A 144,074-nucleotide genomic window follows, 5' to 3' on the forward strand; every position below is an offset into this window, starting at 1 on the left:
CTGTGGCTCCAACAGCCCACCAGCTCCCTGTGACCTCACCCAGATGGTGGCTTCCCAGTGACGTCCCTCTCTCCAACACAGCCCTGAGCCTTGGGGCCATGGGCTCAGTCTCTCTGGTGGCGCATCCCTTAGAGATGTAGGGAGCACCTGAAACCCCACAAGCTTATCATTCCTTGCCCTGGGCATCCTCGCCTAGCAAGCGGCACTGCCCCCCATGCACCTGTTCAGCCCAGTACTGGGGGTCAGCTTCATTCCATCTCTCCTTCACTCAACTCATCAGCACATCACACTTAAGTCTTCTTTCCAAATCTGTCCCAGGGACACCACCCTGGCAGAGGCGAGGCCCATCTCCAGCCTGGACACCATGGTCACCTCCCAACAGGGCCCCTGTTTCCACCTTGGACTTTCTGATCCACTCCCCGTGCAGCAGTCGGCCGTCTGTGAAAACCTTCTAGTCCACTGCACGGTTCTGTTAAATCTTCCAACAGCTGCCACTGGATACAGAATGACAGCCCCAAGCCCCCATGTGGCCCTCGGGACTGTCTCCCTTGTGTCTCCCTTCCCTCTCCTGCCTGCTCCCCACACTGCAGCCACACATGCCCTCAGTCTGCCCCCACCTTGCCTGTGGCTTCCCACCCTGCGGCTGGGGCACCCAGTGTCCCCACCCTTGGGAGTGCTTCGCCCAGGTCCATACACGGCTGCCTGTTGCCTGTCATCAGGTCTCAGGACAGGTGTCACCTCCTCAGAGAGGTCCCTTGACCACCCCTCCCTCCATCCACCTCCCCGTCGGCTCTTCCTCACTGCACATCCTCGTCTCATGAATGAAACCACAGTCCTTTCTCATGGCAAGACTTTGTGGTGGTTGAGTTCTCCAAGGTCACCACAAATACTATTAGTGGGTATTGAACCACTGGGGAAGTCCAGAGCTAGGCTTCTTGGAGCCCCTAGCCACATCGTTTCCCCCACACATTCATGCAGGCCATGTTTGGCGTGTACTTCTGTTTAAAGGTGGTGTTTAGTGTTTATCACTGACTCACCCACGTTGAACTCACAGCCACCCACCAGCACTGCAACCATGCTGGATGGAGCTCAGCTAGCACAGCTGTTTTCTCTGCCAGGCACACGCAGGACTCCTCGCCCCTAGGCACCCTGGGCAGCCTTCGGCACCACCATCGGGAGCCGTTTTCAACAGGGACATCATCTGCACACGTGCCAAAGTGCAAGGCAGCATGGCGCTAAAGAGACCACGAAAAGGATGCTGGGCGGCGGTGTGAGAGTCGCATCAAGAAGGTGGGAGCCGATGTGGGCACGACGTGGGCATGACATGACTCAGAACCAGACGTCTCGGCAAGTGCCCCAGGCATTGCTTTTGGGTGACAAGTGTTAGCAGGTGGGTTCACCAGTGTAGCTTCTGCAGATGAAGAGGAGAACCGTGTAGGCCCTTGTTTTCTGTTTCTCCCAAGAATACCTGCTCACCCTGGGGGACCTTGTCTGTGTTGGTCCCTGCAGGGTACCCAACACCCAGCACCATGCCTAGTACCCAGTGATGGGGCCGAGAGAGGAAAATGAAAGGAGAGGTGATAGCGCAAGAAAAAAGTCTGGGATCCTCTTCACCGCCAATGGCTGGGGATGCCCGTGGGCCACCTCCTGTGTCCACAGACAGCCCAGGACCTCTGTCTCTTCACACAGGGAACTCTGTCCCTGCCTAGCCCGCCCCATGGTTCTTTGGCTTCCCCTTGGGAATGCATGCCTTGCTTCGTCCTCTGTCTCCGTGGTTGGAGCCACATGGGCTGCACACTCCAGCTGGGCCTGGGCTTTGAATACCAGCGTTTGCTTGACACTTTCTCCCCTCTTTTTTTTTTTTTTTAAGATTTATTTATTATATTTGAAAGGCAGAGTTACAGAGAGGCAGAGAGGGAGATTTTTTCATTCGCTGGTTCACTCCCCAATTGGCTGCAACAGCTGGAGCTGCACCGATCTGAAGTCAGGAGTCTGTAGCTGCTTCCGGGTCTCCCATGCGGTCTAGGGGCCCAAGACGGTGGGCCATCTTCTGCTTTCCCAGGCCACAGCAGAGAGCTGGGTCAGAAGTGGAGCAGCTGGGGGCCGGCGCCGTGGCTCACTAGGCTAATCCTCCGCCTTGCGGCGCTGGCACACCGGGTTCTAGTCCCGGTTGGGGTGCCGGATTCTGTCCCGGTTGCCCCTCTTCCAGGCCAGCTCTCTGCTATGGCCAGGGAGTGCAGTGGAGGATGGCCCAAGTCCTTGGGCCCTGCACCCCATGGGAGACCAGGATAAGTACCTGGTTCCTGCCATCGGATCAACGCGGCGTGCTGGCTGCAGCGCGCCGGCTGTGGTGGCCATTGGAGGGTGAACCAATGGCAAAGGAAGACCTTTCTCTCTGTCTCTCTCTCTCACTGTCCACTCTGCCTGTCAAAAAAAAAAAAAAAAAAAAAAAAAGTGGAGCAGCCAGGACTCGAACTGGCACCCATATGTGATGCCAGCACTGCAGGTGGCGGCTTTACCCACTACGCCACAGTGCTGGCTTTCCTGTGTTTTAAGGAAAAGGTAAGATCACTCTCTTGCTTATTGTGCTGATCCTAAGACTTGTCTATAAAGCGCTTTGCAAACTGTAGCGTCCTCTTCCACAGCCGGTGTTCGCATTACTCTACTCCTGATTATCTCGTCAAGGGGGTGCTGGGCGACAGTGGCTTGAATCAGGGGGCATTCCTGCAGGGGGCTCCTAGATTGTGACTGAGCAGCTGGACAGCGCCTGGGGCCTGGGGAGCCTCTGGGCACCGCCCTTGCCCTCCAAGCCTGGGCCTCACCCCCAGCAGTCCTAACAGCATGGTGTGGGCAGGAGCTGGTTGGCAATGTGAGCCGGGCGTCATCTGACTCAGGTGCTTAATAGCAGGCGGGACGAGGAGCTGGAGGGGCCACTGGTGGGAAGGAGAAGCCAGGCTTCCCACACCTTTGGCGTTGTTTTAAAGGGGAGGAAAATCTTTCCCAGAAGCCCCCGGAGGTGAATTCCCGGGCTCTGTGGGCCAGGCCTGGGTCCCACTGAGGGACCGATCACAGGCTGCTGCAGTTTGAATACGATTTGGCTTCCGACCCCATGAAGGGAGCTTAGTCCTCAGTGTGTCGTTAGCGGAACGCAGAGGGTGGGAACGGGGGCTAGCTGCGGTGTTTAGAGGCAGCTCTGGGAAGTGACCCGGTCAGATGAGGTCATTAGGGTGGAGCCCCGCGGCTCGACCCTGGTGGCTGTGGAAGGCCAGAACGGGCAGGCGCAGACAGACAAGTGCGCTCCCTGTCTGGGAAGCAAGAGCACCAGCAGCAGAGGCTGAACCAGTGGGATCCGCCCCCTCTTGAACTGTCACTTTCCAGATACTGGAGCCAAAGTAAACTGCCTTTCTTGATACAGCAGCTAGCCTCGGGTGTTCTGCTCTAGTAACCCAGTGCTGCCTAACGCACTACACAGGATAGTCGGATTCCAAGCTGATCTTGGATCATTCTCACGGGCAAAACGAGGGTTCAGGAGCAGACGCCGTGCTGCAGCAGCTGAAGCCAGCCCTCGGGACACCCACATCCCGGACTGGAGCACTGATCGGAGAACGGACTACTCTGCCGCTGAGTCAGCTCCCTGCTAATGTGCCTGGGAGGCAGCGGAGGACGGCTCAAGAATTTGGGGGGCCGGCGTTGTGGCAGAGTGGGTTAACGCCCTGGCCTGAAGTGCTGGCATCCCATAGGGGCGCCGGTTCAAGTCCCGGCTGCTCCGCTTCCGATCCAGCTCTCTGCTGTGGCCTGGGATAGCAGTAAAAGATGGCCAAGTTCTTGGGCCCCTGCACCCGCATGGGAGACCTGGAGAAGCTCCTGGCTCCTGGCTTCAGATCAGCGCAGCTCCGGCCCTTGTGGCCAATTGGGGAGTGAACCATCGGATGGAAGACCTCTCTCTCTCCCTCTCTCTCTCTCTCCTCTCTCTGTGTAACTCTGACTTTCAAATAAAATAAATAAATAAATCTTTAAAAAAAAAAAAAAAGAACTTGGGTCCCCGCCCTCCACGTGACGCACTATGTCGGGACTCCTGGCTCCTGGCTGTTGAGGTCATTTGGGGAGTGAAGCAGCAGATGAAATCTCTCTCCTCCTCAGGGTCATTCTGCCTTTCAAATGAATCCTTAAAAGAAAAAAACCAGCAGGGTTCTGCCCCCATCACCTGCCACACACCTGCCCCTCTGCGGCTCCCGCCCCACCTCCCCACCCCACCTCACACAGTTTAGGGGCTGCCTCGCTCCCTCCTCCCGGTTCCTGCCATTTCTCCCATGACCTCCTGCCATTTTCTTCTTCCTTTTCTGGGGCTCCAGTTCCACTCCCATCCTGCCTCTTGTCTTCTTTGTACCCACAAGACCTTCCTATAGCCACCACCACCCCGCCGTGGGAGTTGGGGGCCCCTGGCTGGTGAGAGGGCAGTCTCCGTCCTGGTGCACGGGCTCCTCCTCTGGTGCTAAGAAAGCGTCCCAGGGGCTCGTCTGTGCCTCCTCGCGCACGTGGTCAGAAAGCCTGCAACCCACAGCACTGACCGCGTGGCTCACCCTCATACAGACAAATTCACTTATGAGGTTTATTTATTTGAAAGGCAGAGTGACAGAGAGGGCGGAAGAGTGAGGAGAGGTCTTCCACGTGCTGGTTCACTCCCCAAATGACTTGGGCAGGCAGAAGCCAGGAGTCTAGAACTCCGTCCGGGTCTCCCACATGGGTGCCAGGGGCCCAAGGACTTGGCCCATTGTCCAGTGCTTTCCCAGGTACGTGAGCACCAGGAACAGAGCAGCCAGGCCTTAATCAGTGGGTGCTCCGGTATGGGATGCCCGTGTCGCAGGCTGGACCATAACACTGACTCGGACTCGTTCACTCTGGCCTGACCATTGTGAGGTCTGGGAAGGCAGACAGGGCCGGCCTAACAGCCCCTTCTGTCAGTCGTAGGAGGCTCTGGAAAGCCAAGGCGTTTGCCTGAGGCTATGGACCACCTCAGGGCTGGATCCAGGAGGACTTCAGGGTCCTGATCAAGCACCCCCCGCAGCCCAGAGACAACGTGCCGGTGGCCTGTCGGAGCGTCCAGTTCGAAGTCCAGACGCATGAGCCTCTGCCAAGCTCCTGAGTTCCAAACAACCAAGTCCATGGCGTGTGCCAGTGGGCAGGTGCAGCAACAAGGCGGCCCCCACGCTCCGTTCACGCAGAAACTCCATTCCTCGCCATTGTTTCATGTGACCTCACAGCCACCCCGGGAGTGGCCACACCAATGGCCACTTGGACGTGGGCAAGAAAGACCCTGAGCCAGGCTCCTGCCCTGAGGCTCTTAGTCCCCTGCCAGGATTCTCCCCCTCCCCCTCGCAGGCAAACAACAATGACCTTGCTCCTCTGCTGGCCGGGCTGCTGGACAACTTGCCAGCCAGTTTCTCAGAACAATGGAGGAGCCACTGGGGCCTAGAAAGTGGTTTCGAGGAAATGTGGCCAAGGAAGAGAGCCTGGAGGAGGGCAGGGAGGACTTGGCAGGAGGCTCCGAGCCTGTCTGTGCCAGCAGCCCTGGCTGGGCCTGGGGTAGGCTCGGCCTTGAATCCCGAGGGGACCCTGGGGTGAGCAGCAGGCAAAGGGGGTGGAGGAGCGAGGCGGCGCGGTCCCCTCTGAGTCTGTCCCTGGGCTTGGTGTCTCCTTCTGCAGGAAGCCCCCAGGGATTCCCCGTCTTCCTCCTCTCAGAAGCCTCTGTGAGGCCACCTGTGCTGTGTCAGTCAGCTGTAGCTGTGACAGTAGCAGAGCTGGGGGCCCCTCCCCCTCCCCCTCCAGTCTGTTCAGCAAACCGTGGATCAACCCCACCCCACTGGCACTCTCCCGCTGGGCCTGGGGTGGGGGAGCGGTGAGAGGGGGCTCAGAGATGGGGCGCTGTAGGCAACGCGGAAGGGAAGGCAGGCAGGAATAAATGAAGTCACAGGACAGTGCAAATTGTTTTTGTTTGTTTGTTTGTTTGTTTGGCAAATGTATTTGAAAGGCAGAGGGGGAGAGAGAGAGAGAGAGAAAGAGCACACGTGTGAGAGATCTCCTATCCCCGAGTTTACTCCCCAAACGCCCACACTAGCTAGAGCTGCGCCAGGCCAAACCTGGGAGCCAGGAACTGAATCCAGATCTCCCACACGGGTGGCGGGGACCCAAGTGCTTGAGCCATCACCTGTACCTCCCAGGTGTGCACTGGCAGGAAGGTAGACTCGGGAGAGGAGCCAGGACTCGCACCCATGCACTCTGATAGAGGGTGTGGGCATCCCAAGGGCATCTTAACCACTGTGCCGAATGCCGGCCCCTGCAAGCGGTGTTTTGTGTTTTGCCCACAGATGTCGCATCCACCACCCCGTGTGCTACCAGCAGCTGGGTCCCTGGGGATACCTTGCGGTCCCTGCACAGAGGTCTCAGCTGCTGCTCCCCGTATTCCCTGGGTGCCCTGTTTTCAGCTGCCATCGAGGTGGGCAGCTCCAGGGCAGACCCCCGGTCAAGTACACACTTTGAGTCTCTGCTTTTGGCCTGGGGGCGTCTCTGGTTCCAGGGTGGCCTCTCCCACCTGTGGCAGGGGCAGCCCAGCCATTTGGGGGAGTTACTTGTGGTGGGGATGGGAGGGGCTGGTGGCTGTCCCGCCTCCCAGACTTCTGAGGGCCAGTTGCACTCCCACTCCCTACAGTTTGCTCTGCTTATGTCTTCCTCTCTGCCGGTCAGCGCCTAGCGCAGTGCCCCGGAGGAGGGTCAGGGAGGGGACACGGAGGCCCCCCAGGGGCCTGGCATTTCCTCCTTGGGGATCCTGACACCAGGAGCCTCTGAGCAGCTCTGCTGTCCCCGGGGCTCCTGCTTTCCAGCAGGTCCTGCCTGTGGCTGGATGCCGGGCAGGTGAGGCCTCTGCGAAGGCCGGGAGGAACCGAACGCGACAGAACCCTGTCCTCTGGCCAGGCTGAGCTCATGACTTCTTCCCCACTCTGAGCCAGCACTGTGAGAGCTTTTACCAGGGGCCCCGTGACGAGAGCTCGGAGGGGCTGTGGGAGCCTAGACGTCAGGGGCCAGCTGTCCACACCTGTCCCCCCGACCGCCGCTGAATTGGGTTCTCCCACCCCGCAGCCCCGGCACAGGCTCGCCCAGCCTCCTTGTGAATCCTTCCAGCCACAGAAAGGGCCCGTTTCTCTGCGGACCGCATCGTAAGCACCCTTACTCCCGGCAGCATCAGGAGCCTCCCAGACCCCATCACGGGGAGGGCGCCCTGGGCAGCAGGGGGGAAACTGAGGAAATTGGGTTAAGTCCAGACTCACAGCACCTGCTCCTCCCACTGAGCCTCTTCCCGGTGCTCTATCAGCCGTGGAAATCTCACCTCCCCCCGGAAGTCCTTCAGCCCGTCCAAAGGAGAGAAAGAACTCCCAATTCTTTGTAAATGGGACGTCTTTTTCAGATGTGCTCTACTGCGCATAAGTCACCATGCGCTCCGCAGCCTCGCTATATTTAGTTGGAGTGTTCTAAGTGTATTACGTGTTAGATCTCAGTTAAAAGAAGGGAGCGCCTTCCCAGGACCACCCTCCTCTACTGTGCAAAGAAATAAACACGGGCCGGCGCTGTGGCTCACTTGGCTAATCCTCCACCTGCGGCGCCGGCACCCCTGGGTTCTAGTCCCGGTTGGGGCGCCAGTTCTAGTCCTGGTTGCTCCTCTTCCAGTCCAGCTCTCTGCTATGGCCCGGGAGGGCAGTGGAGGATGGCCCAAGTGCTTGGGTCCCTGCACCCGCATGGGAGACCAGGAGGAAGCACCTGGCTCCTGCCTTCGGATCAGCACAGCGCCGGCCGTGGTGGCCATTAGGGGAGTGAACCAATGGAAGGAAGACCTTTCTCTCCATCTCTCTCTCACTGTCTAACTCTGCCTGGCAAAAAATAAAAAGAAAGAAAGAAACGCAGCAATTTAAAAATGAAACAAAATCATAGCAACCACCTCAAGCAGCTGGAGTCTCCAACGTGAACCACTCAAAAGGGTAGAGCACACACTTTGAAAAGTGCCGGACAAGGAAAGATGCAGAAGCTTCTAAACCAGGTGGCTTTTACTGTGCCCTCACATAGAAGGTACTATGTTCATCAAGAACATCCCAGGGCAGTGGCTAAGACGCTGCTCGGGAAGTCAGCAGCCCGTATCCGAGTGCCTGGGTTCAAGTTCTACCTCTGCTTCGGATTCCAGCTTCCTGCTAATGTGCACCCTGGAGGCTGTAGGTGGTGGCTCCCAGATATGGGTCCCTGCCACACACACGGGAGATCAGGATGGCGTCCACGCTCCTGGTCCAGCCGCAGCTGTTGTGGGCATTTGGGGAATGAACCAGCAGATGGAAGATATGTTGTCTCTCTGCCTCTCAAAGACAGAAAAGAGAGACAGAGACAAAGAGGAAGGAGGGAAGGCGGACAGAGGAATGGATGCAGGCAGGGAAGGAGGCAGGGAGGGGGGAACCTCTTCGCCAACGCTGCAGTTTGGAGAGCAGCTGCCTGCAGCTAGCAGCGGGGGCAGGAAGGGCTGCCCTTGGCTTGCTGTCTTTTTTTTTTTTTTTTTTTTTTTGACAGGCAGAGTGGACAGTGAGAGAGAGAGACAGAGAGAAAGGTCTTCCTTTGCCGTTGGTTCACCCTCCAATGGCCGCCGCGCTGTGGCCAGCACACCGTGCCAATCCGAAGGCAGGAGCCAGGTGTTTCTCCTGGTCTCCCATGCGGGTGCAGGGCCCAAGTACTTGGGCCATCCTCCACTGCACTCCCTGGCCACAGCAGAGAGCTGGCCTGGAAGAGGAGCAACGGGGACAGAATCCGGCGCCCCGACTGGGACTAGAACCCGGTGTGCTGGCGCCGCAAGGCTGAGGATTAGCCTAGTGAGCTGCCGGCCCATTGCTGTCTTCAGGGTGGGGTGCAGGGTCGAAGGCAGAGGCTGCAGCCCATGTGGCAGGCCGCCCAGGAGGAATAAGCCTGTCCATGTGGGCTCTACCGGTGTGCTCAGGCAGAGGTGCACACCGCTCGTGAGGGACCTGGGGGTGAGCGCACAGCAGCAGCCCCCGGAGGAGATGGGCGTGTGCTTCTCCGCTTCCCCACTCAGAGGGACCCTCAGGGGCTCAAGGCCTTCACGTCCACTTCCTTCTGGCCAGATTCTTTGCACCTGCGTCCCGTGCCCACCACGGCCACTTCTCCCCCACCCTTTGGCAGCAAGAAGCACCTGTCAAATGAGAACCCTGTCGGTGAGACTCTCCTCCTACAGTTAGACAGGGCCCCTCTGCCGTCCAAGGCCCAATCAGCCAAGGCGCAGCCCGACCAATGCCTCTACTGTGCTGGCAGCCTCCTCCCCGCGCCCAGAGCTCTCATCCTCACTGCGGTTGTCAGTCCTCCTCTCACGGGACAGATGATGCTGCGCTTCCAGTAGTCAGCTATTCACTGCCCCACCTCCAAGGAGAAACCTCCTTGTTAGTGCCACAGGCATTCACGTGTTCACGCATTCACTGCCGGGCCATTCCTGGCAATCCTTCACACAAAGGCCGGCTTTCAAACGCCAGCCCAGGACTTCTCCAAATCCTGTGATACCTAAGCAGGCATCTGTGTATCTGGGAGGGCTCATTCATCCCAAGCTTCGTCCAGATCTGTTCCAGGTGGCAGCAATATGGTGCAGCTGGTTAAGCCGCAGCCTGCGATGCCAGGATCCCTTATGAGTCCCGGCTGTTCCACTTCCCATCCAGCTCCCTGCTAATGCACCTGGGAAAGCAGCAGCAGATGGCCCAGGTGCTCGGGCCCCTGCACCCATGCAGGAGACCCAGATGGAGTTCCTGGCTCTTGGCTTAAGCCTGGCCCAGCCCCAGGATGGAAGATCTGTGTCTTCCTCTGCCTTTCAAATAGACAAATCTTAAAAAAGTCTGTTTTGAGAAACCTGTTCCATAATTTCGTCTTGGCCCTGCATGCTCTTCTGGAATGCCCACCGTCGGTTGCTACAGTGCAGCTCTGTGCCCAGTGGGCCGGGCCGCTTGTTAGCTATGAGATTAGGGAACCAAAGGCTCTTCGGGCAGGTGAGGCTTTGACACATCAGCTGCTTATCACCTCTTCAGCCCCACCTCAGCAGAGCTGGGCTTGCAATGCACGCCTGCTGCCCTAGCTGGGCAAGTTTCACTGTAGCCTATGACGTCACTGCCGGCACCTCAATGACCATGGGCAGCGTTGGATTCTAACCTGCCCAAAGCATTTTTGTATCTGGATTCCTAAGACTTGAGCATGTGGTGCTTAGCCATTGGAAGAGAACATGTCACATCTCCAGATACAAACTTCCGAGTCATTTGCAACTGGAGAGGAAAAAGTTTAAAATTACTTTGACCTTCTTGAAGCTGCAGGATGCGTCCAAGGCTGTTTTATATTTAGGATGGCGTGAATTATACACGGAGAACCATGGTTGGTGAGGAGCTTCCAAATACTGGAAATTCTATTTCCCTACCTTTTGATCATCAGTTCAAGGGCTTCACCACAAGTGACATCATGTCTCAGAAGCAAAAATAGGCCACTGTGAAGACGATGTAATGTTTTTGTCCAGCAGATCCTGTTTCCTCCGAATGCCCTCGTCTCACCTTCCTAACCGGCTCTCCCACCCCTGGAGGGCCTGAGCTACATGACACAGGGTGATGATGCGGGGCTAGGAGCTGGCCACGCTGATGGTGGCTGCCTGCCTTAGGGACCCAAAGGACCCAGGGCTGTGGAAAATGGGCTGGTGAGCACTCAGGACCTCAGGGAGCACGGCACAATGTCTCCGCACAGAACTGGCCATTTGGAGTTTAGGCACAGCTGAGCAGGGGAATAATTCATATCCTCTGTGAACTCAACAGGGGTGGGATAGAAGTCCTTACCTAATGGATAATACTGTTCCAGTGTCCTGTTTTGTGTACATGATCTCATTTAACATTGAAAAGAACTCTCTGGAAGTTTCCCATTCAACATACGAGGGGAGTGAGTTGAGAGGGTAAGGACAGAGATGGGGTTGCACTTGATCTTAGCCAAAAAGCCGAGAAGCGATAGAGATGGGATTGAAGTTCATGGGCCAAGTCCTGGTTCCTGCTGCCCTTCTGTGGGTTCCCACTTGGACAAGACTTTGCCCTTGGTGCCATGATGGAGGAGGACTATGGTGCCAGAGACAGTCAACCTAGAATTATCACTGCCAGTTTCAAATGAGAATGACTATGAGACTGAAATTGTTACCCCCTTCAATGTTAAGAGAGGCATTCTCTTCAGCTTCTGCTACATAGGGTAAAAACAATAACATGTATTTTACTTGTATGTCTAAAGACATAAATCATGGATTTCAGACATTTTTTTGTGAGTAAAAAGTATTTCCCTACAACAGCTGAAGGGGAACATTAGTTAAAAAAATAACATTTAGGCTGGCGCCGCGGCTCACTAGGCTAATCCTCTGCCTTGCGGCGCCGGCACACCGGGTTCTAGTCCCAGTTGGGGCGCCGGATTCTGTCCCGGTTGCCCCTCTTCCAGGCCAGCTCTCTGCTGTGGCCAGGGAGTTCAGTGGAGGATGGCCCAAGTCCTTGGGCCCTGCACCCCATGGGAGACCAGGAGAAGTACCTGGCTCCTGCCATTGGATCAGCGCGGTGCGCCGGCCGCGGCGGCCATTGGAGGGTGAACCAACAGCAAAAGGAAGACCTTTCTCTCTGTCTCTCTCTCTCACTGTCCACTCTGCCTGTCAAAAAAAAAATTACCATTTAGGTTTGGAAATTACTGTATTCACTTTAAAATTGGGGAAAACGAAAATATAGAAAGAAGCTTTTAGATACACTGTCCCTTTAACAGTTGGACTTAATCCTTTGCATTTAACTCTTGTTTACCAAACACCTGTTCAGAAACCTGAACAGAGCCAATCTCTTGTTTTTGGAGAAAATGTCTGAATGGAAGTCAACAGAGCTGGTTCCAGTCCTTTAGTTCTCATAAGCAGCCATTTCAATGCCGCCAGCAATGGACCAGGACTATACCAGAATGGAAGCTGCCATCCCAAAACAAGGTAATTTCCAAAATTCTGCTATTTCTGAAATCCTAAAAGGCAATGACTTAGGCGGCAATGTCAAAAATAATACAATGATTACTCCCAACAAAGCTTCTTTCAGCCAGGGGTCCACTGGATCAACATGGCGTACAGGAACTGAGGGATGGTACAATAGATCTAGGCCTCTTCCATGGTCTGGAAACTCAGAGCATCCCCAGTGAATGGAAATCACGGGCAGCCTTGTCACAGTGCGAGAAGTCTCCAGACTTACCTAGTGTTTTCTATACCTGAGGACTTTCCTACTGGGGTAGCTCATCTTCAAAGATGGCTCCCCAGGGGCTGGCATTCACAGCCTGCTGTAGGCCATCCGACACGCAATCTGGACTGGACCTGGGAGCTGCTTTCCCAAATGAAGGCAGCAGCAGGAGACACTCCCCCAGGCCGGGGGCTGTGCTCTAAGCCTCTGCTCATGCCTTTGGGAACCACACACAGCCACGGCTCATTGTCCCACATTAAATAAATCAGAATAACGGGCCCAGGCGGCCGCTCCAATGCCATCCTTTGTCCTTACTAGAATGTAAGTCAGGGAAAGACACAGAGACCTATTGTGGGCTACAGATGCCTTGACTAAAAGAAGCGTTTGTATCCTCAATATCTGGAAGCGTCCCTTTGTTGGGTGTCCTGGAGGGAGATGCCTGACGGCTGAGAGGTAGGCCTTTCTTCTGTAAAGCGGGGCGTTCCTGGAAATGGGAGGTGGGGGCCTCTCCAGAGTCTTCAGGGAGGTCACTCTTAGACCAAAGCTCACGCGGCAGTGGACTCCCCCCGGAGAGTGTGTGAGCATCAGGGCTGTGTGCACCTGTTTGTGGACAGCAGCCTCCGGCCTTCCCTGTCTCCTGACACTCCTGCTTCCTCTTCCTAGCACTCCGAACCAGGAAGTGCTGCTTTCTCTGCTTCCAGGTAACTGTTTCCCCCCCTCCCCCATCAGCTGGTCCTGGCACAGTGCCGACTGGTGACACAACTGAACACAGCCCCTTTCAAGGGAGTTCTTGCATCAGAAATGAAACAAAGGGATGAAGACTCAACAACTGGCATTTAGGGGAGGGCTCGCAGCTCTGTTTGCTCAGTGGCACCAGGATACTGCTACAGGCACAGAGTGGCTGAGAGCTCTCTCTTGCTTCAGGTAAGGAGTGAGAACTTAACCACTGAGGCAGAATGCGTGCCAAGGGGGAGGCGACACCTTTCCAAGGGAAAGCTCAGGCTGAGCTCTGCAGGAGGCGGCAGACTCGCTGGCAGGAGACACGCTCCAGTTTCTTCTTTCGTGAACTGAGCATCGAGCCAGGACTGCCCTGAGCAGGAAAGGACCAGGTCTCGCTTCTGGGGTCAGCCGATCCTCTTCCCACATTCTGTGTCCGGTTCTCTGCACTCTGTACTGCTGGGACTTCACATCTCGCAACCCTCCAAGAGTTAAGAACACGGCTACCCAAATCCTGAGAGATACACATTTATTGATTGCTATCATATTGGCATGTTTTGATGCAGTTATACCTGCTCATACAGCTGACTTTTTCTTAAGAGCCAAAAGAGGATTTTTTTTCCTTTAAAAATACATATTTTCAGCAGGAAGACACATTTTGTAAACAAACACTTTCATATTAAGTTGGAATTAAAACCAATGGCTTTCCTCCACCAACTCAAGGGGATGAGGGCCGGTCAGCAGGTCTCTAAGTGCTCACAACTGGCTTGAATTTAGGGCCTCTGCCCCAGCAGTCTGCCCTTTGTCTTCTCAGAAAGTAGGGCCAAAAAAAAAAAAAAAAAAAAAAAAAAGCAGTCTAAGTCTAGAGAGAAAAGCAGAGGTAGAAGGGGAACTTAACTACTAACTTTTTGTAAGACCATTCAAGAAGTTTTAATACATTTCAATTTTTTCACTGGGACAAAACATATTCTACAAATACCTAAACCACTGATGCTTTTGATGCATACAATCTTAGAAATGTCTACACTGAGTTTACTTAGCTTTGAGAAACATAAAGCAGAAAACCAACTTTAAGAACATACGAACTTTCCATATATTTTAGAAGTTTATCTTTGTTAAGTTCTTCAAAGTCAAAAGCTCTCACTCTGTCATGCTGATGTTCCCACAGCTGGTGCCCACACCAGGGTCAGAGAGAAGAATGACCTGAGGCCAGTGAGTAACCAACAATGAGGAGTTCACTCAACACTCACAGTTTAAACAAAACAAAGCAGGCTGAGGTGGACGTGTGCTGGAGACACTGGTTTCCAAGAGCCAACTGTTAACTTTTAGAATTTTGCCAGCAGTTGTTAAACACCCATCATTAAAACTGGGTTACATACACTTACAATTAGTGCTGAAGCTAAAGGCAGTTTTAATGAATATAATTCATGCAAGGGTAAGAAGCAGTTTAACAACAGACCATACATCAGTCTGAATGACAATAAACTGATGGAGAAATGAGTAAGTGGATTAGGAGAGAACACCATTTTTCAAATCATGGTTGAAATGTAATCACAGGCTGGCTATAAGGGGTCAGCAAAAAGCTGACAATCAATTGGCTTCATGGAACTTATACTACAGTATTTATAGTGTCATTATTTAATTGTGTCATACATCCTTGCTATGTAACTCACAGGTACCTGTGTACATAGTTTTTTCCGCAGGAGAATGGGCTGTGAGCCGCTCCCCGCACGCCCTGGGCGGGAGAACTGGAGCTTTCCCACTGGATTCTTCAGTTTGCCCGCAGCATTCACTGCCCCAGCTCTGAGGCACTCCTGCAGGCGCCAACACCCAAACAGCTCAGGTAGCAGGCAAACCCCCACTGCCACTACTCAGAATTAAAAGCACTTCATTTGAAAAAAATCAACTTTATTTCTCTAGGTTTAAAAAAAAAATAGAACCAGCTATTAATTTTTATTGAGAAAATGTTTCTTTTGGTGTTCACAACTAAATATCTGAAAAGGTGATCCGGTTACTAAGATCACCCCGATGCATTCATAAACCAGATCCACATGTGACCAGCCCTTTACAAAAATCAGTTACAGTTGCCACAGCCTTTACATTCATCCTTACCACACATTACAACATGCAGATCCTCAGAGAAAGAAAAGTCAACAAGCTGAAGAAGTAAACATTACAGCATCAGGAAACGAAAATCCATCTGTATCAAATAAATACAACTTTGTAATAACTGTAAAGAAAATGAAAGCACTTAATAAAAATAATGGCAGCTGAATGGATAACTGTCTCATTACCCGGTCATAACCTAAGCTGCTGTAAAATGCATAGACTCCTCACATGGAAAGGATTTGTGCATCACAGTCATGTGTTCAACAGTTTTACACAAGAAAAATAAAGCCATTCAAAATGTGGGCGTACTTTGCAACTAGGATACACTTAAAAAATGTTTGCTCTTTAAACTGTTTTAAAAAAATATTAAATGTAAAAATCCTCAGATGGAAATTGTGCAGAAAAGCCCCCATTTTGTCTTCCATATGGCTACAGTCACCCTCCCCCAACAGGTCAGCACCCTCAGCTTGGGCCCAGGGTCCAGTTCCTAACTGCTGGGGATTGGTGCGAAAGGATTACAAGAAAGCACCAGCCAATGACTGCTCCAGAGTACACCGGCCCCTCTGTGATCCAGAACCTTCCAACTTAGGTGATTTTGGTCCCAAACATATTTGTCTCCACCCCTGCTGAACTGAGCCAGTACTCCTGCTGCCTGTGCTGCTCCTGGCTTTGCCTTCTCTGTTAACAGATGTAAGGCTCACAGCACTGCAGGGCAAAAACAAAACAAAACAAAACAACACAAAACAAGAGAGTGAGAACAAACCATTTTTATCCATCCTTGTGGACCAGAGCTGAGCACACTGGCAATGGTAACCCTGGAGAGAAGTCTTGTGTAATGACTTCAGAAAAAGAACGGAAGAAAACAATGAACGCTTCCTATTCAGTAGTGCAAACAAAACATTTTCTTTTTAAATATAAAAAGAATCCAAGAAGACTACCCATGATTAAAGACTACTTTCTATGTTTATAAGCAGGTCCAACCAGTTCAGGAGAGTCTTTTGGGAGGTGATTGTCAGAAAACATTACTCAGACGAATCCACAAGAAGTGAGCGACGGGGAGCAGAGGAGGAAGCTTTCTCCACAACACTGGCCGCGGGACAAGCGCAACACCCCAGGGTGCTCGGCGATCAAGGGCTCCACTCAACAGAGGCTGGAAAGCAGCTTTTACTCCACCAGCTCTGGGCCAGTGCAGGGATGGCTTTGCTAGCCTACAGGGTTCTCGGGTGCTTGCCTCCTCTTCTGACAGTGGCCTATCCGACATGCGCGTCATTTCCCTGCTTGTTAACAGCCACAGATCCATAGGCAGAAGGAATTAATAAACAACTCAGTGTATTTTTAATTAGTAAAGAAAGTTTGATGAAAATAAAAATTCAAACTCCTAATAAAATGAAGAGTTTTGGTTCAGCTTGGCTTATTACTGGATTCATTATCTATTCATTAATTATCCAGTAATCCCTCATTCCTTTACCATGGAAAATTAAAGATTTAATAATATTACAGATCCAAACTTACAACTATATTTTTAAAAATCTACTATTTAGATTCGCTACTAATTTGCCCACCCAAAACATCATTTCCACTCTTATTTTAATTTACCTTTCATTGCTTGTAGGTTGTTCTACAATATATGTATATTTCAACAGCAATAATTATTCCTGAAGTTCAGAGTGAACTGCTAGCCTGGTGACTTCTGAAGTCGCTGGACCTGCCCATGGCCAACCACAGGCTCCATCTCTGCGACTGACTGACGCCAGGGTTCCAGCAATGGATTCTTCAACCCTGTGTTCTGTGGGAATCCAGGCAGCACAACCAAGACCAGGAGGTGCTACAAGTCTCCAAGATACCGGTAGAAAACGGGCCCAGTTTTACCTTCTTTCTCCTTGACAACACATGCATCACTTACACCTCCTGTCGTCTCACTTCACAGAGAAAGCACAGATAGGAGTAACTGCCCAGTTCTGCACAGTGGCAGTGTGGTGGCTCCCCAGGCTATTTCAGAACACCGATTCTCTCTTCACACTCCCTAGTGGAAGCAGGTGAACTCCAGGTACCGATACAGAAAGCGCCAGCAATGTGCTCAAACATACTTTGCAAACAGAAGAGAGAGAACATGTTGATAAAGGATCAAAGAGGGGTAGGGCAGATGAAATACACAGCTATTTACACTCACAATCTCTCTCAAAGATTAACTCACACACCCACCGGTACTCGTCACTCTAGAGACTGCGGGAGGGCGCCCTGCTGGAGAAGGAAAGCGTCCTGCTGGAAGGTTCCTTCCACGTGTGCAGTGCACCTAACGGTATCCCGCTGCTCTGGAGCAGAGCGACGGCAAAGGTGGCCCCGGGCCGCGACTGCACGTGCATGAATGCAGTGGTTTTGGCCAGGAGAACTGGCACTCGACCCTGCGGCTCGCTTTAGCAGCAAGGACTCAGCCTATCTTCCCGCATCTTGGCATGTGCATGTTATACTTCACGGTGGGCAATTTCTTCCCCAGGCGGCTGACTGATCTCTCAAACGATTCCAATTCATCTTGTAATTCAGCGGTGTTTGCTAGGCCTTAGACAGAAGCATCGTTAAGCTCCTGTCTGGCTTCTTATCATCATCTACACCTCTAAACGGAGATGAGTTTCACTTATTCACCGTCACCAGAGAACACATAACAAAATGCTTACATGTTGAACAGCGTGCATTTTATAACCACCGTTATACCCAGCCAGACACACGACACTGTCCCCTGCACTGTGCCAGCGCTGGCACAGTATTCAGTGAGGTATTTCAGTTAGCACATCAGCTCTCTATAGAAGCACTGAGTTCCCCAAAAGAGGAAGCTGCTGTGGGCTTTTATTTGGTGTTGCTTTACCTTTCCCACAAAACTGGGGAAAAATTCACATCTTTTCCATTTTTTTTGGTGTATTCAAAAATAGGAAACATTAGCTTTTAGTTTTGATTTATAGCCTACTTCTCAGAATTGTTATCCGTGTAGTTAGTGACAACCGGGGAACCTAGGATACTCCCATCACAGAAAGCTACGGCTGGCTCACTGGGGTCTCAGCAGGCTCTGAGCCCGAGCCCGGAAATGTCACCTCCACCCTGCTGCAGCGCCAGCACTGGTAGAGAAGTGTGGTTCTCCTGGGAGGTACATCACAGGAACACAGAAACAAACAACAAAAACGGTTTTTCTAGAACAAGAATTGTGACTTTGCCCTCTTCCAAAGCAAAGGGAAGCCTTCCCTGCTGGTCTCTCTCCTGGCTGCACCCACCCTGAGAGGCAGCTCCTTGATGTGGCAACAGGACACACACTGCTCCAGTTCTGGGGGAGCTGTGTGCACACTTGTCACCATGAATAAGCCAGTGTCTGGCTTTGGCTCTTATTTTTCTAAGAAACAAGTCTATTTCCTCCTAAACCGATCATTGAAATTGGACATTAATTTGTTTCCATTGTCCCCAAATGTATTTGGTGCTAACATGTCAAGATGGAAAGAAAAAAAAGCCCTCCGTCAGGTCAGGTGGCATCAGGCCGTGTGGCATCAGGTTGGGTAGCATCAGGCCAGGTGGCATCAGGCCGGGTAGCTGAGGCAGGCAGGAGGTCCTGCAGAGCAGCTCCAGCCAACACCAAGTGGGACGGGAGACTCGCACTCCCCTGTCCAGGCCACACTCCGCATCTTCTGCTATATCTGCATCCGATAACAGTGCATTTTATAAAATACAATGATCAATCTGTGATACGCCTTCTATACAAAAAGAGAAGTCGGGTGAGCCCCTCCCCGCAGGGGGAAGGACCAGTGCCTGTAAACAAGGTCTGGTTTAAGAGCACAGTCTAGTACCAGCAGGTGTTCAGCCCACAGAGAATCCCGCAACACTGCGCCTCGTTAGCGGCCGTGGATGGACTCAGTCCTGTGGAGGGTGCCACCGGCGGCAACACAGCACAAGTGGCAGCGACGGGGATGCCCGGGACACTGCCCTACCACGGACTCCTGGCTACCGGGGATGAATACAACTTTGCGAGCTTGAACTAAGTTATCACGTCTGTCTGGAGCAACAGTATTTCTCTCAGATAGTCTTCTAGGATGATTTTATGATTTCCTTTTCTTCAAATGTGATGTTTGCTTAAATACGTGGTAGAGCGTATCTTTTTAAAACATGAAAAGTTCTTAAAATATATTAGCAGGTCATTATATTACCGATCCTCATTTTAGTAGAGTTTTAAAATATCCCAAAGGGGGATAAATATTAATCCATCCATTGAATTTCCTCTGCTTTATATATATATATGTGTATATATATATATATGTATTCTGATTTGCATGTGTAAAATAATGCACACTTATGAAAGTCTGAATTCCTATGTGACCTTGACAAGTCCAAGTCAATTCTTAAAATAGGCAGTGGTAAAAATACTGAATGATGTTGTACCACATATAGCCTGACAAAAACGCAAAAGACTGTATGAGAAAGATCCACGTGTTGCTGAGGGTCATCTCCCTGGAAACAGCTTCCTTCTGGCCCTTGGGAGGTGGAAAAGCTCCTGAAAGACAAGAGAGAGACACCGATTTGCTTTACCGCAGCGGCAGGGGTATAACTAGGTTGCAGTTTTTAAAAAGCACCATGTGACCTTCCATTGCTCTTGAAGACGGATCTTACTCGAACTGCAAATTCCAAACTGCCTGCCCCTGCACCACTGCTTTACGCTCTCGACTGGAAGGCGGCCCCTCCATCTCAGCAAACATCAGCATCCTCCCATACCAGGGAAATGCCCACTCCCCTGGCCCTAGTCACTCTCCCCCACAGCCAGGTTTGTGTCCTTCCTGGCTCTTCCCCACTATGGAATGGTCTAGATCCACCACCTATCTTCCTTTCCTCCCCCTCCATCTCCCCATCCCTCCCCCCCTTCCTTCCTTCTTCTCTCTCTTTTTTAAAGATTTATTTATTTATTTGAAAGGCAGAGTTACAAAGAGGCAGAGAGGGCAGAGAAAAAGAGGTCTTCCATCCACTGGTCCACTCCCCACATGGCTGCAACAGCTGGGGCTGGGCTGATCTGAAGCCAGAAGCCTGGCTTCCGGGTCTCCCACATGGGTGCACAGGCCCAAGGACTTGGGCCATCTTCTGCTGCTTTCTCAGGCACATTAGCAGGGAGCTGGATTGGAAGAGGAGCAGCCAGGACTCAAACCAGTGCCCATATGGGGTGCCGGCACTGCAGGCGACAGCACCCCCCCCCCCCCATCTTTCTACAGACTTGTTTACTACCTGTCTCCCACAGGAGTGGAACCTGCATGAGGGCAGGTGCTTTGCCTTATTTCCCCAACAGATCCTTAGAGGTTTCCACCATCCTGGCCAGGTGAAACCGACATTGCATAATTTTTGAAACAGAGTGCAATTTATATCCTCTATTTGTAAATGAAATCAGGTTTTTTCTTTTGCCACAAAAAGTGGTCTTTTAACACTGACATTTTCGAAATGCCATATAATTTATGAAATATCTCTTAAAAAGGAGAAAAACAAAATAAACAGATGTCTTTAAGTTCTTTTCTGGGAAGGAAAGCGACATCATCACTCCAGAGCGACAGTACCTAAGGTCATGGCCATTACACTCTGCAGCACTTCAAACAGTCTTTGTCCTTGCGATAATCCCCCAGGGTAAGCTGATTCATGAGGGGATTTGCTTCTCACAAGCAATTTACTGAGTGCACTTCCAAGTTTCAAAGTCTAACATGCAAAGAGCTTTCTTAAAAAGAGGTCTCCATTATTATTGGTATAATTTAGGCCAAGTGTGGTAAGGCAAGGGACCAAGGTTGTGAAAGGAGGGACACACAGTGGGCACCTTGTCACCTCCTGCCTTTCAAGCTCTGTTAATCTAAAACCTCCCGCCCGCTGCTCACTCAGGAGGTGGCAGGCACTAGAAAACAGGTGCAGCGCACAGCACTCTGGGAAGCAGTCTGCTAGTGACTGACCTTCTACCACGGCCCTTTCGCTGCGTTTTAGTCTTCCCACAACATGGAGAGTAATAATAGAAGGGAAATAGTCTTTATTCCTCCCAAGGAGAAAAGTCCAAGACTATATTCATGAAAACTTAAAAAGTGAGCCTATTCCTACTTGTAAAGAAAAGATAAACATATAACAATGTACTTAAAACGATCTCAAATGACCACCCTATGATGGTATTCAAATAATCAAGTGCAATGCCAATGTAGCTTCACCCCACATAATCTCACACACAACACATGTCGCCTGTGCAGTCCCCTGAATTAGATACTTGCTGCAACAGGTTCATGAACACTTAACTTGTCATCACAAAAATTTAAAGCTGAAATTCTTAAATATAGAAATATTTTTATTCCTTTATCAGAAACATCAAAAGACAGTTATCTCCCCCAAAGTCTACCTTTGGAGTCAGCAGTACCTTCAGAAAAGTTCAGAGAATGCTGGGTACCTGTTTCATAAAAATGTGACAAGAGGTCCTCTTTCTCAATGAACCGCTGGTAGAGCCAATTGGAAAGGTCATCGTCAGTCTCCAAGGGCACATCTTTGATGGGGAAGATCCTAAGAAGAAAAGGGCAAATTCAAAAGTCAAAACCACGAGAAGGATCGCTTAGCTCGGGTAATGGCCAGCTGAATAAAAATGAGAAGCCACCTTTTGCTTTTGTAAAGGTTTTTCTCTTCAGCTTCTCAGGGCATCTTGGTTTTTGTAAACCGTTGTTGTGAACTGCACAATGGAGACCAGGTATGCCTCCTTCAAACATTTACTGGCCCATCATGTGTTGGGTCCAGTGACAGATGCTGAAGACATACTTTTAAATTATACCGCATCTATAAATAATTACTGAGAAAACTATGACTTTCTGTACTTGTGGATTAAGTAGGAATAGTATATAGAATATATGAAGTTTTAAAATGCAGCTAAATCCAAAGATGCAGTCATATGTTTAAATGTTAGGCCAAATAATGTATCTCAGCAATCAATGCTTTTTTTCGTAGGTCTAAGAACCAAACAGAATCTGCCCAAATTGGTGGATTTTCACTAATTACGTCAGAGGTACTGGTTACATGGGTAGAGACAACGTTTACTGACAGAGTGCCACTGGAACCCTACTGTGAAGAGGCTGAGACCATGTCTGACTCAACAGGACACGGGTGGTGATGTTCAGTGACACCCACGGATGTCAGAGGAGAAAGGGGTAGCATGAGGACCCCCCGTATTTGCTGACTTTGAAAAGAGTTTCTTTCCTTTTCTGTTTTCCAACTTTGTGTATGTGGGAGGGATTTCTCTTATTTCCTTTTCTCTATATTAAGGTACACAGTTTTTCTAAGATTTCTTTATGTATTTCAAAGTCAGGGAGGGGGTGAGGGGGAGGGAGGTGGAGAGTTTAAGGGACAGGGAAAGGTTTTCCCCAGGCCATTAGCAGGGAGCTGGACCAAGACCCATATGGAATGCCTGTGTGGCAGGTGGTGGCTTTAACCACTATGCCACATCATCCCCCAAGGCACACAGTTTTACAACTGCAAAAGGTTTGTTTGTATTAAGAATCACAGCCCTGTCTGTCCCTCCAGAGCACTGATTTTCGCCTCTCTAGCCAGTTACCTTGGTATTTCTCAGCAGAATTCTCACTCAAGTTTAGGCCTTATCTACCAACTCCCCACTGTGGAAGATGGGGATTAAGCTCTCTCATCTTCCTTTTCCCTCTAACATTCACATCCTCCCACTTTTCCAAAGGTGATGTACAATAATGTGAACTAGCTCAGTACTAGACGTCCCATTATTATGTAAATAGATTCACCTTTTCTTTCTTGCCCTATTTTTATTTGCCCTGGCTTGGGCAATTATATTATTTTTCATTTGCTTAATTTTCTATTTACATATAACTAATTCAACCACCAGCTTTCAGTCAAGGTCTGAAGTCTATTCTCTGAAGAGGGTCAGCAAAAAAAATTTTTAAGGACCAGAGAGAAAATAGTCTAGGCACAGGCAGATATTTGGCACTGCTTAGGACGCCTGTATCCCACACTGAAATGCCTAAGTTTGAGTCCTGGCTCTCTTCTCATTTTCGCTAGTGTGCACCCAGGGAGGCAGCAGATGATGGCCTAAGTAGCTGAGTCCCTGCCATCCATCTGAGAGACTCAGATTAAGTTCTAAGGTTCTGGCTTTAGCCTGGCCCAGCCCTGACTGTTGTGGGCATTTGGGAGTGATGGATGGAGATCTCTATCTCACTGCCTTTCAAATAAATAAAAATTTTTAAAAACCCAGACAAAATTTTAGGTCTTACAGGCTATATAGTCTCAGCCACAGACAGTGTATAAGTGAATGTACACAGCTGTGATTGAATAAAATTTTATTTAAAAAACAGGCAGCAGCAGAGTGACCTGTGGTCTGGATCTCCCAGCGTACTCTCCTCCATCACACATCCTTTCAATTTCACCTTCCTGAAGAAATCTCACCTAGACTACGGACTTGCTGCCTGTAGTTTCCATTCTTTTTTTAAGAAAAGATTTATTTGAAAGGCAGAGTTAGAGAGAGAGAGAGAGAGAGATCGATTTCCATCTGCTGAGTCACTCCCCAATGGCTGGGAGAAGCCAGGAGCCGGGAGATTCTTCTGGGTCTCCCACGTGGGTGCAGGGACCCAAGGACTTGGGCCATCCTCTGCTGCTTTCCCAGGTGCATCAGCAGCGAGCTGGATCAGAAGTGGAGCAGCTGGGACTCAACCTGGTGCTCATACGGGATGCTGGTCCCCTGAAGCTTCCATTTTGCAGAGTCCCTTCGCTGTTGTCTTGGTGACGTCCCACACTCCTGAAATGGATGAAGAGCTTCCTGCACCTCACGCCTTCCTCCTTCTCTAAGACAGATTGTGATAGGGGACATCCTCCAGCTGTTTCTTAAGAGAGGGCTACTTGAAGCCTTGCAGTCAGCCAAGGTCTTGTTTAAGGATCCCTTTATTGTTTTAAGCATTCTTTTTTTTATAGTTCATTATTTTATTGTTATCGTATATTTATGAGAAAGTTTTAAATTGTAATGGAAATTTCTAGCCACAAAAGTAAAGGGTTAATGCACTCCTGTGCACTCTTAGGAGTCTTGGAGGACATCCTTTCCTGGAGAATCTCTTGCTCAGAGCCACCTCCTATGTCTGTTTTAGTTTCTCTCTTTCAACTGGTTGGATTACTGGATACCTGGTAATTCACTGTTTGCTGACAGCTCAGTGAAAGCTCTCAGCAACTGAGTGCAGTCCATGGACCTCAGGTCTCATGGAAGATTATCTGGGTGGGCCATTTAAATTGACCTTTCTTCTTCAACTTGCCCATCCCCCCAGCGCAAGATCCTCAAATTTCCTGCCTAGATAAAGAAGGCCTAGAGAGAGGTTGCTGGCTTTGAGGTCCCAGTGAGACAAGCGGGCTGGGACTCTCAGTGCTCAGCACCCTGACTTCACTTTCTCAGGCGTCTTCATTATGGTGCCCCTATGTTTGCCAAGGTAGGGAAAGAATCGCCACACTGGGGAAGGCGCTGTGGCATAGCTGGTAGAGCCCACTGTCTGCAATGTTGGCATCCCATATAGTCGCTGGTTTGAGTCCTGGCTGCTCCCCTTCCAATCCAGCTCTCTGCTATGGCCTGGGAAAGCAGTAGAAGATGGTCCAAATCCTTGGGCCCCTGCCCCCACGTGGGAGACCTGGAAGAAGCTTCTGGCTCCTGGCTTTGGCTCAGCTCAGCTCTGGCCATTGTGGCCATTTGGAGGGTGAACCAGCAGATGCAACACCTCTCTCCCTCTCTCTGCCTCTCTGTAACTCTGCCTTTCAAATAAATAAATAAATCTTAAAAAAAAAAAGAATCATCATGCAACTGTGGGGTGCAGGTTTAGTGTTTTAAGGGTCTGAATTCTTAAAATAGATTTGAGAGGCAGGCATTTGGCACAGTCATTAAGATGCCAGTTGGGACATCAGCATTCCATATTAGAGTGTCAGGGTTTGAGGCCCAACTCTGCTTTCAATTCCAGCTTCCTGCTAATGTGTATCCTGGGAGACAGCAGGTGATGGGTCAACTGGATGGGTCCCTGACACCCACGTGGGAGACCCAGGTGGAGTTCCTGGTGCCTGGCACTGCCCTGGCTGTTGTGGGTATTTGAGAAGTAAACTAGCAGGATGGAAGATCTGCCTGTCTGTTTTTCTCAAATGAATATTTTTAAAAAGAAAAAAAAAATATTTCAACCAGGGTTCCCAAACTCAGCAATGCTTGTAACCTCACTTCCACGGGTACAGGTGCTGCCTGCGTTCTGGAAGTTCTATGGTAGGATAGGTGAGTCCCTGGCTTTCCCATAGGTGGCTGGTTCTGTTACCACATGTAACACTCTGTTTTTCCAGCTTCCCAAAAGTTTTGTTGCCATCGTCTTCCCTACTGTTCTTCTTATGCTTGTGAGCTTATACTTACAAACAAACAAACCAAGCCTCATTTCAGGGCAGGCATTTGGCTTAGCAGTGAAGCAGCCCATCGCCCACATCAGAGCATCTGGTTTAGACTCGGCTCTGGCCCCCGTTTCCAGCTTCCTGTTACTGCAGACCCTGAGGGGCAGAGGTGATTGCTTAAGTGACTGGGTCCCTGCCACCCACAAGTGAGAGACTTGGATTGAGTCCCCTCTTCCCAGTTTCAGCACTGGGCCTGGCGCAGGGCCAGCGTAGCCATTTGGAGAGTGAACCAGAATGTGAAAGACTCTATCTGTCTCTCAAATAAAAGTAATTAATTTTTTTACAAAGTGACCTTTGTTAAATCTGCTTTCTCATTTAGTGTTATTTTATTGGGGTTTTCAGAGGTCATCAAAGTAGACAGGAGGGTAACCCACAAGCTCCTCTGCGAAGGCGCCCTGTTATTTCTGGAAGGTCTATGATGATTTTTCTACCTCTGGTTAGGATTTACAACTTGCCATTCCTCAAAGGGCCTTCTGCTGTTTCAGGTTTAGGTAAAATGCATGTCAGTTACTTAGTAAGAATTTGAAAATTATAGTGATGTTGACAATCACAGAAACTCAAGCAAATTTCTATGGTATGATCAGTAGAATATCCAGTATACACACAAAGGATTCCAAAAGGACAAGAATGACTATACTCAGATGCCTTCAAAGACTCGAATTCACCACCAGACTGCTTTCTCTCATTATTTAAACATCTAAACATCAGGTCAGGGGTATCTTAACATTCAAAATTATTAGGGGCCGGCGCTGTGGCATAGCGGGTAAAGCCGCTGCCTGCTGTGCCAGCATCCCATATGGACGCCGGTTCAAGTCCTGGCTGCTCCGCTTCTGATCCAGCTCTCTGCTATGGCCTGGGAAAGCAGTAGAGGATGGCCCAAGTCCTTGGACCCCTGCAGCTATGTGGGAGACTTGGCTCCTGGCTCCTGGCTCCTGGTTTTGGATTAGCACAGCTCTGGTCGTTGTAGCAAATTGGGGAATGAACCAGCGGATGGAAGACACACTCGCTCTCTCTCTCTCTGCCTCTCATTCTCTCTCTGTGTAACTCTGACTTTCAAATCAATCTTTTTTTTTTTTTTTTTTTTTTTTGACAGGCAGAGTGGACAGTGAGAGAGAGAGACAGAAAGAAAGGTCTTCCTTTGCTGTTGGTTCACCCTCCAATGGCCGCCATGGCCGGCACACTGCAGCCGGCACACTGTGCTGATCCGATGGCAGGAGCCAGGTGCTTCTCCTGGTCTCCCATCGGGTGCAGGGCCCAAGCACTTGGGCCATCCTCCACTGCCTTCCCGGGCCACAGCAGAGAGCTGGCCTGGAAGAGGGGCAACTGGGACAGAATCCGGCGCCCGACCGGGACTAGAACCCGGTGTGCCGGCGCCGCAAGGCGGAGGATTAGCCTATTGAGTCGCGGCGCCGGCCAATAAATCTTAAAAAATTATTAGTACACAGAAAAAAAGAAGTGAGGAAAGAAAGGAGCATGGTTTGAAAAAAATCTACTATAAATCAATTTCAAGAACTCACACAGTTTTAATTAGAATTTTACTTTCAAAAACTTAAAAAGAGGGGCCAGCATTGTGGCACAGCAGGTTAACCCAGTGCCTATGATGCTGGCATCCCTTATGAGTGCTGGTTCGAGTCCTAGCTGCTTCCACTTCTAATCCAGCTCCCTGGTTACGAGCCTGGAAAGGCAGCAGAAGATGGCTCAAGGGTTTGGGCCCCTGCACCCACATGGGAGACCAGGATGGAGTTCCTGGCTCCTGGCTTTGGCCTGGATCAGCCCTGGCCATTGTAGCCATTTCAGGAGTGAACCAGTGGATGGAAAATCCTGATCTCTCTGTCTTTCCCTCTCTCTCTCTGTAACTCTGCTTTTTAAACAAAATAAAACAAATAAACCAAAAAAACTTGAAAAGATAAAAGGTGATCAAAATCCAGGTATGCCAAAACATTTGTAGATAATGGAATTACAAGATACATTTAAAAGAGTCTTCAAAAAGTTCATGAAAGGTATGCTATGAAAAACCTTTTCATGAGTTTCAAAATCTCTTTGCACCAAAACAAACCTATCTCTAAATTCCCTTTCCCATAATCTTTTTGAATCTCACATCTCCTCATCTGCTAAGTCTTGTTTCCTTGGCTACAAATAGCCAAACTCCAGCCACCATCACCATGTAAAGTGGATTTGAAAGCAAAATGATTACCAAAATAGCAAGTCAGTTGGTGAAATGCCTTTCCTAACTCTTTCCTTTTTCTAAGAAGTCTCGTAAGCAGCCAGCTGAGTGAAGCTGCATTCACATACACAGTTAGGCTCTAAACCAGTGAATGAGTGAGTGTCTGTGCACACCAAGTTCAGTAGCTTTCCCATTCTTAATAATCTTTCTATATCCCAACATATAATACCACGGTGATCTAAGGCAGCGATACAGAAATGCTTTGATTGCCCAGGTATTTTAATGAAGCAGAAGATGAGCAGGTGCAGAAACCACGAGTTCTGGCTTTTTTCCCAAAATCCCCCTCAGAATGTATGAGAGGTTTCCTCTGCTCTGAATGAGTTAACAGCATGATACATCAGAGAACTGGAACATTTATCATACTGCATAGAATCGTCTGATAGGCCACTCTTTTGTAGCCCTCTGAAGACCTGCACTCCCAACTGAAAGATCTCCTTTTGAAGGGACAATTCCCCTCTGCACTCTCAACATCAGGTCTGATGTGCCTCTGAGCTGGGCGAGACTCCCCAGCTGAGATGCCCCCTTACACACTGTGTGTGTGTGTTTCTTTCTCTCCAGTGTCTTTGCTTTTTAGGCACCACTAAGTAATCCCAGAAGACAGTGTGGCACAGTAAGTGAGAGCATACATCTGGGGCACACTGCCTAGGAATGAATCCTGACTCTACCATTTACCAGCTGTGTGACCTTGGGAACATTATTTAACCTCTGTAGGACTCAGTTCTGTTATTCGAACAATGGGCTAGTAAAACTGTTTACCTTACAAAGCTGTAAAGTGCTGCCGATGGTATATGGGCTAGGGTAAGAAAGGTGAGTGGTGGTGTGGCAGACACATGCCGTGCCTCCAGGATTTCAGGTTCACCCAGCAAAGTGGCTGGACCCACAGCCGAATTTTCATCCAGTGTACTTTACACGTGCAGTGAATATGTTCAGTTTCTTCCATACTAGCAAAGCAATAAAGAAGCCAGCCTCAAACCAGTAACACAAAAGGACAAACAGCTGCTATCAAATACAAATGATGCATTCTTGACAGAGCTTCTACAGGCTCTCTTAACATCAATGCTGACAGAGCCAGAGAAACACAGACAAGCAGATGACATTTCAAATGAGGAGCCCCTGGGCTGTTTAAAAAGCTTTCTCTTTCTGATTTTTTAAAGGGTAACTAACCGCAGGCTTTGAATTAGAAGAAATGCTTACATTAGAAATGATGTTCCTAGAATTTTACTGCTGTTTCCCCCATTTTTACTAAGAACGCACATTCTTATGGGGAATGCTTGGACAGGCCACTTTACCACAGGACTCAAGCACAGGTTTCCATGGAAAAACATCTAGTGTTCACCTGACAGTGCTAAGCTCACATCTCCTCACCTGCTGTATCTTGTTTCCTCGGAGGATTTGAAAGAGAAATGATTACAAAAATAGCAAGTCAGTTGGTGAAACGTCTTTCCTAACTCCTACCTTTTTCTAAGAAGTCTCTTTATTAGCTGGCTGTGTGAAGCAGCTGTTCACATACAAGGCTAGGCTCTGAGTCAGTGAAAGAATGAGCGAGCATAGGTACCCACCAAGGAACTTTATCATCTTCATTTGCAGGTAGGAAGGAAAATTAATGCAAATAGTGAGTTTTATTTTTATCTTTCCTAGTTTACTCTTAAAGATTTATTTATTATTTATTTGGAAGGCAGAGCAAAAGAGAGAGAGGGAGAGACAGACAGATTTCCTATCTGATGGTTCACTCTCCAAATGGCTGCAACATTCAAGTGTGAGGCCAGGCAGAAGCCAGGAACTCCATCCAGTCTCCCAAGTGAGTGGCAGGGCCTAAGTCACCTACTGTCTTCCCAGCACATTAGCAGGGAAGTGGAGCAGCCAGGACAGGAACTAGCACTGGTATTATGGGATGCTTGCATGAAAAACAGCAGCTTAACTCACTGCACCACAGCACTGCCCCTGCTCAGTTTAAACTTTTGATTTCTTTTTGTTGCCTTGTTGTCTTCCTTAGGATCTTTGGTATGCTGCTGATCAGAAGCAGGGATCATGAGCATTTTTTAAAAATATATTTATTTGAAAGACAGAAAGAAAAGGGAAGAGAGAGAGAGAGAGAGAGAGAGAGAGAGAGAGAGAGAGATCTTCCATCCACTGGTTCACTCTCCAAATGGCTACAATGGCTGGGGTTGGGCCAGGCCAAAGCCAAGAGCCAGGAGCTTCTTCCAGGTCTCCCACATGAGTGCAGGGACCCAACTACTTGGGCCTTTTTCTGCTGTTTTCCCTTGCGCATTAGCAGGGAGCTGGATTGGAAGTGGAGCAGCCAGGACTCAAACTGGTGCCCATAAGGGATGCCAGCACCACAGGCAGCGGCTTTACCTGCTACATCATAGTGCCAGCCCCTAATACACACATTTTAAGGCTATAAATCCATGCAGAGATTAAATTGTATCCCACCAGCTTTTAAAAATTAATTTCAGAGGCAGAGAAGAATTAGTGGGAGAGTATGCTCCTCTCCTCAAGTTCCCAAGAACTCAATCCCAGTCTACAATGTGGTGAAAGGAAAAAACTACTTGAGCCACACCACGGCCTCTGCGGGTTTCATCAGCAGGAAATGCAATCAGGAGTGGACAGGTACTGAACACTGTGGCAATAAATGACATATAAATGACCTTAATATATATGCACGTTTACCTATCGTTGCTAGGACCAAAGTGAAATTCATTAGTAGTTTTCAAAGACATTCTTATTGTCTTTATAAAGACTATACCAATTTATATTTCTACTAGCAATTTTTTAGACTGGAGAATAACAATTCAGAAGGATCTTATTAGATATAGATGACAACTACCAGTATTTGTCAACTGATCTATGTCCGTTTGAGGACATACTACTCTTGGGACTCCTTCCATGATACATTCTTGGGGCCCTTCCATTCTAAGAACACAGACATCTTGAGTTTTCATTTCAACATTCTTTTTTTTTTTTTTTTGGACAGGCAGAGTTAGACAGTGAGAGAGAGAGACAGAGAGAAAGGTGTTCCTTCCATTGGTTCACCCCACAAATGGATGCTACCACTGGCACGCTGTGCTGATCTGAGGCCAGGAGCCAGGTGCTTCCTCTTGGCCTCCCATGCGGGTGCAGGGCCCAAGGACCTGGGCCATCCTCCACTGTACTCCCAGGCCACAGTAGAGAGCTGGACTGTAAGAGGAGCAACTGGGACAGAATCTGACACCCCAACCAGGACTAGAACCTGGGGTGCCAGCGCCGCAAGCAGGGGATTAACCTAGTGAGCCACGGGGCTGGCCAACATTCTTTTTTTTTAATATTTATTTATTTAATTGAAAGAGTTTCAGAGAGGCAGAGGCAGAGAGAAAGAGAAAGAGAGAAAGAGAGAGAGAGAGAGGTCTTCCATCCTCTGGTTCACTCCCCAGATGGCTGCAACGGCAAGAGCTGCACTGATCCGAAGCCAGGAGCCAGGAGCCTCTTCCTGGTCTCCCAAGTGGGTGCAGAGGCCCAAGGACTTGGGCCATCTTCTACTGCTTTCCCAGGCCATAGCAGAGAGCCGGATCGGAAGTGAAGCAGCTGGGACTCGAACCAGTGCCAATGTGGGATGCCAGCATCGCAGGCAATGGCTTTACCCGCTATGCCACAGTGCTGGCCCCTCATCATTATTAATAATAAATACATTCTGAGACATAAGCATCTTATTATTTAGTGCTGCCGTGTGATATTGGTGCACATTTAAAATCATTTTGAAAAAAAATGAAAAAAATTTAGATACACTGTGAAATTACTTTAAAAGTAAAAGGCTGGGCCAGCGCCGTGGCTCACTAGACTAATCCTCCGCCTAGCGGCGCCGGCACACCAGGTTCTAGTCCCGGTCTGGGAGCCAGATTCTGTCCCAGTTGCCCCTCTTCCAGGCCAGCTCTCTGCTGTGGCCCGGGAAGGCAGTGCAGGATGGCCCAAGTGCTTGGGCCCTGCACCCCATGGGAGACCAGGAAAAGCACCTGGCTCCTGGCTCCTGCCATCGGATCAGCGCGGTGCGCCGGCCGCAGCGCGCCAGCCGTGGCGGCCATTGGAGGGTGAACCAACAGCAAAGGAAGACCTTTCTGTGTCTCTTTCACTGTCCACTCTGCCTGTCAAAAAAAAAAAAAAAAGAGTAAAAGGCCAGAAAAGCAGACAGAGGCACACTGAAGAGCAAAACATATTCTCTCACATCTTAAGCTTTGAAATTTAGCTGTAACTTTCCCTGTGACTTTTAACATCTATTAAAATAAAGTAGGAGAGGGGTTCTGCTCCTTGTAATGGCAGAGTAGTTCATGGGTAACAATTGGAAATTCTGGACAAAACATAAAAAGTAATTAGTGGACAGCTCTGGAAAGTGACTAGAAGCAGGCAGATATTGGAGAAGTGCCAGTACTTGGAAGGTGGGAATGGCACTGGGTGAATTTCTCATTTTTCTACAACTTTTCACTTGAGAATAGTTCCCTGCTAGTATCAAATGGGGAGACGAAAACTTAAACAGAAACACATTTCAGGTCCTTACAGAAACGTAATCTGTAAGTCGTAATGGTTGAAAGATTCAGAAGAGAGATTAGGGTGACTGTAGTAGGTGGGAAGCGAGGAATCCAGAAAGGAGTGAAGTAGAGGCCGGGGCCGCAGGTCACTAGGCTAATCCTCCGCCTTGCGGCGCCGGCACACCGGGTTCTAGTCCCGGTCGGGGCGCTGGATTCTGTCCCAGTTGCCCCTCTTCCAGGCCAGCTCTCTGCTGTCGCCCGGGAAGGCAGTGCAGGATGGCCCAAGTGCTTGGGCCCTGCACCCCATGGGAGACCAGGAGAAGTACCTGGCTCCTGCCATTGGATCAGCGCGGTGAACCAATGGCAAAGGAAGACCTTTCTCTCTGTCTCTCTGTCTCTTCTCTCTCACTGTCCACTCTGCCTGTCAAAAAAAAAAAAAAAAAAAAAAGGAGTGAAGTAGAGGAGGGTGGCCATGGCCTCTCAGTAGACACCCTGCTGAGTTTCTGCATGACCCCTGAACTGTGCACAGGGGAGGGGGGGAGGCAGACTCCAAGCACGAGACAGCCCTTGCTTCTTAGGCAACACAGTTCCTGGTGCAGGAAATGTAATCATTTCTCTTTCCTCCAGTTTAAATGTCCTTAAATATTTGAATGTTTAGGAAGGCCAGAGATGTCTTATGTTAAAATTTAAGTTACATTACAGATTACATTACAGATTATAGAATTTTTATTTTTAGATGATTATTTTAACCCAGTTTCGCAGTATAAAAGAATCATATATTTTTTTAAAAAATTATTTCTATTTATTTAAATGGTGGAAAGAGACAGAGAGAGATATCTCCTATTGTCTGGTTCACTTCTCAGATGCTCACAACAGCTGGGGCTAGGCCAAGCCAAAGCCAGAAGCCTGGCCACACCCAGGTCTACCATATGGGTATGTCAGCAGTAAGCTGGAATTGGGAGTGGAGCTAAGACTCAGACCACAGCATGCCAATGCTGTCCAGCTAGGCCAAATGCCTGTAACCTCAAAGTACCATTTAAAAAAAAAAAAAAACAACAACTATTCACCTTTACCACCTGAGTATCAGCCAAATACCTGCATTACTTTTTCACTCATCTTTGCCATGTGACAGTATTTAACATAAAAGGTTTATCCACACAGGCACTCTTAGGGATCCTCTCATCAAGAATCTATTTATATTTATTGATTCTTTTAAAAATAAAATAAGCCATCCAAAGCAGAGGTCTGCAAATCTGTTATCACTCAGCTAACTGTGGTAGTCCTGGCATCATGACCATCAAGAACCATGTCGGAGTCTGTTGTCACATACCATGCCCTCGTTGAAGAAAAATCAAAGTTAATCAAGTTTTTCCTTAAGTTCATCTTTAATGGAAGTGTGAGGTCTTGACTTTTTTTTGGCTTTGTAGCTCCTGGGTGAGGATGAAACCAACACACGAAGGAGAGAAGAACTGGGGAAACAGCTTGAGTCAGGAGATTAAGCCCATCAGAACCTGTCTTACTTTGGATGTCCGGTTATGTGAGCCAATACATTCTCTTATGGGTGAAGTCTAATTCCATTTGAAGTGAGTTTTCAGTTACTGAGAGCTACAAATATTTAGCTTGACTTTCATGAAGCACCAAAATCTGAACTTGACTTTCTACAACTTCTCTTTATGCATGCTATGTTATAGACCACTTACTGTTTCCTACACATGTGCTATGCTTCCACTGTTTTGTGTTTATTCATACAGTCACCGCACAAAACATCTATCCAATATACCTTTCCCCTTCCTACCTATCTAAATTCTATCATTCCTAAGATCTAGTACAGATAATTCACTGAAAAGCTTTCTCTGGTTGAAGCAAGTTCTAAGCCCAGCGGTTAGTGCAGAATAGTAGTCTTTGTAAGGGAATCATATCAGATAATACTTGCAGTATATATTTTATTGTATAAGGGTAATGTAGTTTCTGTTAATATAAAAACAGGTCTAATTAATTTAATAACTTAGCAAGAGCCACAGGGCTAAAGAAGATCTTCAAAAAGCATTTAAGGCCGGCGCTGCGGCTCACTTGGCTAATCCTCCGCCTGTGGCACCGGCACCCCAGGTTCTAGTCCCGGTTGAGGCACCAGATTCTGTCCCCGTTGCTCCTCTTCCAGTCCAGCTCTCTGCTGTGGCTTGGGAAGGCAGTGGAGGATGGCCCAGGTCCTTGGGCCCTGCACCTGCATGGGAGACCAGGAGGAAGCACCTGGCTCCCGGCTTCGGATTGGTGCAGCGCCAGCCGTAGCATCCATTTGTGGGGTGAACCAATGGAAAAAGGAAAACCTTTCTCTCTCTCTCTCTCTCTCTCTCTCTCTCATTGTCTAACTCTGCCTGTCAAAAAAAAAAAAGCATTTAAAATATCTTTAAAAGGAGAAAACTGACATTAAAAATAATGCTACCCTAAACAGAAGCAGTTTAGGCTCACCAATTGAATGTAAGAATGTGGAAAGGTTGGCGAAGCATCTGTCACTTTAAATGGGGTGAGCATCGGGGAAGACTGTGTTTTGACAGGGAGCCTAACCTACCATCTGCCCAGAATAGTTTGCATATTCTCTTGACTGAAGAGACAGCCAGGCGGGCAGACCAAATGCTCCCTCAAGAGCAATCTACTCCTATTACTCTGATTGTTTGGTCACCATGGGATTAAAATATTAAAATGACTAATCCCTAATATGGCAAAGGATCAAATGCATTGAATACCACGTCCTCTTAGAATCAAATAAGAGGAGTTCTTGTGAGATTGAAATCCATACATACAGATAGACCAGAAATAAACTTTTACAATACCAATAGCTATCCAAATGAGAAACTAGCTCCTAATTTTTGACAAACAAAAATTCTTATTATCAGTCATCCATAATGTGCTCTTAAATACAAAGTATTCTATCAAACTCCCCAGCATCAGACTTAAGAGGACTAGGCAGAACCGTACCTTCAAAAACAGATGTAAAGCAGGTGTTTCGATGCCTGTCCCCCGCACTGGGGTGCCTGGGTTCTAGTCCTGACTCCACTTCCAATTCCAGCTTCCTGCTAATAATAACATATGCCTGCTAGGACGCAGCAGGTGATGGTGCAAGTCTTTGGGTCCCTGCCACTCACTTGGGAGACTTGGATGGAGTTCTGGGCTCCTGACTGCAGCCTGGCCCAGCTCTGGCTGTTGCAGGCACTAGGGAGTACACCATTGTGGAGTTAAAACATTTGAATTTCTATGCTGCCAAGACTCCAAAATATGAACCAAGAAACAAAAATATGGCTAAACCCTCAATTAAATTATGTAACATATGTAAGGAATTTAGCACTGAAGGAGATGCTAAGATTAACAGTTCTTACTTTCAAAAAGCTAATAACCTGGCAGGAAGATAAGAAAAGTAAACAACTAGAATATGCTAAGTATCAGCTGATGAGTTTAAATGATGGAATGTGCATGTTTGCTTATGGTACAGGATATATGGAAAACATATCACTTGCATTTGGCCTAAAAGAGAAAGTAGGACTAAAACATTTAAAACAAAAAGTTTTAACTGACACATGCATAGATTTTTTCAGAAGTTACACCGAATGTAAGGTAGACGATGAAGAGTGACAGCCCTTGTGCGAGGCAGTGGTGCAGCAGCCTAAGTCCCTGGTTGACCACTGGCTCGGGATGCCCGCATCCCTTATCCTCTTCGCTTTCAATCCAGCTTCTTGCTAATACACGGATTAGGAGGCTGTAGGTGATAGCCTGAGTACCTGGGTGCCCATGCAGGAGACCTAGATGTAGTTCTGGGCTCCTGACTTTGGCCTGTCCCCATCCTAGATGTTGTGGGACTTGGGGGAGTGAAACAGAAGATGGAAGAGCTCTCTCTGTCATTCTGTCTCTTTGCCTTTCAAATAAAATGAAAATAAATAAATAAATAAAAAAGTATAATATTCCTAAACTTTCCCTCCTCAGATGTTTCCTAGACAGAATCCCTTCCAATTGTTGCTTCTGCTATTTACTTCCATTTAACTTATGAACATATGAATGCACTAATTCCAAATTATCTCATTTAAAATGTAATGGTTGACTTCCTACCCTGGATGGTAAATTACTATTTTACACCACTGTTGTCTTCCCCATCATGTTCCTCCTCATCATCTCTTACCTAAAAACTTCCTTCACAGTGCCAACTCTGTCATTTGTAATCTATCTACAATCATAGTTATTAATTTGTATTCTATTTTATATAACTGTTTTACCCTATGAGACTGTGCTATACTCATCTGTGCAATATACAAATCGGTACCTGCTCCTTGGTGGGAACTCAGGTTTACCAAACTGAATGAAACTGAGCATAATCTGCCAGTGTGGACAGCCACCCAGGTACCATGGGCTCAGTCATGTTCAGTATGACAAAAATAACTCAGAAATTCAGAAATCACTTGGTACCAAAAATAGATTAGGGACAAGCCATCAAATTTGACATTATCAGGATATCTCTTATCGCTGAATTCCCAAAAGTTTCACTTTGAGCCATTAGCCTGAGGTAAGCTCCTCTGGCCTAATCCTCAGTATACTAAAATGTAGTATTTAACAGCTTCCCCTTGGAACCATCAGAAAGGTAGAAAAACAAGCAAACAAGCCAAACCCCCTCAGTTATCTGACAACAGAATTCAGAAGCTCAGATATAAACTTTTACCTATTGGAGATAATTCAAGGCAGCTTTTTTCCAAGACTCTACTGGCAGCAAATCTATAGTCATGCCAGGAAGTAATTCCAACCTTAAGGTCTGTGTAGATAGGAACATGGGAAACAGCACCAAGCCACTGTTCCCTTCACAGTCAGGGATAGTTGCACCCCTTGCCCTTGAACCCTGCTGCCCACCACAGCCAAATCTCCAGCCAACCATGATGCCCCTTGAGGAAATAAGGAAGATGGCACTGCTCACAACTGGAATTCAGTTATTACATCTGTATTCAATGTATATCCTTTGAAACCCAGTAAGAGGCTTACCAAATGCTTACTGAATGAATGGAAGCGAACTATCCGGTAGGCAAAATATGACATGGATCAATTTGCTTGGTACAGTCACGTTTGTGCTTCCATGTGTACAGTGACCTTTAAAAACTCTTTATTTTGAATTTCACACTCAAAGGAAAGCTGCAAAATCAGTTAAAAATTCACATATATGCTTAACTGAGACTCTCCAAATATTACTACTTCCCACATTTGCTGTACCTCATCACCTCATCATTCTTTCTCTCCATATACAAGGGTACTCCATATACAAAAGCCCAAGAAAAATGGAATCAAGAAATACATTCATTTTGGTGAAAAGGAAGGAAGGAAGGGAGGGAGGGAGGGAGGGAGGGAGGGAGGGAGGGAGGGAGGGAAGGAAGGAAGGAAGGAAGGAAGGAAGGAAGGAAGGAAGGAAGGAAGGAAGGAATCCATGCATATGACATTACTTTGGAAAAAAAAAATCAAAGAAATTTTTTGTACCAAAATAAACATCTTTCAAATATGTTTCTATGTGTGTTTTTTTTTTTTTGACAGGCAGAGTGGACAGTGAGAGAGAGAGACAGAGAAAGGTCTTCCTTTGCCATTGGTTCACCCCCCAATGGCGTTGGTTCACCCCCACAATGGCCGCTGCGGCCAGCACACCATGCTGATCCGAAGCCAGGAGCCAGGTGCTTTTCCTGGTCTCCCATGGGGTGCAGGGCCCAAGCACTTGGGCCATCCTCCACTGCACTCCCTGGCCACAGCACAGAGCTGGCCTGGAAGAGGGGCAACCGGGACAGAATCTGGCGCCCCGACCAGGACTAGAACCCAGTGTGCCGGCGCCGCAGGCGGAGGATTAGCCTATTGAGCCGTGGTGCAGGCCATCTATGAACTTTTGAAGTTCCCTTGTATACATATATTTTTTCTCGATTTTTGAGAGTAAATGAGAGGTTAGACAAGAAGACCTAGGTAGCCCTTGCATTTCTCAGCTTCAAGGACTGTAACTGAAGGATAAGCAATGATTATAAGAGAATTATGCTTAACCATAATTCAATTAAAGTTTAAACCCTAAAAAGTTTTAGGCCTGGAGACTTAGTATTTCCAACAAAGCTATAAAAAATTAGAAAATAGTAAATAGCTTTGAATACCAATGGCTCGTTTCTAACGTTGAAGAGACTGGAGGTGGGAGAGGGCTCTTCATTTCTAGTCACTCACCAGCTTATATAGTTCTACAAATCATATCGTGTCTAGATTCATAAATGAATACCATCTCAGTAAATCAGCTTCATCTATGACCATCTTGGCTCTTTATAGGTGTGGAGGCTAATTTTACACTTCCAGGCTAGGTCTCAACAGGCTAAGGGATGCTCAGGACGCTGTAAGAACTATGTGAGAACCTAGAGGCAACAAGAAAGTGGAGGATGGGCAAATTCACTCTGAGCCAGATGGCCATTCCCGCCCCCTAACATCAGACCTCCTGGTTCTTGGGACCTACACAATCAGGTCCCTGTTGCCAGGCCTCAAATCTTGAACTGGGCCTTACGCCACAGGTCCCCAGTTCTTGGGCCAGGCCTTAGAACACAGGTACCCGTAGTCGTGGGGCTACACTGCAGGCTTGGACTGGAACTGCACTATTGGCTTTCCTGGGCTTTCAGCTTGCAGACCACATATCAAGGGACTTCTTAGTATCCATAATCTCATGAGCCAGTCTCTCATAATGAACCCCTTTCCCTAAGTTTACATAAATATCCTATTAGTTCTATTTTCTGGAGATCCCTAATATGCTACAGTAACATAAGGAAATATTTTCATGTATAACTTTTCATCTTCTAACCACAGGATGAAGACTTTACCATATTTAAAATTATGAGAAAAAGTAAAAAAATTAAATGGTGATTCACTGAAAAGATCAAGGAAATACAAAACAGGGCTAAATACCATTTTTTACTCATTAATAGCAATATTGGTGAGGATGCAGAAAAATTGGTACAGCCTATTCAGATCATCAACTTCATTTCAGAAATACAAACTTCAGAGGCTGGCACTGTGGTGTAATGGGTAAAGCTGCCACCTGCAGTGCTGGCATCCCACATGGGCACAGGTTTGAGTCCCAGCTGCTCCTCTTCTGATCCAGCTCCCTGCTAATGCGCCTGGGAAAGCAGCAGAAGACGGCTCAAGTACTTGGGTCCCTGTACCCACACTGGAGACCCAGAAGAAGCTCCTGGCCTCAGATAGGCCCAGCTCTGGCCGTTGCAGCCATTTTGGGAGTGAACCAGTGGATGGAAGATCTCTCTTTTCCTCTCTCTCTCTGCAACTCTGCCTTTTTTTTTTTTTTTTTTTTTTTTTTTTTTTTTTTTTTTTGGACAGGCAGAGTGGACAGAGAGAGAGAGACAGAGACAGAGAAAGGTCTTCCTTTGCCGCTGGTTTACCCTCCAAGCCGGCGCACTGCAGCTGGCACACCACGCTGATCTGAAGGCAGGAGCCAGGTGCTTATCCTGGTCTCCCATGGGGTGCAGGGCCCAAGCACTTGGGCCATCCTCCACTGCACTCCCTGGCCACAGCAGAGAGCTGGCCTGGAAGAGGGGCAACTGGGACAGAATCTGGCGCCCCCACCGGGACTAGAACGCAGTGTGCTGGCGCCGCAAGGCGGAGGATTAGCCTATTGAGCTGCGGCACCGGCATAACTCTGCCTTTCAAATAAGTAAATAAATCTTTAAAAAATAATACAAACTTCAACCCAAACTCAACTAAGACCACTTACTTAATGCCTCTATCTTGAGTGGTGTCAAACGAAAATGTTTTATTCTTTTTTTAAAAGAAAGGGAGAAAAATCTAACCTGGTGTGGGAGAAAAAAAGAACTTGTGGGTGGTGAACAATAATAACAACAGACAAGCAGAACTGAAGATTAAACTTCACATGGAAGTTTCCATTTTCCAAGTAGAAACGGAAGAGTGATTGATGGTAAAAAGGTCTGGCCTTTGCATGGAAAAGCAGGGCACAAAGGCAAAGCAACAGACCACAAGAGAGGTAAGAAGAGCAGACAGGAACGAGAAGACAAGCAGTAGCCAGCAGAGGTAGGAGTGACATGAGCAATAAGCACAAGCACTGATGGAAAAAAGCCCCACTGCAAGGAGAAGCGGATGTGAGGCGCCGCTCCCTTCCGCCGGAGGACATGCCGCTGGGAGCTCCCGAGCCTTCAGAGGTGATCTGAGCACGCCCAGATGGGCTGTCTGCCGGAGCGGAGGCCGGTGGTCTCTGAGCATGTATCGTCAGTACCCGAGTGTCCCACGTATGTCTGTACCACTGGAGTTACTCAGTTACTGGGGGAAAAGCTGGCTTAAAACTTAGCTCCGCCAGCGCCGTGGCTCACTAGGCTAATCCTCCGCCTTGTGGCGCCGGCACACCGGGTTCTAGTCCCGGTCGGGCGCCGGATTCTGTCCCGGTTGCCCCTCTTCCAGGCCAGCTCTCTGCTGTGGCCCGGGAAGGCAGTGGAGGATGGCCCAAGTGCTTGGGCCCTGCACCCGATGGGAGACCAGGAGAAGTACCTGGCTCCTGGCTTCGGATCAGCGCCGTGCACCGGCCACAGCACGCTGGCCGCGGCGGCCATTGGAGGGTGAACCAATGGCAAAGGAAGACCTTTCTCTCTGTCTCTCTCACTGTCCACTCTGCCTGTCAAAAACAACAACAACAAACAAACAAACTTAGCCCCTAATATGCTGAATAACTGACTGTTACCATAGTCATTCTATTCTACTTTGTTCTAACTTTTACATCAAAGAAGTATTGTTATATGAAGTCAAATCTCTTAAAACTTTTCTTTTAGGAGATATATTTTATTTTTTAAAAGGATTTATTTATTTATTTGGAAGTCAGGGTTACACAGAGAGAGAGGAGAGGAAGAGAGAGAGAGATAGGTCTTCCATCTGATGGTTCACTCCCCAATTGGCCGCAATGTCCGGAGCTGCGCTGATGTGAAGCCAGGACTTGGAGCTTCTTCCAGGTCTCCCATGCGGGTGTAGGTACCCAAGGACTTGGGCCATCTTCTACTGATTTCCCAGGCCATATCAGAGAGCTGGATCGGAAGTGGAGCAACTGGGTCTCGAACCGACGCCCAAATGGGATGCCAGTGCTTCAGGCCAGGGCGTAAACCCGCTGTGCCATAGTGCCTGCCCTTCTTAAAACTTTTTTAAAACAATGGGTAAAATGCTACAATATGAAAATCTAGACTACTGATATAATTTGAGTATTTCAATATACTAGATTCAAAAGGGAAATATCTATTAAATGGGGTGCATTTTAAATATGAAAATGCATTTTATTGCAGTTATTCAAATTGCAAATTCTAATTTCTGTGGGTAAATCATTTTTTCACTTGATTTTCTTAAGTGAAGAATTAATACACTCAAACCAGACACACACACACAAAAAAACAACTAGTACATTGAGATGCAAGAGTCCCTCCCCAGGGCAGCCCCCACTGCAGACAATACTGCAGCCACCACTGCGCTGCCCGCCTGTTTCTGTGCAGTGGGCGCATCCATTACCTTTTAGACTTCTGCAGGCTTGAACTGCTGCCTGCCAAATAGCCAATTAAACTATAACCACTGCTTTATTATATTGATTTGAGGATGCCTCCAAATTTCAGGGATGTTAATATGTAAAAAAAAATGCATCTGAATTTATGAAGTATAGTATATGACTTCTTGCTTATTGTACAGTTTTCATAACTTAATTCTGATCTCTAAAAAGTGACATTAATTTAAGGAATAGCCCTGAATTTCACTTTCATAACTCTCAAACACAGGAAATACAACTGGAAAATCATCATCACCCCCAAATCTACCATGAGGCACACTGGGCTAGGGGAACAACTGCAATTTTAAATAGGTTGAGGGGGTGGTGCCTGGTGCAGTAGGTTAATTCTCCGCATGCGGCGCCTGCATCCCATATGGGTGCTGGTTCTAGTCCCAGCTGCTCCACTTCCAATCCAGCTCTCTGCTGTGGCCTAGGAAGGCAGTGGAGCATGGCCCAAGTCCTTGGGCCCTTGTACCCATGTGGTAGCCCCGGAAGAAGCACCTGGCTCCTGGCTTTGGATCAGCACAGCTCTGGCCGTTTGCGACCATTTTGGGAGTGAACCAGCAGAAAGACCTTTCTGTCTCTCCCTCTCACTGCCCGTAACTCTACCTCTAAATAAATAAATAAATAATTTAAAAATAAATAAAAACAGGTTGAAGAAACTACATTTGAACAAAGATTTGAAGGTACTGAGGGAATAAAGCATGCAGATTTTTATAAGGGGAGATTTTTTGTAGAGGAGGAAACAGCCAGTAAAAGCCCCCATGGTGAGAACGTGTGAGGTATGTTCCCTAACTGCAAGAAAGCCAGTACAGTCAGTGGGGAGCCAGCAGAAGATGGGCAGGTGAGGTCAGCGGGAAGAAACAGGTGAAATGGGGCTGCCACACCTTGGTAAGACTTCTGGGTTTTTAGATGGGAAGCCGTGATGGGATTCTGAGCCTAGGCTGAAGGAACTAACTGAGATATTCAAAAGGATCACTGGATACTATGTTGGAATAGATGCTAGAGGGACAAAGCAAAAGACCAAAACCACTTGGAGGTTAGGTAGTAATCTAGGGGCAGTAATTCAAGTGGTGGTGGTGGCTGGGGCCAGGGCGAAAAGAAGCGGTCAGAACCAGGATATATTTCTGAACTTAGAACCAAAAGGACGTGAGAAGAGAGGAGCCAAAAATGACTCTGGGCTTTGATCAGAGAAAGTGCTGCTGTCAATACTGAGACAAGCAAGGCTATGGAGGAATATGCATTTTAGGAAATCCAGAGCTCGTTTTAAAGATGGTTATTCAATTTCCTTGTGAAGAAGTCAAGTGGTCAGACCTAGACATCTGTTAAGCACATTCCTTTGAACAATACACACACAGCATTTTTTTCAGCCACTCCTCTCTGGATGGACATCTTGGTTGTTTCTAATTTGTCCTTCTTACAAAAAATCCTGCATTAATATCCTTGTCTTTAAGCTATGTGGCTCTAAACACAACTGTTGCATCAGAGAGGATTTAAGACACCAACAAATGCTCTTCAAATAAGTCACATCGGGGCTGGCACTGTGGTGCAGCGGGTTAACGCCCTGGCCTGAGGCACTGGCATCCCATATGGGCACCGGTTTGAGACCCGGCTGCTCCACTTCCCATCCAGCTCTCTGCTATGGCCTGGGAAAGCAGTAGAAGATGGCCAAAGTGTTGGGTCCCTGCACCCAAGTCGGAGACTCGGAGAAGGCTCCTGGCTTCGGATCAGCACAGCTCTGGCCATTGCGGCCATTTGGGTAGTGAACCAGTGGATAAAAGACCTCTCACTCTCTCTCTCTGCCTCTCCTCTCTCTGCGTAACTCTTTCAAATGAATAAATAAATCTATAAAAACAACACAAATAAGTCACATCAGTTTATATATTAATTCTCATATAACCTCAATAATATTTGTTATTGATTCTAAGAGTGAAGGATCTTAGATTTCTAAAAGCATCACTGGATATTATGTTAGAAATGATGAGTAAAAAATAATACTTTGCCCTATTTTGCACTTCCCTGATCTTTTCATATGTTTATTTCTACACATAATTAAAAGCTTATGTTCTTTGTGTATCTTAAAATTGTACTTAAAACTTTTTTTACTTATCTATAGAAACTGGTTACATATATACTCAATATTAATCCTTAATATATTCATTACAAACATTTTCACTTCGTTTATAGTCTCTTTTGTATACTATAGCTTTTGGTTTGAAACAGATCTTTGCATCTTATAAGGAAGGCTACTCTACTGTGAGGCCATTAAGGGTCTCCAACATTTTCCTCAAACACTTTAGAAATCATTAAATTTATTTTGGCATATGATTTGAAGTGAAATTCTAATTTTATTTTCTTATGTATTGTGAATCAGTGGCCTCAAAGCCATTCATTGAATAGGTCATCCTTCTTCCATTGATATATAATATCTACTCAATAACATAAGAGTTCTCACATATACCTAGATCTAGATTTTTCTAATCTTTCCATTCATGTGGCCCTGCTCCTAAGTTAGATATCAGGTAGGAAGTATCTTGTGGTGGAATGAGAAGGCAGTGCCACAGCAACAGTATCTCACTGCTATATTCCCAAAACTATTTTAGCTACTCACTTATTATTAGTCTCTCAAATGAAAATTAGAACTGTTTTGTCAAGTTTACTATAAAAGCAGCATCTTGGATTCTGGCTGCAATCACATTAAATTTAGAGATTAATTTGGAAGAAATGTCATTTTTATAATTTTGAGTATTTCCCACTACAAATATTCTCTCTTTCCATATGTTCAAGTCTTTTATATTTTTACATTTTTAAAAGATTTTATTTATTTATTTGAGAGGTAGAGTTACAGACAGTGAGAGGGAGAGACAGAGAGAAAGGTCCTCCTTCTGTTGGTTCACTCCCCAGATGGCTGCAACAGCCGGAGCTGTGCCGATGGAAAGCCAGGAGCCAGGTGCTTCCTCCATGTGGGTGCAGGGGCCCAAGCACCCGGGCCATCCTCCACTGCCTTCCCGGGCCACAGCAGAGAGCTGGATTGGAAGTGGAGCAGCTGTAACTAGAACCAGTGCCTACATGGGATGCCAGTGTTGCAGGTGGAGGATTAACCTACTGTGCCATGACGCCGGCCCTATATTTTTACATTTTAAAGAATATGTAATGAAATAATTACAAATGAAATGATGAGATATCTAAGACCTGCTCCCAAATAACCTAACAGGGTCTGGGAAACAACACTGACCATAAATTGATAACTGTGGAGGGTGCTATGGGGACGTGAGGCTTTGTCTACAGGCTTCCGTAATAAAGAGTTCTGGAGAGGTGTGTGTCACATATATGAGTGCCTGGCTTTGATACCTGCCTCCATCTCCTGACTCCAGTTTCTGCTAGTGCAGAGCCTGGGAGCAGCAGGTGGTGGCTCAAGCAGCTGGGCTCCTACCATCTACATGGAAGACCTGGGTTGCTGATCCCAGCTCTCAGCTTTGACCTTGGACCAGTCCTGGCCATTGTGCACATCTGGGGAGTGAACTGGTGGATGGGCGCTCTCTCTTATATATACAATTAAAAAAGTTTTAAAGAGAATATAACAATTTTTTTATTTGACAGGTAGAGTTACAGACAGTGAGAGAGAGGCAGAGAGAAAGGTCTTCCTTCCCTTGGTTCCCCAAATGGTCACTACGGCCGGCGCCAGGTGCTTCCTCCTCGTCTCCCATGCAGGTGCAGGGCCCAAGCACCTAGGCCATTCTCCACTGCCCTCCTGGGCCACAGCAGAGAGCTGGACTGGAAGAAGAGCAACCGGGACTGGAAGAAGAGCAACCGGGACTAGAACCTGGTGCCCATATGGGATGCCGGCACTGCAGGTGGAGGATTAACCAAGTGAGCCACGGAGCTGGTGCCGGGAATAACAATTTCTGAAATTATAGAACCTAAAACTTATCTTGTGGTTTTAAATTTTGTTGCTTTGAGGAATAAGGATAAAAGTGGAAGAGAAAACCAAAATGATGTATTGATCATAAATATACTCATATCACTTCTCAGCCTTTTGACTGAGATCAAGCATAAATACACTCATAAAGATTTATGTTTAAAACTACTAAATGCTATCCCTATCCTCTATTTTTAAGTGTTGGTAAGTTTTCTTCTCTCTTTGATAATCACTCAATGGATATGTTATTTTAATACTCTCAAAACTAATGTATGATACACATGTGCCACTAATGGAACTGCTAGATCATAGGATCTGTCCATTTTCACCCTAATGGGTATAGGTCAGATAGTTCTCCAAGTGGTCACAGCAGATCACAATCTGATTAGCAGTATACAAGAGATCACTTTTTCCTATATGTACATCAAAGTTATCAACTGATTTTTACAAATCTGATAGGACTGAAATGGCTTATCATTTCTGTTAATTAAAAAAAACCTCCTAAAGTAAATATTCCAAAATGTTAATATTTTTAGACTCTCATTAGTGAGTATGGCTTTAAGAATTTTAAACGTTCCTTTTCTAAATTAACATCCCCCTCCCTCACTACCACTACGCAATAAGATCATGCCTGAAGTCCTTGACTGAGTGTCTTCTCCAAGGTAACCAAAGTCCTAATCAAATTAGGCATGAAATAAAACCTCTGCTTTTAGTAATCTATCCATGCTTCTACACTTAACCCTAAGTATATTTTTTTCACAAGATTCAAAAAATGAAAACCTAAGCTACTACTACAGAAGAATATTGTATCGCTAAGTCACTGTCCTAATTTGGAGTGAAGCAAGCATTCCCTATAAACACTCTATTCCTATAGTTAAAATATAATTACACTTAAAATTTCTCTTAACCATTCAGCAGCAGCATATTGTGCCCACTACTTATTTAACAGGAATAAACTATCTTCCAGTTTAACAGAAATAAAAAACCATCAAATATTCCAAATAGCTGAGTCTTAGTTCCTCTTTTATTTTTATTTATTTATGTTTAAAGATATATTATTTATTTGAAAGGCAGAGTTACAGAGAGAGAGGAGAGACAGAGAGAGACCTTCCATCTGCTGCTTCACTCCCCAAGTGGCCACAATGGACGGGGCTGGGCCAGGCTGAAGCTAGGAGCCAGGAGCTTCATCCAGGTCTCCCATGTGGGTAGTAGGGGCCTAAGTACATGGACCATCTTCTATTGCTTTTCCCAGGCCATTAGCAGGGAGCTGGATCAGCAGTGCAGCAACAACATGAACACCAGACATATGGGATGCCGGCACTGCGGGTGGAGGCTTTACCCACTATGCTACAGCGCTGGCACCCTAGTTCCTCTTTTCAAACAAGCCTTACATTTGAAAAAGATCAGTAACAGTTGTTGTCCTACTAATAAAAAAAGTTTCCCTACTTAAATAATATATACTGGGGAAGGAACTAATAAGAAATCTTTTCTCTTAAAGTAGTAAATGGCTGAGACTCGATATATGGGGAATGCTGTTTTACAAATACTGTACTTATCAAAAAGCCATGCATATTTTATATGTCTTAACATAGTATTTAATGGAGCTGGCATGTGGAGCAGTAGTCAAGACACTGCTCGGCATGCCCGCATTTTATATTAGAGTGTCTGGTGGAGTCCCAGTTACTCCTCTTCCAATCCAGTTTCCTGCTAATGTGTACCTGGGAGGCAGCAGATGATGGCTCCAGTACTTGGGTCCCTGCAACCCACATGTGAGACCTGCATTGAGTTCCAGACTCCTGGCTTTGGCTTGGCCCAGCTCTGCTATTAAGGGCATATGGGAAGTAAATCAGCAGATGGAAGCTCTCTACGCCTTTCAAATAAAATGAAAATTAATTAATTAAAATATTAATAATTCATATTTGTAAAGGGCTTTGTAATGTAACATTTTCTTTGGTCAGTTTGGTGTTCACAACAATGAATTCACTGAAGTTGGGCAACTCTGGCCACAGAAGTCCCAGCAGGCCGGCTGCCTGAGAAGCTGTGTACCCACTGGGTTTAACCTACACAGTGGTCTGGGCACCTAATCTCCACTTACCCCAAGTTTTCTAAAGACTCAGCTTTAATACCTGTCCTAAAAGCTCAACTTTTGAAAGAAAACAATAGTACCTATTTGTAAGAAATGATCTATTATATAACTGTGCCACAGTGTTTATTTTCTCATCAAGGTGGCATGTTAGATATTTACGTAGTCTTTTATAATAGCATTCATATTTAGAGTTCATCTCTTCCTGAAACTCAAAAAATCAAGATATGCCCAAGAAGTAAGGAGTAAATTGATGTAGAAAACTGCCGCTTTCCGAAAGAGTTTATTTCAGAGCACTTGAAACAATCACAGTCATGCTTTTGTCTTAAGTGTTAGGATAGAAATATAGAATCTAGAAAACACTCTGCTGCCCGTGCTGACAATCTAGATATTCCTTTCCCACTTGAATAAAAGTAAATGTTCTTTTTTTCAGGAAATTGTTAACCCAGTTGGAAGGGAGGCACTTGGTAGGGAAAATGTTACTTTTGCTCAGAGACTTCATTTACTTGTCACATTATGTTCCAGTGAGGTACAGAAAAGGCAGTAGAACTTGCTTGGTAGCTTTAACTTCAATTTATAAGAGAGAAGAAACATATTACAGAAATTCATATATAAAGTAAAAGACCATTTTTAACGGTCTAAACACCGACTAATGCCAACTGCCTTGTTTCTCCAGTGGATTCTGAGGGTAAGGACCAGCACGAGACATAGTGAGCCAGACACCCAGGGCACATTTAGAGGTTATCAGTAGTGCCAAGATGTACTCTACAGATGTGGACAGCTGCTTTGGATTAAGCTAAAAGTACCACCTTTGAAGGAGCACTAGTTTTCTAGCATTTACTTATCATACTTCATTTGATAGCCTTTCACTACTATTTTATTTATTTTAAAATGGAGAAATTAAAGCACATGAAATACTTTATGTGGCTTCAGGGAAAGTCTGAATAAAATGGAAGAGCTACTTTCTGAATCTCATACACCATACTCCTGAAAAAACAAGCAGTGGTATTAACTTGCCCCTCTGCTGGATTGGAAGTGGATCATCCAGGACTCAAAGGGGCACCCATATGGAATGCTGGAGTTGCAAGGGTTGGCTTAATCTGCAGTACCACAGCCCCGGCCCCTAAACTTCTCTCTTAATTCCACTTTTCAATGACCTTTTTGAAGTACCCTCATCTCTTTCTTTATCAAATGAACCATTCCACATCTTCTCTTATTATTTGGTTTTGATCTTTAAGTCAGAGTCTTTAATCTCTTTTTAGGTCATGGGTAATCTGGAGAAAGAATTGAAAGCTATGTTTCTCTGTAGAAACACACAAAATTCTGCAGAGAGATTTGGTTAAAAAAATTCTCTGAGGTCCATCTATAAACCCTCAGGTTAAGAATGGCTGCTTCAAGTGAATTTAAGAGCCTTATACTTGCTCTTGTTAATATTGTTTTGCTAAAAATGGACCAATCTTTCAATTGTCTTATGATCCTAATCATCTTTTTAAATTAGCTTTAAACTAAAACTTCTTCTATTTATTGTTTAAAAAAAGAAAAGCAGGGTCAACTATAATTGAATGTCTATATAGTAGAATGTTTTCATCCTTGTCTCTTTTGGTAGGATCTTTTGGTAGGATCTTCTAGGAAGATCTATATAAATCCAGTGCAGATACAATCTACCTGAATCCAACACATACAGCCATACTGTCATGTATCCTAAGCTTGGGCATTAACACTGACCCTCATTTATAAATTACAATTACGAAACTTACTGAAAGCTAGGTATATTTCACATATACAGAAATAAAACTTTTCCTAAAGAAATTCTTCATGGACCTATCACATCACCTTATGCATAGTAAGTGCTCAATAACTTAAGTAAAATAGGTAACACATGTGGATGGAGTCACAACAGTCATCAAGAACCATATTCTTACCTTAACATGAGCTTTAGAATTTGGCAGTCACACATTAGAATCAATTAATTTTATAATCATCCCTTACACAGCAAAAGCCCAAACTATAATATTTAACTTTCAGCTTCAAATTTTGTTTTATATTTTTCCAACTCTACATTCATATTTGTAAAAATCTTATGATTTTCACATAAGAAAATACACTACCTATCTACCATCAGTAGGTATATAATTTGAGTATTTCTCCTCTTGATTTGCGAAATTCTGGTCTTCTTGGGTCTATAAGTTTAGCCGCCATGGGGTGTGGTCATGGATGAGCAAACAGAGTAAAGCTAAATGGCCTAGAAAGTGATCAAGTCTATACAGGATTTATCAGCACCATGATTTAATATAAATACTTCAACACATTTACATGAAACTCCTGCCCCAAAAATCTATACTAAAAAAACCTCAAGATGTTAGCATAGAATATTCAATAAATGTAATTGTTGTTATTTACACAAATAACATAAGCATATTAAAATACTAAAAATTTTAAAATTGAAGTCATGTCTAAATTATCAATTTAATCACTGAGAAAATCATACTTCAACACAAATTCTATTTCTATTAATACATACCTTCTTAGCCCAAGTGAATATGTGTTTATCCTTTAAGCTGGCAATGGGATAATAATAGGGCCTCTAGAAAGTCATTTTTAAGATATTTATCATTCAGTGAAAATAACTTCAAAAATACAGCATAAGAATGACTTTTGAGCCAAACATGTTCACTGTCTGATTAAAAATGAAATATTAAAATATTCACACATCTGGAGGAAAGACTGTTGGATGTAACTAAGTACTAAAATAGAATTCTTACCTGTAATGTACATGTGTGACTGTTGGCTTCCTGTATCCAAGGATCCAGGTTTGAATGTCTATAGGCTCAGCTTTGGGATAAGCTATAGTTGTATCTATTATCCATTGGAGGCCTTTTGATTTGCTCTCTGAGAACAAAGAAAAAAGTGACCTAAAATTGGGTCAATTTTTAAGTAACCTGCAGTAAAAAACATAGTATAGATTACTCAAGCATATTGATATACGTTCGCATTAAAAAAGAGGATGAACTTTGTTGCTAATGCTCTATAACACATTTAAGATGAAATTAAGTGTTATTATGATATAATATAAACTTCTTCAGAACAAATTAACAAATAAAATAGCACTATAATTTAGTGAAACATTAACCATTCAAGTACTCAATACAATTAGCACTATAAAAGTATAATTTATATTTCATCACGCCAATAAAAATTGACCTATGAAAAGGCTAGAAGCTAAAGTATTACATCACAAAAATGAAAATCAGACTTCAAAATAAAACCATTCACTAAATGTATTGTAAGACAAACACAAAGATTTGTGATTCTTGGGAGATATTAATAAATATTGGAACACGGAAATAACATTAAGCATGTTTCACATACATTACTGTCCTCTTGTTTAAAAGGAGGCCAAAAAAACCTCCTCCAATTTTAGCAAGAGTTACATACAAATAAAGCAATAACCCTGCCTGCCACTTGGGAGTTACAACAGGCAGCTTAACTGCTGTGGACAGGGGATGGGGAAGTTCTGTTTAGATGGTCCTTTGTACAGTGTTGTTTTTTTTTTTTTTTTTTTTTTTGACAGGCAGAGTGGACAGTGAGAGAGAGAGAGAGAGAGAGAGAAAGGTCTTCCTTTTGCTGTTGGTTCACCCTCCAATGGCCGCCACGGCCGGCGCACTGTGGCCTGCACATCACGCTGATCAGAAGCCAGGAGCCAGGTGCTTTTCCTGGTCTCCCATACGGGTGCAAGGCCCAAGGACTTGGGCCATCCTCCACTGCACTCCCTGGCCACAGCAGAGAGCTGGCCTGCAAGAGGGGCAACTGGGACAGAATCCGGCACCCTGACCGGGACTAGAACCCGGTGTGCTGGTGCCGCAAGGCGGAGGATTAGCCTATTGAGCCACGACACCGGCCTTCAACAGTGTTTTTAAACTTTAAAAATATATTTTTTTTTTATTTAGCTGAAAGGCAGAGAGAGAAAAACAGAGAAAGATCTCCCCACAGCTGATTCACTCCTCAAATGCTTTTAACAGCCAGGGCTGGACCAGGCTGAAGCCAGGAGCCAGTAACTCAATCCAGATCTCCTGTGTGGCCAGTAGGGATGGGGATTCAAGTACTTAAATTAACACCTGCTGTGGCTCAGTGTACGCATTAGCAAGAAGCTGGAATCAGAAGACAGCCTAAGGCCGGCACCGCGGCTCACTAGGCTAATCCTACTCCTTGTGGTGCCGGCACACTGGGTTCTAGTCCTGGTCGGGGTGCCGGATTCTGTCCCGGTTGCCCCTCTTCCAGGCCAGCTCTCTGCTGTGGCCTGGGAGGGCAGTGGAGGATGGCCCAAGTGCTTGGGCCCTGCACCCCATGCGAGACCAGGAGAAGCACCTGGCTCCTGACTTCGGATCAGCACGGTGCGCCAGCCGTGGCGGCCATTGGAGGGTGAACCAACGGCAAAGGAAGACCTTTCTCTCTGTCTCTCTCACTGTGCCTGTCAAAAAAAAAAAAAAAAAAAAAAAAAGACAGCCAGACTTGAACCCAGGCTCTGATATGGGAAAGAGATGTCTCAAGGAGTATCTTAACCACTCCCCCAAACTGCTGCCCTGAACCGTTTTCATTCCCAGAATCGAACACAAAGTTGACCAAGAACTGAGAGAGAAATCCTCCAAAGAATGCTAATAGTCAGATTTTAAAGTATAACCACTCTGCTTCATAAATCATAAATCAAAATGCACATTAGGAATCAGTGATATATTATGTTTGTATACAAATAATTGAAAATTGCCCTTAAATTCGTTAAACATCTTAGAACAACATTCTGAAAGGAAAAAAATTGTAGAACAAAAGTAAATAAAGGGATCAGGCTTGAGATGTTCTCACTCTACACGAGGGTTAAGTCCTGGCTCTGATCCTGATTCTAGCTTCCCACTTGTGTGCACCTGGGATGCAGCTGGTGATGGCTCAAGTACTTGGGTCCTGGCCACCCACATGGGAGACCTGGACAGAGTTCTGGGCCCCTGGTTTCAGTTTGGCCCAGCCTTCGCTGTTGGATTTGGGGAGTGAACCAGCAGATCTGTCTCTGTCTCTGTCTCTGCCTTTCAAATAAAATGAAGAAAAAAAAAAGAGAGAGAGAGAGAAGGAGAGAGAGAAAGAAATTAATATTTAAATAATATATTGCTGGGGCCGGCACTGTGGCGTAGCGGGTAATGCTGCCGCCTGCAGTGCCTGCATCCCATATGGGCCCCAGTTCAAGTCCTGCCTGCTCCACTCCTGATTCAGCTCTCTGCTATGGCCTGGGAAAGCTGCAGAAGATGGCCCAAGTCCTTGGGCCCCTGCACCCGTGTGGGAGACCTGGAGGAAGCTCCTGGCTCCTGACTTCAGATCGGCGCAGCTCCAGCTGTTGCGGCCAACTGGGGATTGAACCAGCGGATGGAAGACCTCTCTCTTTCTCTGCCTCTCCTTTCTCTGGGTAACTCTTTCAAGTAAAATAAATAAATCTTTAAAAAAAAATATTGCCAAAGTAACAGAGTTTATGTAAAGAAACACATTTTAAAAGCTGCCAGTGATACACATGCTGAAATGTTTAGGGGTATAGTATGTGTGTATATATATATATATATATATTTTGACAGGCAGAGTGGACAGTGAGAGAGAGAGACAGAAAGGTCTTCCTTTGCCGTTGGTTCACACTCCGCACTCCCAGGCCATAGCAGAGAGTTGGCCTCGAAGAGGGGCAACCGGGACAGAATCCGGCGCCCCGACTGGGACTAGAACCCGGTGTGCCGGTGCCGCAAGGCGGAGGATTAGCCTAGTGAGCCGCGGCGCCGGCCTAGTATATTATTTTGATATGCATTAAAAAAATCCCAAGAAGGACTAATGGATGGACAGAAAGATGGAGACAGATGTGATAATGAAAATATAGTAAAATGTTAATTATAGAAACTAGTTAGTCAGTTCACTGATATCCACTGTAAAATAACTTCAACATGTATCTATGTTTGAAACTTTTTATAATGCAATGATGAGGGGAGTCATTAGAATTCCATTTAATATCTGCTAAATCATACAATAAATACTTTAACACTCTTAACCTTTTCAAAGTTCATTAGACAGAACTTACACTGATACATGTGTATGGCTCAGACATTTAAACAAAGTCAGGGTTTGTGTTTACAGGAACTAAAATGTCAGAGAATATGGAAACTATAGAAAATAAAATGTAAAATACCAAAACACAGAGAAGAAAACAGTAATATACAGATAAAATTAGTTTTCCAGTACACTTCTGGTTTTTCCTAAATAGCTAGAATATAACATTTTAATTAAAGTAGGATAAATCATACACTATTTTGCTTTGGTTATAAACAAATGGTTTCTCGCTAAAAGAAAAGGCCACGTTTCCTCAATATCATTCAATCTATCTGACACCTGCCCTTCCTGTACCAACTAGAGTACCACAGGGCCTGACGCTGGGGGCTGGGGGAGGGCACTATTTGAAAACAGGAGTCTTTCTGAGTGTAATGAATCCTTTCTGGAAGACCTTGGTCTTCAAGCTTCGGCTTGGCTGACATTGCCACAGTATCTCTCCACTAGTGAAGCTATTCTGAACTTCCACTTTCTATTAAAAGACTTTCAATTTGTCTTTTTAATAGATGATGAATGATTAAAAGAGCTGACTGCCATGCAGCTGCTTGAAAAAAAAAACAACAAATGAAAGGAAAAAGTGCAGTCTCATGGGCATTATTTTTGTGGCTGGTCCTTATCACTATTTAAAAACACAAATGTGGGTACTTCAGGAAGTTCATGGAAATGGAATGAAAAGATGTCAGGGTACAAGGAAATTTTTGAAATTCCTGCATAGCTTTTTCAGAATACACATTTTCCATGAACATTTTGAAGATCCCTTGTATTTCTGATTCAATCATTTCAATCTTTGCTTTACTTAAAAAACAGTAAAAGAAATAACAAAATGCTACCAAGGAAATAGGCTTAGTAAGTTTCTTTCATCTTTAAATTTATACCCTATCACCAAACTTTCACAGCAGTAGTATCTGAGATCAACTTGCTCAAAACAGTCTCCATGCTGGTGGCACAAATATCTATTGCAAAACTTCACAATTTACCAGATTATCTCCAAGTTAAGGGTAACTTTCTCCTGGCCATAAAAGCAATCCATACTTATGATATTAAAATTTGGAAAATCCAGAAAAGTGTAGAGAAATGGGGGGATATAATCCATAATGTGACAACTCAAGAGAAATGATCAGTGCTCACATTCTGGTATTCTTCCATGCACTTGCTACAGCCTACTGGTTATAGACCTGAGCTAATATTACTGTCACACGAGTTGTCATATTCCCCCCACTCACATTATAGCACAAGCATTCTTCCAAGCCAATAAAAACTCCATAAACACCATCTGTAAGGTCTGTGTTGTTTTCCATTGTACAGGTAGTACATAGTTACTTATCCATTCTCCCTCCTGGCTATTTCCAAATTTTTTGCTATCATAAATAATGCTGTGATAAATTTCTTTGTTTATATTTCAGATTATTTCCTTTTGATAAGTATTATTTGCAGTAGAATAACAGTCATTTATTAACACTTGAAGGTTCTTAGTACTTACTGTTAAAACTGTATTAAACTCATTCTCAGTATTAAAATCAAGCAAGAAAACTTTCTATAGTTAATAAATGAAGAATGACAAATCATTACTGCTCATATTTACATATCTAGGAATAGTTTTTCAAACAAGTCGTTTCTGTATCGGTATCTTTTAGCCTGGCAATTCTAGTTCTAGGAATTGACAACGCAGATACAGTTTCATAGATATGCATTTACAGAATGCTTCCTGCTGCAGTGAGAGTGGCCTGGGGTGGGGCTGGGTAGGGCAGGGGAAAGACTCCTCTATCTTTAAGCATTGTTGTTTCACTTGAATAGATTATTGTAAGCATAAACTACATTTATAAATAGAAACATGTTATCAGTTTCACATTCTCCCTGAGTACTACTTCTACTGAACAAAAACTATACATATATTTTTAAATGACATCTTCTGAAACTCCTTTAATTCCAAAAACATAAAAAATGCTAAAAGCCACCACACCTAATTCTTTAGCATCTCCTCCTGCTGGACTTCCATTTTCCTGTCGTGCTACAAGTGCACTCAAAATAATTTTCGTTGCACCAAACCGTGGCAGAGTGACATGTGTAAGAAACGGCAAGTTGTTCCTCCTGGCAAACGCCTGGCTGGTTTCTCGCCTCTTCCTGAGGAAGCCCCCTTCTGGAAACAACACGATCCATTTTCGATCTCTGCTCCTGTAATTACTTTCCAGGTGCTTCTTGAGAAGCAGCAGCTGCTGGTCCCGATAAGATCTCCCCTAGAAGGCACACACACACACACACACACACACAGAGTGAGTACAGGTGCACCTGAAATCACAGTGCCATGAGATTAAATAGGAATAACAGGTTCTCAGTCAAAACCCAACCATAAAACAGAAAAGTGATCTTCCCTTCCCCAAACCCTCTACTTATTTATTGTTTTTACCACAGTGGAAAAAAACGAGAGGTTATTAGCGCTCATATGAGTAAACCATTTTTCTGAAGGAAAAACAGATTGTTCTGATTGCCCCTGGAAATCGATTTACTGAGTGCCTACAATTTGCCAAGCACTGCCCTAGACTCTAGAGTTAGAGGAGTAAACGGAGACTTGCGTGGACCTCCCACTCTCCGCGGGGAAGACGGTGATTATGTAGTGTAAGTTCAACTGGTGACGTGTGAGGAGAAAAGAACACGAGAACAGGAGGGTCAAGAAGGACGAGAGGGAGAGCTGCCTTGAGGAGGTGACATGTGTGAGGGAATAAGCCACGTGCAGGCGAGGGACAGAACATTCCAAACGCCACAAGGCCCTGAGGTGGGCACAGCTGGGCATGTTCCAAGAGCAGCACACCAAGGCCAGCCTGGCTGAAGTCTGACGAAGCAGGGACTCAGTGGTAGGAGATGGAATTGCAGAGGGGGACAGAGACCAAATAAGAAGGACCCTGGGCCCAGGTCAGGAGCTGTGGATTGTTCTGAACCAGGAAGCGTCATAGCTTTAATTTCATTTGAAAAAAATCTGCTGGTTCCTTTGACAAAAAGATCACAGAAGCTAAGTTAGGAGACTAGTGCCACAGTGCACACAAGGGCATCTGGTGAGATTCAACCATCTAGGGTATTCATGAGTAGTGGGTACATTCAGGAAACAGTGTGAAGGTACAGTTAACGTTCTGATGGGCCTGGATCTTAGCTGGAAGCGAAGAGAGGAAAGAGGACGGCTTGAAGGCTGCAAAGAGGAACCCAGAGAAAGGTATAGGAAGACTCCAAACCTGTAACCAAACACTAAAGCTCTTCCTTTCTGTGTGATCAATTTGCTTATAATTTCCAGTCAACCAAATCACAGGAATGACTAGAAATAATTAGCATACTCAGTCTTTAGAGGAGGTGTGTTCCCAATGCAAAGCGAGGTTATTAGCTGAACTGGACTGATTGCAGTTAAGGAAACTATTAAGTTCCCATAGTCACAAGTAAAATATTTTTACTCTTCTTGGTGATTTTGTCTAGTAACAAAATCTCAAGGGATTTATTTATTTACTTATTTAACAGGTAGAGTTATAGACAGTGAGAGAGAGAGACAGAGAAAAAGGTCTTCCTTCCATTGGTTCACTCCCTAAATGGCCGCCACGGCCAGCGCTGCACCGATTCGAAGCCACACGCCAGGAGCTTCTTCCTGGTCTCCCATGCGGGTGCAGGGCCCAAGCACTTTGGCCATTCTCCACTGCCTTCCCGGGCCACAGCAGAGAGCTGGACTGGAAGAGGAGCAACCGGGACTAGAACCCGGCGCCTATATGGGATGTCGGCACCACACGGAGGATTAACCAAGAGTTTCTTTTAAACATTAATACTTTTCCCTTCACAACCCCCACATTATAGATTCTTATTACTAACCTATCAGGGAAAAATGTTCCCTTTAGAAATGAATTTGCAAATCTCCCAACTACTCTGGAATGCAGTCTTTAAGTACACAAAACTTCACATTAATACATTCATTTACATTTACTTTAACAACAAGGAAAATATTTTAGAGTATGGAATTTTCAACTTTCATTCCCTTAAAGAACATGGAAGTCAGCCTCTTCTCGATGCCTGAGGACCGTCTTTAGGATCAGCTGTTGCACTGCTCTATAAATCCAATGGCTGCCCCAGACTCCCCTGCGGCAAGGGGCTCAGCTAGGGCTCCACTGGATTCCCCTGGACTACCAAGCCTCCTAGTTCCGCTGCCCTCTCTGAGATACCTGGCCAGGCTCTCAGTTAGGTGCTTCTGACCACCGTCTTATCACTTGTGGTCAATCTCCATTGTCGCTTCTTTCTAAAGCTCCCATCCACAATTCCTCTGTCTCTCTGTTCAGAAGAACCAAGGGTGTTTCTAGAAGAAACTAGAAAACTGCACAGCATGTGAGAAAAAAAACCATGTTGTGTACATAAAACTGTCTAGAGTGAAGTCCATGTGTTTTGTGACACCTACTTTTACAGAGCTTAGAAGAAGCTTCTTTCTGAACCTGAGGTTCTTTTTTTAAAATTTCTGTTCATATACTTTGCATTTTTAAAAATATTTTATCTTTATTATTTATTTGAGAGGCAGAATTACAGACAGAGAGCAGGAGAGACAGGGAGAAAGGTCTTCCATCTGCTGGTTCTCTCCCCAAATGGCTGCGCTGGCTGGAGCTGAGTAGATCCAAAGCCAGGAGCCAGGAGCTTCTTCTGAGTCTCCCACTTGGATGCTGGGGCCCAAAGACTTGGGCCATCTTCTACTGCTTTCCCAGGCCACAGCAGAGAGTTTGATTGGAAGAGGAGCAGCCAGGACACAAATTGGCGCCCATATGGAATTCTGGCTCCACAGGCAGAGGCTTAGCCTACTATACCACAGCACCAACTCTCAATCTGTGGCTCTTTTAGAAAAGGCTTAATTAGATTTTTGGTTACTAACTACTTATTATTTGCAAAGCAAATAATACAATCCAGGTAAAGTTCCTAAATATACAATACCTAATAAGTGTGGCATTACCACACCTAAAAACTTATACACATCTAGGGCTGGCGTTTCAGTGTAGTGGGTAAAGTCACCACCTGTGATGCCAGCATCCCATGTGGGCACCAGTTTGAGTCCCAGCTGCTCCACTTCTGATCCAGCTCCCGCTAATGTGTCTGGGAAAGCAGAGGAAGATGGATCAAGTGCATGGGCCCTGCCATCCATGTGGAAGACTGGGAAGAAGCTCCTGGTTCTGGGCTTCAAGCTGGCCCAGTCCTGGCTGCTGCAGCCATTTGGAGAGTGAACCAGCAGATTGAAGACCTCTCTTCCTCTCTCTGTGATTCTGAATTTCAAATAAATAAAATCTTAAAGAAAACAAACAAAAAATTTTTTATATATCCATGTCAGTTACATACTTTGGGGACAATGTGTGATATTAGTAGCATATCAGGGACACACTCCAATGCAGTGCTGACCTGTTAAGAGGTTATCAATCTTTTCTCTCTGCTGAACATTTCCTAACACTAGGGACCCTTTCTCAATTCACCTTCATTCATCAAGTCTATATCCATTCTTTAAAATTTATGCTGAATATTATCTTCTCTAAAGTTTCTCTGGATTCACAGTGAATTCCCAAAATACTTCCTTTTATGGTTATACTTACTTGATAATTTCCCTACTGGTAATTTAGATGTCTTTTACACCATACAACAAGACCTTATAAATAAAAAATAGGGGCCGGTGCTGTGGCGCAGCAGGTTAAAGCCCCAGCCTGCAGCGTCAGAATCCCATATGGCGCCAGTTTCAGTCCCAGCTGCTCCACTTCTGATCCAGTTCTCTGCTATGGTCTGGAAAAGCAGTAGAAGAAGGCCCAAGTCCTTGGGCCCCTGCACCCATATGGGAGACATGGAAGAAGATCCTGACTCAAATGACCTTACTATGCTAAAAAAGGCTTTTCAAGAGTCAGACCCTGACTCTCCCGACTTTGGACAGGTGCTCACACAATGGGCAGCAAACTTTCAAACTCATTTTGACTGGGTTACACTGCTCAAAGCATGTTTGTCGAGACCACAGTTCTTACAATGGAAAGCCTCCCTTGAGGAAGAGGCTGAAACTATGGCAAGGAATAATGCTGTCTATGGAATAGCAGTAACCTTTGATATGCTTAAAAGCCATGGCACCTACATCTATCCTCATGAACAGGCCCGCATTGGAGTAGTTGTCTATTTTGATCAGGTCAGAAATTTGGCACTTAGAGCCTTAAAAAATATAAATCCTAATTATAGTCAGCTCTTTAGAAACCTAGTTCAAGGCCCAGGCGAATGGTTCCCCAATTTCCTTGCCAGAGTCTTGGAGGCAGTAGAGAAAAGATTACCGCTTGGCCCTGATCAAGACAATCTGGTCAAACAATTAGCTTGGGAAGGTGCTACCAAAGAGGCAAAAGCTGCAATCGCCCCAGTCCGTAATGAAGACATCTCTAAATGGATAGTAGCCACAAAGGAGGTAAACCCTGCTGATACACCCATACAGGCCCTAACTGCAGCCATTAACAAACCGAACACAAGGAAGTCTAATGACCATCCAGTTTGTTGGGGAACGTCAGGAAATAGGACACCTCCGGCGAAACTGCCCATAGCCACATCCGTTACTGTTTTATACTCCACTAGCTCTGGTCAGCCACTCAAATGGCCCACAGCCTGTGTGCGGTCATGCCATTCCTGATTACCATTGTTCCTCATTTCTACCCCCATCTGAGCAAGCACTCCTGTGGTCTCCCGTTTTCAGCGCTGGTTAGTCAATGATGGGTAAGATCCCCTGGGGGACAACCTAAGACAGGCACAGCCGCGTAAGGAGACCACATGGAAATGGGGTCAACAATGGTATGGCCAAGAATCATGCCTCCCGTTGTTCAAAAATAAACGAAAAGGGGGAAATGTGGTGGGATGAGAAGGCCATGCCAAGATGGCCACTGGCAAGTGAGCGTCAGTTACTCAGGAATGGCTTTGAAACCCACCTGGCAATGGAGCCTGCCTGGCAACAGGCTGTGATTGGTTAGGGCATAAACTGCCCCTTGACCGGATTGGCTGCCCTGGCTATTTAAGCCGCTGTACCAGCTGAAATAAACAAGTCTGCCGGCTGCTCGCCTCTGGCCCGCTTTCACCCGACTCCCGGGGTCTGTGTGGTGACTCCGCACCTCTTGCCCCCACCACGCTCCTCCTTTCAGAATGAATCCACAGCAAAGGAGACCAGGAAGAAAATCCTGGTTCCTGGTTTCAGATCAGCTCAGCTCTAGCCATTGCGGTGATGTGGGGAGAAAACCACCAGATGGAAGACCTCTCTCTCTGGCTCTACCTCTCTCTGTAACTCTTTCAAATAAAAAAATAAATCTTTCAAAATAAATAAGTAAATAAATAAATAAAAGTGATAATATAGACGAGAGGGATAGTCATGATAAAATAATAATGAGGGTAGTAGGCACTGTTGGAGGGTTTTACATGTATTGCTTCATTTAAAAGAATCGTCTCAAGGGAATACTATCTATTATTCTTATTTGAAAAACAAGGACACTATGAGCATTTACATAATTTGTCCAATATGTGAATAGCTAAGAGTTGAAGAGCAGGGAATGCGGCAGGTGCTTGATAAATGTTTACTGAATTCAACTGTACCCTCCAGAGGGGAGGAGAGCAGAGATAGAATATGCACATGAAAAGTGCTTTAATATTTATGCATACTTAAATTCAGGTTAAAATAAATGTTTCTGGAACAAAAATACAGAGGACGCACTCCCTGAGACATAGGAACTGGATCTACTTACTATGATTGGTTTTTTTATGCATCATTTAATAATCAAGAATTGGTTGATTAGGCTACCACTGTGGGAAAAAATGCTTAGCACTTACCTGTCTTATAAAGAAGTCTCCGTGAATTAGAGAAACAATTCCAAAGTTTGTGTACTTAAAAATATGATCCATCAACCACATCATTTGAGCAACAACCTAAAATATTTAAAAGCAGGAGATAATTAAATGTTATATAAAAGAAACCTGACCACAGCCAAGTCTTCAAGTTTTAAATAAATTCATCCAAGCATAATCTTATTTAACCTAAACTTCTTTTTTTTTTTTTTTTTTTTTTTTTTTTTTTTTTGTTGTTTTTTTTTTTTTAATTTATTTAATAAGCATAAATTTCCAAAGTACAGCTTATGGACCACAATAGCCTCCTCCCCCCCACCCCGTGTCTTCCCTCCCATCCACAACGCTCCCCTCTCCCACTCCCTCTTCCCTTCCCCTTCACATCACAATTAATTTTCAATTATCTTTATATACAGAAGATCAATTTAGCGTATGTTAAGTAAAGATTACCACATTTTGCTCCCACACAGAAACATAAAGTGTAAAATACTATTTGAGTACTAGTTATAGCATTAATTAAACACCTAAGAGTAATTGTGTATTAATTACAGAGCTCAACCAATAGTTTTAAGTAGAATATAAAACGCATCTTTTGCATTGTTGTAACTTCCCCCCGACCTCCCTCCCTCCCGTGGCCCTCCCCTCACCCACTTCCTCTCCCCTCTCCCCCCTTCATCACGTTTCATTTTCAGTTACCTTCATATACCGAAGATCAATTTAGTATATACTAAGCAGGGATTTCAACAGGTTGCACTCACACAACCGAACCAGGTATAGGGTATTGTTCGACTAGTAGTGTTGTTTTTGAGTTTCATACATAAACATATTAAGGACAGAGATCCTGCGAAGGGAGCATGAACCCAGTGACTCCCGTTGTTGATTTAACAATTGGCACTCTTATTTATGACGTCAGCAATCACCCGAGACTCTTGCTATGAGCTGTCTAGGCTATGGAGGCCCCTTGATTTCACCAACTCTGAATTTGTTTAGTCAAGGCCATATCACAGTGGAGGTTCCTTCCTCCCTTCAGAGAAAGGCGCCTCTCTCCTTGATGGCCTGATCCTTCTGCTGGAGTGTTGTTTGCCAAGATCCTTCATTTAGATTGTTTTTTGCCACCGTGTCATGGCTTTCCATGCCTGCGAGACTCTCATGGACCTTTTAGTCAGATCCGAATGTCCCAAGTAACCTAAACTTCTTAACACTAATACCTTTCTTACAAAAATAGCACAATTACTAATGGAATCCATATGAAAAATTACAGGTCTTGATTACAAGTCTTATAATCCCAAGTCATCTGTACAATAACTGAAGCTGAATTAACTTATCTTTTTAATGAACTTCTTAAATTGGACTTAATGATTTCAAATTTGCTCTGTCCTAAACGAGGTGTGGTATTTCTTACATATAACTTATAAAAAGACATTTCCAATCAATCAAAAAACTGTTAAGGTTATCAAATAAGGGCTATTGTTTAATTAATAAGCACTAAAGCTTTGTGAAATGTGAGTGTACCTTAATGGCTAAAATGTAAAAAGTTTATGTCCAAAATAAAGAGTATTTTTTAAAAATAATCTAATAGAATGATTTATACATTCTGTTATGCTATAAAGCATATTTGTGAGTTTATCAGGAAAGATTCTTTGCCAGCATAAAAATATTTATAATGCTAGTCCTTAAATACAAAAATACATCCATTGCTGATAAGCATTAATACCCATACTGAGGCCGGCGCCGCAGCTTACTGGGCTAATCCTCCGCCTGCGGCGCCGGCACACTGGGTTCTAGTCCCGGTCGGGGCGCTGGATTCTGTCCTGGTTGCCCCTCTTCCAGGCCAGCTCTCTGCTGTGGCCAGGGAGTGTAGTGGAGGATGGCCCAAGTACTTGGGCCCTGCACCCGCATGGGAGACCAGGAGAAGCACCTGGCTCCTGGCTTCAGATCAGTGTGGTGTGCTGGCCACAGCACGCCGGCCGTAGTGCACAGGCTGCAGCGGCCATTGGAAGGAGAACCAACGGCAAAGGAAGACCTTTCACTCTGTCTCTCTCACTGTCCACTCTGCCTGTCCAAAAAAAAAAAAAAAAAAAAAAAAAAAAAAAAAAAAAAAAAAAAAAATACTGAGAGTAGACTTCATTTCAAGCAAATTTTAAAACTAACAATAAGTTTAAGCAGGAAATTAACGAATTGGTTAATTGTTCTTTCCTGCTGAGGAAACAGCATTCCTTGTTATAAACCTTAAATAAGGAAAAGCTACAACCTCAATCAAGCATGTAACCCATGCTCCTGTAGTTTCTCACGGGATTTTTTTTAAAAGATTTTATTTATTTATTTATTTGAGAGGTAGAGTTACAGGCAGTGAGAGGGAGAGACAGAAAAAGGTCTTCCATCCATTGGTTTACTCTCCAAATGGCCGCAATGAACTTCTTAAATTGGACAGTGCTGTGCCGATCCGAAGCCAGGAGCCAGGAGCTTCTTCCTGGTCTCCCATGTGGGTGCAGGGGCCCAAGCACTTGGGCCATCTTCTACTGTTTTCCCAGGCCACAGCAGAGAGCTGAATTAGAAGAGGAGCAGCCGGGACTAGAACTGAGCCCATATGGAATATGGGCACTGCAGGCAGAGGGTTAACCTACTGCGTCACGGTGCTGGCCCCTTCTCACGAGATTAACAAATGTAAACATCATCTCTAAGCACCAAATTATGTGACTTTATATATAAGGAAAAAATTCAATACTTATGTGCTACTTTTTTTTTTTTTTTTTTTTTTTTTTTTTTTTGACAGGCAGAGTGGACAGTGAGAGAGAGAGAGAGAAAGGTCTTCCTTTGCTGTTGGTTCACCCTCCAATGGCTGCCACGGCCGGCGCGCTGCGGCCTGTGCATCGCGCTGATCCGATGGCAGGAGCCAGGTACTTATCCTGGTCTCCCATGCGGGTGCTGGGCCCAAGCACTTGGGCCATCCTCCACTGCACTCCCGGGCCACAGCAGAGAGCTGGCCTGGAAGAGGGGCAACCGGGACAGAATCCAGCGCCCAGACCGGGACTAGAACCCAGTGTGCTGGCGCCGCAAGGCAGAGGATTAGCCTATTGAGCCGCGGCGCCAGCCGCTACTTTTACGAAAGCCAGATAATATAATATCACAGCTTCTGCCTTAATTTCTCAGTTACCCCTATTCCATCAGCTTTACTGTATTAAATTACTTTAAAAAATAAGGTATGTGCCTAGTGAACAATTCAGTCTCCAAGTCAATTAATAGAGTAAAAAATAATCACCAGCATCTCACTTTTCAGTGTTGTTTTGCTTTGCAATGATGATTACTTTGTTCAAATAAAATGAGATTTATATCAAATGGAATTTGTTGAAAAGTGACCCGAGAATAAACAAACATAAGTGGGCTGGCGCCGCTCACTAGGCTAATCCTCCGCCTGCGGTGCCGGCACCCCGGTTTCTAGTCCCCGGTTGCCCCTCTTCCAGTCCAGCTCTCTGCTGTGGCCCAGGAAGGCAGTGGAGGATGGCCCAAGTGCTTGGGACCCTGCACCTGCATCGGAGACCACGAGGAAAGCACCTGGCTCCTGGCTTCGGATCGGCGCAGCGCTGGCCGTAGTGGCCATTTGAGGGGTGAACCAACGGAAGGAAGACCTTTCTCTCTGTCTCTCTCTCTCTCTCTCACTCTGCCTGTCAACAAACAAACAAACAAGCAAGCAAACATAAGTGGACTCAAACTGTGGCACAGCAAGCTAAGCCACCACCTGAGACACCAGCATCTTGTTTGAGGTCCAGTTCATGTCCTGGCTGCCCCACTTCCCATCTAGCTCCCTGCTAATGTGCCTGGGAGAGAGCAGTGGAAGATGACCTAAGTAACTGCCCCTGCCCCGATCTGGGAGACCCAGATGGAGTTCCTGGCTCCTAGTTTTGGCCTGGCCCAGCCCTGGCCACTGCAGCCATTTGTGGAGTGTACCAGCAGATAGAAGATCCCTGTCTCTCCTCTCTCTGTAACTCTGCCTTTTAAATAAATAATCTTTTAAAAAATATCTTAATTTTATGCTTAGTAAGAAGTAAAGCTGTGATTTATGCATCTCTGGGATTTTTCATTTATGATGGGTTTACCTCTTATGTCCAAATGATCATTAAAAAACCAAGTTCAGGAAGACAGTTGAACTGTATTCTGAGATTTGTCCTCATTTATTTTAGAGGAACTCTCATGAGTCAATATAGAGTTATTTTTGCAGAAATAAGTGTTCTTAGCTTTATTGCCATAAAAGGACAAAATGCCTTACTTCACAGACACTTATTAAAAAGATATCAGCCAGCCCATTTAGGGGAAAAAAAAAAAAAGTAAAAAGCTCATCCTTGTTTCATATTCCTCAAAAAAAAAAAAAAAAAAAAAAAAGGTCAGTAAAAAAACACTGCCTGAATTAACCATCAGTGCTGGACAGGTCGGACACTCGGAACTTTGTTAGTTACCTCTAGGAGATGAAACTGGTCTACATCAATTGCTTTTCATCTGGAAGCACAGATTTTCCACCCACGAAAGCGTCACCTAGACAGACTTAAACCAATGACTCTAGTCTTTACTTCTGTTTGAACTTAGAATGAGGGCAGTGGTTCTCCTCTAGATAAGTAAGTCAATCTGGAAGGACAATCTCTGCTGTCACAGTGACAAGGGAGTGGTGCACCTGTTCAGTGGGTGGCTGGCCAGTATGCAAAACATCCAGCAATGCCCAGGACAGCCCCCACTGTGTTGTGCTACAAAAATGCCAATGGTGCCCCCACTGAAACACCGACCGTTGCTCCAAGTCTCCTGAATTCAAAAAGCTATATTACAACTGCATCACCATGAAGGTAGTATTTTTAAACTTGCTTACAATTTATCAATGCCTTTCTTTGAATGAACCATGGAGTAATTAATTCATCCAATAAACTTTCGTACTGTAAATGTAAATTAGTTCTGCCCTGTAGTTAGTAGGCAATCTCTACTAGGAGGTAGAGATTACCATGCCTCAACCTCTGTATTTCTCTATTATTTCTTTATGAGAGATTTAAAAAAACTCTTTTGGATTTCAAATTACTGAAGTACCACAGCATTAAATGTTCAGTGTTAACTAACCTGAAAGTAAAAACAAATTACTTAGTGTAAGAAAATGAATGCGAACAAACTCAGATCTTTTTCAGAAAGGCAAGCTAACCAGCCTTTCATTTGTCCACATGAATTTCATGCTAATACTCTGGTTAGCACAGTTAACATCCATCCCAAATTGGAGTTAGAAAACAGGCATATTTATACTGATGATTTAATCATTCCTTGAGACTCAAAAACCACTTAAGGATGCTGTATTCCCTCAGAATAATTATCACTATAAATGTAATTATCATATTCAGCAAGAATAAAACTGTTAGCCAACTGGAAGATTTTCTTTCACAGAAGGCCAAATGATACTTGTTTTTACAAAAGTTTAATATCATGAATTTAAACGACAGGCCATATGTATTATCGTTAAGTGCAAATACATCTACACAATGATTACTCTAACACTTCAAGATTCTGAATATAAAAAGGGTTGCATTTATTCCACATTCTAGCAAGATTATACTTCTTGCTTTTCAAATAAATAATAAAAACAGATTCTGCAATAACCAAAACATGCTTTCCTTTAATCTCACCTCACTTTCTGACCCTACCCTGACCTGGTGATCAAAATCTGTAGGAGCTAATAAATACACCTGCCTTACTCTCAGCTCTTGTTTCTGCCAGGATGGTTTCACTAAGGCAGAAAGAAGGCCCTGCTCCAACACTCTACCCAACTAAATTCTACTTATCCTTCAAGGCCAAGTTTATGTCCTGTCCCCTACACAAAGCTTTCCACATCCATCAGGTACCTGGTGATCACCCCCCACTAGAGACCTCTCCTGCAATTACTATGGCTGGTGATACCCTCTCCTCCGCCTCCTACGTGCACGTCTATACTTCTTTAAGTCACTCTTTTGGACTAATAAGCTCTGAATGAACATCAGCATTTGTTGCTTTGTTCATTTACTATTAAGCCAAATATTAACTCCATTAATTTTATATACTATTTATCTAATTTTCTATGAACATAACTTCTTTAACTTCTAAGATGACAACTCTTTTTTTAAAACACTTTATGGAAATACAGTACACATACCATTAAATGTGCAAATAAATGATGTTATTTTTGCCATTTGATTACACTCATAAGCAACATTCAAATTAAGAACAAGAAAAATACAGAATGCTTTACAAATTTCTGTGTCACTCCTGCACAGGGCTGTGCTAGTCTTTACTGTTCCATTCTAATTTTAGTATATGTGCTGCCAAAGCAAATATAAGGTGATAATTTTGAATGATAAAGACCAAATTTATTTTTTAATTTATTTTTAAATCTACCCAATTTGTTGATATATTTTATTATTTTTAAAACTGGGTTTTTTTTTAAATATTTATTTGAAAGGCAGTGTCAGAGAGAGAGGGAGAGACAGAGAAATATCTTCCATCCACTGGTTCACTCCCCAGATGGACACAATGGCCCAGTCTAGGCCAAGTGGAAGCCAGGAGCCAGGAATTCCATCTGGGTCACTCAGACGGATGACAGGGCCCCTAGCTTCCTTCCCAAGCACGTTAGCAGGGAGCTGGACTGTGAGCAGAGCTGGGACTCAAACCAGCACTCTGGGATGCCAGCATTACAAGAGGCAGCCAAACCCACTATACCAAAATGCCAACCCCTATTGATATATTCCAATACAAGAAATATATATATATATATATATATATATATTTACCAATACAAGAAATGTAAAATCAACAGCCCCAATATAGCAAGACTGGATAAAGCAAGTCTAATATCTTTCTTTCAATCTACTTTGTAAATAAAATTTAAAATAACACTGACCAAAAAAAAATAATAATAACACTTACCTTACTTCCTTCTGCTAGAGATCACCAAGATAACTAATTCACTAATTAATTCTACTCTTCCATCTTAAGCAATACCTCTTCTTGAGTTTCCGTTTCTGAAACTGACAACCTACTACTTCACCTCAATTTGAACTATATTAGCTTTTCATTCAACCAGTTGTTACTTTTTCAAAATAGTTTTGAGATGTATTACCCCAGGTATTATTTTTAAAGTCTCTAAATCCCCCTCCTAGAGTGACTTAGAATTAAATATATACTGATACAGCCATCTACCTATATCTACAATATTTTAAAAATATATAGGTAGATCTTTCTTTTTAGCATTTCCTAAGTTTTCAGGAAAGTGCACACGTTTCATCCACATGTGTGATTCCTCCGCAGCCTCCCCCGGAAGTCCCTCAGGCCCTCGGGTAGCTTACCAGCCCTTTGTCCTGGAGACACATCATCAGTGTGCACACGTCTCCTGTCGCCTGATGATTCACCAACATCATTGCTTCGTCTTTTGAAATTGCTTTAATATCTTCCCCCCATTCCATCACTGTAAGAATAAAAAGTTTTACAGCTGTCATTTTAAATATCTTTACATCATTAGAAACCTTCTATTAGAAAAATATTTCTGAAAGTTTAGAACAAAGTTGATTTCCTATAAAAACTTGAATGTTGATATAACATTTATAGAGCCTCTAAATATCCATTAAAATATAAATGTCATACCTTTGGTCTAGAAGTTCTAGTTCCTAACATTTATCTCACAGAAGAAACATTAGTCCAAACAGGCAAAGATATACAAGGGAGCTTCAAAAATTTCAAGGAGAATTAAATTTAAAAATCATGCAAATTCTCCATGAACTCTTTCAAGTCCCTTCTCATAAACATAAACACACACACACGTATGTACATATATGTTATTTATTACAACTTAAATGTTTACAAACAGAGGAATAGATCAGAAAATTATAACAAAATGGATATATTACCAACTAAACACAGCAAATCACAAAATCTTACTCATAGCATGATTCTATCTTTTTAGAGAAGGAATACAACTTATGCTATATTAAGAGACTGGAAAAAGTCTGAGGGAATGGATTGCAAACTATCTATATGATCATCGCCAGAAGGTGGTTCTCAGATCTTCCAATTCTGTAGAAGAAAACACTCAAACACTACAAGTATATTTATGTATCTTCATTTTAAGGAAGCTAAACTTATTTAAAATATACAGATGAAAAGTCATTGCACCAAATCCTGTGTATACACTATTAGGAAAGGAATGCTCTCTATGTTATTATACTTCACTTTATTTAGTTAAATTGATTTATTTCACAGGAAAAAAACAGAGTAACATTTTCAAATACCAGGATTCTACAAAGAAGCTGCTAGAGTTCTAAATACCTGGCATGAACTATCAGGCAGCATTCACTTTTACCCTACCCCTACCTTACTCCCTGCTATAAGGACAGAGTCATGCCTGCTGCATTTAACAGTTCTGGATCCAGCAGAGATGGGAGGCCTGGAGCCACCTGCTTCACCACCCCTCGCCTGCCTCTTTTCTCAGTCAGCCCTCACATCACCCCAAAATACTGAAGCTCCCTGTGATACAGTGCAGCTCTACAAAAGAGTTTGTTTCAAAGAAGGATTTTGTTTGTTTCTCTATTAAAACCCACTTGAGCAAGGCATCTATTCATTCACTGTTTTTTTTTTTTTTTTTTAGATTTATTTATTTATTTGAAAGGTGGAGTGATAGAGGGGAAGAGATGGAGAGATCTTCCTTTTGTTGGTTCATTCTCCAAATGGCTGCAACAACCAAGACTGAACCAGGAACTCCATCCAGGTCTCCCTCAGGTAGCACAGGCCCAAGTACTTGAACCAGCATCCACTGGCTTCTCAGGCACATTAGCAGGAAGTTGGATCAGAACCAGAGCAGCACGACTCAAACCAGCACTGCAATATGGAAAGCTGGAATCCCAAGAGACAGCTTAATCTGCTGTGCCCCAATGCTGACCTCTATTCGTTTATTTTAAAGATCTTAAAATTTTATATGAAGGAAATTTGCAGTAGGGTTGAACATATAAGTTGTGGTACCTACTTGCAAATTGAGGTATTCTAATCATTCTACCAGATGTTATTACTAATGCTCAAATAGCTTACAATGTTGATGAAAAAGATTTTTCTTTAGAAAAATTTAACAAACCAGGGATGGTGCCAAATGCTTGCTAAGGAACAGAGGTAGAACCCTAGGGAGAGCAAACTGTAGTGGCACCGGCTTTTCTCAGAACGGCCTGTCTTCCCCAAGCTTCCGGTTCAGTTCAGCTGACAAGCTAACTTTCCCAAAATATTCAAACAGCTTTGACTTTGCTGGTGAAGTATAAATTGGTACAATCTTTTTGGAAATCAATTTGTATTAAATGTCAAAATTATGAGGCTGGCGCCAAGGCTCAATAGGCTAATCCTCTGCCTGTGGTGCCGGCACCCCGGGTTCTAGTCCCAGTCGGGGCGCTGGATTCTGTCCCGGTTGCCCCTCTTCCAGGCCAGCTCTCTGCTGTGGCCCGGGAGTGCAGTGGAGGATGGCCCAAGTCCTTGGGCCCTGCACCCACATGGGAGACCAGGGGAGGCACCTGGCTCCTGGCTTCGGATCAGCGCGGTGTGCCGGCCGCAGCACGCCGGCCACAACAGCCATTGAGGGGTGAACCAACGGAAAAGGAAGACCTTTCTCTCTGTCTCTCTCTCTCTCTCACTATCCACTCTGCCTGTCAAAAAATAAAAAATTAAAAAAAATGTCAAAATTAAGAAATGCACAAACCTTTTCCCCAGCAATCCCATTTCTAGGAATTCATTCTACAGACATACTTGTGTACAAAATGACACATATGTAAGGAGATTTACTGTGGCTTTGTTTGCAAGAGCAAAGATGAAAACACCTAAAGCGGGGGACTAGCTCCAATCCACAGAAACAGGAAGCAGAGTGGTTGGTGGCAGCAGGTGGGAAGGGGGAATTCATTGTTTAATGAGTGAAGCTGTCCCTCCGTGTCCCTCAATATCAAAATCCAGGGATGCTCAGTCCCCTAGATAAAATGGTACAGCATTTGCATATGCTGTATATGCACAACTTCCCGTATACTTCAAATCATCTTCAGATTACTTATGATACTGAGTACAATATAAGTGCTATGTAAATAGTTTTTCTGTATTGCTAGGGAAATGACAAAAAAAAATCTGTACATGTTCAGACAAATGTAACTGTTTCTGAATATTTATGCTGGTTGACTGTTTCACTGGTTGAGTCCACGGATAGTGAACCCACAGTTATGGAGGACCAACTGTACAGAGTTTAATTGTCGCAAGATGAAAAGTTCTGGAGATTTGTTGCACAGTAATGTGAAGTGCTTAATACTAATGTGTATATTTAAAATGGTTAAGAGGGTAAATTTTATGCTGCATGTATATTACAAATAAAAAATTGAAAAAGAGAGGTGAGCTAAATAAATTATGATTTACCAATGGTATATCATGCAATCACAAATTTATATATTACTATGGAATGATCTACTGTAAGCAATAAAACTGTAGAATAGTGTGAAGATGCCATTGGTTACATTTTTAAAAATAGAATATATTTACTGAACGAAAACTCTTTATATCATAGTCCTGCTAATAACCCTTCACACACACACACACACACACACACACATTCATTAATTCAGGCACTGTTAGGTATTGTTGATATACAACAAATAACAACATTTCAAGTACTATTCTAAAGTGAATAAAAGTGAAAACACTCAAGAAAATTCTAGCTTGGTTCTGTAAATGTCAGCTAAGAGTAACATGAAAAGTTTGCTGGCTCCACAACTGTACAAATAAGATGTTTCATAACCAGTGATTCCTTTAGTGGAATCTCTGCTAGATACCTTAAGCTCCTGCAGGAAAGCATATATGTGAATATAACTGCAAAAAGGGGGGTGGTTAAAGATGTATTTATTTATTTGAAAGACACAGGTAGAGAGAGAAGGAGGGTAAGAGAGAGCCAGAGTCAGAGCCAGAGCGAGAGCAAGAAAGAGAGATCTGCCGGTTCACTCTCCAAATGGCTGCAATAGCCAGGGCTGGGCCAGGCCAAAATCAGGAGCCTGGAACTCCATCTGAGTCTTCCACATGGGTGTAGGAGCCAAGGACTTGCATTATTTATTCTCCACTGCTTTCTCAGGCACATTAGCAGGGCACTGGATTGGAAGTGGAGCAGTCAGGAATCAAACCTGTGCCCACATGAGATGCCTGTGTTGCAGGTAGTGGCTTAACCCACTATGCCACAACGCCAGCCTCCAGGATAAATTTTTTATAGATTTATTTATTTGAAAAGCAGAATTAGAGATAGAGAAAGATCTTACATCTGCTGGTTCACCCTCCAAATGGCTGCAACTGCAGGGGCTGGATGAGGCTAAAGCCAGGAGCCAGGAGCTTCATCCAGGTCTCCCACATTGCGTACAGAAGCCCAAGGACTTGGGCCATCTTTTGCTGCTTTCCCAGGCACATTAGCAGGAGGCTGTATTGGAAGTGGAGCAGCTGGAACTCAAACAGGTACTCATATGGAATGTGGGCATTGCAGGTGGTGGCTTAACCTGCTTTGCCACAATGCCGATTCACCAAAATAAATATTTTAACATAAAATGCAACTTATTTGTTTGCTTTATATAAACTATATTAAATACAATTTAAATATAAAAATGGAAATTGAATTTGGATCCCTCTATGTTGAATTGTGTGACCCTAACATTCGCATCCACCTAGAAGCTGTAAACCAAGTTAAGATAAAGTCACACTGGATTACTTGCTCTCTCGTTTCTCACTCTTGCCTCCTCTTGTCCTTCCGCCTTTTAGCAATAGGATGATGCAGCATGAAGGCTAAACCTAGTATGACTGCAGTCCTTAAAGAAAGGGAGAATTTGGACACAGGAGCACAGAGAGAGCCAGGTGATTATGCAGGCAGAGCTTGGAGTGACATCTACAAGCCAAGGGACCTACAGCCTTCAGAAAGAGCGCAGCCCTCTAACACCTTGATTTCCAATTTCTAACCTCTGGAACTGTTGAAGAACAGATTTCTGTTGTTGTAAGCCACCCAGCTTGTGGAACTAAGAAATTAATATTACTACCCTTAGCTTTTTTTTTTTTTTTAAAGATTTATTTTATTTGGCCAGTGCCGCGGCTCACTAAGCTAATCCTCTGCCTGCGGCGCCGGCACACCAGGTTCTAGTCCCGGTCGGGGCGCTGGATTCTGTCCCGGTTGCTCCTCTTCTAGTCCAGCTCTCTGCTGTGGCCCAGGAGGGCAGTGGAGGATGGCCGAAGTGCTTGGGCCCTGCACCCGCATGGGAGACCAGGAGAAGCACCTGGCTCCTGGCTTTGGATCAGCGCGGTGTGCCGGCCGTGGTGGCCATTGGAGGGTGAACCAACAGAAAAGGAAGACCTTTCTGTCTCCCTCTCTCACTGTCCACTCTGCCTGTCAAAAAAAAAAAAAAAAAAAAAAAAAAAAGATTTATTTTATTTACTTGAAAGATAGAGTTATAGAGAGAGGTAGAGACAGAGAGAGAGAGAGAGGTCTTCTCACTCCCCATATGGTCGCAACGGCTGGAGCTGTGCCGATCCAAAGCCAGGAACCAAGAGCTTCTTACGGGTCTCCTACATGGGTGCAAGGACCCAAGAACTTGGGCCATCTTCCACTGCTTTCCCAGGCCACAGAGGAAGAGCTGGATTGGAAGAGGAGCAGCCAGGATTAGAACTGGCACCCATATGAGATGCCGGCGCTTCAGGCCAGGGCTTTAACCAGCTGCGCCACAGCGTCGGCTTAGCTTTCTCTATACTCTCTCCTCTTTTCATTCCATTTCTCCCAAAGTTATAATCTTTTATTCTTATCAAATATAGGAAAAGAACTGCATTTTGCTTTTTAATATGTAGAACACTTTAATAGACATCTAACATGTATTATAAGTGGTTCAGTGTTCATTTCTAAATATTTTCAAAGTATAATCATCTTTAAGAGTTGCTACACGGGCAGGCTAAAGCCTCAGCCTGCAGCACTGGCATTCCATATGGACACAGGTTCAAGTCCTGGCTGCTCCACTTCCGGTGCAGCTCCCTGCTAATGTGCCTGGGAAGCAGCAGAAGACCTCTCTCTTTCTCTCTTTCTCCTCTCTCTCTCTCTCTCTTTCATTGTCTCTGCATCTCTCTGTAATTCTTTCAAATAAATAAAATACATCTTTTAAGAAAAAGAGTTGATACAACATATGTTTTGTGTCTCCACCAGAACTTAATCAACTTATTTTCAAAATAAATATCCATTTACCAAGGCTCAGATGCATACTATACGGAGAAGTGAAGTTAAATTGATGAACTTTGTTGAATTTTGTAACAGTCCAAATTTCATTTAACAACAAATTTAATTTCCTATATATGGTATTCTTTTAGAATACACATTGGGGCTGGCACTATGACCTAGTGGGTTAAACCACCACCTGCAACAGCAGCATCCCATGTGGGTGCTGGTTCGAGTTCTGGCTTCCAATCCAGCTCTGTACTAATGCACCTGGGAAAGCAGCAGAAGATGGCCCAAATCCTTGGGCCCCTGAACCCATGTGGGAGACCCGGATGAAGCTCCTGGTTCCTGGCTCTTGGCTTCAGTTCAGCCCAGCCTCGCTGTTGTGGCCATCTGGAGAGTGAACCAGCAGATGGAAGACTTCTCTCTTTCTCTTTCTCTATCTCCTTCTCTCTTTCTGTATATCCCTCTCTTTCTGTAACTGCCTTTCAAATAAATAAAAATAAATCTTTAAAAGAAGAACATAGGAACAAGGATCCCTGTTGGAAAATTAAATGACAAAATCAAGATAAAAATGTAGGGAAAGGACAATTTATTTTGTGTATGAAATAGCTCTGCTCCTCAGACCACACCCTGCTATCCCAGGACTAGTAATACAATAATAATAAAACTAATATTGGTGGCAAGTGTCTGGCCTAGCGGTGGGGAAGCTGGTTACGATGCCCACAACCCATACTGTAGCACCTGGGTTCATTACTCCCCTCTGGCTGCTGACTCCCGCTTGCTGCTAATGCAGAACCTGGCAGGCAGCGGTGATGGCTCGAGTGATTGGGCTTCTGCCACCTACTTGGGAGACATGGATTGAGTTCCTGGCTCCTGGCTTTGGCTTTAGTGTCATGGGCATTTGGGGAAATGAACCAACAGATGGGAGTGCTCTCTTTGTCTCCATTTCTCTGCCTCTTAAAATTTAATATCTTAACCAAGGGATAGGATTATTCACATATTAAAAAACAGAAGCTGTGGATGCCTGCCAGTTCTTACATTGCACTTGATTAGAAGAACAAAAATATTCTAACACTCTGTTCTGTAAAATGAATTCTCAAAAAAAGAACTGGGTCAGGCCCACTATTTCAAAGGGAACGAAGGGCAACTGAATAAAAACTGGAAGAAAAGTTCTCCAGGGTCAATGACTTTAAAATTCTTGTTAAAAACAAAAGCTAAGGATGATCACCTACTAAACTTTCTCTACGTATCAATACACTGCTCCCAAAAGTTATAGGTAAGAAAGAATCAGGACAGTTCATATTTCAAAATGAAAATAAACAACCCATCAAAAACTCCTAAAAACCCGTGGCACGAAAGACACTCTACCAACCCACAACACAGAATTGATGTGGAGAAGAATGGTTGTCTAATATATAATCCTAATAACCTGCCTTTCCAAGTTCAAAAAGCATTATGCAGGCTGGCGCCGCGGCTCAGTAGGCTAATCCTCCGCCTTGCGGCGCCAGCACACCGGGTTCTTAGTCCCGGTCGGGGCACCGGATTCTGTCCCGGTTGCCCCTCTTCCAGGCCAGCTCTCTGCTGTGGCCCGGGAGTGCAGTGGAGGATGGCCGAAGTACTTGGGCCCTGCACCCCATGGGAGACCAGGATAAGTACCTGGCTCCTGGCTTCGGATCAGCACGGTGTGCAGGCTGCAGCGTGCCGGCCGCGACGGCCATTGGAGGGTGAACCAACAGCAAAGGAAGACCTTTCTCTCTGTCTCTCTCTCTCACTGTCCACTCTGCCTGTCAAAAAAAAAAAAAAAAAAGGCATTATGCCTGCTAGCTGATGCCACAAACTACTTTATCTTTATGCTAGTTTTCTCATTTATGAAATATTAATACTATCATCAATACTACTCAAACATGTTGTGAAATGAATGGGATACAACTGATACTGCCACAGAGACCTTAGGTAACTGAAGTCAGTTTTGGAACCACTATTAAATAAAAGGGCCATATACCTAATGCGTCTCATATGGTCAGACATTCCAATATGAATAGTAAAGATTAAAGAGCCAAATAGCTCATGGATGAATCTCACACAGCTCGAAAACTGTGGCTTCCAGAAGCCCATGTTAGAGGCAGATTACATTGGACTGACCCATGGTTAGAGGTTACCAAAGCAAACGGGACAAGGAAGAGAGAATGAGGACAGTACTCAGAGGTGGCTGTGAGAAAGTGGCTTTAGGTACTGATTAATGGATGGGAGACTGGTGAGGCCTAGAAGCCAGACAAGAAGATGATTAATGAGAAGAAATGAGAGGAGTGAGGGCCATAATGACAGAGATACCTCATGCCACCCTGATCTCCACAACATTCTATTTGAACTAATCAAAGAGAGGCCCAGACATTTTCAAAAGCCCCCAAGGTGAATTTGATGTACACTTTCCACCCCCTTTGCTCAAGAGGCAGAAGAACACACGAAGAAGGGGAGAGACAGGCAAACAGCTTCCACCCACAGGCTCACTCTCCAAATGCCAGCCACTGGGACTGGGCTAGTGTAAAGCCAAGAGCAGGGAGCTCAGTCCAGGTCACCTTATGGGCGGCAGGGGCACAGGTACTTGAACCATCACCTGCTGCCTCCCAAGGGCTGCACTGGCAGGAAGCTGGAATGGGGATCCAGAGCCAAGAATCAAACCCAGGTTACTCCAAGACCACCTTTGATTCCCCCTTTCCTTTATCTTTCACATTCAATCTATCTCTGTGCACTGTGGACCCTACCCCAAAAGCACATCCTGCATCCTCGGTGTCTCTCCTTCTACCATTCTAGTTTGAACCACCATTATATACCTCATGTCTAACTTCCACAGTGACCTTCTAACTGGCCTTCATGCTTCTACCCTGGCCACCTACTTCAAAGAAATCTTCCAAATTCCAATTCCAATTATAATTAAAATCAGAATCATCACTGGTAAGCATAACTTAAGGAAGAGCAAGAGAGTCAAAGATAATAACTGGTAATTAACTTTAACCAGTCCTAAGATTTGCTCTAATGTAGACTTGCCCTGCTCTCAAAAGGGCAGCTATTTGGCATTACGGGTGATGCGATTGTTCATCCTACAACCATTAGCACTGCAGAACTTTTAGCATCCCTGGCCAAGAGTCTCTATTCCAATCAAAAGGCAATTCCAAACATCTGCTTCCATGTCATCCTATTTGAGAACCAGTAAGTTAAAGGGTTCAGAATCAATTAGGTCAATATAAGCCTGTGGTAACTTAGGGTCAGGTTAAAGAACAAACAAGAATCATCCTAACAACCCAAGAGCTAAGTAAACAGCTCTCTGATCCCCTCCCTGCACCCACTCAGTCCCAGGCCATGGCAGCCAGGAGTTGGGAGGAGTGTTCTCTAGGAATCCTGACCAGCCCACGAGGAAAGACTACGAACACTGACACCTGGAGTTCCCTGTCAACGTGTTCCAACCACATCGCCCTGCAATGAGGCTCACTGCTGACACTCCTCAGCCACTTGCACGGCTTAGAAGCAACTTTTCAGTCCCTTACTCTTAAAACATCAGATAGCTGAAAAGATCATATTATGTCATCCCAAAATATGTCACTTTGGCCTACCAATTCTTTTGAGCTGAAGCCAACAGATGGGGCAAAGCCTCTCTGGAGTTCCTGTTTCTGCCAGAAGCATGGCACAAACTCCCTGTGAGAAAGGTGCCCTCCCACTGCCAAGAAGAAAACACTTTTATCACAGGATAAAATGAAGGCGGAATCGACGGGAAGATGTGTGTGCACAAACTTTATTAAAGTAACCCTTGGTCCCCCCACACATTTGCTACTCACTGTCCCACAATTTATCACCCCTGGAAGCCCAGGCCCCTTTTCCTGGTCTAATCCCTTCCCCACCATGCCCTAACCTTTGTTAAACGGCACACAAGCTTCGGAGTCTAACTGCTTCCTTGGAATTCTCACTTCTTTTCTAGGAAGCACCTCCTAATCTCACATAAAATACAAATATCAAACAAAATTTGTATGCTTTTCTCTGGCCAATCTTTTGTTGGCCCCAACCATAAAACCCAAGATGAGGAAGGAAAATTTGTTCCTCCCTTAAATAATCATATATTACTAGATACCTGAAAAAAAAAAAAAAGTAGAAAAGAGAAACTGAGCAAAGCAAAAAGAGAAATAAAGAATCTGAGGGAAACAGAAAACAAATGAAATAGAGATTAATGGTATGTTAAGGTAAGAAATGAAAATAGTGGCCAACCATGAGACATGAACAACGTGGTATATTTTTTAAAGGGCACATCATATAAAAAATAAAGTCTCTATAGAAGGACTGAAAAAAAAGTTGGGAAAATTTCCCAAACAGTAGATAGGTCAATAGCAAACAGAAGAAAAAAGATTTGAATCACAGGGGACTAAAACACAAAATCCAACATTCAAATAACAGGAATTTACAGAAAAAAGAAATAATTAAATATCTGCTACTGTTTGAATGTGTCCTCCAAAGCTCATGTGTTGAAAATTTCATCCTCGGGACAGTGAAGTGGTACAGTGGGTTAAGCTGCCATGTGCAGTGCTGGCATCCCATATGGGGGCCAGTTTGAGTCCTGGCTGCTCCACTTCAGATCCAGCTCCTTGCTAATGCACCTGAGAAAGCAGTAGAAGATGGCCCTAGGCCGGCACCATGGCTCAATAGGCTAATCCTCTGCCTGCAGCGCTGGCACACCAGGTTCTAGTCCCAGTCGGGGCGCCGGATTCTGTCCCGGTTACCCCTCTTCCAGGCCAGCTCTTTGCTATGGCCCGGGAGTGCAGTGGAGGATGGTCCAGGTCCTTGGGCCCTGCACCCACATGGGAGACCAGGAGGAAGCACTTGGCTCCTGGCTTTGGATCAGCACGATGCGCCAGCAGCACACCGGCTGCGGTGGCCATTGGAGGATGAACCAACGGCAAAAGGAAGACCTTTCTCTCTGTCTCTCACTGTCAAAAAAAAAAAATAAATAAATAAAAATGATGGCCCTAGTCCTTGGGCCCCTGTAGTTACATGGGAGACTGGGAAGAAGCTCCCAGCTCCCGGCTTCACCTAGTCCAGTCCTCCCGTTGCCGTCATTTGGGGAGTGAACCAGTGGATGGAAGATCTCTCTCTCTCTCTAATGCTGATTTTCAAAAAAATAAACAAATAAATATCTAATGCTGATTTTCAAAAAAATAAACAAATAAATATCTAAGGAAAAAAATTCATCCTCAGTGCAATGTTGGGAGGTGAGGCCCGATAAGAAGTGATTAGGTCACGAGGGCTCTGCCCTCAGCAATGGATTAATGTCATTACTTTGCAAGTGGGTTAGTTGTCATAAAAATTAATTTAGCCCTCTCTTGTTGACTCACTCTTGCCTTCTTATCCTTTTGCCTTTTGCCACGGTTCTTCATGAACTGTAGAAAGTTCACAAGCATGAAAAGTCCTTGCCAAATGTCAGAATCATGCTCTTGAACTTCCTTTCTTCTATAAATGTGAGCCAAATGAGCTTCTATTGTTTATAAATCACTCAGTCTAGGCCGGCGCTGCGGCTCACTAGGCTAATCCTCCGCCTTGCGGTGCCGGCACACCGGGTTCTAGCGGCGCCGGCACACCGGGTTCTAGCGGCGCCGGCACACCGGGTTCTAGTCCTGGTCGGGGTGCCGGATTCTGTCCCGGTTGCCCCTCTTCCAGGCCAGCTCTCTGCTGTGGCCCGGGAGTGCAGTGAAGGATGGCCCAAGTCCTTGGGCCCTGCACCCCATGGGAGACCAGGAGAAGTACCTGGCTCCTGGCTTCGGATCAGCGCGATGCGCTGGCCGCAGCTCGCCAACTACGGCGGCCATTGGAGGGTGAACCAACGGCAAAAGGAAGACCTTTCTCTCTGTCTGTCTCTCTCTCTCACTGTCCACTCTGCCTGTCAAAATAAATAAATAAATAAATAAATAAATAAATAAATAAATAAATAAATCACTCAGTCTATGAAACTGGTATAGCAGCAGTAAAAAATGGACTAAGACAGTATCTGAGGATGTAGACTCCCAGAATCATACGAGATGCCCAGTAATTAATACAGTGGCTAAAAGTAGACCCACACCAAGCCATACATCCTCATGAAACTTCAGGGCAACCAATCAGAAGATCCTACAAACTCTTTAGGAAAAAGAGGCCATATACAAAGATTAAGGAATCCAACTACTTTGAACTTCCCAATAACTCTAGAAGGCTGAAAGATCATAGTTTTACCTTTAAAATCCTGAAGAAAAATGACTTACTACCTAGAATTTTCACCCAGCCAAACCATCAATTAGTGTGACAACAGAAAACATTTTCAAACATGCAAAATTTGATAAAACTACTCTCTTGCTTTCAGGATGGTACTGGATGATTTTCTTCAGTAAAATGATGGAATAAACTAAGAAAAAGAAAGATGTGTGACATAACAAATTAAGAATGCAGCCTAGGAGAGAAGCAGAAAGAATTCCCAGCATGATATAGATGGCAGATAATCAGGGTCCTGGTTGTACAGCAGGCTCAGTGATTGGAACAACTTTGAAGTTTCCCAGAAAGATTTTCTAAAAAAAGAGAAATAGCATTTGAACAAGCTGAGGGGGAGATCTAAAACTGATAAGGAGCTTGGGGATAAGTTAATGATCACTTCATAGAAAAGCAAAGGAAAAAATAAAAATTAATCTAGGTAAAACTGTGCAGGAAAATAAAAGTAAAAACAGTTTCACACAAGGCTCAGCTGGGAAAAGATTTGTATGTTCTTAATAAAGAAAAGAAATGAATATTTATATAACCAAAAGTGTAACAAAATTCATATCCAAATTTAAAATATACTTTTAAAATTATTTTATGATTTTAAAATGAAAGCTGATCTTTCCAAAAGGAATGGCTTTCTGTATATTAAAATAATGTATGTTCATTTGTAATACCAAAAAAGACAAAGAAAATCATCCAAATCCTACCATTCAGGGATAAGAAAACACCATTAAAATTCTGTAGTACATCTTCCAATGTTTCTATGTGTGCAAAGATAATTTTTAAAATTATTTATTTATTTGAAAGAGAGAGAGAGAACTCTTCCATCCAATGGATCAATGGCCATAACAGCCAAAGCTGTGTCAGGCCAAAGCCAGGTGCCATGAACTGCATCGACATCTCCATTGGGAGTTACAGGAACCCAAGTACTTGGGCCATCATCTGCTGCCTCCCAGGTGTATTAGCAGGAAGCTGGATAGGAAGCAGAGGTGGGACTGGATTCCGGGCACTCTGAAATCCCATATGGGATGTAGGCATCTCAAGTAGCATCATGACATGCTGTGTCACAACAATCACCCCCAAGGATAACTTGTTAAACCAAAAAGGAATGATGCTTATCATACCATTTTTATAATGTTTGAAATTTAATATATCATGTAAAATTGGCTGTCATTAAGTAACTTCCCCAACATGCTTTTTAATAGCTATATAATAACTCATTATATTTATGTCCTATAGATTGGTTAATTCTCTAATGATGGGTACTGGGTACAGGAAAGTGGTAGACAAATAAGTTTATAAAGCAAAGAATTACAGAGTTTCTGCTCTAAAAAGTACGGTATCTTTCTTAAAGAGTAAAAAGGTTTCTTCCTACACATGTGAGTCACCAAAAGAAATAAATTTAGAACACAAAAGTTTTTTGGGGGCAGTATGGACTATTCTATATCTTGATGGAGGCTTTAATAGACCTGCAGAGGTCTGTCAAAATTCATAGACTATACACTAAAAAGAATGAATTACACTATTTTAAATTATACTGGTATAAACCTGACTAAACACACACAATGCTTTAGAAGACACAAAGACATTTTAACATTTTTTGAGCCAATGAATAAATTCAAAGAGAAATTTAAAACTTTGGGTATATTAATAAATTCTAGATTGAGAGAATACCAAAGAGTCAAAAGCAACAACAGAAAAAGAAAATTAATGAAATTAAAAGTGACTCTTTGAAAATGTTAAATATTTATAAAGTTGGCCAGCGCCGTGGCTCAATAGGCTAATCCTCTGCCTTGTGGCGCCGGCACATCGGGTTCTAGTCTCGGTCGGGGTGCCGGATTCTGTCCTGGTTGCCCCTCTTCCAGGCCAGCTCTCTGCTGTGGCCCGGGAGTGCAGTGAAGGATGGCCCAAGTGCTTGGGCCCTGCACCCCATGGGAGACCAGGAGAAGCACCTGGCTCCTGCCATCAGATCAGCGCAATGCGCCAGCTGCGGCGGCCATTGGGGGGTGAACCAATGGCAAAAGGAAGACCTTTCTCTCTGTCTCTCTCTCTCACTGTCCACTCTCCCTGTCAAAAAAAAAAAATTATAAAGTTAATATCCAGGGCAGGTATTGTGTTAAGCCACCACTTGGAACACCTGCATCCCACATCAGAGTGTCTGGGATGGAATCCTGCCTACACTTCTGACCTAGCTCCCTGCTAATGCACCTGGGAAGCAATGAACAATGGTCTAAGTACTTGGGTCCCAGCCACCCATATCAGAGTCTCAGATAGAGCTTCTGTGTACTTTGGCCTGACCCAGCCCTGGGTGTTGCAGGCATTTGGGGGGTAAACCAGTGGGCGGAAGATCTTTCTCTGTTCTCTTTCTGACTTTCAAATAACTAACTAAATAAGAAGCTTAAATATTAAAAAATGAATTTAGAGATATTTTGATCCAAACTCTTCCTTCACAGGTATTTAAAATCAAACACAAGCACTGAATGTTAAGGTTGCTCTTTGCCTGACTGAATAGTTGCAAAGAAACACACACAGATGGTAAGTATGATTAATTCACATCACCCCCTGTGCTCACCATCCCCACAGCACTTACTGATGTGTTCATTCAACTTGTTTGACTCTCTTTATACAGACACAGGACACAGAGTTCTACCACTATGGGTATACAAAAATATACCTGAGTTCTATAATGAAGTGATTACTTACGAAATTCAACTACATGAGCTTAGCAAAAAGAAAAAAGAGAAAAGGGAGAAGGAAGGGAAAAGAGTGTAGAAGGAAAGAGAAAGAGGCAAGCATTTTCAGTAGTCCATGCCACTGTGCCAGTCTTTGCAGGCAACAGATGCACGCCCTGGTGCAAGCACGAGACTGGAACTGCCAGTCTGCTCTTCCCTGGCATGTGCAGCTCAGGTGCCTGTCCTCATGCCAGCAGCTCACGGAGCTGTAGAACTGTAGGTTTTTCAAGATACATTTTCTTCTATATGAAATTTAAGCCCATTTTTAAATTGAGGTAGTACGATCCCTGCACTCAAGAAGTTTGCACAATTCTTGGGAATAAAAGACAAACTAGGGCTCATGAAAATAGGTACCACATGAACTAGCAAAGGAGGAAATCACTGTGAGTTGAGACATACAGGGAAGATACAAAGACAAGGGAGTATACGTCTGAGTAGAGACCTTAAGGAAGACAAGGCTGGTGCTGGGCTGAAGAGGAAATAATGTTACACCTGCACACACACCAGTTCCAATTATATAATTGTTCTTAAAAGTCAGGAAACAAAATATTTTTATGTCACCAAGTAGGTGACAACTAAGGACAGCAGGCTTCCTGCATGACAGGCAGAAGCAATGGACTTTATTTATTTTCATTTTATTGGAAAGGCAGAGAGAGAAAAACATAGAGATCTTCCACATGGTGGTTCCTCCCCAAATGCCCACAGCTATCTGGGAGTAGGCCAGGCTGAAGCTAGGAGCCAGAAACTCTATCTTGGCCTCCCATGTGTGTGCCTCCCAGGGTATGCATTTGCAGAAAGCTGGCTCAGAAGTGGAGTAGTCAGGACTCAAGCTCGGCACTCCAATACGGGATGTGGGTGCCAAGCCACAGCTTAACCATTGTACCAAATGCCCACTCTTGGGATGTGGGTATCCCAAAGCCATAGCTTAACCATTGTACCAAACGCCCGCTCTTGCATATAGGTTTATGTAAGTACACTCTCTGATGCTTGCGCATGGATGAAACTAGCTGCTCAGAATCCCCATTAAGCAACACATGACTGTAATTGGAAATTCCAGAATTTTTATGGAAATTAAAGAAAGAGAGAATAAAGAAGATAAAAATGGAAGAAGGTCCCTGGGCAGGCAGGAAAGGAAGGAATCTAAACAAGGGGACAGGCTCTTGATAAGAGGAAAACTCCACCTTGCAGCTGGAAGAATAAAGAGAAAGAACAGCAAAGACACGGGCTGAAGAGGGAGGCTTGGGCAAGGCCAGGAGAGCACAACAATTCTGACATCACAAACAACAAAGGGCCAGCAGATGAAAGGGACTGACAAGACAATTAACACAAATGATAGCTTTAGGGAGGAGGCAGAGTAGCTGTTTGTAATGGGGGGAGGGGGGAAGGTATTTTTCTAAAGATAAGAATGCATTTAGTATCCTCATATTCTAGAAAATAAGAGAAGATAGTATTATCAAGGTGAAGTAAGAAAAATGGGATACTTACTAGCACTGGATAAGGGACAGCCTATAGATGACTGACAGTATGAATAAATTAGGGGAGGATGATCAGAGAAAAGAGGGAGAGATTCCAGAGTATACCCCCAAACCACCAACCAAAGCCACAGCAAAGCACGAATGAGAGCAGTTACAAACTGACCAAGGAAAGAGAACTGCTCAGAAAGTTAGCACAAGCATACCTATCTTAAGTGGAGCTGAGCAAGACGAAGTTGGGGAAGTCCATTAACATTAAAGAGCACCAAGCGGAGTAGAAACGTTCACACCAGCCAAATGCCCGAGAGCAAAGAAATTCAGTCGGGGCTAATGGAGCCTTTGGTTTGAGGCTTGGCCATATTCCCAAATTTTGAAATCTAGGAAAGTAAAAGAAGAAAGCACTAAAAATATAATAAAATGAGAGACTAATTAATTGTACCACATATCAGTAATATTTTCCTATTTGGAAGGGCTTTCATTCATATTCTCTCTTTTTCTGTAACAGCCCCAAAAGACATACAAGTCAGGTATTAGTTGTACTTAAAGCTGAGGATCAGACAAGATACTCAGGCAAGGTAACACTTCAAGTAGGCACTGTCCATCTGATTGAAATCCAGGTCTGCTGACCTTGAACCCAAAGCACAGATGGCCTGGTCTAAGGAGATTACCAACCACTCAAAGTGAGCTGTGCCATTTCTCATGGTACAATGAACGGGCTTTGATGCAGAAGCCCTTCCTTCAAAAACCAGCTCTGCCCCTAGCTAGCTGCAGCATGCACGCTGAGCAAGTCACTTAACGGCCCCCAGTCGTCATTTGCTCCATGTTGCCTCCCCTCAGGATTGTTCTCGGCATTAAAGAAGAAGCCACGCACACGCACTTGCTGAAGAAGTGCTCAATTGAGCCAAGGTTCTTTGCTCACTGGAGGCGTTACAAGTTACAGTTGGCACCAGAGTTAGTCTCCCTACTGCAGAAAGATGTAAAAAGGCTTGGGAAAGACTTTTCTTTTATATTAAGTTTTATCAGAGAATGAATAGTCCCTAGAGGAATCAGAGAAATTAACTCAAAGAACAAATTACAAATTGAGGAACCTAAGATCACAAGAAAAGAAAATGTCATTTTAAGACTAGTATTAATAAAATAGTGAGTGTAAAAACATGACACAGAGAAAAGAGAAACTAAAGAGATTACATAGGGGCCAGCATTGTGGTGCAATGGGCTAAGCCCCCACTAGAAACACCAGCATCCCATGCTGGAGTGCTGGTTCAAGTCCTAACTGTTGTGCTTCTGCTCTAGCTACTGTTAACGCATCTAGGAAAGCAGCAGAAGGTGGCCCAAGATCTCTCTCTCTTTCTCTCTCTCTGCTGCTCTGCCTTTCAAATAAATCTTAAAGGAAAAAAGATTTCAGGGGCCAGCACTGTGGGCTAATCCTCACCTGTGGCTTTAGCACCCAATGTAGGCACCAGGTTTTGTTTTGTTTTGTTTTGTTTTTACAGGCAGAGTTAGACAGTGAGAGAGAGACAGAGAGAAAGGTCTTCCTTCCGTTGGTTCACCCCCTAGATGGCTGCTATGGCCGGCGCGCTGCGCTGATCTGAAGCCAGGAGCCAGGTGCTTCCTCCTGGTCTCCCATGGGGTGCAGGGGCCCAAACACTTGGGCCATCCTCCACTGCCTTCCTGGGCCACAGCAGAGAGCTGGACTGGAAGAGAAGCAACCGGGACTAGAACCTGGCGCCCATGTGGAATGCCGGCACCACAGGCAAAGGATTAACCAAGTGAGCCATGGCGCCAGCCCGTGGGCACCAGTTTATGTCCTCGCTGCTCCTCTTCTGATTCAGCTCTCTGCTATGGCCTGGGAAAGCAGCAGAAGATGGCCCAAGCACTCGGGCTCCTGCACCCACATGGGAGACCCAGAAGAAGCTCCTGGCTCCTGGCTTTGGATCAGTCCAGCTCTGGCCATTGTGGCCATTTGGGGAGTGAACCAGTGGATAGAAGACCTCTCTATGTTTCTCCTTCTCTCTGTCTGTAAATCTACCTTTCAAATAAATAAAAATCTTTAAAAGCAGTGCTTGGGGCAGGTGTTTAGTGAAGCATAGACACTGCTTGGAAGACCAACATCCCACTTCAGAGTACCTGAGTTCAAGTCCGAAGTCCACTCCAGGTTCCAACTTCCTGCTAATGTGCATCCTGGGAAGCAACAGGTGATGGCTCCAGTACTTGGGTCCCTGCCACCCATGTGGGAGACCTGGGTTGAGTTCCCAGCTCCTGGCTCTGGCCTGATCTGGCCCTGGTTGTTGTAGGCATTTGGGGAGTGAACCAGTAGACAGGAACTCTCTCTATGTCTCTCTGTTTTTCAAATAAACTAAATAAATAAAAATTCAAAGAACTCAATAGCTTGTCAAAAATATAGGTCCAGGCTCAAACCCTGATGAACTGAATCAATCTCTAGGATAAAAGAAATATATCTCTCTTATATTTATACATATATATATATATATTTGTTATTTACTCATTTAAAGCATCTCATATAATTCAGGTGCTATGATAAATTCTGGTACTATTACTATAAGGCAGGGGTTGGTAAACTTTCTAAAAAAGATCAGATAGTAAAAGGTTTAAGATATGCAGGCCAAGGCATCAAATTGAGGATATTATATAGGTTCTTACACACATTTGCTTTCTAACAAATTTCTACAAGGTTTTTATTGACAAAATATAAAAATAATAATTGAATATGCTTTTTGGAAATACAGGTCTACTAATGAGAATAGCATTCTTACTTGGTAGAGCTAACATTTTGCTCAGTTGGAGTTCCAGCATGTTTGTATCATCAGATTGACTGCAAATGCCCATCTGTACAACCTCCTTATCTGGAGGAGACTCCCAGAATTCACTGGCTGCAGTGAGGGAGATTTAACCTCTGCTGTAAAGTATCAAAGAAGAAACCACTGCCCTTAAGCAATTTACAAGTTACTTAAGAGACAGGAATAGCAGAAGCAAACCAACGTGAGGAACATGAAGCAGAGCCCTGAATGTTGTGTGTTGCAGACCGATGATTCCTAACCTTTCAAGTGTGAACATTCTTTCATAAGGTCGAAAAGTATGGCAGGGGACCAGCTGTTGTGGCGTAGCGGGTTAAGCTGCCACCTGAGAAGCTGACATCCCATATAGGCACCGGTTCCAGTCCCAGCTGCTCCACCTCCCATCCAGCTCCCTGCTGGTGCACCTGGGAAGGCAGTGGAGGACTGGTTCAGTGCTTGGACCCCTATACTCACCTGGGGGACCCCTACACTCATGTGGGAGACCCCAGTGAAGCTCCAGACTTCTGGCTTTGACCTGGTCCAGTCCCAGCAATTGCAGCCTTGTGGGGAGTGGACCAGCGGGTGAAGGATCTCTCTTTATTGCTGTCTCTCCTCTCTGTAGCTCTACCTTTCAAATATATAAATAAATCTTAAAAAAAAAAAAGTGTGGCAGACCTGTATGTCATAGTTCTTTTCACACTGAGTGAAGAACATAGTTGCATGAGAAAGCAACTATAAAGTCTACAATGCTTTTAAAAGATTTATTATTAATCAAAACAGGAGTTACACAGATTAGAAAAACATTCACACATACTTACCAGATACCTTGGTGCATCATCCTCAGATGCAACCTAACATGCATATGGATTCCTGACCCATAACTCAAGCCCAGGGATAGGACCAAAGGTTATAAAGGAAATGCCAAAGAGGTTTGGAAAGAAGGATACAGTGGAGGCTAGATGATGCCTGGATGAGGCTGGAAGGGCATTCTGGGGTCAGACAGGCAGGTAGAAATCGTCCAAGGAATGGAGGACAAGATTTTAAGGAAAAGAAGAACATAAATAAGAAAACAATGATGTAGGGGAGCAGCCTTCCCTACTGAATAGTTTGGGACTGGACCAGACCATGGAGCTCTGGACCCCTTGGCCTGTTTCTGCCATTTGCAAACATTTCAGTGCTTTCCTTGCATTGACTGCTGAAATGTATTCTCTCCTTCAGTCCTTCCCAAGGGTAGTTTCCTAGACAGCACTAGGTAAGGAAGTAAGCTACCTTGGTTCTATGAGGTACAACCCTAAATGGGCCAGAATCTAGATAGTTCTATCTTAAATACACAAAAAAACCAAGATTTAAAAAAGAGCTTTCCCTTGGCCCTATAACCCTCTTGCAACAACTACTCCCTGTTCTTTCACAGCAAACTCCTGGAAAGTCATTCATTTTGTTTCCGTTTTACCTTCGCCCATTCATCACTCATCTCCAACCCACTCCACGATCCAGTGTCTAATTCTATCACCTCAGTGAAGTTTCTTTTGCCAAATGCAATAGAAGATATACTGGTTCTCATCTTATAAAACACAAACTCGGGCTCTGCCTTTAGACACTATCTGTTGTTGACTTCTGTGATGCCACCCTCTTGAAGATAGATCTGTGTCTATCTCACAGCTCCACCTGGATGCTTCTCATTTACCCTATGTTGAAATCTTAAAATCTTGCCCCTCAGCACTGGCCCTTCTCTGAGCTTTGCCAACCGAACCAGCAGCTCACCCCCAGAAACCTCAGGGGCATACCTATCCCCAGTAACTTCCCTTAGCATATCCTGACAACTGTCCCTCCTGTAAATTCACTTCTTCCCATCTCCTTAGCCATCACCCCTAGAAAAAGTATCACCCTCACCTGGATAAGGTGGAATCTTCCAGAGGATACACACACACACACTCTCTCTCTCTTTCTCTCTCTCTCTCTCTAATCTGTTTCCACAAAGCAAGCAGAGCACGGAATTACAAAAAAGTTACAAAAAATAATCTAATTTCACTACTCTCTTACTTGAAATCTTTCAGTAGTTTCATCCTAAAATAAATTTCAAAATTCTTACTTGTAGGTGCAATTTGAACACACAGTTCCTATCAAACTCAACTATTCCCCAAACCATCCATCAGAATAAAAACTATACCAAAAGCTCTTTTGGTAGGAATTAATCTAAATCACAATCTCTAGCCTAGCATTTTGTGTATCAATAACTTTGCCAACTGCAAGTACTTATCTGATTGATAAACCACAAAATACTTTCACAACTAATGTCCTGAGTTTTTGAGAGAGTAAACAGGAAGACAGGATTCTCAGTAAGGCAAGTATTAATGAAACATACGACTAGTAAACATTGTATCAACATGCAGACAGGAAGGGGTCATTTAACACAATTATGTATATTAATTCTTGAAAAACACTGCTCTGATTCAATAAAGACCTTTTAACCCAAAACAGCTTTTTTTAAGATTTATTTTTTATTTATTTATAAGGCAAAGAGAGGGAGAGAGAGAAAGAATCTTTCATCTGCTGGTTCACTCTCCATATGGCTACAATGGTCAGGAATGTTCCAGACTGAAGCCAGGAGCCAGGAGCTTCATCAAGGTCTCCTATACGTGGGTTCAGGGGTCCACATACTTGGGCCATCTTCTACTGCTTTCCCAGAAACATTGGTAGGCAGCTGGATCAGAAGTGGAGCAGCTGGGTCTTAAACTGGTGCATATATGGGATAGCAGTGCAGGAAGTGGCTTAAACTGCTACACCACAATGCCAGCTCTCCCCACATAACAGTTTTAAATTAGGATTTCTGAGTAGTGAATTAGTCTCTTATCAAAGTCATGATAATAATGAAAAGGATCATGAGTTCTTAAAGAATTAAAATACTTGAAAAGACACTTAACACTAAAAATAGACTATAAAAGTATAGTAATTAAGACAGAGTGGTACCAGCATAAGGACAGAGAGACCTGTATAGATCAATGAAGCAGAACTGTGAGTCCAGAAATAAATCCATACCTCTATTGTCAACCGATTTTTAACAAAGGTGCCAAGATTGTTCTATGTGGAAAGAATAGTCTTTCTAACAAATGACACTAGGACAACTGGATAAACACTTGTAAAAGAATCAAGCCTGGACCTTTATCTCATGCCATATAGAAAAAAATCAGCTCAATATGGATCTAAGAACTAAATACAGAAGTCTATTTGTTAGCTTTTCATCACTTACAACAAATGCCTGAGAAAAGCTGCTTGCAAGGGAAGGAGGTTTACTTGGGTGTTTAGTTCTGGAGGGTCACAGTCCACGATCAGGTGACTCCCATGGGTCTCACGTCTGACTCAGGTTGGGGGGGGGGGGGTAGAACACATGCAGAGAATGGTTTCATGTGGAGGATCACATGGCAATCCAGAAAACACAGAGAGAAAGGGAGTGCACTTATCTTAGGTAATGAAACCTCTGTGAGAATTACCTTCAGAAAGCAAACCCCACTGACCAAAAGACCTCCCACCAGACCCACCTCCCAGATACCATAATTATATCAAGCTTTCACCTATAATCTATAAGCAATTACTATTAATCTAGTAACCATTAACATAAGACTTTGGGGTTTAAACATCCACATGAGTAGGAATATCAAAACATGTTCTAACTACAGCAAAAATTCTTAACAGAAAACAGAGGTATAAATCACATTATTTGGGATTATACAATGATGTAGATATTAACACTATAAAGTAAAAACAATCAACAAAACAAAAGTATGATCTAGAATCCAGTGGTTAGAAAGAATTCTTACAATGCAACAATAAAAAGACAAATGACTCAACTAAAGAATGGGCAAGTGACTTGAATAGATATTACTCCAAGAAGATTTACAGATGGCCAATAAACAAATGACAAGACCATTAGTGATTAACAAAATATAAATCTAAACCACAATGAGATACCACTTCACAACAACTAAGATGCCTGGAACTGAAAAAACAACAGGACAGGCATTTGCCCAAGTAGTTAAGTTGCCACTTGGGATGTCCAAATCCCATATGAGGTTCAAGTCCCAGCTTCACTTCCTATTCCAGCTTCCTGCTAATGCAGACCCTGGGAGGCAGCATACAATGGCTCACATAATTGGGTCCCTGTCACACCCATGTGGAAGACCTGGATTGAGTTCCTGGTTCCTTTTGGCCCCAGCTTTGGCCTCAACTGGGGGTTGTTGTGGGTGTTTGGGGACTGAATGAGCAAGTGGGAGCTCTGAGTCTGCCTTTCTCTCTCTCTCTCTCTCTCCCTGCCCTATTTCTCTTTTTCTCTCTGCTACTCAAATAAATAATTAACTAAAATTCAAACAAAAACAACAAAACAAATAGAATAACAAGTATTAGTGAAGATATCGAGAAATTGGAACATTCCTAGATTGTTGGTGGGAATGCACAATAGTGCAGCTATTATGGAAAACAGTTTGGCAGTTCTTCAAAAGTTAAACACAGAATTACCACATGATCCAGCAATTTAACTGCAGGAGCTTAAAGAACTGAAAACATATGTTTATACCAAAAAACACACATGAATAATTATAGCAGCATTATTCATAATAACCAAAAAGTGGAAACAAACCAAATGTTTATCAACTCATTAATATATAAACAAAATGTGGTCTATCCATACAATGGAGTATTACTCAACAATATAAAGGAATGAAATAATGACACGTTATAAAACAGATAAACACTGAAAAACATGAGAGGTGAAAGAAACCAGGCACAAAAACATATTACACTATTCTGTTTAGATGAAGTGTCCAGAACAGGCAAATCCAGAGACTAAACATAGATTAGTGGTTGCCCAGGGCTAAAAGGGAGAAGTAGGAAGTAAACAGCTCATGTGTTCACAGTTTCTACTGCAGAAGTGATGAAATGCGCTGGCATGAGAAAGGTGGTGATAGATGCAAATCAAGTGAATATACTAAAGAAAATCCTGAATTATGTACTTTAAAATGGTGAATTTTTATGGAATATGAATTATGTGCTTAACACCAAAGCTGTACTGAACATAGTTTATCTTTTGATAATTCAGAAACATCTTGATATACTTCAATCAAAAATGTTTTCCCTTTAAAATGTCAAATAATGTAAATTTATAATTAACAGCATATGCAAAATATGTACTAGATAATGTGATTCATATGGTTTCTTAATCTTTAATGAATAAAATGTTTAGGAAAATGTCCTTCTAGAAAATTTGATTAGGTCTACAGAATCTCAAGAAAAAGATAAAACCTCATAATTGATCTTTTTATAACACCATTTTTAAGTTATCGGAACTATAATTTAAAATAAGGCTTGCTTCGCTTTTCATATTTTTTTATCTGACAGGTAGAGTTATAGACAGTGAGAGAGAGAGACAGAGAGAAAGGTCTTCCTTCCGCTAGTTCACTCCCCAAATGGCTGCTACGGCCGGCACGCTGCGCCGATTCGAAGTCAGGTACTTCCTCCTGGTCTCCCATGCAGGTGCAGGGTCCCAAGCACTTGGGCCATCCTCCACTGCACTCCTGGGCCACAGCAGAGAGCTGGACTGAAAGAGGAGCAACCAGGACTAAAACCCGGTACCTATATGGGATGCCGGCGCTGCAAGTGGAGGATTAACCAAGTGAGCCACGGCACCAGCCCCCACTTTTCATATTTTAAATATGAAACAGCAAAGAGAAATAACTAATTTTTTTAAAGATTTTATTTATTTATTTGAGAGGTAGAGTTACAGACTATGAGAGGGAGAGACAGAAAGAAAGGTCATCCATCCATTGGTTCACTCCCCAAATGGCCGCAATGGCCAGAGCTGGGCTGATCCGAAGCCAGGAGCCAGGAGCTTCTTCTGGGTCTCCCACGTGGGTACAAGGACCCAAGGACTTGGGCCATCTTCTACTGCTTTCCCAGGCCATAGCAGAGAGCTAGTTTGGAAGAGGAGCAGCAGAGGACCAATCTATTGCGCCACAGTGCCAGCCCCAGAGAAATAACTAATTTTAATGATGTAGACTGTCGCTCCCCCTCTTCGTGGAGGAACGACACAGGACCCTGCGCTGTTCTTTCGTCTGCTCGGCCCTCCCCGGGTTTGCTGCTGGTTCTTCCCGGGTTGGCTACTATCCCTTCCACCTCCGTGGAAGGGCAGTTCCCCCTGGCCACATTCCCCACTTCCGCAGGGGAGCGGCACACCGCCGGCCGGCTCTTCTCGGGGGCTGCACAGGTGTTCCTTCAGCTAGATGTTCCCCTTAGATGTTCCTCGTGCATGCCGTCTCTCTCCTCCTTTATAGTCCTCCTCCGCCAATCCTAACTCGGCTGCCCACACGCCGAGTACGCTGCTCTCCAATCAGGAGCAAGTCCTACAGTTTATTGGTTGAACTGGAGGCAGCTGTGCGGAAGCTGTTTACTTCTCTCCCAGCGCCATATTGTGGGAGAGCAGATGCATAGAATAAGTCTTAATTCCAGTAACTTAGTCCAGTCCGGGCTGCTCCCCACAGGAGAGCAGATGCATAGAATAAGTCTTAATTCCAGTAACTTAGTCCAGTCCGGATTGCTCCCCACAGTAGACTTTATGTATTACATTCATAAGAGTAAATGCAACATTTTACTAATAAGGCACAAACAACAGGAAACAATTCACTAGGTTAATAATATGGTACACAAAACTTGAAAACCTTGTGACTGCATTCTTGCTCATACCACTTCATTTTTCAGGTCCCAGAGAACTGCTCTGCCTCATGAAATCCACAGATGAGATCATGAACAAATGTTCTGTTTTTAACAATAGAGTTTATCAGTTTTAGGCACTAGTAAGGGGTATAATGCAAAACAAGTATCATAAGCCTTACAGAAATAAACTAGTAACTATAACTTAAAGTTGTTTTTTTAAATGAATATCACTAGTGCTGGCGCCGCGGCTCACTAGGCTAATCCTCCACCTAGCAGCGCCGGCACACAGGGTTCTAGTCCCGGTTGGGGCGCCGGATTCTGTCCCGGTTGCCCCTCTTCCAGGCCAGCTCTCTGCTGTGGCCAGGGAGTGCAGTGGAGGATGGCCCAAGTCCTTGGGCCCTGCACCCCATGGGAGACCAGGAAAAGCACCTGGCTCCTGCCATCGGATCAGCGCGGTGCGCCAGCTGCGGCGGCCATTGGAGGGTGAACCAACGGCAAAGGAAGACCTTTCTCTCTGTCTCTCACTGTCCACTCTGCCTGTTAAAAAAAATAAAATAAAATAAAAATAAAATAAAATGAATATCACCCATGTCTCTGGGGTCCATCAGGGAATATAAAACAAGCTCAAAGTCACACAAGGAAGGAGGCTGGTATTGTGGTGCAGTGGGTTAGGCCACCACTTGCAACACCAACATCCCATATTGGAGTGCAGGTTCAAGTCCCTACTGCTCCACTTCCAATCCAGCTTTCTGCTGTTCCGTCTGGGAAAACAGCAGATGATGGCCCAAGTGTCTGAGCCCCTGCCACCTACATGGGAGGTCTAGATGGAGTTCAAGGCTCCTAGCTTTGGCCTGGGCAGCCCAGGTGATTGCAGCCTCCTGGGGAGTGAACCAGCGGATGGAAGATCTCTTTCTCTCTCTGTCTCTCCCTCTCTATCATTCTGCCTTTCAAATAAATAAAGTAAATATTTTTTTTAAAAAGGCAAAGAAGAAATGGGATCATGGGTGAACTGGAGAGCATGGGCCTGCTGAAACAGGGCAGCCAGGAGGCAGTGCTGGCAAATCGCTGCCAGGCCTCTAGTTTCCCAAGAGTAGTTAAAGCACAGAATTTTTCCTTGTTTTGTGAAATCCACCTTAGTTTAAAATGGTGGCAACTAAACTTTTTTTTTAAAAGGTCAAACAAATCTAGCAGCACTTGTGTGTGGCCACTAGTTTGCAAATTCCAAAAAGTCAGTCTTAAACAAAGACTCAGCAAATCCCAATGATAAAGAAGGAATGATAAACACAGGAAAACTATACTGATTTAAGCTGGGTGGCACTGGAGATGCACAGACTAGACCCTAGACAGCAGTATTAAGGTCACATTTCTTTCTTTTCTTTTTCTTTTTCTGGACAGGCAGAGTGGACAGTGAGAGAGAGAGAGACAGAGAGAAAGGTCTTCCTTTTGCCGTTGGTTCACCCTCCAATGGCCGCCGTGGCCGGCGCGCTGCGGCTGGCGCACCGCGCTAATCCGATGGCAGGAGCCAGGTACTTATCCTGGTCTCCCATGGGGTGCAGGGCCCAAGGACTTGGGCCATCCTCCACTGCACTCCCGGGCCACAGCAGAGAGCTGGCCTGGAAGAGGGGCAACCGGGACAGAATCCGGCGCCCCGACTGGGACTAGAACCCGGTGTGCCGGCGCCGCTAAGGCGGAGGATTAGCCTAGTGAGCCGCGGCGCCGGCTCATTTCTTTCATATTTATTACTGAAGCATCAAAGGTAACTCACTTCTCCCACTTGTTTTGATGACTTTTTCTTACTGCAGCCAAGTGGCAACAGAGTGGATGTCTTAACTGTATGCCATTGGAAAGTAGTCCAAGAACCACAAAACCACTGGGGGGCGGAGGGAAATACATTTTGGAGGCTATTTGTTTTTGGACAGATCTGAGAAAATTAATTAAACAGCAAAATTGGTCTCCCTTTTATGACAGTCAACTAGAGTAGGTAAAAAGGTGACAAAGTTATCTGAACTATAACTATGTACTTAACCCAGAATCTTCTGTTGTACCTTCTGGTATGAACATGGTACCATTACATACATGAACATCTCTGGAAAACACACAAAGCAATAAGCACACACATACACCACTTTTTCAGCAAACCTAGGAGAAAAAATATGTATAAAAACTCTGAAGTGGCCGAGAGTAAGACTGTGGCCAAATGGGCCAGAATCCATGTTGGGGTGGAGAGCAGACGCAGAGCCGGTGCCCCACGCATGAGGACCCAGCAGCAGCAGCTCTCCGAAAGCAACAGTGACTTCCCTAAGGAAAGGGGTGTGCAGGGGCACGCCGGGGCCGTGTCCTCCAGCTACAGCTGCAAAGGAAGGAAGGGAAGTACAGAACCTGCGGCCAAATGCCCGGATTCAGATGGGCTTGGTGAGGCCAGTGACTTGTAGCAATTCTAAGAAACCCATATGTGGGTGCCACGTGTCAGAAGCATCATCTCTGAGGCAGAAATGTGGAAATCCAACCTGGCCCTACCCAACCCTCCTGCAAATAACAGACTAAGGAAATCTAATTCATTAAATCACAGGAACAAAGAGGCAACTGGCATGGCACTGGCTGAAAGATACAATGAGAAGAAATGGTAGATGAGAGCAACACAACGTACTGACTGCCAAAAAACACCGCAAAATTGTACCATGAAGAGGATTAAAACTATAACTGGATATTCTCACAGGGGCTGAAGAAGCCACCACCACTATGAGCAAGACCGCAAAGCAGAAACACACGAACAAGGAGACAATGTCTAGACAACGGGGAGCCAGGAAGCATGTGCTGCTAGAACTCAAGAAAGAAATACACAGGAGTGTCAAAGAGTTCATGGAAATTTCTCATTATCTTCTAATTCCAGTTGCCACGAACTTTTTCATGCTACCTTACAGAAAAGTAAACAAAATCATCACAGAAATGAAGAAACAAAAAAGAGAACAAAGAGACATCGCAAAAAATACAGCAAGATACAGTAAAGAAACAAAAAATTGAAAAGGATTAAAGGGAAAATAACAGGTATAAAAGACACACAAAGGAAGAAGCGAAATACATATAACTAGGATCTCCAGAAAAGAAAATCAAATCGATGAAACAAAATTTAACTATAATTTTAAAGAAAATTTTCATGAAACAAAAAATAGATTGGAGGGGCTGGTCGTGTGGTACGGCAGGTTAAGCCGCTGCCTGAACAACTGCATCCCATATGAGCACCACTGAGTCCTGGCTGCTCCATTTCCAATCCAGTTTTGTTGCTAATGCACCTGGGAAGGCAGCAGAAGATGGCCCAAGTAATTGGGCCCCTGCCACCCACATGGGAGACCTGGATAGAGTTCCAGGCTCCTGGATTTGGCCTGGTCCACACTGTAATCGACAGATGGAAGATCAATCTGTCTCTGTCACTCCGCCTTTCAAATAAATAAATAAATCTTTAAAAAATATAAAAACAGATTTGAATCCACATATTAAAAGTGAACATATATACCAGCAAAACTTGAGCTGAACAGTCAATACCAATATATCCCAGCAAAGTTACTAGATATCAGAGAAAAAGAGAATCTTTTAGGCAGATAGATTAAAAAGATCAAGTAATTAATAATGGGAAAAAAATTCAAGTTAGCTTCACACATCTCCATAGTAACATTTAACATGAGGAGACATTTGTACATCTGTAGGTTACTCAAGGAAAGAATGCATAAGCCAAGGGTTTTATAACCTGTTACACTGTCCTTCAAATGTAAAGCAACAAAAAAGTTCCCAACATGTTATAATCATGTTCCCCTGAAATTTATTCCCATGAACCTTTGCTCCCATGAACCTGTATTGAGAAACGACTAAAGGATGAAATTGAGCCAACCAAAGAATAACTAGGAAGACCTGCAAAAGTACTTGGTCGAGCTTTACATATATCTAACTAAGGAGCTGAAACAAAAACAGATGGAGCTATAAGGATAATAAAACAGAACATAAATATTGCAGACTATAATGCTATATAAACACAAATAACATAAATAGGGAGAAGGGAAAAGAGCAAGAGGGACATATAATAAGCTTACTGATTACCCTGATGAAATAGCTGGAAGTCAAAGGACATCTTTAAAGTCACAAAGCAAGTCACAGAGTGCAGGCATACGTAATAGTGCAAATGAAGCATAAACACTACTGATTAAAGTTGGGCAAGGGAGAAAAGGGAAGACAGAAGGATTAAAGAGCTTCACTCGGATTCACAGACTATCAGTGAAGATTGAAGAATACTAGATAAGGTAATTAGTAAGACAAAAATACAAACCTTTCTAAACATCAGAAGAATCAAGCAAAGGAAAACAGATGACACAGTGAAAGACAAAAACAACACAGGGGGTGGCATTGTGGCACAGCAGGTTAAGCTGCCACTGTGACACCAGCATCCCACATTGGAGCAGAGGTCTAGTCCCTGCTGCTCTGCTTCCAATCCAACTCCCTATCAATGCACCTGGGAAGGCAGTGGAGGACAGCCCAAGTACGTGGGTTCTGGTCACCCACATAAGAGACCAGGATGGAGTTCCTGGCTCTTGGCTTCTGCCCGGCCCAACCCTGGCTGTTGCAGCCATTTGGGGAGTGAACCAGCAAATGGACGATCTCACTCCATTTCTCTGTGTGTGTGTGTCATGCTGTCTTTCAAATAAACAGAAAACACAAAATAAGATGTAACAACAGTGCCAAGACAAAAACATCCTTACTATGAATAACTGTAAATGGATTCAGTTTACAGAATGGTGAATGAGATTTTCAAATTGACTAATAAAGAAAAACTTAACTCCATGCTATATATTATAGACACACCTGAATCAAAGTAATTTTTAAAATTTGGAAATAAAAGGCTCGGCAAAGATATCAGGTAAAAGTAAACAAAAATACAATAGGCATTGTTTTATCCAGCTCCTTCTGACTCTAAGCCTGAGTTTTAATACAAATATTGTCCTATGTGCTTCTATATACTGCATGTGGGTGTGTGTGCTGGTAGAAATATATACACATGGTTTAAAAAACTATGTAAAATAAATTATTCAAGTATAAGCCATCTTTGAAATAATACAGATTACTGAGTTTAAACCATCTAGTAATATTACCTTTAGTGGAATATTTTCCAAATAAAAACCAAAACACTGTCCTGAAAACTCTTCCCTTGGATTCATGTCAAGATCAGTTGTCAATATCACATCATTCACTAACTGTTCAAGCTGAAGACAATCTGCTTTCAAACACTCAAAAAGTGAAATTTCAGTGGAGTTGTTGTTCTTCATTGAGGTAGCTAATTAAGGAAGTGAGAGTTTAAGAAATTTCTAGTATACTATGAGCCGGCGCCGTGGCTCAATAGGCTAATCCTCCACCTTGCGGCGCCGGCACACCGGGTTCTAGTCCCGGTTGGGGCACCGGATTCTGTCCCGGTTGCCCCTCTTCCAGGCCAGCTCTCTGCTATGGCCAGGGAGTGCAGTGGAGGATGGCCCAGGTGCTTGGGCCCTGCACCCCATGGGAGACCAGGAAAAGCACCTGGCTCCTGGCTCCTGCCAGGATCAGCGCGGTGCGCCGGCTGCAGCGGCGGCCATTGGAGGGTGAACCAACGGCAAAAGGAAGACCTTTCTCTCTCTGTCTCTCTCTCTCACTGTCCACTCTGCCTGTCAAAAAAAAAAAAAAAAAAAAAAAAAAAAAAAAAAAAAAAAAAATTTCTAGTATACTATAAATACTTCCATTGAAGCAAGGATTTTTAACCTCTTGCAGAAATCCATAGCCACGATACTGCTTTCAGATGGTAAAACTTCTAAAGAGATTTCATGTCTCAGAAACAAAAGGGCAAATGGACAGTAAAAATTAAAAAAACATTCTAAGAACATTATCTAAAGATCAATATTAGCTTGTTAAATACAAAAATAAATTTGTGGCCACATCAACGTAGTTAATGCTTAAAGGGAAGTAGCTGTGAATCTGTTTCAATTTCAATATCAATAACAAAAAGAGAATGAATAACAGTACCGACCTGATAAAACTGTCCTGAGCAATAAATGACTAAAGGTTGCAGTGAAATGACACATTCATTAACGTGAAGTACTTAGAACATTACTTGGCTTACATTTCAGTAAACGTCAGCTAATGCTATTGCCACAAAGATATAAACTTCAAACGTACACGTTATTCATCCTAAATCTATTTTTATAACTACTGATGACACAGATGACACACCCACAGGGAACTATTTCCCTAATAAAGAACAGAACTTGAAAGTCTCCCCTTCCCTAGGTCCTATTCCCTCCCTGCCACAATCTACCACTCGAGTTAGATCAGGAGCCCCATCCACTCTCATCCCGTGCTACATTCTGTTAGAGCATTCCTCCTGGCGACGCTGTGGGTGCACCCTCTCTCAACCAATGCCAATGAGAGTTCCTTACAGTCAGGGATTACATGCTGTGTGTCTCAGCACCTCCCGGGCATCTATTACCACACAATACAGGAGCTCAAGAAAGGTGTGCTAGGTTAACAAACGTGTATTGCAGGAGATTATACATATGCATATATATACAACATGAACCATGTGGGGTTTCAACTTTATGGATTCCAAAGATCTTAACAGCAGACTTTTCAAGTGAGATAGCTAAGGATCTTCAGTTGGGATCAGGAAAGGGATTCTTCAAGAAACAGACATTCACTAAGCACTTTGTGAACAGCAGGCAACACAGGGCCTTTATTGTTACAAAGAAGGCGCCTGGGCACCGTGCAGGTAATGCTCACTCTCACCAGTGAACACAGATGTTCGAGTTAAAGGTAGATCAAGACCGTGACCCCCGGAGTTCTCCCAAATTGAGTGCTCTTTCCTCTAAAACAATGCCTTTCAACTGCTTACTGCACTCAGAGGGGAGAAAAACACATTTGTAGCACCACTTAATACAGACACATGCATTTCTGGTATTTTCTATTTAATTCTATTCTATTTCACTTCTTATTTATGAGACAGACGAAGACAGAGAGAACTCACACACTGGTTCACTCCACCGAGCGCCTGTAACGGCGGGGCTGGATCTCCTCAGCAAGAAGCTGGAACTGGGAATGAGGCTGGGACTCAAACCCAGGCGCTCTGATGCAGGATGCCCATCCCTATTCCACCTTCTTTAAACGGGCATCTTTTCTTTTTCTTTTTCTTTTTTCTTTTTTTTTTTTTTTTTTTTTTTTTGACAGGCAGAGTGGACAGTGAGAGAGAGAGAGAGACGGAGAGAAAGGTCTTCCTTTGCCGTTGGTTCACCCTCCAATGGCCGCCGCGGCAGGCGCGCTGCAGCCGGCGCACTGCGCTGATCCGATGGCAGGAGCCAGGTGCTTCTCCTGGTCTCCCATGGGGTGCAGGGCCCAAGCACTAGGGCCATCCTCCACTGCACTCCCTGGCCACAGCAGAGAGCTGGCCTGGAAGAGGGGCAACCCGGACAGAATCCGGCGCCCCGACCGGGACTAGAACCTGGTGTGCTGGCGCCGCAAGGCAGAGGATTAGCCTATTGAGCCACGGCACCGGCCTAAACGTGCATCTTAACACACTAAATTGGTTTTATGACTCAAAGGTTAAAGAATACTACTCTAGGGATAAGCTTTTGGTATAGCAGTTAAGAGGCCACTTGGGACACCAAATCCCACATTCACTTCCAACTCCTGGGAATATGCGTCTCAGAATGCAGCAGGTGATAACTCACGTAGTAGGGTCCCTGCCACCCATGTGGGAGATCTGGACTGAGCTCACAAGTTTGGCCTGGCCCACCTCTGGCTGTTGTGGGCATTTAGGGAGTGAACTAGCAGATGGAAGATCTCTAGCTGTCTCTGTCTCTGTGCCTTTTAAATAAATAAGTAAAAGAAATACTGCTATAAAAGATATGTTTTTAAAATTTTCCCTAGAATTTCAAGGTCAGAAACAAATCCTAAAAATTTCTTACACAACAAATCCGTATCTCAATAAAAAATGTAAAATACTATCAAATAAATCAAAAAATCAACATACAATCATGGCAGCTGTCACTTGAGGAGTAGGAAGAAGCCAAACCTCATCTCCATCAGCTTTCTCTTAAGCTACCCCAAGTAAACACTCGATCTAAGGAAAACAAGGTTTGCTAAGCAAAAACAGCTTGGCAGCAAGTCTTCTGGCACCTGGTTCCTGTTCAGCCTGACTCTGGTCCATAAGACTCTCATCCTGTATAGAAATTCTGGAGCATCCATTTACAGTGAGTATCTTTAAAGCATTTCATGAACAAGGGCTTTAATGAAATGTGCTTGGACAATAATGATTTTATTAAAATCAAAATGTTTTAAAACCACATTGTGTTTTGTACAAAATCTCTCTGAACTTTGCCAATCTTCATTTATATGGGGAAGGTTTCTACCAGTGGCAAATAAAGCATGCAGTAGTGTATCATTAGTTAGGCTAGTGTCTCTTTTGGTTTGCTCTTAAAATACTAGGGCAAAGGCAGCATGGAACTTCTCCAACATGAGGTATCTGCACAGCACTTCCCACTAGAGGAAACATGATAACAACAATCATCACCACCTCAGAGCACTGTCTTGAGAGTTCTTTCAAGAAATGCGTTTCCTTGAAAACACATAAAGTCAATGGGGGCTGGTACTGAAGTATAGCAGGTTAAGCTGTGGCCTGCCAACTCCGGCATCCTGTGTGGAAATGCTGAGGCAGTGGAAGATGGCCCAAGAGCTTGGTGGCCCCTAACACCCATGTGGGAGACCAGGACGGAGTTCCTGGTTCCTGGCTTCAGCCTGGCCTAGCCCTGACTGTTGGGATCATTTGGGAGTCAACGAACAGATGGAAGATGTCTGTCTCTATCTCTCCCTTGTTCTCTGCTGCTCTGCCTTTCAAATAAATAAATTAAAAATAAAAATAATAAAATAATAATAAAATAAATATAATAATAAATAAATAAATAATAAAAAAATAAATAAATAAAATAATAAAATAATAAAAAAATAAAAATAAAAATAAATTAAAAAAAAAAAAAAAAAAGAAGCAGGCAGAAGGACCAGAAAATCTCTTTTCCATCTTTTGTGTCCCAAGGCAGTTCTCTAACTTGGAAAATGCAAAGTACAAGAAAGTTCACTGATGTTCTTGGGCTTCCCGACCTTGCCAATCCCCATCCAAGAAGCAGGCCTGAGTTTAAAGGACTTATTTTTGTAGCATTTGCCTCAAATAAACAGACAACTTTCTAGAATTAATAAATCTTCCCATCTCTCTAAGTCTGTTTAGAATTAGAGAAAGATGTTCTTTTCATAAAGATGAAATATAATTTTCCTAAAAAAAAAGGAAGAAAGTCCTACGTACTATTTTTATTAGCTCTGTCTGTGATGGTAGAAGCATTGTGTATCTGCTCTGTCCAACACCATGGCCACTAGCCACCCAGTACTGAGCCCTGGAAACGTGGCTGGTGTAACTGAAGAACTGAATTTTCAGCTTTATTTTCATTCATTTCCATTTAAATGGTCTCCTGCAGCCTGTGGCTACCACACGGGGCAATGTAGTAGGTTAGGTAATCCACATACATCCTCAATTCCAGAGCCAGGGAACTGACTGGACTTACACCAAATGCCACTTGACAAAAAAATGACATTCTATACCAGCACTCGATTTTCAGCCTGCTAATTAATATTTAAGGCTTCCTCATCAGCCTTTCAACAAAATTTTGGCAATCTTTCTTCAAAAATATGAACATACTAAATCTGCTGAGTGGACTCCTTTGGCAACATGCAAGTTTCCATTTGTGAAACCCAGACATAGGGAAAGAAAAAAAAAAAACTTTTTAACAAGCCTACTCTTCTCTTGACACAAAGAGAAGAAATAAAATACATAGCCCAACGAAAGGCCACTATATCCCTTGAGATTCTTTCACAGGTACACATGAATGAACTTACATGTCCATGTAAGCTCAAACTGATGTACAGCAATAGAAAAGCTAGATATGCTCTTCCATATTTCTATTTCTCTAAACCCAGTGCAGTTTTCAACAAAATTCACCCCTACCTTTGTTTGACCTCTTGGCTGTGTTCTGTTGTGATCACACTCTGACCAGACCCACTAAAATCAAGTATTCTATCTATGGGAAAACAACTTAAAATATGAATATATACACTAAAATATCCTATATTTAAAAGAGATAAACTGATCAAATTGTCAAAATGCAATAGCCTGAAGAGCAGATGCTTCAGAGACTAAATTATGCAGATCAAACTTAGACCACTTTCTAAGCAGGTGGCAAAAGAAACCACACGGTTCTACACTCGGCAAGGAAAAGATATACCCCTCCCCAAAAATATGCTTAAAGATACACTGCAGCCATGCAAGGGCCATCGGATAACCAACCACAACTCCCAGCAGCACCACTGTACTCTTTACAACCTCAAGGTCAATGTCAAACTAATTTTCCCCTTCCCAACATGCTAACACTTACATATAAACATAACACACCAGCACAAACATCTCAATAATTTCACTATGAACTTCCAGGACCTGTTTCTAAAAATGCTATGAGCATATTTAAAGCAAGCACACTTAAGTATACTGTAGAAAGAATGAAGCCACTAATGCTACATGGCTCAAACTACACTGAACAAAGCAAAGATACCAGTACCACCACAGAATAGAATTTCATTTTTTCTCTACCAGTGCTGCTGGTACTACCAGGACCTAAAAAAGGACTGGAAGCTCACCTACTGTATCTCAAAGAGCACTGGACTCTCAACAAGACACAGGACAAGGAAGCAATGCATACACCATCCTAAGGGCTTCAGCTCTTGCAGAGTAAGAAATGACATTGCTGGAAGGAGAACAGGCTTCATCTGGCACAAGGCAGAGCACTAGCTATCAGTTCTTTTCTCATGTCTATGGCTAAGATCTGCAAAGGCCGCCTGGGCAGGAAAGAGGGGGATGGAGAATTTAAGATGGAGAACTGCCGTGTGGCTCGACTCTGAGAGTACCCTCTCCGCTCCTCCAAGTCCTGAACTACAGACTCCTGACCACAGCATCTGCAGCCGATTCCCCAAGGAACTGCCTACCAATTCTAAATGTCTAAAAGCCTCCCTATCTGACAAGTGCTAGAAACTCCCGTGCTTTTCTCATTATCCTAATTCCTAGAGGAAAAAAGTACAGCAAATAAAATAAAGCATACAGACTTTTCACAGCAGAGGCCTAAGATCTCAAAGCACAAAAGCTTTATAAACAGAAAATCAACACTATAGAACTACATTTAGTTCTAAAAAAGTCCACTTTAGAACCACATTAGTCCTGCTTCCCAAAGCGCAACTTAAAAACAGCAATATAAATCCACTTAAAGACACTCAGAAGGTAAATTAGCGTAACAGATAATTTAATATGCTCAGATTTATGAGAGAAAAGTATAGGTTCTAGAAAACAAAAGAAACAGATGTAACAGAAAAGAAAGCCATTTTTGGCTTGGCTTAAAATGTTAACACTGCACAATGTCACATCAAGTGGAAAAAAAAACTGAATAAACCATCTTGGCACACACATGGCTCATTTCTCTAAATCCCCTATGTTTATGGGCTAAACATCTTATCTCTTCTCCTTGTAAGCCCCCAAGTCTTAAATAACACACTCTCATTCCTGTGTGAGAGCTTTTGCAAACCAGTGTGAATAACTGAATATCAACTGCATTCAAAACATATTATTTAAGGGATTTGTCATATGTGGTTATGAAATTATACTTCTGAAAACACCACGCTTCGTAATTAAGATCTTGAGGGGAAAACCCAATCGGATTGTTTTCCATTAGTTTTTCCAAAGCCAAAGCGTAAAAGCATCTTCAACCCAAAGTGCAGCACATATGTGATCATGGCTCCTGATTTAAGCACAACATTAGGCGTCTTTTCTCAAGCATGCAGCCACAGAGCCCCAGCTCTCACCTGTGTATCCAGCGTACCATCCCCAGGAAGCCACCATCCCTAAAAGCCATTTGTACATGATTCCTTCAATGTACCAGAACTGCTTGCTGTCCAGCACGCGAAGCGGCTGCAGGATAATCACGTAGCAGATGTAGGAAGGAATGGCAACCAGGTTGTTGGCGACCATGAAGGCAAACCTCATCAGGGCTTTCACCAAGATCCAGCCCAGCCACGGAGCCTCTTCCAAAGTCACAGCCATCCTCACGCTGCAGTCCGGCCAGTCTTTCTGGGGCGAAAGGAAAAAAAATTCACTTACAAAGGAACACGGATCAAACCTAGCCAGCACAGAAGTCGCCTGCAGCACAAAAACCAAGGACGACGCGAGGGTCTGAGGCTCCGGGGGGAGGGGGAGGGCGAGTACCTCGGGGAGAGTGCACCGGGGGACGCCGGCGAGGGAGGAGCAGCAGCGGCAAGGTCAAGGCAGCCGGGCGGCCAGGCGCGGGTATGTCACAATATAGTTAGCAAATAAGCCAGTTCCCCCTCGCGGCGCGGTCGCCGTCCTCGTGCCGCGTCTCCCCGCGGTCGTCCAGGTGGACTTGGAGGAGGAAAGAAACACGGACCCGCTTGCTTCGGGCACCCTCAGTGTGTCCGAACCGGCGACACGGGTGACACGCGGGAAACGTCCGCTACAGGGACCTTTCGGTGGGATTCCCTGGGTCTCCTCACCGCCACCCTTCCTGCACAGTGATTCATTCCTTTTAAAAGGTCTGGCGCGCGCACCAGCGAGGAGTTAGCTCGAAATTCTCAGGTGCAGCAATTGGGGTTTTTAGAAAAAAGAAGAAGGGGGGGAGGCTAGCAAGAGAGCATAAGAGGGGAGGAGGGGAAAGTGGGGGAAATACGGCGAAAACGAGAACGGACAGGAGTAGGGGGAGGGGAGCAAGAGCCCGCGGAGGAGAAGGCAGAGGGGCCAGGGATGAAGGGAAGGAGATCTCCAGCCAGACCGGGAAGCGAGGGATGATGGACGCAGCAGGGGAGAAGAGGCGACAGCAGCCTCGGGGCGGGTGGAGACAGCAGCGGTTTCCGCGAAGGTGGACCGGGTCGGGGCGGCGGGCGCGGCCCGCGCTCCGGGCTCACCTCAGCGGGCGCGGACGGCGAGCGGCGGCAGAGCGCGGGGGCGAGCGGGACCGGGGGCCGGCGGCCCGGGGCGCGGGGCGGGGCGGCGGCGGCGGCGGCGGCGGCGGGTGTCCCCGGCCGAGGGGTCGCGGTCATGGACGCGGCGGCGGCCGAAGCGGCCCGAGGCGCGGCGCGAGCGAGCGCGCGGGCGCCCTACTCCCCTCGCGGCTGCCTGCGGACAGAGGGACGGCGGGGACTCAGAGGCCGGACCTGTCACCGGGGCGGGTCCCGGGGAGGCGGGCGGATGCCCCGCGCCCCCGCCTCCTCCCCGGGGCCTACCGCGCCCTCGTCCCTCAGGCCGCGCCGCCGCCTCCTCCCCGGGCCACGCGACGACGACACCCCTTCCCCGCCCCCAGCGCCTCCCAGAGCCCGTCTCCACCGCCGCTCCGGGGCCTGCGTCCGCCGAGCCTGGGGTTACCTCGGGCTGGCCCAGCCCCAGCCCGGGCTGCGGGAGCCAGAGGAGCCGGAAGAATGCATGGCCGGCGGCAGGGCCGGCGGAAGGAGGCGGCGGCGGGCTCCGGCCCCGCTCCGGCGGCGGCGGCGCGGCCCGCGCGCGGTCCCAGGCGGCGCCGAGACTCGGTCCCCGGGACCCGGCCGCGTTCGCCCTGGCTGGCGGGGAGGGGCGCGGGAGGAAGCGGCGGGAGCCGGGACTGCGGCGGAGCCGCCCCCAGAGCGCCCTCTAATGAAGGCGCGGCCGCCGCCGCCGCCGCCTCCCGCGCCGGGACCCCGCGGGCCTGCGGGTCACGGGCCGGGGGGCTGCTCGGCCGCTAGGCCCGGGTCCAGCTGAGGCCAGAACCGAGGAACAGGGCCTCTCGGAAGGGTTTAGGAATGAACAGCCGCCCTTACACCACGTGAGGAGCGCTCGGTGCGAACGGAGAGCCCCTTTCAGCCAAAACGGTCGCTTTTCATTGTTAAGACTCCTTCTCTGCCCAAACTGGGAAGCAGTCCCCCGGAAGGCTGAAATGTCCTCCCTTCGTTCCTAATGAAGCCCAGGTGCGCTGATGGCTTTTCTGCTGAACCTCCCCGGAGTACTAAGGGCTCGAGTTTTAAATCAGTTCTTTCAAGCGCCAGAGCTCTTGTTTCTGGAAAGCACCCGGAACATCAGTGGCAATTCCCATTTCCCATCCAGCACCGCCCAGCCACTGGGAATCCGGTTCTGCACGGAGAGACCCAAATTTGGTTGGTCGAGGAGGGGAAAACTCCACCAAGTGCCTGGCCTCGAATAACTGCCCCAAAGGCAATGACCACGGGAACTCCCAGGCAGTGCTGGGCGCTCCTGGTCCATTCTAGTTCAAAGTCTGGACCACTTGAAGGAAACGCTAGAACTATCCCAATGGCCTGCCCAACTGAACGTTCTCAAATGGCCTACGTTTCAGCTTTAAGAAACTCAACTTAGAAAACCTTGAATCCCTTAATAATAATATTTGTAGGGCGGGGAGCGAGGGAGGCCTGTTAGGGCATTCTTTTGTTTGTCCCTAGGGAACCTTAATACCAGTATTTTTCATCAGAATGCTACTTAACTCTGCTTACTTTGAAAAAATTCTCTCCCTGCCCCCTTTTTCTTTTTCTTTCTCTCTCTCTAGTTCCTCTTTGGTCCACAGATTAAGGAAAGAGAAGAAAATTCACCTTATGCTACTGAAAGAATATGTTGTGTTCCCTTTCCCTTTGGTGGTGAGGAAATATTAGGACTCTTCAAAAAGTTCGTGGAAAATGCACCTTATCTTTTAATTCCATTTTCCATGAGTTTTTGAAGCACTCTTGTAATAAAGGACAGAGCCTGTCTGAAGTACTTATTAGATTCCTCTCCATTTAGTATTAGCTTTTTATTTATATCATCTATCTTATTAATATTATATCTTACTGTAACATAAATATTTAAAAAGACATAAATCATGTCCATATAAGTTCAACTGATGTATAGCAATAGAAAAACTAGATATGCTCATTCTGTTCCTTGCATTCTTGCTGTTAATTTGGGTACTAATGTAATATAATCTTTAAATAAGTCTCTTGAGAGAAATAACTTGTATACTGTAGGTTATTGTTCAAACCATACCGTGATAGTCCTGAGAGAGGTGAGACCCATATTTCTTTTGAGAATCAAGAGTAAACTCTCAGCCGGCGCTGTGGCTCACTAGGCTAATCCTCCACCTGTGGCGCTGGCACACCAGGTTCTAGTCCCGGTTGGGGCACCAGATTCTGTCCCAGTTGCTCCTCTTCCTGTCCAGCTCTCTGCTGTGGCCCGGGAGGGCAGTGGAGGATGGCCCAAGTGCTTGGGTCCTGCACCCGCATGGGAGACCAGGAGGAAGCACCTGGCTCCTGGCTTCGGATCGGCGTAACACGCTGACTGTAGTGGCCGCTTAGGGAGTGAACCAACGGAAAAAGGAAGACCTTTTTCTCTGTCTCTCTCTCTCTCTCACTGTCTAACTCTGCCTGGGCTTTGAGATGCGACTTTTGGGGACACACCATTCAGCCATAACATCATCCTACTCTTTACACTGCAAAATTCTGCCATTTTAGTAGCTCCTCATAGAAGGGACATGGAAGCCCTAATCTGTCTGATCATTTCAGTTATTCTCTTGACTCCAACCTCATTAGACTTTTCTTAAGGCTCAGCAACAGTACAATACATCATGTTCCAGGGGTAGATATGCCCTCGCTTTGTGCCAAGGGTGTAGGGGGAATTGGCTTTCCGACCTCAGCAGCACACTCAGTTTCTGCAGAGAGTTCAGCACCCATGAAGCATGAGACTGCATTCAGGTGAATGTCAGGGAACAATTTCAAAGGACGCTCATATTTATTTCTTGTATTTGAAAGTCCAGCTGAGTTATGCACTTTATATTCTTTTGCCTTACATGTGTTACCTTCCTCTTGCCTCTTATACAACTTTTTTGCTCTATTGTCTTTTAGTCACTTACACACGCTCCTGTGACCCTTCTCTGACATAAGCACGACAGGCAGACAGATGGAGGCTGGAACCACTAGCTCTTCGGGCGAACGGATCTGAAGAAAGCGAGGACTTTCTTTAATGACTACTTAGCTTCTAGCCTCCTATCCTACTTGTGAGCCACCATTACCAAAACACAAAAATGAAGTCAGTAATCTCACAGGCTTCTTGCACGCCCCAACTGGGAGAAATTGGGAAACAAACAGACCCTAGCCTATAGCCACAGGTGTTACAGTTTCTGTTTTGAAAGTCTGTATTGGAACCGCAAGAGAGATGATCCTTTGAAAGGGAAACAGGAATTCTCGCATTTCCTGGAGTCGCCAGACATTCTAACCGCAACACCTCAGAAGGCTTAATTCCACCCATCTGGTCCACATACATACAACAAATTAGGTTATAACCAGGGAGGGGCTCCCATGGGCAGGAACATACCCCTTGGGCCCTCTCCTTTTCCTAGTGGCAATTATAAAAACATTTCACCTACCTGGGCTGGTTTCTGCACTAAGGCTCCAATGAACTATTTCCTCTCGAGGGGAAACCCCACCAGCAGCATTGCAGATGTGCAATGACTTGGCACAGGCCCATCCCCAGCCCCCTGTCCCTGGGAAACAGGGCCAAGCTAGGAATCAGCAGCCCAGTAGAGCAAGGCCTTTGTTAGCTTAGCTTCAAACAAAAGGGAGAAATACGTATATATGGATGTTTTCTTCTTTTTTTTATTTTTATTTTTATTTATTTATTTTTTTTTTTTTGACAGGCAGAGTGGACAGTGAGAGAGAGAGACAGAGAGAAAGGTCTTCCTTTGCCGTTGGTTCACCCTCAAATGGCCGCCGTGGCCGGCGCACCGCGCTGATCTGATGGCAGGAGCCAGGAGCCAGGTGCTTTTCCTGGTCTCCCATGGGGTGCAGGGCCCAAGCACCTGGGCCATCCTCCACTGCCCTCCCGGGCCACAGCAGAGGGCTGGCCTGGAAGAGGGGCAACCGGGACAGAATCCGGCACCCCGACCGGAACTAGAACCTGGTGTGCTGGCGCCGCTAGGCGGAGGATTAGCCTAGTGAGCCGCGCCGCCGGCTGGACTTTTCTTCTATATTCATATAAGTAACCATTTTACATAAAATGTACTAGGCTTATAACCTTAAAATTTTTTTAGACAAGGTCAGTCAAATCATCAAAAATTTGATTGCAACTTTCTTTAAGGCATTTAGCAACTTTTCTTAACAGAATTGGCCCTAAACAATATTATGGGGTAAATAAGCCCATCCTCTCCATGTGCCTCTCCAGTTCAGCTCATTTTCCTTTTCCCTTTTAAGACTAAAATTATTTCAGAGCAGGGGAAGGATGGCGTTGTGATGAGCTGGTTAAACCACAGCTGGGACAACATCCCATATTAGAGTGTTGGCTACTGCATGCTTCAGATCGGCTTGCTGCCTATGCACCTGGGAGACAGCAGATGATGGCCCAAGTACTTGGAGTCCTGCCACCTACATGGGAAACCAAAATGGAGTTCCTGGTTCCTGACTTCAGCCTGGCTTAGCCACAGTTGTTGGGGGCATTTGGGGCATAAACCAGTGGATGGGAGACTGATCTCTCTCTCTCTCTCTTTCTCTCTCTCTCTCTCTCGCTGAGGCCTCTGTCTCTCCCTCTCCCTCTCTTTGTGTGTCACTCTGCCTTTCAAATAAAAAGAAGTAAATATTTAAGATAAAATAAAATAAGCCCTGTTGCTAAAGGGCCTTAAGGCTCCTTTTCCCATCCTCGACAGACAACACTAACGGTTAGGATCTTCTTTCTCACACGTCCACTATTGCATTTCTTTGGCTTAGCTCTATCTCTCTAGCCTAGTATTTTTTTTTTTTTTTTGACTGGTAGAGTGGACAGTGAGAGAGAGAGACAGAGAGAAAGGTCTTCCTTTTGCCATTGGTTCACCCTCCAATGGCCGCTGCGGCCGGCGCCGGCTCACCACGCTGATCCGAAGCCAGGAGCCAGGTGCTTCCTCCTGGTCTCCCATGCGGGTGCAGGGCCCAAGCACTTGGGCCATCCTCCACTGCCCTCCCGGGCCACAGCAGAGAGCTGGACTGGAAGAGGGGCAACCGGGACAGAATCCGGCGCCCCGACCGGAACTAGAACCTGGTGTGCCAGCGCCACAGGTGGAGGATTAGCCTAGTGAGCCGTGGCGCCGGCCTCTCTAGTATTAGTAAAACTAATCCATGCAGACGTGCTTATGGCTATAAATGGTGTTCTCACTTCCTAAAGTGTTAACGTTTCATAAAGGAATTCTTAAAATCCCCAAAGCCTTTGCACACTTCTGCTGGTGGAGTCTCAGTACTGCAGTGGATAAATATACTTGTGAGATATTTAGAAGAATATTTCAGCATGTTCCTCCACTCACAGAACCTACAAAGTCACATAAAAAAGACAAGCTCAGATCTCAAATAGTACTTTTCTAACCCAAGAAACAAAGTAATAACATGTTTTTGATTATGTCAAAATACTAACAATCACAGGTACTTATGGGTCATTTTCAATATCTCAAGACATGTTCTCAGAGTTTTATGTGCATGACTTTGTAAGGACTACATCATTGTTTGCTCACCTTTTACAAATGGAGAGATGAAGCCGTTTGTCCTGGGTGTCTCAGAAGCAGAGAAGAGACTCCGTTCCCAGATGCCGGGCTACAGAGCTGCAGACGGCTGGCTCCAGCAACCACGAGCAGAGAAGCTCTTCCCCACCAGGAGGGACGGGAAGATTCAGAGGATGCTCCTCGTGTCCAGCCGCAGCCCTGTTGCTGCCTCCTCTCCCCTCCTCTACTGCTGACCCCTCGCCATGTTGCATGAGCCACACTTAGAGTACTTACCATCTGGAAAGAGGATGTGTTACACGGCTTTGCACGTGCAAGCTCATGGGGGCCTTTGGCTCATGGGTTTCCCTTCTGTGTCTGTCTGATCTCAGGTCCAGCTGAAATATGAGAGGGTCTGTACTTCCACTCCTACCTCTTCTTTAGGACTTGCTGTGTCTTCCTCTGGGCCTAGGCTTCTGTTGGAGTGCTTATGCACTCTGACAAGCCTGTATGTTTTAGATCCAGGCACTCTGTGGAGAGAGACTGGGGCTTTCATACCATCTACTTTTTCATTATTGTTTTCCCAGCATCTAGCTTAGTGCCTCATATGTGATAGGAAACATACTTTTGGATGCAATGTTTGTTTTCTTTACTCTGATTGCTTTTCACTTTTTTATTATTTATTTATTTGAAAGCAGAGTTACAGAGAGGCAGAGTCAGAGAGAGAGAGGTCTTCCATCCGCTGGTTCACTTCCCAGATAACTACAATGGTCAGAGCTTTGCTAATCCGAAACCAGGAGCCAGGAGCTTCTTCCAGGTCTCCCATGCCAGTGCAGGGGACCAAGGACTTGGGCCACCCTCTACCGCTTTCTCAGGCCACAGCAAAGAGCTGGATTGGAAGTGGAGCAGCAGGACTCGAACCAGCATCCATATGGGATGCCAGCACAGCAGTCGGGTTGGGGGTGGGCTATACCTGCTTAGCCACAGCTCTGGCCCCTGCTTTTCACTTTTTAAACACTAGGATAATTTGAACAATGACATCATCATTATCATTCAAACCATGGCCAAAGAAATAACATTGCTAATACTTCATTTACTAATTTATTTCCACCTTTTCAAAATGATTATTTTAGTAATGTTCAGTGACTAGACCCGCCTCAGCTGAATCACCAACTACACAAATATCCCTTTTATTATTAAAGTTCCTCCTCCCTTAAGCTATTACCTATTCCCATCTCAGATAATGTGGTCATAGTATGTAACTTTTTGTTTTGATATCTTAAGTTTTGACATTGCGTTTCTATGTCTACCTAAGCAAGTCTGATGTCTCTATCTGGCTTACTCTAGGATCTTCTCTACCGGATTCTTCACTCATTATTCTAGAACTTACCAATCAACGGGCCATGTGCTTCAGTGAGGCTTAGGTGGTTGAGCCTAGCACTGCTAGGCAGCAAGCTAGCAGCCTCTGATTACATCATACTGCTGGTACCGTTTTCAACCAGCAACATGAAGTGGAAAACATTGTCAAATTCTCAATGTTCAATTCTCATTGCCTCCTCTAGTTTTAAACAAGCACATTCCTATAACTTCTCTTGGTTGATTCCTCCTACCTGGAACACCTTCATGCTTTCTTCCTGACCATCTTAACTACCAACTGAAGCCTGTCTCTTTGTCCAGGACTTCAGAGTTGTCTCTGAGTAACGACTACTTTTATAGAGAACACCACACTAGACTTAGGTCTTCACTGTCACACATTCCAGCAACAAGCTGTTGTAGCGTAGAACCGCAATTAACTGCTCACCTTTGAACCTGCAGCTCAAGAAGATCTCGGTACTACCACACACATTTGAGAAGCTCCACGTGCACGGTTCCCTGGTTCTAAGTTCCCATCTTACCTCTTTATCTGCTGCTTCCTCAATGGCCTGATCCTTTCAACCACCCTGCCCTTCCACGCTCCAGCTGCTGGTTTTAAGCCAAATCTTTCTTAGTGTCTCTAGCCCCTGGGAAGCTCAGTCTTCTCAAGGCCTTGAGTTCCCATCAGTTTCCAGCCAAAACTGCTCTCCTCACAGTCACCTGAATTCCAGCGTGGCAATGTCCCTGGACTCTGTCCACAGAACTTCCCAGGACTTCTTTCTGGAAACATGATAATGATGAGCTGCTTTGAACTGGCTTCTACCCTCTGTCCTCTGCCCTCACTTTTATCCACAGAAAACCAATGAATCTGCAGCTTTCTTGCATAACTCCAAGTCCTGCAATTGACAACCAGCTCCTGACTTCTGGATCTCTTATCTCACAAAACCTTATGTTTCCGGGTCTTCTCACAAATTTGAAAAAAAAAAAAAAAAGGCAATGTTAGAACATCTTTGTTCTGGTGTTGGGGTGGTGGCATTTAGTGATATTTGATGAGAGAGAGGAATTCTCCTGTAGCAAAGGTTGCAGGATTCCACTTATGTATGGGGAAAACAAGGTATAAAGGAATTGTGTGGCTTGTTCATCGTAGGCTATATTAGAGACTGAGGCGATGTGGTCTTCTTTAAAAGATTTATTTATTTATTTGAAAGGCAGAGTTAGAGATTGAGAAAGAGAGAGCTCTTCCATCCACTGGTTCACTCCCCAAATGGTCACAACGGGCCAATCTGAAGCCAGGAACCAGGAGCTTCTTTAGGGTCTCCCACATTGGTGCAGGGGCCCAAGTACTTGAGCCATCCTTTGCTGCTTTCCCAGGCACATTAGCAGGGAGCTGGATCAGAAGTGGAGCAGCCAGGACTCCAACCGGCACCCATATGGGATACCGGCACCTATGCTGCAGCACTGGCCCCAGAGTTGATGTGACCTTAAGGTGACTGACTCATCTTGGTTTACCCAGTATGTTCACTCTTTGAGAACTGGAAGTCTCACATCCTGGGAAACTCCTGAGTTCTGGAAAATGGATGTGATTCTATGTGGTCCCCTGCCTCCTGGTCCTCCATGCATTCCTTTAGATGGTTCTACAGAAGCCCAGGTTTCCTGCCCCCTTCCCCAGGATGTGATCCGTCAAGTTTAGCAAACCATTCAAAGAGGATAATGGTGTTTTCTCTGCAGCATGTTACCTGTCCTTACCTGTGCAGCTTGTCTTTCTGTGGTTCTCATCAACTTAAATCATTAGGAGTTTGAGCAGAACTCTTTGCTGTGCTCCTACTCCAATGGGGTTTAAGATTAATTTATCACTTGGGAGACAGAACTGGTTGGTTGAGACTCTGTAGTAATGAAAGTCGTGTCACCTTCCTTTCTTCAGCACTCAGCAATCAACAGTGCTCTTTCACTCACTCACACACGCACACACTATCTTGTTGGATGCAAACAATACCCTCATGGAGTAGGCAGGTATTTATTGGTTGAGAGAAGTAAGAAAAAAGGTAAGGAAAGAGAATTTCTTTACAAATGATTTTTTCTTGAAATGTCTTCAAGAAACATGTTGTAAAACATGCTTTAAAACCCTTTGTTTTGGGATGAGAATTTGATGCCCCTTGGGATACCTGCAACCCATATTAGAGTGCCCTGGTTCTCATCTCCACTTCCACTTCCAGCTTCCTGCTATTGTGCATCCTTGGAAGCCACAGCTGATGTCCCAAGTACTTGGATTCCTGCTACCTACATGGGAGACCTGGAATAAGTTCCCAGCTCCTGGATTTGGCCTGGAGCAATCCTGGCTGTTTCAAGCATCTGGGGAGTAAACCGTGGTTAGAAGATCTCTGTCTGTCTGTCTGTCTCTCTCTCTCTGCCTGTCTCTGTCTTTCAAGTAAATTAAATGAATACATAGATTTTAAAAACAAAAGCAAAATGAATCCTCTGTTTTCCTTAAACTTTCTCTTCAACCCATAAACTAAATTGGAGATCTAAATTAATTGGAATCAGCTACTGGTAACCATATAGACTTCAATCCCCACATGAGTCTGCTGTCCTAGACCAACTCCTGCCTTAAGTGCTGTGACTTAAACATACTATGGTTAAAAGAGTGATGCTAAAATGCTAGCTCTTGATTTATGGGATTTTTTAAAGTTTAGAACAATTCAAGTTATGTTAATACATAGTTTAAGTTCTCATATTGTTTTAGTAGTTTTACTTATTCAATGTTATGCTGAACTGAATGACGCTCTTCCAAAAAGCTACCTACTCTATTCAATTGGTTTTTAAACATGCCTACTCATAGGAATCACCTGGGGTTTTGCTACTTTTTTAAATAGCTAGTCATTATCTCTTTTTTCACTTGTTTATTAATTTGAAAGGCAGAACACACACACACAGAAAGAGAGAGAGAGAGCGAACCAAGGCAAAAACAGGACCCCAGAAGTCCATTCGGGTCTTCCACGTTGGTGGCAGGGACCCAAGTACATGTGAGCCATCGTCTGCTGCCCCCCAGAGTGTACATTAGCAGGGAGCTCTATGGGAAGCTGGGATGGGACTAAAGGCCAGGCACTCCCAGTATGGATCAGGGACTCAAGCAGCAGCGTAACCTGCTACCACAAGACTGTGGTTCTTTTTTGTGTTTGTTTGTTTGTTTGTTTGTTTTTTAATTTCTTAACAGATTTATCTGAAAGGCAGGATTACAGAGGTGGGGAGGGAGAGAGAGAGATTCTGTCTGCTTGTTCACACCCCAGATGGCTGCAACAGTTGGGGTTGGGCCAGGCCAAAGCTGGGAGTCTGGAACTCCATCCTGGTCTCCCATGTAGGTTCAGGAGCCCAAGCACTTGGGCCGTCTGCTGCCTTCCCAGGTGCATCACCAGGGAACTGGATTAGAAGTGGAACAGCCAGAACTCAAACCAGCATCCACATGGGGTGCCAGCATTGCAGACAGCGGCTTAACCTGCTATACCACAATGCTGGCTCCTAGGTTCTTTTTAAACTTAGAGTTTAGTATATATGCAAATCTCTTAGAGAGCTTGTTAAAATGCTGATTCTGAGGCCCCATCAGAGAGGTTGTATTTCAGTGGGTCTGAGTTAAGGCCCACTGAAAAAAGCATCCTTCTGGGGTCAGCATCGTGGCTCAGAGAGTTAAGCTGCACCTTGGGAAACCCACATCATGTATCAGAGCACCGGTTTGAGTCCATCGACCACACATAGGAGCTCCAGTTCTAGTCCCAGCCACTCTGCTTCCCATGCAGCTCCCTATTAACGTGCCTGTGGAGAAGTGTATGATGGCTCAAGTATGAGTTCCTGCTATCCCCATGGGAGACCTGGACGGAATTCTTGGCTCCTGGCTTGAGCCTGACTATTGCAGGCATTTGGGGCATGAACCAACAGATTGGAGATCTTTTCTCTCTCCCTCTCCCTACCTCTCTGCCTTTTTTTTTTTTTTTTTTTTTTTTGACAGGCAGAGTGGACAGTGAGAGAGAGACAGAGAGAGAAAGGTCTTCCTTTTGCCATTGGTTCACCCTCCAATGGCCGCCGCTGCAGCCGGTGCACCGCGCTGATCGATGGCAGGAGCCAGGATCCAGGTGCTTTTCCTGGTCTCCCATGGGGTGCAGGGCCCAAGCACCTGGGCCATCCTCCACTGCACTCCCTGGCCATAGCAGAGAGCTGGCCTGGAAGAGGGGCAACCGGGACAGAATCCGGTGCCCCGACCGGGACTAGAACCCGGTGTGCCGGCGCCGCAAGGTGGAGGATTAGCCTATTGAGCCACGGCGCCGGCTACCTCTCTGCCTTTTAAATAAATAAATTTTTAAAGAAGCAAGCGAGTGAGCTTCATCCTGTGACAATGGAGAAGGAGGGAGGTAAGCAAGTTGGTAAGATGTGGGTGGGATATGTGTGGGTTGGCAGGAACCCTTCCCACAGAGAGGAGAAAGCCCAGAGAGTTATGCCGAAAATGAGCTGATTTGGTCTGGCAGACACAGAGGTGAATGACCCCATTGTGGCAGAGGTCTGAAATGAAATGAAATGAAATGAGATCTGAGAAATGGGAAAGTAGAAGTTGCTGTTGAAAGAAATGAGATTAGAGATAACCTTGCAAGTCAGGAATAGAAATTGCTAAGCATGTATTTAGCAGATGCTGATTATTTCCCCCAGTATCCATTCTTTGTTCCCTACTTGTGAAAGGCACTTTTAAAAGTTGAGCCCGAAGGTGACAAAAATCCTAGCCTTCATGTCCCAGCCTCCTTTGCCGTGAGGTGTGGTTGTGTGACTCCTCCACTCTAGCCCCTGAGACAGAAACAGCAGTGGCAGCTGTGACTTCCCTTTAATGGCTGGGGGCACCCGCTTTTTACCTCTTGCTCCTTCCTGACATCCAAACGGGAACGGGGACAACTCGGGTGCAGGGGTTCATTTATTCTTGAAGGTGGAAATCACAGGCCAGGTGAGCAAAGCAACACAAGTCCAAGTCCCTGATAATCGAGCTGTGCTAACCATGGACCGCTTCCCTGTGGTCTTTCACATGAGGCAGACATAATTTTCTGTCTTGCTCAAGCCACTATTATTGCCCTTTTTTGGTCATGTGCAGCCTAAGCCAATTCTAACTAATAAAATGTATAATTGAAAGTTTATGCATCAGGCACCACCATGGTTCTGTCTCTTGCAAGTTCCATGACCCTAATAGAAGAATTACCCCCTCTCTAAACCTTCGTCTCCTCGCACGTAAAATGGGGAGAACATTCCTCAAGGGCCATTGTGAGAAACATATATAGAAAGTGTCTAGCACAGTGCTGGGGCATGGTGCATTCCTAATAAATGCACCTTTGCTAGTAATACACAGGGGTAGATCAGCAGACCGATATGGGCACGCTCACAGCTGTTGAATGGAGAAGGCATCCGTATCCAGATTAGCAAGGCAATGTGGACAGCAAGGTTTGGGGTAGAAGCCAGCAAATGCTTCCAAGATCACAACACTGACTGATGGCATTAGTAGTGAACTGAAGTGGATGTTTAATGAGCCCCTTTTTTGTGCAAGGCACATTCTAGGCATTCAAGCCACAATGAGAAACCAAAACACAAATGCTTCTTACACTAATAGAGTTTACATCCTGGTATGGGAGTCAAATATTAAACTACTAATGAGCAATTACGTAATGACAGACTACGGTGAGTGCCCAAAGGAAAGGGGCAGAACGTTCTGGGCGCTTGTGTTAGAGGAATCTAACACAGTGAAGCAGGGTAAGCTCAGCTTGAATGGGTGAACAGAGGGAGAAAGTGCATTCCCTGAAGGTGTTATAGGCATAAGTATCTCAATTTTTATTCTAAGTTCTTGCCCACACGGAGATAAGAATTCGAAGCAGAGGCATACATAGAGTGCACAAGCAAGAGCAGAATTTATTTTAAAAAGAGAGTGAATATACATTCACGGGAGAAGTGGGCTGGGCCACACGGAGAGATACCCATCGTGACTGGGCCAGAGAGCTGCTTGTGAGGAGACAAGTGTGAAAGGAGGCCAGAGAAGGGCCCGTTACCAGGTCCTGAAGCCAAAAAGCAAAAACAGCACTGCCATGTGTATCAGTCCCTTTTATGAGGTGGGGCGTGGTACCCTAATAGAATATACAAATAAGCTGGAGTTTAGTGTACATGAGGCTTCCTGGTGCCTCCACAAGGAGCTTAACTTCCACGTGGCCATCATGGCGTCTCCTCCATCATGGTCCTGGATGAGACACAGGTGCACCATGGGAAAATGGGCTTACTGCACAGGTAAGGGGATGGAGTTAGAATGCAGGGTTATGTGGAAATCATTAGGAACAACTTCTGGCTCACCTATTCCTACCTAGTCCTTCTGCCTCTTTCTCCCATATCAAAGGGATGTGAAGGGTCATGACCCTGTGCTGAAAAAGAGTGCAATGTTTGTTCAAAATGAAAACAAAAGCAGCATCCCCTGAGTGGTGAGCCCAGGGGAGCCGGTGTGAGCTGAGCTGCAGACAGGTGAGACATAGGACATGGGACCTTGAAGACCATCATAAAGGTTTCATGTTGAGAATGACTGGGAGCTGCTGGCAGCCTGGAACAGAATCCGAAGGGACCCATCACCCCAGTTTTCCTGGGACTGAGGGAGGTGGTACTCTCAGTGGCAAAACTGGGATGGTCCCAGGCAAGCCGAAAGACCTAGAAATTAGACGATCTGATTTAAAAAAAAAAAAAAAAAGACTAACTGTGGTAAGGCAGGAGTACAATCGATCAGACCAGAGAAGAGATTGCTGGGATATCCAAGTGACAGAGGGTGGTAGTTTGAGTCCAGGGAGAGCTGAGGAGAAGTAGGTGGATTGGAGAGAAATTCAGGGGGTAAAACTGGCAGAATATCTTGAGCAGGTGGAACTACTGCTTCAAAGGCCACATGAGTCTTGGTCCGCGCTCTGTTGCTCTAACAAAATACCTGGAGCTAGACACTTTACAAAGAGGCTCATTCAGCCCACAGTTCTGGAGGTCCAAAAGCATGGTGCTGGTATCTTAGGGTGGCTCCCCAGGCTGGGACACAACATGACAGAGAAGCAGAAAGGGAACCAGCACGAGCGGCCTTGCTTCCTGACAGCCTGCTGAGATGTCAGACGGAACCGTGCAGGAGAATCGAATTCATCTCTTCTGAAGGCTGCACCCCCAGTGACCTGATCACCTTCTGGGAGGTCTCACCTCTTAAAGGTTCCCCCACCTCATCACCGCCACACTGGGGACCCAGCCTCTAGCACAGGAACCGTCAGGAGGCTAGTACAAACCACATCCAACCATGGCTTCAGGCAAGCCTAACTGGAATCTGGACTTGGTCCCGCCTAGGCCTAGTCTAGTGTCTATTTTTTCAGCATTGAAACACCAGAGGATATTGCCTCAGCCACAGTATGAACTGTCCGGCCTGGGCCTTAGTTTTGAGAATCAAAGGCTGTAAAGAGAGGATCATGGCCCTTTAACTTGCAGCCTTTAGGCAAAGCCAATTAAACCACCTCAGAGCAGCGTGTTCCAAAAGGAAAGGGTCCTTCATTGCAGCTTAGCAGCCACATGTAAGCCCGAGCAGATTCGCAGTAAACGAAGCCAAGAACTCTCGCCTGGCTGTGCCCTAGAATGATTTTCCTCCCTCTGGGAAGTGCCTCAGAAGTTCTCTCGAGCCATTCTGCTCTTTTACTGATAGGAGACCTGTGCCTCTAGCAGTACCTCTAAATAATCACCAGTCTCTGGCATGTGTCTAAACTCTGGTGCAGAAGACAGTTAAGGAAATTGTTGTTTACTTACGATTGTCATTGCGGTTTGAGATAATTTTAATGCTCTTGACAAAATGTCCCACCTTTTAGTAAACGGACCAAAATAGTACATATATACCTTTTAATTGCAGCACTCTTTTCTTTTTTTGCACCACAACACTAATTGGTGGCTTTGGAAATAAGAGCTGAGGGTTTTGAGCCAAGCAAGCAAGGACAAGAAGAATCTGGCGTTATAGGACCAAAACTGACATTCTGCTTTGTTCTCCGTTCATGTTTAATCTAAAGTTGCTAATGAACCTGCAGGAACTTCTTTGTTCGTTTTTTCACATCAATAAAATATGCATATGCTTTCTTTGCAAAATAATAATCAGCATCTCTTAATATTATTTTTAAAGATTTATTTACTTGAAAGGCAAAGTTACGCAGAGAGAGAGATAGAGAAGAAGAGAGAGAGAGAGAGAGAGAGAGATCTTCAATCAGCTATCTCACTCCCCAAATGACCATGACAGCTGGGGCTAGGCCAGTCTGAAGTCAGGAGCCAGGAGCTTCCTCTAGTTCTCCCACATGGGTACAGGGGCCCAAGCACTTGGGTTGGAAGTGGAGTAGACAGGACTCGAACTGGCACCCATATGGGATGCTGGCACTGCAGGTGGCAGCTTTACCCACTGTGCCACAGCACTGACCGGAATCTCTTAATATTATTCAATTTTGCCCTAAAAGAGTCCAGTTATATCCTGGAGACTCTAGTGATTTTAAATTGAATTAATTGACTTAATTATAAAATGCACTAAAAATGATGGCAATGAAATAATTCTGGAAGTTTTCTGACTGTGACCAGGATCAGTATAGGTAATTTGGGGGGTCCGATACAGGTGTGGCAGAGGTGGGTATGTTTATATATTTTTTTATTTTTTAAAGAATATTTATTTGAAAGGCAGAGTTACAGAGAGAGGGAGACACAGAGATCTTCCACTCAATGGTTCACTCCCCAAATGGCTGCGACAGCTGGGCCAAAGCCAGGTGCCTGGAATGGAACTCTATCCAGGTCTCCCACATGGGTGCAGGGGACCAAGTACTTGGGCCATCTGCTGCTTTCCCAGGCACATTAGCAGGGAGCTGATAAGAGATGAAGTTGTTCTAAGCTATTTTTAAGTGTCTTCAACACTGCACCAAATTACTGTGGCTTTGTAGTAAGTTGTTTATTTGTTTTTTAAGATTTATTTATCTGTTTGAAAGGCAGAGTTGCAGAGAGAGAGAGGCAGAGACAGAGAGACAGAAAGAGATTTTCCATCCACTGGTTCATTCCCTAATGGCCACAACAGCCAGGGCTGGGCCAGGCTGAAGCCCGGAGCCAGGAGCTTTTTCTGGATCTCCCATGGGGTAGCAGAAGCCCAACCACTTCGGTCATCTTCTGCTGCTTTCCCAGACACATTAGCAGGGAGCTGGATGGGAAGTGGAGCAGCTGAGACTCAAATCAGTACCATATGGGATGCCGGTGCTGCAGGCAGCGGCTTAATCTGCTATACGACAGCACCAGCCCAGGCTTCCTCCTATAGACTGGCTGTTTCTTCTGCAGAGGACTGGGCCTCATACTGGTGGCAGCACTGGCTATCTGCCTACTTCTTTTCATGCTAGCCAGGTCATCTCTTGGTTTCATAAGGAATAATCCTTACCCTTGTTTAAAATGGTCATGACCTTCCACCTCATTAAGGAAACCCTCCCCACTAGGGTGGCTCTATCTTTGGTGATCGTAGACCCACATGCCTCCCAATCTACAGGCTAAAGATCTAAGGGACCTGATGGGAGAATCACAGTAGCGCCGAGGCAGGAAAAAAGCAAGTTGTAGCCTTATCTTAGTCACAGACTCAAGGCTTTGTCACCAGGATGGAAGATTAGCAGTGGTAATTCCATGTCTTCTCATAATGCTCATTGCATTAGCTGTACCACCACTTCCTTCCTTAATATGTGGTTAAAGGCTGATTTTATAAGAGATAAGCGACATATCAGTTTTATGATAGCTAAAGCCAATAATCTTAACACGTGGTTTCCTAGCTAGACTCAATAGTAGTGCAGGAGTGTGGCCTAGAGTCAGATTCAAATCCTGACTCCATGCTTTAATAGCTATCTTACCTTGGCTATTTAGGTAACCTCTCTGCTCCCATTTCCATACAGAAAAGCTGCAAAAATAGCACATAAAACTTTTCTATATGCTTGACTAAGGTTAATTCATTTTTGGTATTTTACTATACTTACCTCAATCTCTATTAGTCTCTAATAAACTCCTTCTAAGTTAGTAATAGGCTGTTTATTATATCTCTATACCTCAACACTTCATTGTATATTTCCTAAAAATAAGGATATTCTCTAAATCATCATGGTTCAGTTATTAAGTGCAGTAAGATTAACATGATAAAATACTTTTATCTAATGTACAATACATATTCTAATTTTGCCATTTATCTCAATAATGTCTGCTATAGCAACTTCTTCCTCCCATGCAGGATCCAATCCAGGATCACATATTACATTTAGAGTGACATCCCTTTTGTTTCCTTCAATCTGGAACAGTGCCTCAGCCTATCTTTTTTTTTTTTTTTTATGACATTGACATTTTTAAAAGAATACAAGCCAGTTCTTTTATAGATCATCCCTTATTGCGGGTTTGGCTGGTGTTGTCCAGTGATTAGATTTAGTTTGCTTTTTTTTTTTTTTTTGGCTGGACTCCTACATAAATGATATATCTTTTCAGAATCTCATCTCTGAAGACACAGGATATCTACTTGCTTCTTATTGGCAAGATGGACCACTCTTTAAGAAATATTGACTACTTTAAGAAATATTGGATGCGCCGTTTTTTGTTATAAGAGACCTTAGAACCTGAAGTGGTCAAAAAAAGAAACAAGAATCTTACTATTCTGAATTTTATATTACTTATTGATCTGTTAAGGGGCTTATCTATGATCTCTTTTAGAAGATTATCTCATATTAACCACAGCCACATATTGAGCTTTACATTAAAGGCCTCAACATTCCTTCCTTTTTTAACTTTTACAATTCCTCCCTTAACCTCCCCATTTCACTCTTAGTAACTCTAGATCATGACTTTAATTTTGGAGTTAATGCAGGTAATCTATGCAACGTATAAATCCATCCATGCTGTTGATGATTTTTAAAAAGATTTATTTATTTAAAAGGTAGAGTTACAGAGAAAGAAAAAGAGAGAGAGAGAGAGAGAGAATCCTCAATCTGCTGGTTCACTCCTCAAATGACCACAACAGACAGGGCTGGGCCAGGCTGAAGCCAGGAGCCAGGAACTTCTGGGTCTCCCATGTGGATGCAGGGACCAAGCACTTAGGCCATTCTCCCCCGCGTTCCCAGGTGTGTTAGTAGGGAGCTGGATCACAGGTAGAGAAGCCAGGGCTGGAGCTAGTGCCTACATGGTATACTGGCGTTACAGGCAGTGGCTTAACCCACTACACCATAACACTGGCACTGTTGATAATATTTTCAGGGTAGTAGAGACAACTAATTTCTTGCATCTCACATTTTACAATGACGTATGAACTTCCTCTTCAATAATGTTCTTGAAAATATCTACTTATTTGTGCTTCTCTCTAAAATATACTTAACCATGAACTGTAATTGACACTTTACCTTGTTACCTATATTTCCATATAACATCTCTAGCCTGCTATCTTGGTGTATCTTCTACATTTCAGATTGTAAAATTCTGGCATTTATTCATTCATTCAAAAAATGCTTAAAGATTTAAAAAGACTGTGATTTCAGTATTCAAAAAAGCTAGCATTTATTGAGTAGCAGCTTAATGCCTGCCACTATTACATATACAATTATTTCCTTACAACAACCAGAGAGGAATGTTTCTGTTATTGCCATTTTACAGACAAGGAAACCGAATTAAATTAGTTGCTTGAAACCAAGCAACTAACAAGTGCCAGAACTAGGATTTAACTCTATGTATGATTAACTTTTAAAAAAACTTTTTCTGAGAACACCTATAAAATTACAATCATGAGGACAGAGTTAAAAAAAATCAGATTCATAAATTTTAGTACACCAGATTTAGGGCATGCCATTCAAAACTGAAAGTGTAACTTAAGGCCAAATGAAAGCACTGCTTTACAAACAGCCAGGGTATTTAAGGAAGCTTTATCCCTCAGGAAGTGTTATGAAAAAAAATGGAAGATTTCATAATACAGTGTTTTGAAAATAAAGTTGAAATCCTTATACTCCCTCTACCATCCCATCTCTCCTTAACCTTCCTTCTCCTCAGTTTGCTATTATTTTTATACTTTGCACAAATATCATCATTAAAAATATAAATAAAGACAAGAGTTTGTAATATGTAATAACACTGGGTAACTTGATGTTGCTAACTGTTTTCAAGACTTTGCAATCTGAACTGTCATCATTTAATATACATACTTCAATTGCATTTGTTTTTATGATTGTATGGTAGGAATGTGCCAAGTGGTATAAATTTCCACAGTTTATTCCGCAAATGAAAAATGGTTGAGTTTATGGTGTGTTTTTAGGATAACTAGGATTGATTGGAAGATACCTTTAGCTTTTGAGATTAGCTTTACGAACAAACCCTCAAAAGTTGGACAGGGTAAAGGGGCTTAGAATTCACATTTGATTTTAGGGAGATCTTTTAGCTTGAGCCTTCAGATGTCAAAATGGGTTTCAAAATTAGAGCCTATTTCTACACTTTCTAAAGTGTCTAGATTTTAAACAGTAAGTACACATTAGAAAACAGAAGAGTGGGTGTTTGGCCTAGGGATTAAGACCCCACTTGGGATGCCTGCAAACCGTATCAGAATGCCTGTGCTCAGGTTTCATCTCTGCTCCCGATTCCAGCTTCCTGTTAACGTACACCCTGGAAGGCAGCCAGCGACAGTTTGACAATCAGTCCCTGCCACTCACACGGGAGTCCTGGGCTGAGTTCCTGTTGTGGGTATTTGAGAAGCTGTTGCGGATGGGAGATTTTTTTCTCCTCTCCCCATTGTCTGGATGTTTATTTATGTATTAGCTTGTTTATTTATTCACTCACTGAAGGATAGTTTGATTGATTCCAAGTTTTGGCAATTATTAATAAAGCTGCTATTAACATCTCTCTGTGTGTCTGCCTTTCAAATAATAAAAGAAATGAAAATTAAAGAAAAATAGATATATTATAAAGGTATATTAAAGACTAATGTACTCATAAGTACACGTTATCCTCATTTGTTTATTTAAAAAAAACCTTATATTTTAGAACAGGTTTAGTGTCAGAGCAAAATTAAGCAGGATGTAGAAGGATTCCCTATACCGCAAGTCTCCAATACTCAGAAATTCCCCTCTTATCAACATCGTGCTCCAAAGTGGGGCATTTGTTACAATCACTGAACCTACATGGTCACATCATCTTCCAAAGTCCATAGTTTACATTAGGGTTCATTCTTAGTGTGTTAAAGGTATATTCTGAAGTTTGGACAGACGTGTGTGGTCTGGAGGCATCATTAATGGTACCGTATAGAATCCTTCCACTGCCCTGAAAATCTGTGCTCTGCCTATTCACCCCTTCCTTCCCACCGCCCCCTCCCACCCCAACCCCTGGTGACCATTAATTTCTTCACTGTCTCTATAGTTTTTTTCTTTTCCAGGATGTAAAATAGTTGGAATCATGCAATGTAGTCTTTTCAATTTGCATTTTTCATCTGCTAGCATGCTTTTCAGTTTATTCCACATTGGTTTCATGGCTTGACAGTTCATTTCTTTTTAGTGCTGAACAACATTCCATTGTCTGAATGTACCCCCTTTTATTTATTTATTCACTTACTGAGGATATTTAGATTGATTCCAAGTTTTGACAATTATTAATAAAGCTGCTATTAACATCTGTGTGCAAGTGTTTGTGTGAGCTAAGTTTTTGATTAATTTAAGTAAGTACCAAGGAGCACATTTGTTTGGTTGTATTCATATGCATGGATTTCAAAAATTTTTGCACCAAGATAAAATTAGCTTGTATATCCAATTTTCTCTAAAGTTTTAAAGTGTGGTTTTGGTGTGGTAAGACTATGTTTTATTTTGTAAGAAGTTGTCAAATTGTTTTCCAAAGTAGCTATTCCATTTGCATTCCTACCAGCAGTGAATGAGAGAGAATTCCTATTGCTCCACGTTCTCGCCAGCATTTGGTGTTGTCAGTGTCTGGGATTTTGGCCATTCCAATATTAGTATAGTGATATCTCACCAATGTTTTAATTTGCAATGCCCTAATGGTGAATGATATGAACACCTTTTCATATACCTTCTTGCCATCTGTATATCTTCATTGGTAAGGTGTCTAATCAGGTCATTTGCCCATTTTTTAATCAAGTTGCTTATTTTCTTATTGTTAAGACAAAATTATCAGATATGTCTTTCGCAACTACTTTCTCCCTCTGTGTTGTTTTTCTTCTCATTTATTGACAGCATCTTTAGAAAAGCAGAAGTTTTTAATTTTATTGAAGCCCAGTTTACCAATTATTTCTTTCATAGATCATACCTTTGGTATTGGATCTAAGAAGTCATCATCAAACCCAAAGCCATGTAGATTTTTCTCTTATGTTATTTTCTGGAAGTTTAATACTTTTGCTTTTAGGTCTCTGATCCATTTTGAGTTAATTTTTGTGAACAGGTTAAGATTTGTGTTCTAGCTTTATTATTATTATTATTATTGCCTTTTTGCCTGTGGCTGTCTGGTTATTCTAGCATAAGGAACTGCAATAGGTAGAAAGTGTAGGGGTAATGTAAGGGAGGAATGTTCTGTAGTCTTATGATTAAGTCTCAGTCTTTTGGTGAGCCTCTGTTCCTAGGCTGCTACCTTCCCAAGTGCTTCTTGATTTTGTTTGTCTTCTGCCCTTTGATGGGACAGGATGGCTAGAGGGGCTAGTGTCGGGCCCTTCCCTCTCTCTGCATGGAAGGTCAGTGGCTCCCATAGTTGGGTTTCTCCTTTTCTCCAGATAAGTTAGTCTCTGACAAAACCCCAGAAGGGTAGGCTCAGATAAATTAGTTTCTCCTGAGAGCAGCCTTTGTTAAGAACAGAACATTCTGGCATATTTTATGATGGTTCACTGGCAGGAGCACAGGGGACTTTCTCAGATGCTGCTGTGAGAAGCTAGTAGAGCTCTAGGAGGTAGCGCTCATAATATTGTGCTCCCCTATTTGGTTACTAGGGCCCCTGGGGTTTTTATCTCCCTCTTGTCCACCCTGAGCCTCCAACTGTTCATTGATTTTAGCTCAGGTTCCCCTACCCAGGTTCCCGTGGTGGTTTCTGCTCATGAATCTCTTGTGATTTTCTGTATCCACTTGTTAGTGTCTTCAATCTTAAAGGGCAGAGTTTGCCCTGTGACTTGATTTCTCCAGTGGATCTAAGAAGAGTTATTGATTTATTAACTTGTTCAGCATTTCACTTGTTGTTAGGACAGAGTAGAGACTTCTAAGCTCCTTATAAATCAGACTGGAAGTACCTATATTACCATTTTTTAAAATATATATATATATATATATATTAGACTTATTCATTTATTTGAAAGTCAGAGTTACACAGAGAGAGGAGAGGCAGAGAGAGGGGTCTTCCATCCACTGGTCCACTCCCCAATTGGCCGCAACGGCCAGAGCTGCACTGATCCGAAGCTAGGAGCCCAGGAGCCTCCTCTCAGTCTCCCATGCAGGCATAGGGGCCCAAGGACACAAGCCGTCCTCCACTGCTTTCCCAGGTCACACAGAGAGCCAGATCGGAAGCGGAGCAGCCCAGACCCAAACCAGTACCCACATGGGATGCTGGCACTGCAGGGAGCGGCTCCACCTGCTATGCCACAGACTTGCCCTCAGCCTATATTACAAAATGTAAAGCTCCAATCCCAGGGGTGGGCATTTAGCACAATGGTTAAGATACTCCCTGGGATACTGACATTCTGCATCAGAGTCCCTGGGTTCAAGTCCTGGCTCTGCTTCCAATCCAGCTTTCTGCTAATGTGCGCCCTGGGAGACAGCAAGCGATGGTTCAAGTACTTGGGTCCCTGCCATCCACGAGGGAGACTGGACTTTGGTCTGGCACAGCCAAGCCTGCTTGTTTGCATTCTCACTCTCTGTCTCTGTCTCTCTCTTCCTCTCTTTAACTCTGCCTTTCAAATAAATAAATATTTTTAAAAAGAAACTTAAAGGGCTGGCATTGTGGCATAACAGGTTAAGCCACCACCTGCAGTGCTGGCATCCCATATGGGTGCCGATTTGAGACCTGGCTGCTCCACTTCTGACCCAGCTCTCTGCTATGGCCTGAGAAAGCAGTAGAAGATGACCCAAGTCCTTGGGCTCCTGCACGTGCATCGGGGACCTGAAAGAAGCTCCTGACTCCTGGCTTTGGGTTGGCCCAGCTCCAACCATTGTGGCCAACTGTGAAGTGAACCACTGGATGGAATACCTCTCTCTCTGCCTCTCCTTCTCTCTCTGTGTAACTCTGACTTTCAAATAAATAAATAAATCTTTAAAAAAAAAAAGACACTTAAAAAAGTTAAGTTCTAATCATCTGACCTTAGGCGAATGAGACAGAACTTCTTGCAGGTGGCTTTCAAGTCTTCTTGATGTGATTCACTAACCTTTAGTGGCCTCCTGCTATCTGATATGTTTAGGCTCATTTTGTTAATCTTCTCCAGAATTGACATCGGCCATTTCCCACCCTGGCCCCCCTCCAAAAAAATCCTAGTATCTTCATTGAGATTTTTTAGATTTAGGATTATTGGCAGTGCTGCCCTCAGAAAGAATTAATGTAGTTTTTTTTTTAAAGTTTATTGTATTTAGTTGAAAGGCAGAGTTACAGAGAGAGGGAAAGACAAAGAAAGAGAGAAAGAGAAAGATAGAAAAAGAGAGATATCTTCCATCCACTGGTTCACTCCCCAGATGGCCACAACAGCCAAGTCTGGGCCAGGCTGAAGCCAAGAGCCTGGAACTCCATCCTGGTTTCCCACATGGGTGCAGGGACCCAAGTACTTGGGCCATCTTCTGCTGCCTTCCCATGTGCATTAGGAGGAAGCTGGATTAGAAGCAGAAAAACCTAGACTCAAACCAGCACTCAGATGGTGTTGCTGGCAGTTGCATAACCTGCTTTACCACAACTCCAGCCCCTAATGTAATTCTTGCAGGAGCCTGGTTAGTTCTTAGTAAGGTTTGTTATAAAAGAGTAAACTGGGGCAGGCATTTGGCTAGGTGGATAAAACACTATGTGGGGTGCCCACATCCCAACTCAGAATGCCTGGGTTTCAGTCCCAGCTCTGCTTCTGCTTTCTGGGAGAAAGCAGGTAACAGCTCAAGTAGTTGGTTCTCTACAAACTACATGGGAGGCCTGGATTGAATTCCAGGCTCCTGGCTTCAGCCTGACCTTGCCTCAGCTATTGCAAACAACTGGGGAGGGAACCGGTAGATGGAAGCTTTCTTTGTGTCTGCCTTTCTCTGTGTTTTTCTGCTTCTCAAATAAAAAAAAAAAAGTTTGAAAAAAAAATTATGGCCAAGTGACCAAAACAGCTAGAAATTGTTGGGTCTCTCTCAACTTTTAAGTGGTTCTGATATCTGTGACCTTCCCAAACCCTTCCTGGAGTCAGAATCTCAATTGAATTATGAGTCTGCCACAATACCAGCATTCCCATATTGTTATGTACAACATAAATTAGTGTGTAATTATCCGCTTTACTAAGAGATTTACTGTGGGAAATAGTAAAGTCTCCCAGAATATTTAAGGTAAAAGTTTACTTACAAAGTAGAAGGATGAGCCCAGGTGAGAGGAGGGCATCCAAGGACCTAGAGAAAGACACTGCTAAGGTAATGCAAAAAATAATGATGGATTCTCACTCATGCTAATGCAGGCTCAGGGGCAGGCAAGTGGAAGATTGGAGAGAACAACTGCAGATGTAAATCCAGTGCCATGGCTAGAATCAAGGGCATCACTCTTATCCAACAGAGCTTCCAAGTCTCAGGATGTGCTGGAACTGAATCATGGACTGTGCATCAAGAGGATCCTAAATTAAAGTACTAATGGCCAAGAAAGAGGACCTAGAGAATTCAAGGGAAATGAAAAGCAATCCAAGTAGACTCAGTAAGGATTAGAGGGAAAGAATCCAATGGAATTCTTCCAAGAACATTTCAGAATTTCAAAGCATAGGCATTTCAAAAGGGGAACAAAGCATATGGATTCATTAATAAGGGAATTGTATGTCTGAGGTCATCAGGGACAAACCAACCAAAAACAGAATAAGGGGTTCAAAATAATGTTTTTATAATAAGTTTGTTCATCATTTACTTCGTGACAGGCACAATGCTAAATTCTTTTTCATAGCATTGTCACAGTTAATCTTCACAAGAATACTATGAAGTAGGTAGAAACTATTTCCTGACATTTATATGATTGTGACTTTTAAATAACTTTCTTAATATCACCCAACCAAGTCTAGGACTCAAACCCAGGTTTGTGTGACTCCAGAGTTGGAGCAAGTTCGTAGTATCAACAATCATTACTATTTCATAAACATCACTGAGCGTCAGGCTGTCAGGCACTTCATATGTATTATCTTTATTCCTCATTGCAACTCTGTGATAGCTGTTACAGATATTTATAGAATATTACCTTCTTAATTATTAATAATATCTAGATGGAGAGTTGCAGTCAAAAGTATGAGAAGCTGATATTGAATTCCCTCAATAGCAAACCATCTTCAGCCTTTCTGTTGCTCCTCCTACTCCTCCTCTTGTGAGAACGGGCAGCAGGGAAGAGTGGATAGAGTGTGGACATCAAAGTCAGACAGGCCTGGCTCTGACCAACTAGGAATCAGATTCCAACACAGTTGGGATAATAGCAATGAAAGAAGTCTTCTTAGGAGGGACACAACCAATTCTTCAGCTCCTCTGTAGGGTGCCTTTAGTGTGTTCTAGACATAGAAGCTTATTGTTGGGGGTGTGGGGTGAAAGTCTCCTTCTAAAATGTACTGGAGAAGTTAAAAGAGAAAGCGGATACAGAGGTGGTGCTAGAGAATTAACATAACTTAAAGAAGGAGCTGAATATTGTTCTTCACAAATAACAAACCTGAATGCCTAGAATAAGATAGCAACTTTCTATGGGAGGCACGAGTTCCTAGAATTATGGAAGATGACAGGGGAGACTTTGGTTATTTGAGGGGAAAACATAAGACGTGCTTCAATTGTCATGCAACTTGTCCTCATTGTGTAAAGGATGGTTTGAAGTTCTAGTTGGAAAATTACCCAAAATTGCTGCTTTTCCTCTGATCATTGCCTTATTTGATCTCTTTAACTTCTATTTGCAGGATTCCCAGAGGGTGGAAAAGAAGAAGATCTCATGTCCTGATGAATTTTCTTTCTTTCTTTCTTTTTTTTTTTTTTTTTTTTTTTGACAGGCAGAGTGGACATTGAGAGAGAGAGAGACAGAGAGAAAGGTCTTCCTTTGCCGTTGGTTCACCCTCCAATGGCCGCCACGGCCGGCGCGCTGTGGCTGGCGCACCGCGCTGATCCAAAGGCAGGAGCCAGGTGCTTCTCCTGGTCTCCCATGGGGTGCAGGACCCAAGGACTTGGGCCATCCTCCACTGCACTCCCTGGCCACAGCAGAGAGCTGGCCTGGAAGAGGGGCAACCGGGACAGAATCCGGCGCCCCAACCAGGACTAGAACCCGGTGTGCCGGCGCCGCTAGGTGGAGGATTAGCCTATTGAGCTGCGGCGCTGGCCACCTGATGAAATTTTGATAAAGGTATAGTAAAGAGATTAAACATCATGGGTTAAAATTCATTTTCTAGGCTACCTGAGTGACTCACACACCCATGATTAGGAGGACACTTGGAGACAGGATAGGGATTCTGTTGGCTCACTGGTGTGACTTTTTAAACTAAACTACTGGCTGTGCGCACCTTGTTACTTTACAGTTTGTCTCTTCCCTGAAGGTTTGTAACACAAAGATTAGAGCACCTGAGCCATATTCAAAGATGCCTGGAACATAGACATGAAGAGACGAGTACAGTTATCCAGAGGAGTAGACTGGAAAATCCCCTCTCTGCCTTGTGCCTGATTCCATCACATAGTCTCCTTGACGATTCACCTAACTGGTAAGGGAAAGCAGTGTGTTCTTGTTAGAAGGCAGGCACAGCACTTGTCAGAAACGTTGGCTGCTGAAACAACAGCAGCAACACTGTGGATAATACAGATACTCTCAGTTTAGTGTGCTAAAGATGGCAATCAGTGGAACTAGCCCACAAGACCTTTGGTGAGTCCTTCTAACCTCGAACAATAAAGTTCATAGTCAAGCAATCCTCGTTTCCCGTTCTGAAAAAATGAGCATCTAGCCAACTCTACTTGTGGAGGGGCGACTACAGGTGACTCTTGGTTTCATAGGTTTAGAGATTCACTGTCTATCTCAACAGTTTGCATGATGCTTTATGGGCAACCCCTGCTGATGCTGTGAAAGGCTTGTAGGTCTGCTTAACTCCAGGCCCCACCTGCAGTTCAAGAGAGCCTCTCTGTAGTGGACCCCATCCTGTGTCAGCCTCAGCCTCGTTCTCTCTTCCTCTGTAGTTCCCAACTGGATCTACTGCTGCCCTTTTACCCAGTCCCAGCCATTCTTCCTTCCATTCTGTATGCTGGCTCCCAGACAAGCAGAATTGGATTCCAACAAGTCAGAGAACAACAGAGTTGTTTGTAGGTCTCTACCTTTTTTATTCATAGTAGCAATGAGAAGTACACAACCACCACCCACTAGCCCGCAACAGCAATCCAGCCACAGGGGATAGCCGTTTCTGTCTCTGTGGCAGTAGTTGGACATACACACACACAGATATCTGCATACGTCCACACATCTGCCTCCTCATGTCTACATGTCACTTGCAAACAGTCATGTATGCACTTCCACCAACAGCCACAAACAACCACACACAGCCGCATCTACCTATGCCCCATGGTGGCTTCTATGGGCTTAAGGGCGAAAGTGGCCCAGAGCCAAACAGTTACATGACAGAGCTGTGGGCAGCTAGCCAAGTGGGTGGGCCTGTCTGTTACCACATCGGTTGCCATAGAGGTACACAGATAAGAGGGCACAAAGGCATGGGAACTTGATAAACTTCACCTTCCAAACATACCCAGTTCTTGATAAACTTCACCTTCCAAACATACCCAGTTCTTGAGCCCATCCTGACTGAGGCAGGGAGGTCAGATTGTAGTCTTGGTCTCTCCCTACAACCTCATCTCACAGAGCTTAAAACTCAAGTCCACTCTCAAAGACGAGACCTAGAGTCTATCTCCCAAGTTATGGCTTCTGGGCGCCTGTGTGGGTTGCCCACTCATTGTCTGGCTCCTTTGATTTCTTGGCCAACCTAGAACTCCGTGTTCCTGAAGAATACATAGAGGGGGATCGTGTTGACCCATGAAGCACAGCTGTCCTGGATGCCTGGCCCCCACGAAAGTACTGACCAGCTACTTGGCCCAAAATCTCTGTGCTGAGGCGAAACAGCAAAGCTCAGCACAGTTGCTGAGACTTCTGCTTCTAGTTCAGAATTATGGTTCTCCAGACTTCGCATTTTGGCTGCAACGTCAGTCCCCTCTTGCAGGGCTCCCTGCCAGTCTTCAACCTACTTCCCAGTGCCAGGTTTGTTGAAATCGCGATTCAGGTGGCTGGGACTCTGGACCTTGTACCTGCTTTCTGGGCTGAGCCTCCGTCCTTAGCTTGTGCCTCACAGCAGGGGAAACTCAGAAGTGGTTGCAGCATGAAAGTTTGCTCAGGATGCTTGCATTCCAAGGTCCCTATTTCGCCTGGGCTTCAGTGAGCACTGGGCCAGGCCAGGAGTCCTGGGCCGGGTCGAGAAGCCAGGTTGTGATCAGAAAGCCTTTCTGCTGGTCACTGGCCTACAGTGATCTCAAAAGGAAGGCAAACAAATGCCCCAGGCTTGAGTGTTCTGTTGTCCTTTTCCCACTCGCTCCGAATGAAAGTCCACATCCATACCTGAATGTCTGTGCATACTCTGTATTCTTCTTCTTCTTAAAGCCGGACCCCACAGGCTGTATCCGCCCAAGGCCTCCCTCTCCAGAGGTGATCACTGACACGATCCGGGGCAGCGGCTCTCTGCCAGTGTTTTCCTGCGGAGCTAGGTATTCGGCAATGACAGCAAAGACGGGCAGGAGCAGGGCTACTATTGGCATCTATCGCGTAAATTAGCCAGGAATGCTGCTAAGCGCCTTACAATGCACAGGAACGTGCTCCACAGTAAGGAGTTCTCTGGGGCTCAGACTGTCAGTTATGCCACAGCTGAGAAACCCTGATCCAGACCAGGGCTCTGACTCTTAGCATTTTTCAAAACCTTGCCGATCAAGTTGAATATACAGCCCCAGCAGAGAACAAGAGTTCTACAGGTAATGATAGCTCACTTTACTGTGAGTGCCTACTTTGTGCCTGTCACTGTTTTAAGTGGATTGACTCATTTAGTCTTTAGAATAAGTTAGGAGCTAAGTACAGGTACTGTTCCCATTTTATAGATAAATAAACTGAGGCACAAGAGATTAACAAATATGTCTTGGGATTCGATCTCAGAGAATCAAACTCACACAATTCAGCTCTAAAGCCTGAGCTATTAACTGGTATTGCACATCTGAACCTCCTTCCCCAACCAGAGAGCTCCGAGGGAGAAGGGAGGGAGAGTCCCTGGAGCCCTTGGAGCCCCCTCGCTGGGTATAGGGGTATTTGCCCCAAGCTCACATATATGTCTTTGTCAGGTTCGTTTGCTAGATGCAGATTCTTAAAATGAAACTTTTATCCAGAAATGGTGGATCCACATTTGGATGAGAGTTCTTAAAAAACAAATACTTTGATCCATTAGACTGTGAACAACTATTAGTCATTGCTGTTGCCATGCCCAGGCCTGCAGTGGTAACGGGCTGTGTGGCAGAGCACTTTACAGATGGCTGTCTCTAACTGAAAGCCACGCCAAGCAGCCACCAGCAATGCTGACTTCCAGCCCGGAGAAAGCACTGCCAAATGGGAGGAATGCAGACAAGGACTGGCAAAAATGGTGGAAATATATAACCTAATTTGACTCTCTCTTTATTCACTGCTAAAAAAAAAAAAAAATGCTCAAGCAGAAAATGTACCAGCACACTTGGGCTTCTTGGTTCAATTCCACAAAACCGAGAAGGAGGAATACACAGTTTTTTGTCTTCAAGGCAAGGAAGGTGGTAGGGATAAGACACAAGCTATGCAAAGAAGTATAATAGCTGGCGCCGCGGCTCACTAGGCTAATCCTCCGCCTTGCGGCGCCGGCACACCAGGTTCTAGTCCTGGTTGGGGCGCTGGATTCTGTCCCGGTTGCCCCTCTTCCAGGCCAGCTCTCTGCTGTGGCCAGGGAGTGCAGTGGAGGATGGCCCAAGTGCTTGGGCCCTGCACCCCATGGGAGACCAGGAGAGGCACCTGGCTCCTGCCATCGGATCAGCGCGGTGCGCCAGCCACAGTGCGCCGGCTGCGGCGGCCATTGGAGGGTGAACCAACGGCAAAGGAAGACCTTTCTCTCTCTCTCTCTCTCTCTCTCTCACTGTCCACTCTCCTGTCAAAAAAAAAAAAAAAAAAGATGTATAATAATAAAGGGCTGTGGAAGAGAACCTTGTGTGAGCCCCACATCAGAACCACAGCTGTGGTCAACTCTGATTTCAGCCCCGTGAGCCCTAAGCAGAGAGTCTAGTCCTACTTGTTTGGACTCTGATCTACAGAAGCTGTGAAATAATATATTTGTGTTGTTTTGAGCTGCTAAGTTTGCGATCATTTTTTATGCAGCAAAGAAAATGTACCTGGGAGCAGATACATCCCCTATCAGAGGCCCAGGGTTTGAGTCCTGGCTCAGCTTCTAATCCAACTTCCTGCCAACGTGCACCATGGAGTCAGCAGGTGATAATGGCTCAAGTACTTGGGTTCCTGACACCCATATGGGAGACCCAGATTGAATTCCCGGTTCCTGTCTTCATCCTGGCCAGCCTCAGCTATTGTGGACATTTGGGGATTGAACCAGCAGAGATGAAAGATCTCTCTCTCTCTCTCTCTCTCTCTGCCTTTCAAATAATTTAAGAAAGGGGGGAGGGAGGTGATTGACTTTCAAATGTGAAACCAGCCTTATAGTCCTGGGATGATCCTAGTTTGATCTCAGTATATTATCCTATGTTGAGTTTGATTTGCTAAAATTTTGGTCAGAAACATTTGTTTGTTTTTTTTTTTTTTTTTTTTTTTTTTTTTTTTTTTTTTGACAGGCAGAGTGGACAGTGAGAGAGAGAGACAGAGAGAGAAAGGTCTTCCTTTGCCGCTGGTTCACCCTCCAATGGCCGCCGCTGCAGCCGGCGCACCGCGCTGATCCTGGCAGGAGCCAGGATCCAGGTGCTTTTCCTGGTCTCCCATGGGGTGCAGGGCCCAAGCACCTGGGCCATCCTCCACTGCACTCCCTGGCCATAGCAGAGAGCTGGCCTGGAAGAGGGGCAACCGGGACAGAATCCGGCGCCCCGACCGGGACTAGAACCCGGTGTGCCGGCGCCGCAAGGTGGAGGATTAGCCTATTGAGCCACGGCGCCGGCTTGTCAGAAACATTTGTATATGTTCATGCGGGACATGGCTTGAAGTGTAAACTAGAGAAAATCTGAAGGAGAAACTAAGGTAGGGTAAAGAGGATGTTACAGGTGAGAAAAGAGCATAGGCAGAGTTGGGGGAATGTCACAATACAGGCATATCTCACTTTGTTGCACTTCACAGATACTGCACTTTACACAGATTGAAGGTTTGTGACAATTCTGGGTCATGCAATGTATTGATGCCACTTGTGCAACAGTGCACACTCCCTTTATGTCTGTGTCACATTTAGTAATTGTTACATTTCTGGTTTTTAAAAATATTTTAATATTTATTTATTTATTTGAAACAGTGACAAAGAGAGTGGGAGATGCAGAGAGACAGACAGGGAGACAGAGAGAGAGAGAGAGAGAGATCTTCCCTTCACTGGTTCACTCCCTACATGGCTACAACAGCCTGGCTGCAAAGTGTCACAGAACTAGCTGGCTCCTGTTAGTGGCTACTACAGCTTGTGGTTTTAAGTTGAAGCCAATGCGTATTTATTATTCAGAAAAATCCTAGGACCCTTAAGGATGATACTAAATCTAATCTGCCCACACTCTATAAATGAAAACAACAATAGCATATCTGTTTATAACATGGTTTATTGCATATTTTGAGCCCACTATCGAGACCTACTGCCCAGAATAAAGATTCAATACTTTGATAGTGCACCTGTTCACCCGCGTGCTCTGATAGAGATGGGCCACAAGACTTGTGTTGTCTTCACTTCTGCTAACAAAACATCCATTCTTGGTCTATGGACCAAGGAGTAATTACAACTTTCAGATGTTATTATTTAAGGAAGACATTTTATAAGGCTATAGCTGCCTTATTTTTTGTTTCCAAAGAAACCTTTTATTTATGAGTACAAATTTCGTAAGTACAACTTTAGGAATATAGTGATTCTTCCCCCCCATACCCATACCTGGGTTTGTGGTCCCAGTGCAGGATCGGAGCACAGGCAGACAGGAAGTGTTTCCCTGGAGGAAGCCATCACCAGGCCAATGCTTATCCTGTCACAGAGGTTGGAAGTGGGAGACAGAGGGGCGACATTGCAGTGTAGCAGGTAAAGCAGCTGCCTGCAACACCAGGTCCCATAAGGGCAACAGTTCAAGTCCCACTTTTTTAACCTAGCCTGGCCTAGCCTTGGCTATTGCAGCCATCTGGGGAGTGAATCAGCAGAGGGAAGATCTCTCTCTTTCTCTCCCTAACTCTATATTGCAAATAAATATTTTTTTAAAAAAGAAAATTCCTTAGACCAATTAAACTCTGTAAAGTTGAATAAAAAACAAAAAGGATTCATGAGTTGAGCAGCTCTGAGAACCAGAGCCAACCAACAACACCCTTAGACAGCATTTGTAGAAAATCAAAAATTCAAACTAAATCGCCTACAGCCTAGTTAATCAGCCAAGTAACTGGTTACAGCTTAACCAGTTAATTGGCTACAGGGCCTCCTGCAACCAACCAACCATAGTTACGGGATTAACTCTATTTTGGTTTGTCTGTTGGGCTCAGTGCAGGTGCCCGGTACAAATTCATGGCATTTCACAAAATTTTATTTAACTCTTCTGAGGGCTGTTAGGGAAGGCTCTCTTCCAGGTCTCCCTCCTCAGCTTGTACGAGGGTGCTTCAAAAATTCAAGGAAAATATACTAAATCGATCTTCTGTATTAAAGATAATTGAAAATGAATCTTGATGTGAATGGAATGGGAGAGGGAGCGGGAAATGGGAGGGGTGAGAGTGGAGGGAAATTATGGGGGGGGGCATTGTAATCCATAAACTGTACTTTGGAAATTTATATTTACTAAATAAAAAAATTCAAGGAAAAGTGGCATTGAAAGATAGGTTTCCACTAACCTTTGAAGGCCCCCCATGTATGGCTGTCTTTGGCTGGGTCCTCCCATAGCCCTACTCCTATGTGTGTCTGTATCCAATTCTCCTCTTCTTGTAAGAACATGAGCCATATTGGGTTAACACCCACCCCATGACCTTGTTTTAACTTGATTCCCGGCTGGCGCCATGGCTCACTTGGCTAAGAGACCAAGATGAAATTTCTGGCTCCTGGTTTCAGCTGGCCTAGACCTGGTTATTGTAGCCATTTGGGAAGTGAACCAGTGAATGGAAGCTCTCCTCGCCCCCTTGTGTATGTGTTTGTGTTTGTGTGTGTGTGTGTGTGTGTGTGTCCCTTCCTCTCTGTCATTCTGCCTTTCAAATAAATAAATGAGTCTTTTAAAAAAAGAAGAATTTGGGAAGATGGAGTAGACACAAAATTCAATCCACGACACTTTGAACTTCAGGTTTCACAGCTTGTACTGGCTGATTCCGTGAGATGACCTATATTGAAGCTGACGCTCAGTGCACAAAATTGCTTACCTTTAATAATTTATCTAGGAATGAAGAGGTGTTACATGGAGTTCCTACCTCATTTGAAAAACCAAATATTGAGGCAGGCATCTGGCATAACAGCAGTTAAGACGCTGCCTGGGGAGCCGGTGCTGTGGCTCAGCAGGTTAAGCGCTGCTTGCAGTGCCAGCATCCCGTTTGCGTGCCGGTTTCAGTCCCAGCTGCTCTGCTTCCGATCCAGCTCCCTGCTAATGCACCTGGGAAAGCAGTGGAAGATGGCCCAAGTACCTGGGCCCCTACCACCCTTGTAGGAGACCCAGAAGGAGCTCCTGGCTCCTGGCTTTGGCCTGGCCCCGCCTAGGTGGTTCCTACCACTTGGGGAGTGAACCAGCAGGTGGAAGATTCTCTCTCTCTCTCTCTCTCTCCCCTGCTTCTCTCTCTGTAACTCTGCCTTTCAAATAAATAAATAAATCCCACATCCCATACCAGAGTGCCTGGGTTTGAGCCCCGGCTATGCTTCAGATTCCAGCTTCCTGCTGCTGTACATCTTGGGAGGCAGCAGGTGATGGGGCAAGTGCTTGGACCCCTGCCACTCCTATGGGAGAACTGGATTGCATTCTAGCATTTAGCTTTGGCCTGGCTCGACCCTAGTTGTTGTGACATTTGGGGGAGTGAACCAGTGATGGGGGAACTCTCTGTCTCTCTGCCTTTCAAATAAATAAAAATTAATAATAAAAAGGACTCAACAAATCTAGGCTCAATTCAATTTTGATTCCAGAATCAGTTACCTCTTGAACTCTCAGTAACCCTGAAAAGTCCTACAGGGTCATTCAGGGATGGGCAAGGCTCAAGCGAGCTGTGAGAGAGCAGGAGCCGGGAAACCGGACAGAAACAAGAGAGAAAGGACAAAGTTAGGAGGAGACTGGCCCCGAGGAGAAGGAATGAGAGGAATGAGGAAGAGGGAAAGAATAAAGATGCCAGGAAGCTCCAAGCTGCCTCAGACCACTTCAAAAAATTCCCCCCGCCCCTGGAGACTGTAGTACTCCATTCAAATATGTGCGGAGGGGTTACGTATGTTAAGAGTTTGTTGGGTGTCGTTTTCTTTTCTTTTTTTTTTTTAAGATTTATTTATTTGTTTGAAAGTCAGAGTTACAGAGAGAGAGAGAGAGAGAGAGGTCTTCTATCCGCTGGTTCATTCCCCAGTTGGCCGCAATGGCCAGAGCTGCGCCGATTGGAAGCCAGGAGCCAGGAGCTTCTTCCCAGTCTCCCATGAGGGTGCAGGAGCCCAAGGACTTTTGGGCCATCTTCCACTGCTTTCCCAGGCCACAGCAGAGAGCTGGATCAGAAGTAGAGCAGCCAGGACTTGAACCTGTGCCCATATGGGATGCTGGCACTGCAGGCAGCGGCTTTTACCCGCTACGCCACAGCGCCGGCCCCAGGTGTCGTTTTCTAAGACAGAGCTCTCCAAGCATCATACCCTTTGGAGACTGCACTGCCACACTTTCCGGCAGACTTCTTTCTAGACTTTCATCCAGTTTTTGAGCCACCAAGACTACACCGTAACTCCTCTGTGACCTGCCAACATCCATCTTTATTGCTTTGAGGAGGTTGTTTCTTGAATAATTAGCAAGGGTGAAAACCTTGACCTTTGTGCCGACCTAACTGAGAGTGTCAGGTCTGGGAGTTTCAATTTTGCTGGAGGTCCTGACATACTTTTAGCATAGAAATCCAGAAGGTGAAACTCAGCATCTCTGGTCTCAGCCCTCATGGCCCCCGGTCTAAGACCCTCTCAAATAGTAGCTCGGCCACCCTCTGCCTTCCAACCAGTGAGTCTTTTTTTTTTTTCCTCTCCACTTTATTTGAAAGGCAGAGAGACAGACAGAAAGATATCTTCTATCCATTGGTTCACTCCCCAAATGCCCCAACAAACAGGGCTGAGCCAGGCCTAAATCAGAAGCTGGGAACTCGTTCTGGGTCTCCTTTGTAGGTGGCAGGGAGCCAACTAGTTGAGCTATCATCTGCTGCCTCCCCGGGTGTGTGTTAGCAGGGAGCTGGGTGGAACTCAAACTGGGCGTTCCCATAAGGGATGTGGGCACCCCAGGAGCGAATTAACCTGCCCGCCCTTCAGCCAGTTGTTCTTAAGTGCCGTCCAAAGCCTCCGTGAAAGCAGGGCTTCCCTTTTTCCCTTGGGATGAGCTATTTCCAAATCCATATACTCTTGTTTTTATGTACCTCTAAGACATACATACTCACTACCAGCTTACCAAGTGAATTATCACAGCTCAATCCAATTTGGAACTCATAATCAAAAGTCAATGAGCTATC

General features: G+C 44.8%; 1 protein-coding gene and 1 non-coding gene across 8 annotated transcripts; both read right to left on the reverse strand.

Moving 5' to 3' along the window:
* Nucleotides 1-14,901: 14,901 nt before the first annotated feature.
* Nucleotides 14,902-115,650, reverse strand: LPGAT1 (lysophosphatidylglycerol acyltransferase 1). Of its 7 annotated transcripts, XM_051820546.2 has the most exons (10): nucleotides 115,502-115,647; nucleotides 113,643-114,136; nucleotides 108,070-108,280; nucleotides 106,957-107,221; nucleotides 69,155-69,273; nucleotides 61,803-61,898; nucleotides 55,939-56,212; nucleotides 50,618-50,744; nucleotides 21,547-21,656; nucleotides 14,902-19,644 (listed from the first exon to the last, which is right to left on the reverse strand). In XM_051820546.2, the coding sequence occupies exons 3-10, from the start codon at nucleotides 108,202-108,204 to the stop codon at nucleotides 19,493-19,495; spliced, it is 1,278 nt and encodes a 425-aa protein (XP_051676506.2). In that variant the 5' UTR covers nucleotides 108,205-108,280; nucleotides 113,643-114,136; nucleotides 115,502-115,647; the 3' UTR covers nucleotides 14,902-19,492. The 7 variants fall into 7 exon arrangements, with proteins under 7 accessions (XP_051676506.2, XP_069911353.1, XP_051676507.2 ...); XM_070055252.1 differs by lacking the exon at nucleotides 108,070-108,280; XM_051820547.2 differs by lacking the exons at nucleotides 113,643-114,136; nucleotides 115,502-115,647 and adding an exon at nucleotides 108,527-108,730.
* On the reverse strand, nucleotides 68,042-68,143 carry LOC127483618 (U6 spliceosomal RNA). Its single transcript, XR_007910057.2, has one exon. It is a non-coding gene; the product is annotated as a U6 spliceosomal RNA (small nuclear RNA).
* Nucleotides 115,651-144,074: the final 28,424 nt, after the last annotated feature.

This window comes from Oryctolagus cuniculus, chromosome 13, assembly GCF_964237555.1.
Source record: "Oryctolagus cuniculus chromosome 13, mOryCun1.1, whole genome shotgun sequence".
Lineage (NCBI taxonomy): Eukaryota > Metazoa > Chordata > Mammalia > Lagomorpha > Leporidae > Oryctolagus > Oryctolagus cuniculus.

Coding starts and splice junctions, on each gene's coding strand:
- LPGAT1 (XM_051820546.2), bottom strand. CDS start 108,204: ATGACCGCGACCCCTCGGCCGGGGACACCCGCCGCCGCCGCCGCCGCC. Junction 69,274..106,956: donor ATGGTACGCTGGATACACAG/GTGAGAGCTGGG, acceptor TTATTCTTACAG/TGATGGAATGGGGGGAAGAT. Junction 19,645..21,546: donor GTCACATTTTTATGAAACAG/GTACCCAGCATT, acceptor CTTGTCTTTCAG/GAGCTTTTCCACCTCCCAAG.